This window comes from Schistocerca nitens, chromosome 4 (genome assembly GCF_023898315.1).
Source record: "Schistocerca nitens isolate TAMUIC-IGC-003100 chromosome 4, iqSchNite1.1, whole genome shotgun sequence".
Taxonomy (NCBI): domain Eukaryota; kingdom Metazoa; phylum Arthropoda; class Insecta; order Orthoptera; family Acrididae; genus Schistocerca; species Schistocerca nitens.
Genome location: NC_064617.1, coordinates 652,937,479 through 653,081,657, shown reverse-complemented (window position 1 = coordinate 653,081,657; position 144,179 = coordinate 652,937,479). Strand labels below are relative to the sequence as shown.

The 144,179-nt window shown below is 42.1% G+C and overlaps 1 protein-coding gene across 1 annotated transcript; it reads left to right on the top strand.

The window, feature by feature from the left end:
• The first annotated feature begins 29,903 nt into the window (after nucleotides 1–29,903).
• Nucleotides 29,904–122,658, top strand: LOC126252486 (octopamine receptor-like). The gene is made up of 4 exons (XM_049953381.1): nucleotides 29,904–29,909; nucleotides 41,296–41,440; nucleotides 86,832–87,060; nucleotides 122,349–122,658. Exons 1-4 carry the CDS (start codon nucleotides 29,904–29,906, stop codon nucleotides 122,656–122,658), a joined length of 690 nt encoding a protein of 229 aa, XP_049809338.1.
• The last annotated feature ends 21,521 nt before the right edge of the window (nucleotides 122,659–144,179 follow it).

Here is a 144,179-nt window from a genome sequence, read left to right as displayed (position 1 = left end):
CTTTTCCCAGATACAACATATTATTCTAGAATAAAGACCAACGCAGTGACATCGATTCGGGGTCTGAGTGTACTTTACCTTTTCCGAGAAGGCAGTAAGAATGTACTAGACTTTTGGGCCTTACTACAACAACGTCAGTAACTGATCATGAGAAATGGGAAATATCGAACATATTACGCTAATTTTTTATGGAGTGCCTTGCTTGATCCCCCATTCAGTTGGCATGTACCGGGTAGGAGAATGTAATTATTGCATATAAGTATACAGAACAAGAAAGGAACAGGACAGTGGAGAGGATACACCACCACGTGTGATGACAAACCCGGCTCCAAGGCGAGGGACAACGGGATTAGCGAGGAACGCACCCAAGAAGAGGAATGTGGTCCGTTATCGTTTTGTACTAAAAGAAGCAGTTTATGCCTGTTATTGTTACTCCATTTATGTAAAAATAAGTCCATTTATTAACGTTTTGAAAAAGAATTGTTGTCAGCGCGACAAAAAAAAAAGTGGTCACAGCCTCTGCTTAGTAAGCAGAATACCCCAGTTCGAAACCTTGCCCAGCGCTAGTAGGTGTCTAATTCGTTTTTATCTCCATATTTTAATGAAATAAAATAAAATAGAATTAAAATTAAAAAGCACTGCATTCTCTTGTACATCCGTAAGTTTTTGTCACTACACATGTCTAATTTCGTGATGAATCCGAGTGCACCAATTTATTTACCTCTTCACTGGAATGTATTATTTACTTGTCATCCTTTCATACAGTTGATTTTGTATACTATCTCCCTCATTTATTATTATAGATCTCTTATATTATTTTATTTATGCCAACTAGTTTCGAACTGTGTATTTATATCATTATTGAGCGTTCGCACATTTCTCAATATATATTCCCATTTGAATGTGTGCTCCGTATGACGTCCGAATGTTGTTGGTGGAAGCGATGTTTGATAAGTGAGTAGACATGATGTCTGAGGAGTCAGTTACAGAGTGTGTAGTGAACAAGGGAGCACGCCGTGAGTTAATCGAGTTTCAGCGTGGCATATAGTGATTGTAAGACCCCTAGCTCATAACGAATCGGGTGTTACACACAAATTAAAGTTTCCAAGCCAAATGGATATTCAGTACTGCGGAGACAATCTTTCTGCACACGGAATCGACACACAAGAGAAAGACAAACAAGTGTTTGACGAACGAGTACTACGTCACTTTCCGTATGTCGCGATTTCACTGTGTGCCGTGACTCAGATCGCCCAGTCTGAATTTGGGGCGTCAGGAAGCCGTTTCTACCGCCTCTGTATGGAGAAAAATGCATTGCATTGGCATCAGCAGGCGACAATTGACATCACATCCGGTGCCTTCCAGAAATATTTTACCACTCGGTGTAGTTTTTAAATAAGGGAAATAATGCCTTAAAATTTTTCAACGCCACCCTGAGCCTACGACAGCCAAATGAACTCGACAATACATATTTGTAGTTCGGTTAAAGAGAATACACCCTTGGAAAAGATGCAAGGATCTGGAAGCCCAAAGGTGTAAGCACAGGCAGTCACGAAGAAGACAATATGGGAGAATCTTGTGGTGAGGGTATGTACGCCACAGCAGTTTTTGTTCTTGCAAGATTGCTAACAGTACAAACGCGAAACTGAATCACCGAGTGAAGCGCGCAACACAAGTACCGAGACGTCGGCTACGGAAGTGAACCTCACAAATTCTTACATCACTTTGGTTCCAAAACCTCAGATATAACCAACAACAGCCTGTGAGGCACACTGGAACGTTGAAAAAATTACTTCAAGTTACCCTTAGTAACTAGAGCACCGTAATAATCGGGTTTCACTCATCCGCATAACACATTCACCACAGTTTAAACAGTTTTTCCTCAGCAAAATATGATCCTCTTCGTTTACATGTCGATCATCGACCATTACGACCTTGTACAACATGAATTAATGACGGAATTGGATGAGCCTTGCAGTTTATGTGTTTTGTTCTGATTAAGTCAGACCATAAAACATTAGATGACTGGACTTCATACAATTAGAGCAAACTCCACAAATCTGTGTATATTTCTTTTCGTAGCAACTATATCGGGAAGACTTTCGTTTTGAAATATTTTCTCACTAATTATAGGTTCATCATTCATTGTATAAAACAGGAGAGGATTTCAAGATTACTATTATTGCACAGACTTCAATAAAGTATAAATTATTATATCACAAATGACTGTTATTCAGTGATGAAAAACTAGAGTTACTGTCGATGGAAAATAACAATTGATAATTTTCGCATTTTTCACTTTGACGAGTTTCCAATGACTTTCAAGTTCATATTTGTAAACAAATAATTATTCTTTAAAAAGTCGTTTAATATTTTCGTATTCTTTCTCATAAAACTTCTTGTATGGCACTTATTTGAATATGGGAAGGAGCTGAATATAATCTGTGTGATCACTTCATCCTGTTCTGTGAATACTTCTTGTGTCAGCAGGTGAAAAACAAACTTAACAGGCCGGCCGAAGTGGCCGTGCGGTAAAAGGCGCTGCAGTCTGGAACCGCAAGACCACTACGTTCGCAGGTTCGAATCCTGCCTCGGGCATGGGTGTTTGTGATGTCCTTAGGTTAGTTAGGTTTAAGTAGTTCTAAGTTCTAGGGGACTAATGACCTCAGCAGTTGAGTCCCATTGTGCTCAGAGCCATTTGAACCAAACTTAACATTGTCATTACCTTACTTACGGATTTCGTTTGATTTACTTTATTATTGTGCTGGAGTACAGCGAGGCTCTTGACAATGTGGATACCGTGTTCTCGCAGTCGCTGGCCGTCAGCTAAACATGGCGATGACCGACGTATCATGAGTCTAGGTCAATAGGAAAGTCCGATACTGCGTTGTTACGATCACGTTAACGCAGCATTAACAAAAAAAGTATACAATTGTGTGAATATACTGCAACAAAAGTAATGTAAACACATTGAACACTGCTTTACAAACATTTGCGACAGGTCGTTCAGGCGGGAAAGACATCAGTGTCTTTTTCGATTTTTGTAAACCTGCAATGCAGAAAGCACACAGACTTACGGACCGATGGTAAAACATGTACTGGAGAAAAATCTTTAAAGAAATTATTTGGAGCCACGAAACGTATAGTGAGCACATAGTTATTACAGGGTACGTCAACAGTTATAGCTACTACAATGCAGTGGCGGATACATATGGGTGGCGTACGGGGCGCGACCGCGTCGGGTCGACTTCATGGCTTGGCTCTGTTGAACACTCACCCTGATATTGATTGTCCTATTGACGATGTAATTAACCAATTTTTCAGGAAGAATAGGCGCATATAATTCATCATTGAAGGAAGAGAACCACAACTGTAACATTTTTATACTATAAGATGGCACTGGCTTGTATATGTGTATAATCAGTTTAAATAAAACTTCCTTAAACTTTGTATGTGACTTGATTATTATTTAGTACAGTGAAAGTAAAGGTAGCTCAAGATATCTTTAGCGCCCCCTCGAAAATGGCTCAAATGGCCCTTAGCACTATGGGACTTAACATCTGAGGTCATCTGTTCCCTAGAACTTAGTACTACTTAAACCTAACTAACCTAAGGACATCACACACATCCATGCCCGAGGCAGGATCCGAACCTGCAACCGTAGCGGTCGCGCGGTTCCAGACTGAAGCGCCTAGAACCGCTCGCCCACAGCTGCCGGCAGCGTCCCCTCCTTGAGGTTTTTCTGTATCCGCCACCGCTACAATGTGCTTCGAGCAGAACAGTCAGCGTAGATATTCAGTATGCTTCAAGTCTACGGATATGACTAGCCTAGATTAGATTAGATTAGATTAGATTTGATTAATACTAGTTCCATGGATCATGAATACGATATTTCGTAATGATGTGGAACGAGTCGAATTTTCCAATATATGACATAATTAGGTTAATTTAACAACATACTAAATTTAATATAACAACTTTATTTTATTGTGTTTTTTTTTGTTTTTCTTTATTTTTTATTTTTTTTAATTTTTTAAATATTTTTTTGTTTTTTTTTTCTTAAATTATATCTAAAAATTCCTCTATGGAGTAGAAGGAGTTGTCATTCAGAAATTCTTTTAATTTCTTCTTAAATACTTGTTGGTTATCTGTCAGACTTTTGATACTATTTGGTAAGTGACCAAAGACTTTAGTGCCAGTATAATTCACCCCTTTCTGTGCCAAAGTTAGATTTACTCTTGAATAGTGAAGATCATCCTTTCTCCTAGTATTGTAGTTATGCACACTGCTATTACTTTTGAATTGGGTTTGGTTGTTAATAACAAATTTCATAAGAGAGTATATATACTGAGAAGCTACTGTGAATATCCCTAGATCCTTAAATAAATGTCTGCAGGATGATCTTGGGTGGACTCCAGCTATTATTCTGATTACACGCTTTTGTGCAATAAATACTTTATTCCTCAGTGATGAATTACCCCAAAATATGATGCCATATGAAAGCAATGAGTGAAAATAGGCGTAGTAAGCTAATTTACTAAGATGTTTATCACCAAAATTTGCAATGACCCTTATTGCATAAGTAGCTGAACTCAAACGTTTCAGCAGATCATCAATGTGTTTCTTCCAATTTAATCTCTCATCAATGGACACACCTAAAAATTTGCAATATTCTACCTTAGCTATATGCTTCTGATTAAGGTCTATATTTATTAATGGCGTCATACCATTCACTGTACGGAACTGTATGTACTGTGTCTTATCAAAATTCAGTGAGAGTCCGTTTACAAGGAACCACTTAGTAATTTTCTGAAAGACAGTATTGACAATTTCATCAGTTAATTCTTGTTTGTCAGGTGTGATTACTATACTTGTATCATCAGCAAAGAGAACTAACTTTGCCTCTTCATGAATATAGAGTGGCAAGTCATTAATATATAATAAGAACAACAAAGGACCCAAGACTGACCCTTGTGGAACCCCATTCTTGATAGTTCCCCAGTTTGAGGAATGTGCTGATCTTTGCATGTTACGAGAACTACTTATTTCAACTTTCTGCACTCTTCCAGTTAGGTACGAATTAAACCATTTGTGCACTGTCCCACTCATGCCACAATACTTGAGCTTGTCTAGCAGAATTTCATGATTTACACAATCAAAAGCCTTTGAGAGATCACAAAAAATCCCAATGGGTGGTGTTCGGTTATTCAGATCATTCAAAATTTGACTGGTGAAAGCATATATGGCATTTTCTGTTGAAAAACCTTTCTGGAAACCAAACTGACATTTTGTTAGTACTTCATTTTTACAGATATGTGAAGCTACTCTTGAATACATTACTTTCTCAAAAATTTTGGATAAAGCTGTTAGAACGGAGATTGGACGGTAATTGTTGACATCAGATCTATCCCCCTTTTTATGCAAAGGTATAACAATAGCATATTTCAGTCTATCAGGGAAAATGCCCTGTTCCAGAGAGCTATTACACAGGTGGCTGAGAATCTTACTTATCTGTTGAGAACAAGCTAGATGATAATTGTACTAGTGTACCGGTGCTGTTCACTTCTAGACCTATTACTTGTCGTGCTGTGCCGATTCAATGTGCGGGTCAACATAATGAAGGCAGCTTAACTGGTTGGCGCAATATAAATTTGTACAAGGCTCGATTGACACCGAAGCCGACGGAGCGAACATTCAACCTGAATGAGCTCTCGTACTAAATGTGCCGAAATAATTTACCATGCCGAATCGTGTCCACCACCTGCTTCCAGTCGGTAGAAAACGACTGTATTACGTAGAGTCTGCTAAGGTTTCCTCTTGACACGGAAATCGCCGTCGGCTGGTGAAGTAGAAAACTGGTTTATCGGTGCAGAGAACAATGTCAAACTCCTAAGCTTCTGGGCATCATACTGAACTGTCACTCATGCGAGAGGTCTGACTGGTTCATTTAATCGCTCTAATTTTCCTGATGCCCTGATATCACATACGACTTTATTGGACGTTCCCCCAACAGTTGTGTGCTAATACCTGATTCTACATTATTCTTATGTGCTTGTTATCGCGAAGATGAGGGCTGTGCCTTGAGTATACTACTTCCACTTCTGCTCCAATTAATTTCTCACCTTCAATCATTCTCAAGTTTTCCGCAAATCGTAAATATTTGCAAAACACCTTATCACGCGTTACGTATCAACGACCCTATTACTACGCTCTCCCAAAACCAAAGAGAAAAAGCGCCGTAAAATGTGTGGGGCAGCAAATTGATTATCATATTAACTGTAATCACTAGTCATTGGTCATTGGAGTCATTTGGAATTGTTGTAAATATTGTTCTCCGTCTTTTACGAGAGCCTGGCAACTATTTCTGAGGTCAGCCACGAAGCGATGGGGAACATCCTGACCATAGTTCCCAGTCTGCAAGTCCACATTCTTGCCCAGCCCACTGAAAGAAATGTTATAATCTCTATTTGCTCAGCGGTACCAGGACTATGAAAATAAATGAAGATTTTGGGCTGTAATTGATACATATATTTGGTAAAGTTTCACATGCACAACAATGTAATATTAATTATGTTCGTACTGACAGTAAATCTCTTTATCCTAAACAGCACTATAAGCAGTTCAGAGGCGACCTCTATGGTAAGTTCCTACTAAATTGTCTTTCGCCCTGGCTACTGACAATAAAAATAAATGCTGGCCACAAAAGTGGAAAATAACTGTCACCACTTGCCACGCGGATTTGTTAATCCTACGGGCAGCACACTTACAGTTACTTTTGCGAAATCTAAGCGATCCAGGACGGTGTACAATCCTCGAGAGTTCAATATCTATTATTACTGAAAGTAGACGTTTCGTAACAACCTGTCTCTGAAGTCATTTGCGGCAACCCGCACTCCGGCGTTTGACTAACGCCGACCTTATGGTGGCTGGGTGCGAAGTGAAGCCTAGTCTTGCCTCGCGGGCTGTATTTACATATGTGGCGCAGCGGACGGCCGAGGGAACACCTGCTGTCATCCACCCTTTGCACACGGCAGAGGTCTCTAAACGGCCGTTTTCTCGGACACAATATTTAATAACAATGTTATGAATCAATTAAGAATTTTCATAATTTTTGCATGCGTGTAGTTAAGTTGGTGAAAATTACAGAAAATTTTTTAGCTCGCTTGCAATAAACCTTTGCCTTCTACAATTTTGAGAATGGAATTGACAGTAGTACATGACTTCTGAAGTACAAATTTTAAGAGACCTTATATTGTTTGTTATTAACATCAAGGTCCTAAAACTTCTTATAGCTGTATTATTTAATGGGTTTCATCACGTGCTGTAACCAAAACCTTCTAGTATTAATATAACTGATACTTAATCTACTACAAATAAGGACATTTTTTGTCCAAATTTAGTTTTCATTAAATTACTCGAAAACTATTAGAGGTAGCTTAGTGGGGTCACGTAGTTATTATTTTTATGTTGAACTGAAGCGTCGTACAAATTTTCAAATTTCTAAGTCTAATATTTAACGCCTTCAATTTTTCTTAAGAACGTGGATGGTGACCAAATATTGCTCTAATTATGTTGAGACTTGTACCAGTTAATTTTGACATACATCTGCACATTATGACCGATTTCTGGCTTCCTAGCTTTATTATTTAGTTAAACATTTTTACACTAAAGCATATGTTGACCAAGTCTGAAATAGCAACTTTAACTTTTAATTTCATTCTTAATTATACTCGTGTGCTTTTCACAGACGTTTTAAGGTGACGTAGCTTTCCTAACAGTGAACTAGGGTAAGTCCCGGCACACTCGCTCGCCTCTGTATCTCACAAACGGTACAGAGCTTGATTCGCAACAAGTGTTCCAAAAACTGGCTACCTTTCTCAGGCAAAACGTCTTGCACTTTGCCTGTAGATATAATTATATTTCCTCCTAGGCATGTTCATTCTTTGATATCAACAATTTTTGTACTCTCATAATACATACGGTTTCTAAATGGACTACAATATTGCATTCGTTTACAAAGTAAAAACAACCTATCCGCTTCCCAGAAACTAAAAAAGAGGCTGCAAGATTCAATACGACCAGAGTCTCGCCGTTGAGAAAGTAACAAACTGAAAGATATCCAAGTTTCGAAGCAAAGAGATATGGATTCAGGAAAACCGGTGGAGACCATTCAGACTCGAACGGTCAAAAGGACCTAATAATGGCAGTATTTAATATCGAGACACTGACTGGTAGTTAAACGTTTATGAAAACTTCACCAGGAAGGACACATATTATTGTAATGTCATTATACTTCTGCTCGAGGATGTAATAATACGTAAGTTATTGGGACAGTAGAATTACACATAACCTTTGAGAAACTTCTGTTGTGTGAAGTCGACTTTTGCTGCAACCATTCCCTTTTAACGTTGTGACGTGGAATCAAATAAACATAAGACCACGGGGAGTCTCCCTGTTATTTCTTCGTAAGGAGGACCAAAAAATGTTAACTGAAGAACCAAGGTGAAGCAGTTGCCAATCTACCTCATTCGATAGCCAGAAAACTTACAGTTAAGGAAATAACACCTCACCCAGGTGACTTGACGCTGCAGTAGCCAAACAACTCATGCAAAACTGCCTGAAGAACGGGCGGTATTTCGTGATCCAAATTTAAACCCTCCGGAATGCAGTGGTTTTAGTTCAGCACTGCCATCAATACCACAAGCTGACCTCGCTTGCTATATCTGTTACTTGGCAGTTTATGCCCAAACTGTCACGCAGTCTGTTTTATAATGTAATATACAGAACCAAGTAGCCAGTATAATCATTTCTTTAACTCTGCATGAAAACTACAGACAATGTTCGTTACTGACAATGATTGCACTACTAATTACCCCTTCTTGTTTCCTGTAATTATGCTGAGAGAAACCTGTTACTTTTTGCGGTCTTAGAGGCCTCCATTAGGAGGTTCGTGACAAGGAAGTTAACTTAGAAGGACCTGTTGTAAACGTATTCAGCGCTGAAAGCAGGTATAGAACATGAAAGTCGCAGTTTCCCTAGTCTTCAGAGCAGGTGCGTAGCAGGACGGCCTGCATTTCATAAAAACTGCACTGTGCAAGGTGCTAGAAGGAATCACTTTTGGCAATAAAAGATATGAAAGTCAGGTGAAAGTCTCAGAGCTTGAGATTGTAGGACTGACCGTTGGCCATGGCTGTGCATGAATTTTAGTATAAAGTCAAGTATAAGTGTCTCTGATTGGTTCACAGTAATTATTTCGGTAGAAGGCATGTTTTTCCCATGTGCAAGACACAGCCAGTGTTGAAAATCTGTCACATAGTGCCTTCATTACTATTCCACACCATTATTGATTAACCCTAAGAAAATCAATAAGAGCAGGAAATCGTTGAACTTGTTTATAAAATTATTGCTGGTAGGAACTCGCAAGATCTGCAGCAATTGGCCTTCGAGATCCAGACCAGATAAGTTTCTGGGAGTTAAGTCAGAACACCCTATCGAAAGTGATGTCATGTAGAACAGCAGCTTCAATGGCAACATCAAGAATGCAATGACTTTAGGCAGATGCAGAGAGGGCTTTCCCTGACTTGGAGCAGATTACAGAGGTCGAGCTGTTCTCAGAACCTCCAGCTGTTACTGGAGCCATCTTGCACATTCTCACTGTCTAGGAGTGTCAGGCATGAGCCATCGATGCAATCACCAAGGCTAGAGGGATGCAAAGTTAGTTAATTTCCCTTATGGTTTAACTGTACAATTTTAGCATTCAGAGCTAGTTGCACCCGTTATGTGCTTTAGAGAACTTATAACTTGAAGTAAATGTTAGGTTGTTTTACGAATTTAGAGCTACTGGCCAAGGACACACTGCAGGAGAAACAATGTCCATTGCAACTTTTAGTCGATCTGTGAACGAAAGGGGAGTGTGTTATGCTAAGTTCTTCGGTGATGGAGACTCGAAACATATAACAGTGTAGTAACCGCTCAGCCTTATGGTGAGAAGATTATCACAAAACTGGAAGGTGTTGGTCTTGTCCAGAAGGGGATGGGCACCAAGTTGAGGAAGTTGAAACAAAGTTTGAGACAAAAGAAACTTTATAATACTAAACCATAAGAGGCAGGCTGACAGACAAAAAGACTGATGAACTACAGCAGTATTATGGGATGCCCATTAGAAATAATTTTTGAAAATGAATCAGGCAGTATGGGCTACCTTCTTCCACAGACTGTCAACTGATGGAAAACCAGTAAACCATCTTTGCCCTCCTGGACCTGATTCATGGTGCAGTTACCGCAATGCCCAGTACTCAAACAGTTCATACAGACCTAAGCATTCCATCCCAGCAGCAGTCATGGATATCATAAAATCTATTTACAGAGACCTTGAAAATCCTGAATTACCGAAGAAATGTCTGCATGGTCAGACTCAAAATCCTAATGAATTGTTCAATAATCTTATATGGACGCGCTTACCAAAAAATTTTTTTGTTGGAATGAACACACTAAAGTGGGGATCAGTGATGCCGTTATTGCTTTTCATGATGGCAACAGTGGTAGATTTAAAATGCTACAGCATATGGGAATTAATCCTGGAGCAAACTGCATTAGAGAATTTGAACGGATGGACAAGGTTCGCATTGATAAAGCAGAGTATGTAGCACAATTGGCCACTAAAGAGTCCAGAAAGAAGAAAAAAAGGAGAAAACCTGGAAAACGATCAAGAGGATGGTATACTGTATGGTGCAGGATGCTTCTGAGTCACTAAAAATAAAAAATGAAGCATATATTGAGTTAGTATCTTTTGAAACTTTAGAAGCCGTTCCTGAAAATTTACATTTTCTGTTGCATTTTTCCCTAAATCTCAGAAACCACTTCCAGTACAGTATTAAAATCTTCGGGTAGTACTAACATACATATGCTGAGTTTACTGAACTAAAAGAAGAACATAATGTAACGTATAATTAAAATTATTTAGGATAACGTACAAAAAAGTACACAAAATTTTAACTTTGTAATTAAAAATTGTATTTCCGATATTAGTGACTGAAATGCAATTATTGCAGTTCAATAGATTCAGAACATACAGTTTAATATCCCGTAAAAGTTTCATGTCAATGGTTACGGTAGTTCCTGAAATACATGGAAGCCAATTCACTAAATTTAGCATTGTCTGAATAGGGCGTTCCAACTCCCCTTAAAGAAACCTGCTGCGGCACTGTCCACCCGACTGACATCAGAACTGTGGGATAACCCCACAACAGAACTTGACTAAAAGTTCAACAAATATCATAAAAGACATTAAAATGCATACATCTCCACTGCAACAGTAAGCTCCAGACCTACTCCAAGGCAAGGAATTAGACACTAGTACATTTAATGTTGGTATCCAAAGTCCATTAGACACATAACCACTAGGAGCTCCACAATTACGTTAAATTTTCCTTTCACTAGTAATACTAGGAAGTGTAAGACAAATGACGACACTTTGGTGTCGTAGGACAATGCTATTCTGTTCCCACGTAGACAAGATACGGCAAAGATGACCCAACGCTACCCACGCGTAAAAATCGAAATAAACAGTAATACTTCACTGATTGGCCACAAGGATGTTACACATAAATCAAGCTAAGTACTTAATTTACCGGGCCCCTAAAACACTATTAAACTATAATGGCAGTTGAACGTTTTTTAATGAATCAAGAAACTCAGTGTTCAGTTTGCCCAAAGGCTTTCTTCACACGCCCGCAAGGATCTTACATTAATTGAATGGCTGAGTAAATTACTCCCTCAAAATCTCTAAAGCCAAGTACTAATCCAGCGACACCCCGCCGCGGCACGATACCAAAAGAATGGCAATAAACTACTCAACTTGAGGCTGTGACGGGAGTTACGCAGAAGCGCCAACACTGAGGCCTCGGGCGAAGATAGGAAAGTCGGCGAACCAGAAGGAAAACGCGTCCCTGCCCCGGACCAGCAGAACAGCAACGCCTCAACATCTGCCGATACAAGGCTTTCGAAATATACCAAACAGCAAACAAGTTTGAAAGAAATTAACGCACACAGCAATACTTAAACGGGCAATTAAAGATTATTTTCAAAGATACCAACCATTAAAAGTTCAGCATAGGAGCGGCCCTCTCTCAACATTGCAAGTTAGCCTTTTCAGCAACAACAAGAAAAAATGTACAAAGTCATTTAAAAGGATAATTACATAATAATTCAAACAACATTAAATAAGTCAAGGTATAGCTTTACTGGGGCCTCTTAGTAATTAATACACACTGTAAATTGGAGAAGTACCAAACGCCAGACATTGTATTTAATGCATATTCTGCAAAAATTGCGTCTCTTATTTGTGGAAAAATTTAGACATTTGTCCACATGAATGGTACTGTCCTACGTACCTCAACTTTGTGATACGTTACCAGTTGCTGACCCATTCCACAATAACACCGTGTCTCACCGCTGCGTTGCAGCGTAGTAGAATTTTTTAGACATGTGTAGCTGACTTTTGAAGTCTCTCGTAGTTTACTCTTCACCTCTATACAATGAGATGACAAGTCATATGACAGCGATATATATATATATATATATATATATATATATATATATATATATATATATATATATATACGAGGGGCGTTCAGAAAGTAAGCTCCGATCGGTCGCGAAATGGAAACGACTATGAAAATCCGATAAAGCTTTGCACAGATGTGTTGGGTAGTGTCTCTAGTATAACCCCAGTTAGCATCACGTCGCTCTTCTCATTTCTGAGCTCGCAGTGAGTGCGTAAAGATGTCTAGAAAATAGTGTCTGCCGCCAAGTACGAGGGCCTGGTGAGAAATTTCGCCTGAAGCTATGCAGCTAACATTACATAACTGTCGTGCTGTTTCTTCTTCAAGACAATTCTCAGCCGCATTCTGCAGGGGCAATGAAGATGCTCCTGCATCGTTTTCAAATGGAAATGTGAGATTACCCACAATACAGTCCGCAATTGTCTCCCACTGGGTTTCATCTCTGGTCACATGAACCGCTGTCTTTGAAGACAACATTTTGACACAGACAACGAGGTGTAGGCCAGCGTGGAGAATTGGCGGAAAGCACTGGCGGCTGCCTTCTATGATGAGGCTATTGAAAAGTTGGTACAACGCTATGACAAAAGTCTAAGTCAGAACGGCGACTACGTAGAGAAGTAGCTGAAAGGTGTAGCTAATTGTTACAAGTAAAACATTTCTGATGTTCACTGTGGTTTCAATTTGGCAATCAATCGGAGCTTACTTTCTGAACAGGCCTCGTAGATAGATAGATAGATAGATAGATAGATGACAATAGTATCGTGTACACCAGTTATGGCCGCACGACGGGAATTAAGGCTTCGAATGCGAAATGCTGGTCGGAAATCGTTAGGAAATCCACTACTCTGAGATCCAGAGTGTCAAGAGCATGCCGTGAATATCAATTTTCAGGTATTTCCTTTCACTGTGAACGACGCGGTGGCCTACGGCCTACACTTAACGACTGAGAACGGCGTATGCATATAGATGCAACTGCTAACAGACAAGCAATACTCCGTGAAATAGCAGCAGAGATCAGTGTGGGACTGACGGCGAACATATCCGTTAAGCGGGTGCGGCGAACTTTGAAATTAATGCAGACGACTGGCGCGAGTGCCTTTGCTAGCAGTACGACATCGCTTGAAGCGCCTCTCCTGGTCTCGTGGTCACATCGATTGGGCCCTATACGTCTGGAAAACCGTGGCCTGGTCAGATGAGTCCCTGTTTCAGTTGGTAAGAGCTGATGGTAGGGTTCGAGCAGATCCCACGAAACTGTCTACCCAGTTGTCAATAAGGCACTGTACATGCTGGTAGTGGCTCCATAATGATGTGGGCTGTGTTAACATGGATCACTGATTGGAAATGATTATGTTCGGCTACTTGCATACCATCTGCAGCACTCATGGACTTCATGTTCCCAAACGAGGATTGAATTTTTTGGATGAAAATGCGCCATGTCACCAGGCCAAAATTGTTCATGATTGGTTTGAAGAAAATTCTGGACGATTCGAGCGATTGTTTCGGCAACCCGTTTCGCCCAACATGAATTCCATCCAAAATTATGGGGCATAATCAATAGGTCAGTAAAAGCACTATGGACGGCTAGAGGCATCATGGTTCAAAATTTCTGTAGGGGACCGCCAACGACTTGTGGTATCCATGACATGTCGAGTTGCTGCACGACACCGGGCAAACGAAGGTCAGATACATGTTAGTAGGTATATATGACAGTGCATATAGCTTTTAGACTGCGCGTACGTCACAGAGTGCAGGTCGACAATGCATCCACTCAAACGCCAGTGCGACGCTGGTTGCGCGCGTGTCAGAAGCGGCAGCTACTCAGGTCTGCTAGATACGGTCGAAAGGCCCAGCCGCCAAGAGCGCGCGCATCGGCCATTGTTCAGTGGAACCTCGTGGCAGTAGCGTTTCGCCGTTATTGAGTACAGATATCAGCTAGTGTGGGCACGATCGTGCCTGGCGGCTGCGGTTCTCCGCGCCCATGCTTCACTCTCCCCCTCCCCTATCCCTGTCTCCCCTTCCACTGTACCCTACCTGGTCCACAGGCCACATGCTCCCCGTGTCGTACCGCGACAGGCAATTCTCGGGCGTCACCGAGCCGATACGCCCGCACCGGCAGGCTCACTTCGTATCTTCATGAATATGCAGCGATCCACAACTCAATAAAGGCCACCTGCTCTTGCTGTTAGCTGTTGGACCACTGATTTCTAGTTTCGACGCGTGAGTCCGTCAGATGGAGAGGCATTTATTCAATTTCCGACATCTGAAGCAGTCACAACTCTCGCCCTTGATTGTTTTCTGGAGAAATTGTCAAACTGTTGAAAAAAATTCAAAGAGCTTTGACATTTTCAGTCTGGAACACGTCATCTAGCAATATGTAGAGACACCTGTTTCTGGTGAAATTATTTTCCTGATTTCGTCACTTTTAAAAAACTATTTTGGTAAAATTTCCGCTACTTTTATACCATTTCGTCAATAATTTCGTTAAATTTTATTTCAACTTTTAAGCACTAAAAGCTGCAACAAAAATCATCGATAACATTCATGCAGTGGAAGACCTTTCATTTTTCATGAATTCAAAAAAGCATAAAGATTATGCATCTGTTGAGAACACAATCAGCAAAGCTTGATTATATGGAAAACATTTATCCTGCCACTTAAGTAAGAAGACTTAGCGTGTATACATAATCTACAAATCAACCTGAGGAAGACAAGTATACCAAGACTACCATGTTACAGCGAGTTAGAGCTATTCTCACATCAGAAATTGTATAACATGTTGAAAATGACCTGTCACTATCAACATTAGTGACTGGTATCCACAAAACCTACACTGTAGCTTCCACAAAATGCCCACACTCTGATTTCAGTGACTGAAGAACATTAATCACATCAACATTTTTACCTTCTGTACAAGAACTAGCAAATAAATCGCAAAACATTGTGCATGGTTCCAGATAAATTGTTGTTGATAATTCTTGTAGAATGAGAATTTATTTGATTCACTGAGAGATTTCAAAGCTGTCTAAATCATCTTTCGTTATGTTTCTTGGATCAAAAAAATTGATAATAGAAGAAATGACAATCTTTCCTATTTCAGATTCCATTAAGTGGTACAGTTTTATCATGCTTGCTCTACCTACAGACCGGGACATTGAAGTTAAGTGTACCTGAATTTTCTTCACCAGTTTCTTCCCTGTTTCACAATCCATTAAGTGGTTCAGTTTTATCATGCTTGCTCTACCTATACACTGGGACAGTGATGTTAAGTGTACTTGCATTTTCTTCGGCAGTTCATGAAGTTTTTCCAAGGTTGTCTAAAAAAAATTGCCTCTAATAATATATTGCTCTTCGAAGGGTTACTAGGCTTAGATTGTAGAACGTACATTATTGCTAAATTGGAGCACTCCAATGTAGGCAGTAAATCTATAACACTCTGAATAATGCACAACAAGAATAGCTAGGCACTGATTTTTGGTCAAGGCATTAAAATAGTTCACAACAACACTCTCATCTTCAACAGTTTCCATGAATTCTATTATATCATTGAGATATTGTCCAATGACTGATGCTATTAAACCACGAGTTACACCTGGTGGTGAGAGGAATAAGCTCTAGCTGGTACACCTACGTATTTATGTTGTAAGAATTGAATGTATCCATGCTTCTCTTTCAGGTATTAAGGATGATGTGTTTTGGTGCACAATATACTTGTTCAAACCACCACGTTCCATGGCTTCCACACTGCCTACCAAATTTAATGTATGAATGCGGCACAGCATGCGAGTAATAGGGAAATGATGGCACCATAGCAACCTTGATATCAAATTTATATGCAAATTAATTAAATCGATCATTTTCTACCCTCACCTTCACACTGTGTCAGCCCAAATACCAAGCATTACACATTTTGGTGTGACATATACAAAATTCAGTGAGAGGAGTGATATCCCTCCACCACAAAAAAAAATCCAAATGTAGTGTTCATGTTTGACGATGTCACTGTGGAAAACCAAAATCAAATTCGACAGTATTTCTGTTTTAGTCGCCATATGGCTGTTGTATATTTTAGGTTGCTGGAAACACTCACAGTATGGGTTTCTCATTATTGGTGAAACAAGAAAACTGAATAATGGCAGCTATAGGCAAAACTTCCAGGAGTTCCTATATACACACATTACAAAAATTTTTGCAGCACCTCGGTTCCCTGAACTTCTGAAGACAGACGTTGACTGTGGATGTTGTATCACAGACACAGTCCCTTTGACTCCTTAGAGATATCAATAACTCATCGAAAGAGGTAAACAACCATGCATAAGGAGAACCTATAATACAAAGGTGGTCCGACAGTCGATAAATTCCAGTTACTCCACCAGGAAGGAGGAACACAGCTCGTGTTGTCTGTGGTTCAACCATGCCGAGACGGTCAGTACCGCGGTTTTATCAACAATGGAGGTGTCCAGGCGTCTAGGAGTGAATCCAAGAGATGTTGTTCGGACATGGAGGAGATACACAGAGGAACTGTCGATGACATGCCACGCTCAGGCCGCCCAAGGGCAACTACTGCATTGAATGACCACTACCAACAGATTATGGCTAGGAGGAACCCTGACAGCAACGCCACCATGTTGAATAACGCTTTTCGGCCACCCACAGGTCGTCATGTTACTACTCCAACTGTGTGCAATAGGCTGCATGATGCGCAACTTCACTCCCTACGTCCATGGCGAGGTCCACCTTTGCAAACACGACACCATGCAGCGCGCTACAGATGGGCCCAAAAACATGACGAATGGACCGCTCAGGTTTGGCATCACGTTCTCTTTAGCGAAGAGTGTCGCATATGGCTTCCACCAGACAATCGTCGGAGACGTGTTTGGAGGCAACCCGGACTGAACGCCTTAGACACACTGTCCAGCGAGTGCAGCGAGGTGGAGGATCCCTCCGGTTTGGGCTGGCGCTATGTGGGGCTGACGTATGCTGCTGGTAGTCATGGAAGGCGCCATAACGGCTGTGCTGTGCGTGAATGCCATCCTCCGAGTGATAGTGCAATTATATCGGCAGCATACTGGCGAGGCATAAGTCTTCATGGATGACACTTCGCTCCCCCATCGTGCACAACTTATGAATGACTTCCTTCAGATAACGCCATCGCACGACTAGAGTAGCCAGCTTGTTCTCCAGACATGAACCCTATCGAACATGCCTGGAATATACTGAAAAGGGCTGTTTATGGACGACGCAACCCACCAACCACTCTGGCCGTTGAGGAATGGGACAATCTGGACCTACAGTGCCTTGATGAACTTGTGGATAGTATGCCACAACGAATACAGGCGTGCATCAATGCAAGAAGACGTGCTACTGGGTATTAGAAGTACCGGTGGGTATAGCAATCTGGACCACCACCTCCGAAAGTCTCGCTTTATGGTGGTGCGACAGGCAATGTGTGGTTTTCATGATCAATAAACAGGGCGGAAATGTTGTTTATCTTGATCTCTATTCCAATTTTCTGTACAGATGCCGGAACTCTCGGAACCAAGGTGATGCAAAACTTTTTTTGATGTGTGTATATGGCCGTGGGAAAAGGTGAGTACATCAGTATACACATCACTATGGATAAATTGCATGCATGCCACAGGGTCAGTCTGATAGGAAAAAGAAAGTAAATGACTTAACTGAAGTGGAAATAGCTGCTTTTGAGTATCGGTTTTTGTATGAATGTGTTAATGCAACTGGAAAGAAAGTAGGCGACTTAACTGAAGGGAAAATAGCTATTATCAAGAACAAGGAGCAGCATGAGAAGAAGACGGTTGGATATATATAACCTCACGCTGCACAGAAGTCCGATTGGTATACAAAGAGATATTGACTAAACATAAAGTCATCGATGCATGGAAGTTCATTCAAGAGCAGTTATGGTTGCTGAGGTCAGGGCATTTTAAATGGGAGCAGACACTGCGAAAAACGTTTATACCAGTGACTGAATCTCGAGACGAACACTCAGCGAAATTCCATGACGATGATGACGCTATTGCCTTTTCACTAACCATCACAACGATGCTAGGAGAGACAAAACATTTACTTGTCAGTGGTGAAAATTATAAATGTTAGGCATGCAGGCTATAACTTTAAATGAAAATGCGATGCAGATGGGGATAGGGAATATCAAAGAACACCTGGTCTACTGAGTCTTATTTTCCTAAGACCCACAAAAACTGTAAATTATTCGCCTAAAGATCTGGAAATGTATCATGAAATATTATATTTGACTGGTCTGCACAGTTATTGGTACTGTCTGATTTTTTATTCACAGTTCTTGATTTTATAAATTATAGTATAGGTTGATTTTTTTTCTTTTTTTACTTTACATGGCAGAACTGATTACAGATGTTGCAGAGTTACAGTTCCTCTTACACTAACGCCTTTAGTATTACTTCTGAAATTCCATCCAAACAGAAGACATAATTTATACGTTGAACTGGGTGGCCTTAAACATTTTCCACCTCAAGCAGCTGAAATAATTTCATAATGCAATGAAGTGGTTAGCTCTAATACTTCCATCCCAAACAGCTACACTGAAATGAACCGGGTGGAACTCACATTTAAAACAGGTATGACCATGACTACAAGTGGTACGTTCTATTTACATATGCACTCACACAATCATACACGCACATGAACTGCAAAAGAGAGAAAGTACAGTAAACTATTTTTTTTCATTTCAGATTTTTTTTACCTTTTTTGAAGAATTTTCTCCAATTTTAAACTTATTATTTATGTAAATATATTGCAAATTTTTAATTTGTAAAATAATTTTTAATTTATTTTCAGCACATGATGTGTATATATTCATGCATACATAGCATGTTACTTATTAAGGAAGAAATGTATTTTCACACAGGCATACATATTTACCCATGCATCCACACTCAAACACGCTCGTAAGATACACACAGAGACATAAACTACCACACATGCAAGCACACCATACAAAACTCATGTACAATATTTAAACTGTGATATAAGAGCCACACCATTCCCCACAAGCCCTCACTCAGCCAGGCATTCACTCCTCTCGTTCTCACTGTTGGAGTCCCACACACTCTCTCGTGCTTTAAGTTAATGTTCTTGTGTACAGTAGAGTTTCAGTTCTATCATCATAAGTGGCTCTTTTATCGTCATGAGAGAACATTCCGACTTTTGATTACAGCACTGTGTACACCTCATGGCCTCGCGATAGAATACTAGTTTGCTGTACCATGTGCAGAGGTTGCAGCGGAGCACTGTGAGCACCACTGAACAGGCAGTGCAAGTAGTCTTCGACCTTGAGGTCATGTGATGCACGTTGCACACCCTTAGCCCGTCTCAGGGTGGCTCCATCTATTGTACGGTATGCATACATTTTGGATCTTAGACCCACAAACTCCACAATCGGCAATCCATACGCCTCATCTTTCATTAAGCTGATAACCTTCTTGTTATGACGAATAATACCATAAGGATTGTCGGCTGCACATCACGATGTCCTAAATTCACTACCATGACAGCTAATTACTTCATACAGATTGCAGTTCTTCAGTCAACAGGTGAAGCTATCTGTATCCATACAAAGTGACTTTGGTTCCATGAAAGGAGATTTAGCAAACTCGTAGTGATAGCCGTACATACGTAGTTTGGGGATGTCTGGTATACAAATACGCAAATAGATTGATTTCGTAAACTCTATTGAAACTTTCGACATCCCCATAGTAACAAGGTCCTCCATTCAAATGGTGACATACTTAAAATTTGGTCTGGTGATGCACTTTCTGACACCACAACGCCCATCCAGTTTGGTCCTAAACAAAATATCACATGCATTTCTTACCGAAAATGGTTTTACCGAAAATGGAGTTATTCATTAATTTATACAAATCTTTTTTCGAAATCACTAGTCACGCCGATCCTGTTTTTGTTATGAAATTCAATATACCAGGGGGATTGACTGAAGGAGACAGCCTGGGTGACTCCATCCCTCCACCTCATCCAAAAGGACAAGATGGCACTTCCTTTCAGCAGCCACCATCTCATGTGCCCACTCCTGCATTTCAGCCTCGCTGGAATTGTTGCTGAGGACCCACTGATCCATCTCATGGAAATCTACAACACGATACTGATTATAAGAAACAATAACAACAAAAATCTGTACTGAATTTGCCTACAGCAAGATACTCATTATACGTAAGTACACACATAAAAAAAAGGTTTGCATCGCCTCAGTTCCCAGAGTCCCGGAACCTGTATAGAAAATTGGAATAGAGATCAACATAAACATCATTTCCGCCCTTTTTATTGGTCATGAAAAACACACATTGCATGTCGTACCACCATAGAACGAGAGCTTCAGAGGTGGTGATCCAGACTGCTGTACACACCGGTACCTCTCATTCCCAGTAGCACGTCCTCTTGCACTGATGCATGCTTGTATTCGTCGTGGCATACTATCCACAAGTTCATCGAGGCACTGCAGGTCCAGATTGTCCCACTCATCAATGGTGATTCGCCCTAGATCCCTCAGAGTGGTTGATGGGTCACGTCGTCCATAAACAGCATCCAGCCACTGTGGCCGAGTGGTTCTAGGCGCATCAGTCTGGAACCGCGCTGCTGCTACGGTCGCAAGTTCGAATCATGCCTCGGGAATCGATGTGTGTAATGTCCTTAGGTTACAATTGAAAGAAAACAGCCCTAGGTCACTATTTTTAACGAAGTAACACTGCTAGGAGTGTCTTCCTCAGACTTTAAATCAAAGATGATATATAACATTATTCTTTGATTTAAATTCTGAGGACGACACTCCTAGCAGTGTTGAAATCCGGTTAATTCGTTAAAAATAGTGACCGAGGGCTGTTTTCTTTCAATTGTAACTATTCACAGTCTCTGAACGTACAGCCACGTACAAAATTTTGCCCTTAGCAGATTGACGGGGTGGCTATGGGCAGTCCTCTCAGTCCTGCTGTGGCTAACTTATTTATGGAGACTTTTGAACAACGGGCGTTGCAGACGGCCAGTAAGAGACCAGCCAGATGGTATCGCTATGTCGATGACACGTTCGTAGTATGGACACACGGAGCAGAGGATTTGGATGCCTTCCTGACACATTTAAACAGCATTAATCCAGTTCACTATGGAGACAGAAAGGAATGGGCAATTGAACTTCCTGGATGTGTCTGTGATTAAACGACCGGACGGAACGTTGGGCCATAAGGTGTATAGAAAGCCCACACATACTGATCGTTATCTACACAAAGATTCAAACCACCACCCTAGACAAAAAAGAGGTGTAATGAAAACTTTGGTAGACAGGGCGCACAAACTTTGTGAACCTGTTAATTTAAAAGATGAGATTGAACATCTACGGTCAGCTTTCGTGAAGAATGGCTTTTCTAGCAAGGATATAGATCGAGCACTTCGCTCTAGGCAGAGAATCAGGAGTAACGACGAACAACAGTCGTCCATGGGCAAAGTTTTTCTTCCGTTCATTAGCAAGGTCACAGATCGCATTGGGAAAGTTTTAGGCAAGTATGGGGTGGAAACTATTTTCAGACCTACTAGGAAAATAAAAGAATTCTTAAGGTCGGCAAAAGATGCACGGCACCCTTTGGCTACACCGGGGGTATATAAAATTCCTTGTAGTTGTGGACAGGTTTACATCGGTACCACAAAGAGAAGTGTGAACACCCGTCTTGTCGAACATAAGAGGAATTGCCGCCTAGGTCACACGGATAAATCGGCCGTAGCGGAACATGTTTACCAGGAAGGTGATCATGAAATAAAATTCAGCGAGACGAGCGTCATATCAAAAACCTCGTATTATTATGCACGCTTGTATAGAGAGGCTATCGAGATTGGTAAACATCGTAATAATTTTAACAGGAAAGACGAAGGTGTTAAACTGGATAAAATTTGGATGTCAGCGTTGCACCGCAAGCGTGACGATCGATTACTTTCAATCGAGAATGTTGGCATTACCAGAGACAATCTCATAGCCGACGCCACGTGACCGACAGTGGCGCCCTCTGTACTGCCTATATAATCAGCGCCTCCTCGAGTCCTCTTCGCAGTTCGCCGCTTTACCTCCGATGATGTCTCCCGCAGTCGGAGACGAAACGTCAGGAGTGAGTTTTATACTTCGACCACGGCCTATCAGCCCGGAAGTTTTAAGTGAAGTCAATACCGGCCGTGAAAGTTTACATTGTATGATTTTGCCCTTAGGTTAGTTAGGTTTAAGTAGTTCTACGTCTAGCGGACTGATGACCTCAGATGTTAAGTCCCATAGTGCTTGCAGCCATTTGAACTATTTGAACCATAAACAGCAGTTTTCAATCTATCCCAGGCATGTTCGATAAGGTTCATGTCTGGAGAACTTGCTGGCCAATTTAGTCGAACGATGTCGTTATCCCGAAAGAAGTCATTCACAAGATGTGCAAAGTGGCGGCGTGAATTGTCGTCCACGAATACGAATGCCTCGCCAATATGCTGTAGATATGTTTGCACTATCGGTCGGAGGATGGCATTCACGTATCGTAGAGCCGTTACGGCCTTTCATGACCACCAGCGGCGTATGTCGGTCCCACATAATGCCACTCCATAACAGCATGGAGCCTACACCTTGACAGTGTCGCATATGCTTTCAAGAAGACAATCGTCCAGGAGGCATTGGTTGGACGAAGTGATTAAGGTAATAAAGAGGAAAATCCTGTTTCGAGTCCTAGTCCGTCATAAATTATCATGTCACCAGTAAATTGTGCAGCTAAAGTCTAATCGTATTTGCAATTGCAAATATATTTCCTCTATTTCTTAGAAATTGTCTGCATTAAACATAGCACATCCATCAGTAGTGCGTTCACTTCTTCATTTTTTTATTCAGCATGAGACCTTTTCCGGTCTCGTAAACTGACAAACGGCCTGGAGAGCGGTTTGCTGACCACATAACCCTCCATATCCGCATCCAGTGACGTCTATGGGTTGAGGATGATGAAGAGGCTGGTCGGTACCGTTGGGCCTTCATGGCCTATTCAGACGGAATTTAGGTTTTTTATCACACCTTTTATAGCTTGTTAAGGCTTTCTAGTTCCATTAAGTTTGGGCCGATTGCGTCGATTTTTTGTCAATATATAGGCACAGGCACTTCGCACTCCCAGAATGAATGAGCGACAGATTTGCAGATTTTTTCAGTCTACGCTATAGTGATACAGTTGTGTGTGAGTACACCAGCTTTTAAGCAGGAAGTCGTAGAAAAGCCATGTGTATCTACCATTATTGTTTCTTTGTTTTATCGAAATGTAGGAAGTCAAAACTACAATAGTTTCCAACAATCTCCAGATATGCTAACAAATTCATTGACTGTCATTATGCTTCCTCCATGTGCTTATTAAATATATTTTAAACTTATATTGATGCTTTGAATGTGATAATAAAATTCATATTACTACCTACCAATTGCTTTGGAATCCTGGAATATATCCGGCTGAAATAAAAGACACTGGCTTTTGTGCGATGCCCGAAACAAATACACTTGCTTATCGGATACTGGTTTTCCACTAAGACGTTGTCAGATTTAAATCCACTGTTTGTTTCATTTTCTTAGGTGGTGGAATATTACTGATTTCGCTGAATCTGTCGTATGCCAACCAAAATTTTCTGTGAAAGTTGACATTTCAGATGAAATAGACTTTTTTTTAATATATATGCACATGATCGTAACAAATCCTCTCAGCATGTGTTAACAGAAGCAGAATAGGATTTATCTCACTGCAATCGGATGGTCTAGCAATCAAACCAAATATATTATGAACGAGTAGTGAACCATTGTTTTTTATACTGGTTTTTGGTATCACTGCAGGATCAGTCGCTTACTACTACAACCTCTTGCAGTGAAGTCGTTTCGTCCATTCAGTCATGGTGGCAACTGTTTCTTTAAATTAGGATTCAGGGGATATTCTAGAGAAATAAATAAAACATATATAGCTCTTACACATTTTTAAATTCATAAATACTTACACGTGCTGGATGTACAAGCAAATTTAAACAAGCTTTTAGTTCAGTGGTCACATCTGCCAAAACTTATTCAAAAATTTCAACTTCCAACGTATATCGATTCACAGCCTTAATTGTAGGGTTGATCTATGTTGTCTTCCAATTTGTTGACTCTTTGGTGATCTAGCGCCAGCAGATTATTCCACATTTCTCAGATGACTCTGCGACGGTATCAGATGCGAATTTCTCGACCTCCGCTATCGGGTGCAGAATTGTGGGGTTCCCCTTCATAGGTCAGGCGTGAAATACACGCAGGAAACGGCTATTGTGGTAGCGGAATACGTGTGGTGTACACATGGGGCTCGTTTTGGGTTAGAGGAACCCTGCCTTGGCATCAAAGAGGATTTGCCTCATATATTAACCACAGTGTGCTCAAAGAATGTTCGTCGTTGCAGATCAGAGATAGATGTTAATATGATTTAGTAAACTGCAAAAGCATCCGAGGAAAGAAACTTCCTGGCAAATTAAAGATGTGTGCAAGACCAAGACTCGAATTTGGGACCTTTGCCTATCGCGGGCATGTGCTCTTAACATCTGAGCTAAACAAGCGCGGACCACGACCCGGCCTCACACCTTTTAATTCCGCCAGTACGTCGTCTTCTTCCTTCCAAACTCGCAGAAGCTCTCCTGCATACCCCATCCAAGGACAGATTCCAGAATTAGTATCGCTTACCGAAGGTTATAATGCACAGACAGTATTTGGAACAGAAAATTGGCTGGAACGAGACGTTAATGGCAAAGAAATCGTTAGTTCAGATTGGAATACTTATCGTAAGCATAGGGTAGTCGCCATTGGTGGCGGCATATTTATTGTAGTAAGGAATTCGATAAAATCTAGCCAAGTTATCACTGCTTCCGATTGTGAATTAATCTGTATGAAGTAGAGTTTCAAAGATTGGTCAAAATTGTAATCGCATGCTTCTATAGACCGCCGGAATCCAGAGCTGTAGTGGCATAGCGCTTCAGACAGAAAGATTTTCCTGGTCATCCCGTTGTAATAGGGATTACTTCAACTTGACATTTGTAGATTGAGAGTGTTATGCTGTCAAAACTGGTGCCAGAGACAGGAATTAGAGTGATGTCTGGATATCTTGGGCGTCTTGCCCTAAATACTTTTAGCAGATAGTTTGAGAACCAACTCGTGGGAATGACGTATTTGACCTCCTGGCAAAAACCTACCTGAACTTACCGAATCGGTTAACGTAGATGAAGGTATTTTTTATCATAAGGCTATGGTAGCATCAAGATTGGAAGATTTATTTCCTTAGAAGACACAGATTTCAGAGTATCTGAGCAGTCAGCATATAATATTCGTTGATGAGGACAAAGATGTGGAGAACAAACGGAAAAGAATTCAAAAACTTCGTGCAATACGCTTTAGACAAGTACCTTCTGAGTAAGGTCTTAAAGAATAGGAAAGAGTCACCAGGGTTTAATTGCCGTGTTATAAAACTACTACGTAAACTAAGAGAACTTCATCTCAGATTCAAGAGAAGCAAAAACCTAGCTGACAAACAAAACTTGACGAAGCGAAAACGAGCGCAAGGACAGCAATAAGATAAGCGTTCAATGACTTTGAAAAGTAAATCTTTGTGAACCGACCTGAATAAAAACCCTAAGAGATTTTGGTAGTATTTAATATAAGAAAGTGGATCAAAATCATCTATTTATGCACACAGTGACCTTACTGGCACCGAAACGGAAGATAACTTCTGTCTCCCGAAATCCTTTCACCGCGGAAGGTCGTAACACGTTCCCTCCTTTCAATCGCCTTACGGACGTCAAAATGGCAGATATTTAAGTTTCTGACCGCGGAACAGAAAAACAACAACTATGGCTCAGCAGCGGAAAGGCGTCAGCCTCGGATGAGATACCTATAAGGTTCTACAAAGATTATGCGAAAGAACTTTCTGCGCTTCTAGCAGTAATTTATCGTAGATCGCTTGAACAACGAAGGATACCTGGCGAACATGCTAGCCACTCCAGTCGAGCGATGTAGTTATCCTGAAGGAAGTCATTCACAAGATGTGCACGATTGGGACGCGTATTGGCGCCTATGAAGACGAATGCCTCAGCAATATGCTGCCGATATGGTTGCAGTATCGGTTGGAGGATGGCATTCAGTGTCGTACTGTCATATGGCGCCTTCCATGATCACCAGCGGCGTACGTCTGCCCACATAATGCCAACCCAAAACACTAGACAATCTTCACCTTGTCACACTCGCTGGACAGTGTGTCTAAGGCTTGCCTCCAAACACGTCTCCGACGATTGTCTGGTTGAAGGCATATGCGGCACTCATCGGTGAAGAGAACATGATGCCAATCGTGAGCCGTCCATTCGGCATGTTGTTGGGCCCATCTGTACCGCGCTGAATGCTGTTATGGTTGCAAGGATGGACCACGTCGTGGGCGTCGGGAGTGAAATTGCACATCAAGCAGCCTATTGCGCACTGTTTGAGCCATGACACGACGTCCTGTGTCTGCAGGAAATGCATTTTTCAACATGGTAGCGTTGCTGTCAGGGTTCATCCGAGCCATATTAAAACTGTGCTCTTCCGGGCAAGTGCTCTACCAACTGAGCTACCCAAGCATGACTCACGCCCCGTCCTCACAGCTTTACTTCTACCAGTCCACAGCACACAGCACACAGTTTTAATCTGACAGGAAGTTTCATATCAGCACACACTCCGCTGCAGGATGAAAATCTCATTCTGGGAACAAGCATCCTGTTAAGCCTTGGTAGGTGTAATACATTATAAAAAAAGTCTTTTACTTATTTCATCTTGTTTTTCTTCGACCGTCATGTAGGTACGAAGAGAGGTTTACAATGCTTTTACTACCTAGTTTCAACTACTTATCCAGATCACCTCCCTCCCTCCCAAAAACGACACATGTAAGAGAGATTTTATGATTTTTGGCGGCTTAGCGAATAAAAATATAAGTACCTTCGTTCAAAAAGTTTCTTTTTATTTTTACGTATAGATCCACACACATAAAACAATCCTTTCTTGATTTTTATTTGGTGTCTGATAATGAGATCATACATCTCGACAAATAAAGGTAAATCTGTTCTCAGTATACAGTCTAAGCAGAGACTCTGAGATTCATAAGTCCCCCTACCCTCCAACATCATTCTCCCTAGCGTGGATACCTCACAGACGTGATATCCTCCAGAAGGTTTCCACATTAAAATCTAGGAGGTATCAATGCGAAGCAAAAGCGATCTGTAAACTGAGTCATTTATGTTCCCAATGCTTATTATCGGGTCAAATCTTTTGAGGACGTCTTAGAGATTGGCTGTCCTGGATCAAATCTTTTGACTATAAAACTTGAGATTAGAAATTATCATATTTCATGAACAAGAGAAAGGCGAACGTCAGACAGCTTGCTCCTGTTTGCACGAGTTGGATTTGCCTTCAATTTCCAGACACTCTAAACTGCAGCCACTCTATATTCACTTAGCCAATGACAATGTTCCTGTTCCTATTGTTTTGCAACGAGTACAATGTTTGGAATCGCAATGCGTTTTTATTTTGACAATACGAAAGAAAGTCGAAGGATCTCGGGAGACGTCTACAGTTTCCAGCAAATGCAGCATCCTGAGGGAACACCCTTTGTCAAGGCAGAAACTCATAACTTTATTGCAACGTTTTAATAATATTTTAGCCGCAAGCCACCACTTTTATCTACTCACAGATGGCCGGTTCATATCTGATAATGAACCCTAATATTCTAAATCAGTCGACTGTGAACAGATGAATACGATTTTATCCGACAGTAAAATTGTGAAACGGTATTTAGCGTTGTCACGTTAAAGTACAACTGCTTTCAATTTTGTGAGGGTGGTATCTTTTATATGCTTCCGCATCAAAACTGCATAGAATATTTGTTTCACAGTCCTAGAATTCAGTAAACATTTGCAATATAGCAATTCGTGAATATTTCCTCAATAAGGAGATATAACTGTCTTTCACTACCAGCTGTGTTTATTACTCACAACGCATTACTGGAGTTTTCCCATGCTCCTCTGAATAATGAAGCGGACATTTCCTCATCAAATGCACAACGCCCTCGATCAGCTTATGTGGCATTCAAACAATGGTTCTATAAACATATATGAGTAAGTAAATTGGCTTTCTATGAATGTGGGATCAGTTTCTTAAAGTAATGTGTATATTTCCCAAGTACAGCTTCTCAACAGTAATTCAATTTCGTGCTGCATTGCATCACTTTCACTTATATTTGTTGATAAAGGGAAAAACCATGTTGCGATTACAGCATCTCTTCCAAATTACTATTTCATTTGTTTTCAAAGACCTCCGATTACAGTGATACGTCTAGACTTCATGCAACCTGTCGTCAAAGAGATCAGTCTGAATGAGATGAGAGGGAGAGCTAATTAAACGCTATACTATGAAGACATGAGCAGTGGAACGAAACCAGTAGTGAAGTAACTGCCTTTTAACGAATCGTTCTCCAGTGTACTTCAAACGGAATGGCTGATAGCGTGGTTATTACCGCTCATTTCTGTACCTCTCTCGCAGTCTCATTATGTTCCAATCGTTGGATCATAAACCTCTCCCGTAATGAGAAAACCTTCATCTAGCCCATTGACTGTACTTGCGTAAACTGTGTGAAAATACGTTGTGATTTTATCATCTTACAAGATATTAATTGAAAGCCACGACTTCAATTGGTTCACGTGTTTGGAGAACTTATTGCTTTCCCACACATCTAGTTTCTTCACTTTACAAGTGAATGGATTGTCGATTTTGAGAAAAAGTGAGTGAATCATTTACTTACTTCCTTTAATTTGAACCTAAAGTACTTACAGAAAGAAACGAAACAAAAAAGGAATTTGATATTTAGTGTAGTTCATTAACTTCTCTTGTTCTCCATTTAGCATATGCATTGTGAATATTTTCAGACTCGGATGCCATTTCGACTAGAGAACAATCCAAAAGTATGGTACGGAGGAAGCAACTACTATATGCACAAATAACGTACATTGCCTCTGAATTACACTTGAACAGTTCTTTATTCAGTTAAATTTGACATAAACAGAACCATTTCCACTTTCAAAGAATGTGTTCTGAATTCCCCATCCAAAACTCGTCTTTGGTAATCTGGTATCTCTACTACTAGCTTAATTACTGATCCCATTTTGTGTTGTTTGCACTGATATCATCTAGATCTATTTCCGAGGAGAGTATTGCGCAATGGTTTCAACAACGCCAGGTGACTTCTCTTGATTTTACCGGACATGGACGTAAGGCAGTCATTCTCTTCATGAGGGCTGCCACAGCCGTATATTTGTTGAAAGTCGTTTCGGAGTTTTTCACCTCGACTGTTTCTCACAGGTATTCAGTTCATTACGTGCAATATAATATTTGTGAAAAACATCTGAGGCAGAAAACTTCAAAATGTCGTTTGGTAAGGTCGTTTGCCTTTCATTGGAAACTTTCTTCATTATGAGCTATGTGAAGACTCACGTCAATTCCGAGCCGAGCAGTACAAAATTTTTACGCCATGTCTGCACAACATTTCGTGGTTATGTATTGTCTATTACCTTTAAGCAGCTCTACTATGTGGAATTTGGCTACAATATAGCTACTGATCAAGTGACAAATCAGACGTCATTTCACCACGCACTCTGCAGTCCCGCGAGTCAGCTTGTATTCGGTATTGACGAATAATGGAATGTAGCATAGAGACGTGGGTTATATTACAATTATTACATGTGACAAGTCAATGGAGGTGTCCATTCCCAGCATGGAACGCACACGACAATGCATTCGCGAGCGATAACGTTTAATGAACGAACGTGGATTTATTATTGCAATGTTTACGTTGTGCTGTAATATGATACCTTGCGAGCACTCATCTAGCAATCATTGTGCAATCCAGTCACTCCCGAATGGCCATTCTTGGCTCTTAAATTTCGGTGATCACCCAAACATTGCTCCTGTATGGGGCAAAAACAAAGCTTCCTATGTCGGCGAAGAGATTTGTGGTAATATTAGCCGTAAATCAAATCCTGGTTGAATATAAAGATAAAACTTGCAAGGAAACGTCAGTATCTCACCATGCATCAAAGAAATGTGAATGCTATTACCTTTGGACCTAAAAATGAAACTAGAAACACAATTCGTATTTCCAGTTGTTTACACACACACACAAATTGCATTCATTTATAGATAAAATGGGATTAAAAGATAAGTTTACTATCGTTCATATATTGGTTAACTGTCTTGCAGATGGCCGTCAGATTAAAAGTCTTCTTCGCATCATCTTTTCAGCCTGTGTCAGATATTAATTTCTTATCTGACATTCGTTACGCTGAACTCAGGGTACCTCAGGGATGCAACAATTTGAAAATATTAACAAAGCATAATGCCGCACTGCCCGCTGGGCGCCTAGCCGGCTGGTTACGCAACTTACTGAGAATGTAACTGTAACTGGTGATATTACTTTGTATTACAATTATTAATAAACTGGTATCCTTGACTCCTGTAACCGGGGGCGTCAGCCGAGAACAGCTAGATGTACATCTGGTAATCGGGGGCTCAAGGATGCAACAATTTGAAAAAATTAACAAAGCATAGTGCCGCAGAACAGCACTCGGAACCAGAAAATTCTATTGGTAAATACGAGAGGCTGAGACTGATTTACTGTACATTAGAGATCGCCTACTACCATGCCTTTTTGCCAGTCTTCCGACTAGTTTGAAGCGAACCGTCACGCATTCCTCTGATGCTCCAACCTCTTCATCTCACATCTACATCATACTCCGCAAGCCACCTAATTGTGTATGGCGGAGGGTACATTCCGTACCACTATCTGATCCCTCCAGCCCTGTTTCGCCCGCGAATAGTGCGTGGGAAGAATGATTGTCGGTGAGCCTCTGTATTGGCTCTAATTTCTCGAATATTCTCTTCATGAGCATTACGCGAGATATATGTTGTCCGACTCCTCCTCAAAAGCGCTGTCCCGAAATTTCAATAGTAACTCTCTCTCCGTGACGCGCAACGCCTCCCATGTAACGTCTGCCAATTGAGTTTGTTTAGCATCTCCTTAACGCTCTCTCGCCAGCTAAACGATCCCGTGACGAAACGCGTCTCTCTTCGTTGGATCTTCTCTATCTCCTCTATCAGTCCTACTTGATGGAGATACCACATAGATGAACAACACTCAAGAATCTGGAGAACAAGCGCCTTATAAGCCACTTTCTTTCCTCGATGAGTTACATTTCCTTAAGATTCCTCCGACGAATGTGAGACGTCTGCTTTTCCCACCATCTGTTTTATTTGAACATGCGACTAAGGTCGCTCTGGATAGTTACGCCTAGATATTTTACGGCTGACGCTGTTCCAGATGATTGTTATCAATAGTGTAGCTGTTCATTAGTGGATTTCGTTTCCTCTGTATGCGCAATAGCTACATTTATTTACGTTCAGGGTCAACTGCCAGAGCCTGCACGCCGGCCGAAGTGGCCGTGCGGTTAAAGGCGCTGCAGCCTGAAACCGCGAGACCGCTACGGTCGCAGGTTCGAATCCTGCCTCGGGCATGGATGTTTGTGATGTCATTAGGTTAGTTAGGTTTAACTAGTTCTAAGTTCTAGGGGACTAATGACCTCAGCAGTTGAGTCCCATAGTGCTCAGAACCATTTAGAGCCTGCACCAATCATTAATTCTCTGTAGGTCGTTCTGCAAATTCTTACTGTCTTCTGGCGTTGCTACTTTGGTATAGACAACTGCATCACCTGTGAATAGCCTTAAAGAGGTTTCCAAGCTTTCTATTAGATCATATTGTATATTTTGTAAGCAGCAACGGTCCTATCACACTTCTCTGGGGTATTCAGGATGACACTTTTATCTCTGTCCATTTTATTCCGTTAAGAGGGACGTATTGAGTTCCGTCTGCAAGACAGTCTTGAACCCAATCGCAAGTTTGTTCCGATACTCCGTAAGCTCGTATTTTTTTTTCATTAAACGGCAGTGCTGGACGGTGTCAAACGCCTTACTGAAATCAAGGAACACGGCATCAGCCTGAGCGCCGTTGTCCACTGCGCTGTGCATCTCATGGAGAAACAGAGCGAACTGAGTTTCGCAGGATCTCTGTTTGCGGAATGCCTGTTGATTTTTATAGAGGAGATGACCATTTTCCAAAAAACGTAATAATTCTTGAACATAAAACATGTTCCATAATTCTACAACAGTTTTACGTCAACGATATAGGTCTATAATTGTGTGGATCTGTCTTACGGCCTTTCATAAAAACGGAACTGACCTGCGCTTTTTTCCAATCAAGTGCCTTTGGTTGCTCAAGCGATCTACGATAAATTACTGCCATAAGGGGAGAAAATTCTTTGGCATAATCTTTATAGAATCTTACAGGTATCTCATCTAGTTCTGAATCCTTTCCACTACTAAGCGATTGTAGCTGCTTTTCAATACCGCGATCGGTTACGTCAATATTTGCCATTTCGACGTTCGCACGACGATTTAAGGGAGGGACAGTGTTACGTACTTTCGCGGCGAAACAACTCCGGAAGACCGAATTCAGTATTTAGGCCTTTTCTCTGTTATCTTCAGTTTCGGTGCCGGTTTGGTCGCTGAGAGAATGAATACATGATTTTGACACACTTACTGATTTTACATGCGACCAAAATCTCATACGGTTTTTTCTCAGGTCGGTTGACAACGTCTTACTTTCAAAATCATTGAACGCTTCTCTTACACTCGTTTTTCGCTTCGTTCAGCTTTTATTTGTTAGCTAGGTTTTTACTTCTCTTAAATCTGAGATGAAGTGCTCTTTGTTTACGTAGCGCTTTTCTAACATGGCTATTAAACCATTCTCAGCGGAGAGAAGTCTTCCGAAGTAAGAGGGATTTCAGGTGTGCCGCAGGGGAGGCTCGTAGGACCCTTGCTATTCACAATATATATAAATTCTGTTGTGGATAACATCAGAAGTTCACAGAGACTTTTTGCGGATGATTCTGTGCTATATGGAGAGGTTGTAACAATGGAAAATTGTACTGAAATGCAGGAGGCTCTGCAACGAATTGACGAATGGTACAGGGAATGGCAATTTAATCTGAATGTAGACTAGTGTAATGTGCTGCGAATACACAGAAAGAAAGATCTTTTATCATTTAGTTACAATATAGCAGGTCAGTAACAGGAAGCAGTTAATTCCATAAATTATCTGGGAGTAGGCATTAGGAGTGATGTCAAATGGAATGACCATATAAAATTAAACATCGGTAAAGCAGATGCCAAACTGAGATTCACTGGAAGAATCCTAAGGAGGTGCAGTCCGAAAATAAAGGAAGTAGGTTACAGTACACATGTTCGCCCCCTGCTTGAATACTGCTCACCGCTTTGGTATCCGTACTAGATTGGGTTGATAGAAGAGATAGAGAAGATCCAACGGGGAGCAGCGCGCTTCGTTACAGGATCATTTAGAAAACGCTAAAGCGTTACGGAGATGATAGATAAACTCCAGTGGAAGACTCTGCTAAAGACACGGTCAGTAGCTCGGTACGGGCTTTTGTTGAAGTTTCGAGAACATACCCTCACCGAGGAGTCAAGCAGTATATTGCTCCCTCCTAGGCATATCTCGCGAAGAGATAAAATCATAGAGATTAGAGCCCACACAGAGGCATACCAACAATCTTTCCTTCCACGAACAATACGAGACTAGAATAGAAGGGAGAACAGATAGAGGTACTCAAGGTACCCTCCGCCACACACCGTCAGGTGGTTTGCAGAGTATGGATGTAGATGTAGATGTAGATGTAGATGTGGGTCTTTTCCATCCCTTAAAATCGTACTCGGAACGTACTTATGCAGGGCATATTGAACGATGCCTTTGAATTCTTTTCCATTTGTTTTCCACATGTTCGTCCTCATCACCGAATATTTGATTCAAACTGCTGAGGTATTCAGAAATTTGTATCCTGTCACCCTCGCTGAACAAATATAGCTTCCTACTTTTCTTAACATACCTTTTCGGACCCGTCGACATAGATGCCGTCACAACCTTATGATCATTGATACCTTCCTCTTCCTTAACTGATTCGATAAGTTCAGGTCTGTTTGTTGCCAGGAGGTCTAAGACGCTACCCCTTGAGTTAGTTCTCTATCTGTTTAAGGTAATTTCCGGACAAGACATGCAGAACAATGCCACAATATCACTTGCACTCTACGCCCTCAGTTATTTGCTGGACGTATTCCTAATCCAGTCTCTGTCTTCTCCAACAGTGTTTACTATGTATCATTCCCTCTAGTACCAAGGAAGCTAATCACTGATGTCTTAACACATGTACGTTATTCTTCACAGTGTTTACTATATTTTCCTCTCCTCGGCGATTTTGCAGAGAATCGTCTCATTCCCTAACAGTCTGCCGAGTTTTAAATATCCTTCTATAGCACTAAATCTCAGACGTTTCGATTTTCTTCTTTTCTGATTTTCCCACGTCTACGACTTACTACCGTACCATGTTGTGTTCCAAACATTCATTCTCATAAACTTTATCCTCAAATTACGATGTACCGAGCGAGGTGGCGCAGTGGTAGCACACTGGACTCGCATCCGGGAGGACGACGGTTCAATCCCGTGTCCGGCCATCCTGATTTAGGTTTTCCGTGATTTCCCTAAATCGCTCCAGGCAAACGCTGGGATGGTTCCTTTGAAAGGGCACGGCCCAATGAAACGCAAGCTTTGGCTCCTCTTCCCCACAATATTATCTATGTGGTCTTTCCAAATGAAGTTGTTCGTAATTTTAACACCAAGTACTTAGTTGAATTGACAGCCTTGAGAATTGTACTATTTATCGAGTAATCGAATTCCAACGGATTTCTTTTGGAACTCATGTGGATCACCTCACACTTTTCGTTATTTAGCGTCAACTGCCACCTGCCACACCATACAGCAATCTTTTCTAAATCGCTTTGCAACTGATACTGGTCTCCGGATGACCTTACTAGACGGTAAATTACAGCATCATCTGCGAACAACCTAAGAGAACTGCTCAGATTGTCACCCAGGCCATTTATATAGATCAGCAACAGCAGAGGTCCCAGGACGCTTCCCTGGGGAACACCTGATATCACTTCAGTTTTACTCGATGATTTGCCGTCTATTACTACGAACTGCGACCTTCCTGACAGGAAATCACGAATCCAGTCGCACAACTGAGACGATACCCCACAGGCCCGCAGCTTGATTAGAAGTCGCTTGTGAGGAACGGTGTCAAAAGCTTTCCGGAAATCTAGAAATACGGAATCAACTTGATATCCCCTGTCGATAGCGGCCATTACTTCGTGCGAATAAAGAACTAGCTGCGTTGCACAAGATCGATGTTTTCTGAAACCATGCTGATTACGTATCAATAGAGCGTTCCCTTCGAGGTGATTCATAATGTTTGAATACAGTATATGCTCCAAAACCCTACTGCAAACCGACGTCAATGATATAGGTCTGTAGTTAGATGGATTACTCCTACTACCCTTCTTAAACACTGGTGCGACCTGCGCAATTTTCCAATCTGTAGGTACAGATCTATCGGTGAGCGAGCGGTTGTATATGAGTGCTAAGTAGGGAGCTATTGTATCAGCGTAATCTGAAAGGAACCTAATCGGTATACAATCTGGACCTGAAGACTTGCCCGTATCAAGTGATTTGTGTTGCTTCACAACCCCTAAGATATCTACTTCTAAGAAACTAATGCTAGCAGCTGTTCGTGTTTCAAATTCTGGAATATTCCATTCATCTTCCCTGGTGAAGGAATTTCGGAAAACTGCGTTCAATAACTCCGCTTTAGCGGCACAGTCGTCGGTAACAGTACCAGCGGCACTGCGCAGCGAAGGTATTGACTGCGTCTTGCCGCTTGTGTACTTTACATACGACCAGAATTTCTTCGGATTTTCTACCAAATTTCGAGACAATGTTTCGTTGTGGAACCTATTAAAGGCATCTCGCATTGAAGTCCGTGCCAAATTTCGCGCGTCTGTAAATTTTAGCCAATCTTCGGGATTTCGCGTTCTTCTGAACTTCTCATGGTTTTTCCGTTGCCTCTGCAACAGTTCGGATCTGTTTTGTGTACCACGGGGGATCAGTTCCATCTCTTACCAATTTATGAGGTATGAATCTCTCAATTGCTGTTGCTACTATATTTTTGAATTTGAGCCACATCTCGTCTACATTTGCATAGTCAGTTCGGAAGGAATGGAGATTGTCTCTTAGGAAGGCTTCTAGTGACACTTTATCCGCTTTTTTAAATGAAATTATTTTCCGTTTGTTTCTGGTGGATTTGGAAGAAACGGTATTGAGCCTAGCTACAACGACCTTGTGATCCTAATCCCTGTATCAGTCATGATGCTCTCTATCAGCTCTGGATTGTTTGTGGCTAAGAGGTCAAGTGTGTTTTCGCAACCATTTACAATTCGCGTGGGTTCGTGGGCTAACTGCTCGAAATAATTTTCGGAGAAAGCATTTAGGACAATCTCGGAAGATGTTTTCTGCCTACCACCGGTTTTGAACAAGTATTTTTGCCAACATATCGAGGGAAGGTTGAAGTCCCCATCAACTATAACCGTATGAGTGGTATATTTATTTGTTACGAGACTCAAATTTTCTCTGAACTGTTCCGCAACTATATCATCGGAGTCTGGGGGTCGGTAGAAGGAGCCAATTATTAACTTAGTTCGGCTGTTAAGTATAACCTCCACCCATACCAATTCGCACGGAGTATCTACTTCGACTTCACTACAAGATAAACCACTACTGACAGACACAAACACTCCACCACCAATTCTGCCTACTCTATCTTTCCTGAACACCGTCTGAGACTTCGTAAAAATGTCACTTTCCTGAAAGTCCTATTCAACTTTTCCAGGTTCAGAACCTTACTCACACAGTGCTCTATGGAGCACGTATTCATGATTTCATACGGGATACCCTCCCTACCTGTGCTGCTAGAACATGTGCCTTTACAAGTACGACACAACATGTGGTTCATGCACGATGGAGCTCCTGCACATTTCAGTCGAAGTGTTCGTACGCTTCTCAACAACAGATTCGGTGACCGATGGATTGGTAGAGGCGGACCAATTCCATGGCCTCCACGCTCTCCTGACCTCAACCCTCTTGACTTTCATTTATGGGGCATTTGAAAGCTCTTGTCTACCCAACCCCGGTACCAAATGTAGAGACTCCTCGTGCTCGTATTGTGGAAGGCTGTGATACAATACGCCATTCTCCAGGGCTGCATCAGGGCATCAGGGATTCCATGCGACGGAGGGTGGATGCATGTATACTCGCTAACGGAGGACATTTTGAACATTTCCTGTAACAAAGTGTTTGAAGTCACGCTGGTACGTTCTGTTGCTGTGTGTTTCCATTCCATGATTAATGTGATTTGAAGAGAAGTAATAAAATGAGCTCTAACATGGAAAGTAAGCGTTTCCGGACACATGTCCACATAACATATTTTCTTTCTTTGTGTGTGAAGAATGTTTCCTGAAAGTTTGGCAGTACCTTTTTGTAACACCCTGTATATCTTTTGCTATGCTGTCGTGTCCGCTTCTTAGAATATTTCTGGTAGATTTAAACTGTGTGCCGGACCGTAATTCGGACCAGGATCCTTGCCTTCCGCCGAGCAACACTCCTACTAACTGAGATCTCCAACTACGACGTCTCATACCTTCGAAACATCACTGAAGTTGTCCTGCACATCTTGCGTGACGAGCACTCCTCGAAGACAGAATTTTCTGGTGAAATGGCTTACCTAAAGCCCAAGGAAGACTTTCGAGAGTTAAAATTTCTGTTTTACGTCGGAGCGTATGTTGTTTCGAAACTTTCCGTCTCCAGGCGTTCTCTTCGGTGATTGGTCCAAAGACCTTTTTCATCATTTTCCGTTCAAACACCTGTAGGTTCTCTTCATATTTTTTGTGGTGCTTAAGGTTTTTGTCTCTTATAACAATACCGGTACTATCACTGCATTATAGGCTTTAAGTTAGCTCTTGACTGACTGATTTTTGATGACATTACCTGCTTCAGACTGAAAAAAATGTTCTGGTAGTACTCAAATTTTTTGGTGAATTCCACTTATTACCATAATATAGCCTACATTGAAGTTTTAATGTTAATTAAATTCCTATTCATCCTCATTATCCGAGTTGAAATTTATGCACTCAAACAATAATGTCTTTCCTGTGGCACATCGTAAACCCGCATTTTAGGTCTAAGGCACTAGACCCATTCTTTACTTTTATCGTAGATTATCATAAATAAGCACAGACTACGCTACTTTCCGCAGTAGTCTTGTCCATCTAAGATCCTTCCCGCGTTGCCTGTACATTAGGCGTGTTGTATATTTATAGGGTCTTGCGTAAATTCGATCGCATTATTTACGTATGCGATCAGTGTCTTTAGCCGGTGCCACGCAAGACGTACCGAAGTGCGCGCAGCTGAGGCAGCCACCTCGTAACGTGTGTTACGAAGAGGGGGCGGGGGGTTTACTTTATGCCCACACTAAAAGAAATTAAAAAATTAAATTCTGTAATTGTTGGTGAATTGTGTTAACAATATATTTTTAAGAGGTACCGATTTGTAAGTAGGATCCAGAAACTGAAAATACCTTTGAACACACTCTCCACAACATCAACGCACTTTCAGTAACAACACAACAAAATATTACAATCGCTAATGTCGTTCGCTGTTGTTGACTTTTACTCTCAACATGCTGTTTAAAGAGATACTGTGTGAATAAGGTTCTGAACCAGGAAAAGTTGAATAGGACTTTCAGGAAAGTGACATCTACCACGAGACTTCAATTTTGGTGTAGAGTTTAATTGAAAAATTTAAATCATTTATGGAGCCTGGCAGAAGGGCTAATAATACAGGTATAAATATTGTGTTCACGGTTTTGAAATACAAAGTAACTGACTATACTACATTGTTTTCAAAAGGTTGACATAATGTATCCTCCTCTCCTCCCTCCCCTCCCCGTGATACCGCCAGGGTTAAAACTGAGTGGAGGACCGACCTTATTTACGTTGCCTTTCGTATGCAACGAAATAAGGAAAGTAGTAGATAGGTACTGGAAGAAGTTATGGTGCAAGGTTGCACCGTGAGCCATCCCTAGACAGCTCATTCTGTAAGAGCATTGCAAAACATTATTCTACACTCATGCTCATAAATTAAGAATAATGCTGATACATGGTGAAACATCGCTCTGGTGGGCGGTTTGCGGGTTTAAATCACCTCGGGGTATGACCATGCGGTGCATTTGACCTGCGGTCGTCGCACGGTGGCGATGGCAGCACTCCACATACTCAGAGATGTATTGGTGAATGTCAGAGTACAGTGCAGCGAGTAAGTGTGCAGACGTTTTTAGACGTGCTAATGGTGACTGGGTGTTGAAAATGGCTCAAAGAACGCATATTGATGACGTTATGAGGGTGGAATAATAGGGAAACTGGAGGCTGGTCAAACGCAGCAGGTAGTAGCACGGGCCCTCCGTGTACCACAAAGTTGATCTCAAGATTATGGCAACGATTCCAGCAGACAGGAAACGTGTCCAGACGGTAAAGTACGGGACGTCCACAGTGCACAACACCGCAAGAAGACCGATATCTCGCCATCAGTGCCCGCAGACGGCCACGGAGTACTGCAGGTAACCTTGCCTGGGACCTTACCGCAGCCACTGGAACAGTTGTCTTCAGATACATAGTCTACAGACGACTGAACAGACATGGTTTTATTCACCCGGAGACCTGAAAGGTGCATTCCACTGACCGCTGGTCACAGAAGAGCCAGTAAAGCCTGGTGTCATGAACACAGCACATGGTCATTGGAACAGTGGTCCCAGGTTATGTTCACGGACGAGTCCAGGTATAGTCTGAACAGCGATTCTCGCCGAGGTTTCATCTGGCGTGAACCAGGAACCAGATACCACCCCTTAATGTCCTTGAAAGGGACCTGTATGGAGGTCGTGGTTTGATGGTGTGGGGTGGGGTTATGATTTGTGCACGTACACCCCTGCATGTCTTTGACAGAGGAACTGTAACAGGTAAGGTGTATCGGGACGTCATTTTGCACCAGTATGTCCGCCTTTTCAGCGGTTCAGTGGGTCCCACCTTCCTCCTGATGGATGATAACTCAAGGCCCCACCGGGTTGCCAGCGTGGAGGAGTATCTTGAAACAGAAGATATCAGACGAATGGAGTGGCCTGCCTGTTCTCCAGACCTAAACCCCACCGGATCCAGACTATGCCAACCAGTTGTGCAGCCTCTGTACGTGTTCTCGGTGATCATATCCCATATTGATGTCGGGGTACATGAGCAGGAAACAGTGGCGTTTTGTAGCACATTTGTGTCGGGACGGTTTTCTCAACTTATCACCAATACCGTGGATTTACAGATATGTGTCGTGTGTGTTCCCTATATGCCTATGCTATTAGCGCCAGTTTTGTGTAGTGCCACGTTGTGTGGCACTACATTCTGCAATTATCCTTAATTTTCGAGCAAGAGTGTTTAAACTACTTCAGAGGCAGAGTACTTGGGTTAGGTGGACACGTGAGTCACTGTGAATCACTGCCTGTGATGTGCGCGCATGTAAACGGTGTGCTTTCTGCTTTGCATTCGCAGGCCGGAAACACGCTGATCATCGCGGCCGTGGTGACGACGCGCCGGCTGCGCACCGTCACCAACTGCTTCGTCATGTCGCTGGCCGTCGCTGACTGGCTCGTCGGCCTCTTCGTCATGCCGCTCGCCGTCGCTTACCACGTCATGGGTAAGCGCAGCCTCCAGCGTTCTCAGCGTAGTATTTATTTTTTTGGCGTGTGCAGCTTACTTGTATGAATTTCGTAACTGTGCAAAATAAATGTAACTAAACGACAAAATCTACAAACTATTGCACATATTTTTAATCCATTCAAGGGCTGCCTCTGTCACTTCAAAGAATTAATCTAGATTTCCAAATGAGTGAGAGAGACATTAAACACTACAAAAATGCATCACTTTTTCGAAACCCCGTAATTGTCTCGATTGAGACGTAAGGGTCTGAAATTTGGATAAACACTACCTACCACCTTCCTCTGTAATATCGCAAAAGCATGGCTGCATGCGACGTCACCCTCGAGCGCGAACATGCTTCAGACACCAAGGTGTCGACACAATCGAAAAAATAGGCCACAACTCAGAACCTCATGTGAGGTTTAACGTAGGTTAACGATGTCACATTGACACCAAATTTCACCACAATTCTAACCGACGTCATCGTGAACATTTCGCACAGTGGGACAATGGGAAGATCGTCTCACACCTTTTTACCCATATTTCACCCCTTCTTCTCACGCCTTTGCGATAGACGTCAGAACTGTGACACACAGCGTAGAAATTACGCTGTTATCTTATAGGTGGCCGAGGAAACCACTTCAGACACACCGACGCTCAAAATCGACGCGAAAAGGCTCCAGGAAGTAGCATTAATGGCGGGGCGTCAATGGAACCAGATATTTATGCCCATCCACTTCACGGTCGGAAACGACAGTCCGCAGTGCGATTTGCAGTCTGATATGCAAGGTGGAACCACTACGGACCTTTCAAAACCATTCAATGAAAATTAAAGGTTATCCAAAGCAGCAAAGAGTGTTTATACTTTTCAGCCTTTCTGCTACGCACCCTCCTACGACGTGGCCACGCTGGGATGCAATACTGACATGTGAGTGAGTAAAACAGCAAAGGGTCGCTCTACGACATCCCAGTTTGGCAACACCCTCGGTGCCACCCAAGCACCTTTGATGAAGTCATTAAACATGTGCCTGTCAGAGACTTCGATACCCTTTCAGCTGCGAGGTGTGCCTTGCTGCTGCTCTAGCAACTGAGGGCAGGCAACCTCACCTAAGGAGTGAAGAAGGGCTTGCACTAAAGCGGCTCTGCCGCACGTATTATCTGAATGGGTACCCGAAGGCATTTCTCCCCTTCGTCATCACTACTGAAGTTTTTGATAGGTACATTTTAACGCATTCAAGAAAGATGCTTGGGTAGCACCGATGGTGTTGCCGGACGCCACAGGAGGGCGCGAAACAGGAGTGTTGAAAAAGCACAAACACCGTTTGCTGATTCGGATCACATTCAGATTTCATTGAACTCTTTTCATCGGTCCCCAGTGGTACCACGCTGTGTACCAGAGCAATAATTGAGGTTGTACTACACTCCAAATGGATCTGATCCCGTTCAGTGGGGTTCCAGCCCCACCGTGTTGGAAGAGTAGGGACATATCATCCGTGATCCGTGGCTAGGAGGGGGGGGGGGGGGAGGATGTCAGCATTGTCTAACGTTGTCAAGAACCTCGTCCTGTTGCTCGTCACACAGCGAACTGTCGTTTTCGACAGCAAAATTTGTGGGCGTCAACGCGACGAGGGAATGCCTGGTTTCGTTTACGCCCTTTTTGGCATCTCCTGAGAGCTTTTTGAATTGATTCTGAGCGGTAGTTGTGTTTGAAATGTTTCCTTCGACACCCATAAGGAAACCGTGTGATCTCAAGGCGGGGTGTCGTTGTTCTAACATCCATCGTAGAGCTGTCACATGAAACAAACCTCCCATGTCCACCAAGGCGAGGGACACAAGTGTGGTTAAATTTGGTGCCAACGTGGCATCATTAACCCATCTTACACCACACACGCACTTCTAAGCTCTGACCATTTTTTTGCGTGTGTCGACACCTTCCTGCCTGAAACGTCGCCGAACCTGAGGGCGACATCGTAGGGCGGCGCCTCACACTTTTGCACCATTACGGAGGATGACTGCAGGCACATTTCAGGCTTATGGGTAGAAATGGGACACAATTGCGTGGTTTGGAGGAAGTGATATATATATATATATATATATATATATATATATATATATATATATATATATATATATATATAAGAAGAAGAAGAAAGGGTACACAAATAAAGAGATTAAAAGAAATCAATTCTTTTCAATTGATGCCCAAATTCTAGATTTGTATATTTTGTCTCCTTTGACTCCACTTTAATGTGAACTTACTTCCTTGTAGTAGTCATCCACAAAGTCCATTTAGGTGCTTCTTCTTCCGACACCGCAAAACGTATTCTTCGTGACCGTATCGGTAATGGTAATGTAATTTTCATTTATCGGACTTCTTCACCTTTTTTGCAGGCAGCAGGAGGTGACATGTCCTTTTCGTGGTACGCGGAAGAAAATAAAAAGGGCACGTATTTTTGCACTGAGAAAAATTATTATTCAGATATCGTGAAAGGTACTACACGCACCTCATATCTAAATACCTCTCTTCCCGAGAACTCAAGACATAGGGCGACAAAAAAGTGAATGAGGTCTTTATCATTTGTTCTCTCCTTCCGGCGTAGCAAAATACATCTTTTGCGGGCGCTTACAGCGGTTATCTTTGGCTTTCCCTACGTACCAATACAAGTGTATAAGGGTTTTATTAGGAAATTCTGTATATAAAGGAAGATGAAAATCTAATAGTGATGAGTGATCGGACCTGTATGAGAAGGAACAACAAGCAGAGTAACAAAGGTATATGAACTCGACATTACGAATGAGAGAAAAATAAGATCCTGGAAATTATTAGTGAATATCTTCTAGTAACATCTACATCTACATCTACATCAAAAGACGAGTAAATACAGGAAGAAATAATGATCAGACAAAGATTCCGAAATCAAATAAGACGAAATAGTTGAAGGTGCACCTAGTATATTTAAACACAGACAATGCTTAGAAAATGATGAAATGTTTAAGGAAACGTCACGAAAATCTGCATACATCGAAGTGAGATGAGTATTGGGGAATGAGGTGCTAACTAACGTCTCTAAGGTTCCGAATTTTTCAGTAGTGAATACCGCAATGGGTACACTTCGCTCGGAACTTTAATCGTAGTATATGGACAGTTACATCAACTAAAATGAGAAGATCGTAACAGAATTAGTGCTTAAATTATCGACAAGGAAAGGAAATGGAAAATATGTTCAGGGCTAGAAAGCAATATACGACATTTAGAAACGAAATCAACAAAAAGTGCAGGGGAACTGAGGTCAATTGTCTACATAAAAATGTGAGGAAATCGAAAATGAAATGGACATCGGAAGGACAGATTCAGCGTATTGAACAGTCAAAATGAGTTTAAGTGAAATGGAAACCAAAGGTGTCAACATAAAAAGTCGATGAGGAATTCTATAATTGAAAGAAGAGGAGAAAGCGCATAGGTTGAAGATTCCACTGAGCACTTCTACGAGGAGGGGGAGCTGCTTGGTGCAGTGACAAAAGAAGAAATGGTTGTCGATTCCGAAGATATATTGACTTCACTTTGTAATCACAGTTTGTCAGTTGTGGTAATGTTTTATTTAAATGAGACGGGAAACATAGATAATAAGCGTGTGGAATTTCTAAAAATTGTTGTAATAATTGGCAACCAAACAATTGAAATTAGTTTACAGAATCTATGAGTCCCGACACGTACCATTCGATGTTTGCAAGACTGTCTTCCACACTATCTTAAAGTGGCAAATGTATATAAGGGCCAGAATTATTGCAAACGGACCTTGGTATATCCTACATCTTAGCTGTAGAATAAAGTGTTAAAGAACGGAAGGGTAATTTGAGGATCTGTTAGATTATCAATTAGGTCCTAATGTTACCCTTTATAATGGAAGCGAGACTTTAAAAAACTTGGATTTATTTATCTAAACTTAGTACACAGTACGCACATATATGCCAGAAAAGAGAGATAGGAAAGGGAGAACACCTGCGCGGATTAAAGAGAAAAGGATGGTGGGGGGGAAGCGTTTACGACTGGAAAGCAGTATTTCTCCTTTACTCTGGAATCAGCGTATCTATGGGCCAGTGATGGAAATAAAAGGAAGCTTCAGAAGTGGGATTAAATTTCAGAGTGAATGGATGTCAGTGATAAGATCCGCTGATGACATTGTTATTCTGTGTTGGATTGCTTTTGATGCTACCTACATTCGTCTGAACAATTATCTTATTTCCATTTCAGTTTACTTCCCTCTACTAATTTTAGTTCCAGCCTTTGCCTTTTCCTTCATAGATTTTCCAGTTTATCTATCACACTCTTATTTCTAGTATTCCACGCTCCGTGTCGTACAATGTTTAACTTTAGTTGGTTTTCATTCATTTGATCACCATTCTGTTGGTAGACCATTCTCGGATCTGCGATCGAAGGACTAAAATATATATGTTACTTTAACTAAATGTGAAAATGAGACTAAGTGTCAGAAAAAGCGTACTAAATATATGAACTGGTGGTAGTCTCGTTTCATTGTAGTCTTCCGAAGGAGTGCGCAGTAGATATTATACCAATTTCTGCGGCGGTAATGAAGTTGCTTCCTCTACAAGAGGACAGTGTAGAAATGTATCAGGAGTGTTAGGTGCCAGCGTGGCCCCCTTCCTTAGCTATTTGGCGCTGATGTCCTGCGAAGCTATTGGAACAACGGGGATAGGGCGTCAGCTGCTATTGATCGCAATGGCATCTCACACCTCATAGTGTGGGCAGACACCCCATTACCTGCCGAGATGGGTCCAATACGGAAGGACCTCATTCACAAACAGCAGCTGCGCATCGAAACGAGGTCAGGCGGGTAAAGTTAGGCAACAGCCATAGAGTGTTGTCTCTTAAGCACATTGACTGTACAAAAAGGTGGCCAGCATCTCTGAATAGAAGACGATTATCAAAGGACATTCAGTGAACAAAATGCGAACTCAGCCAGTATCGGTCCCGATTAGCGACTGGAATCAGAACCTCCTTATGGACAGAAATCAAAACGTCCTTCTTAACGCAACAAAATTAGTGGAAGAATGGGGTTACTGGGCCGTTACTATTTACAGTTTATATCGGTGATGTAGTGGATAACGTTGGAAGCTCCACGGCGACATTCGCACACGATGTAGTTGTCTATAGGATGGTTGCAGCGTCAGACATACGTAGAGAAATCAAGAAAGAGCTTTAGAAATTCGACAATTTGTGCAGGGACTACAGTTTTCGCTAGACGTAGATAATGTAATGTATTGGGTATAAACAGACGAAGAGAGCTATTACTGTTCGACTACACTATTGGTGAGAAATTACTTGAAAGAGCGACTCCCATAAAATAACCGGGAGTAAGCGGCTAGACGGATCTAAAGTGGAATCACCGCATAAAATATGCAGGGCAGTTATAATTAAACTTCCGCTATATGAGCCAATGTAAGTAGATGCAAAACAATTTACCGTACGGGTATTCAACTTGATGGGGATGTTGTTCGGACTGTGTGCTGCAAGATTTGAGTTGTTAGTAATGTTAGTGTCATGATTTGCTGTTAGGTGGAGACGTAGGATTCAGACACAAACGTAAGTGTGCATTACAGTTGCACACATTCATCATGGGTCTGGGACAGGAGAGAACAGCTGAACTCGAAAGCTGTTTTATCAAAACAACAGGAAGAGTGATGCTGCTCTTCGCAAGTATCGACGAATTGCAGGATTACGGAGCGGTGCTCTTTCCACAACGGTGTTTAACATGATTCGGTGGCTAAATAGTGTTATACTGCTGAAGGCCAAATAAAATTTAAAAAAAGAAAAAACTGATTCCGAAGTTCGAAGTAAATGGCGATTTTGGGATTACTCCTGAGACAGGCAAAAGTCAATTGCGCCACAAATTGTTGAAGAAGTTACCGCTCCTAGGGCTGAGAAAGGTATGCCTCAATGTGCGGTCTTCAAGCAGTCCACGAAATGCGTCATGAAAGCTGAATATTCCATGGCCCACCGTTGTATTACGCAACAGTACAACAATCTGTAGTGCGGTTTCAGGCCGTCGTGGATGCAGATGTTCGTCACATTGAACAACGCCTGTAACCTGCGTAGGAAACATGGTAAGTGTGGGGTCCTGCCCACTCATTCCTTATAGGGTACCTAAATGATGCTGCTTCGTCGTATAGCTATACAACAATTCAAGCAGATCACATTAATGGTTTTTGTTACCGTAAAGTAGATAGACAGTACTTAACTTTGGTTTACAAGAACGTGTCGCAAGCGATTGGCGACATGCAAACAGTCAGTGTCCTCTATATACAATGTCCATACAAGCAATGTATAAGGTTCACTAATAACAGCTCCACTAGTGTCCGTCTTTTACTGCCCGCACTACTATTGTCCGGCCGAGGCTGGCAGGAGCGATCGATGCCTATATTCTCTTCGGCTAGAGGCCGCTCCTGTCTTGTTGCGGTCCTTATCAGTGGGGTATTGGCTGACGTCTCACAGCCTCCTCTGCTCTTGCGTTGTTCATCTTCATGCCGGAGCTTGTCCTTAGTTTGTTTGGTTTGTGGGGCGCTCAAGTGCGCGGTCATCAGCGGCTTTTCGTTAGTCCGGAGCCGTAAGCAACTAATAATTGTTAACTTCCTATGTGGGCATTAAAATTTGTTTCAATGAATTACTCGTTATTTCTCTTCCTCAAGTCCTTACAAACGTTTCTACAATATTTTATCGTCGTAGCGGGCCCTCTAAAGTTGCGTACGCTTAGAATCATCCTGCATATTAGGAAAATCAGATGCCAGTCTGGGAGTAATTGGCAGAATCTTAAAGAAACGTAACTCATCCACAAGAGAAGCGATTTACAGATCACTGCTTTGACTCAATCGAGAGAATATTTTATCAGCATTGGAAATTTACCAAGTAGATTTCTAGAAAGCATACGAAATTATACTCTGTGCTCTACGGATAGCGTCTTTGGCAACTAATCAAAAAATCGTGTGTCCTATGTTCGATCACACACACCGCTTCAATTCTGATCAAAACCATCGGCCGTGGTGCCAGAAGACTTGCCGTACACGGAGTCACTGTCGTTCTGCAAATGGCCTTTTCAAAGAAGGCGAACGAGAGGAAAGAGCTCGGGGGAACCTTCCTGCCCTTGGGATGGAAACATACTCATGAAAGCCGAAAGAATCAGCAACGATCAACGGCATGAGGTTGCAGCAGGCAATGGAACCCACGGCATTAAGCACACAAAATATGTGTCTTGTAACTGAAAGAATTTCATGACGCTCTCTCTATTGCCTTCTTCCTGATCTTCGAGAGAAGTCTATCATGGGGGAAGTAGCAACAAGACAAAGATTGAATATCCGGGGAAAGGATAATATACTACGAGTAGGAGGTCAGAAATCTGAAAGTGATAGAGAAACTACAACATCTCAAAAAGGGAAATTCAGAGGCTTAACACGGATACTGGAAGTCAGTGATGCCAAATGGAAAGAAGATAAAGATTTCTGGTCAGACTAAAGTAGGACCATTTGAGTACCAGTAGAAAAGGATGTCATGGAAAGGAAAGTCATAGTCACCGTAAACTGTTCAGGATGACGATTTTCATCATCTGAATTTACAGCATACTAATGGCAACAACAATTATTCAGGCACGCATGCCGATGTCACAGTCAGATGAAGACAAAGAGAAAGTATATGAGCACTTTGAATGGGTAATGTAGAATGTAAATGGGCTTGAAAATATTTTGATGATCGCGGACTGTAGTGGGGAAGGGAATACGAGACAGGGTTCCTAGAGACTATGAGCTCTGTCGTTGGAATGAAAGAGAAGAAAGATTAATTGAGATCTGTAATAAATTGTAGCTCCTAATAGCGAATATAACGTTAAACAATCTCGATAGAAATAAGTATACAGCCTAAGGCCACGAGAAGATTCCGAATGGATTACATTGTCGCGATATAGCGGTTCTTGAACTAAACAGTGGATTTTAAAGTCTACTCAATTACTGACACAAATTCAGATCACTTCAGATCACAATTTGTGTGTGTGTGTGTGTGTGTGTGTGTGTGTGTGTGTGTGTGTGTGTGTGTGTGTGTGTGTATGTGTGTGTGTGAATTCCTAAGAGACCAAACTGAAGAGGTCATTGGTCCCTAGACTTACACACTTCTTAAACTAACTTATGCTAAGAACATACACACACACACACACACACGCCCGAGAGAGGACTCGAAACTCCGGCGTTAGAGGCCGCACAGTCAGAAACATGGCGCCTCTATCCGCGCGGCCACTCCGCGCGGCAGATCACAATTTAGTGATGATGAAGAGCAGACTGAAGCTTAAGAAAATCATCTGAAGCATCAGTGTAAAGAAGTGAAACACAGAAGTACTTTACGGCCATAGGTGCTTTAATTAATACAACAGTAGATGGTACAGTTGAAGAAGAATGGACATCTCTCAAAAATGGCTCTGAGCACTATGGGACTTCTGAGGTCATCAGTCCCCTAGGACTTAGAACTACTTAAACCTAACTAACCTAAGGACATCACACACATCCATGCCCGAGGCAGGATTCGAACCTGCGACCGTAGCGGTCGCGCGGTTCCAGACTGTAGCGCCTAGAACCGCTCAGCCATTCCGGCCGGCGGTCATCTCTCTCTAAAGGACAATAATACGAGCGGAACAGACAAACGCAAAGGTAATTGTGAAGAAACCCGGATAACGAAAGAAATACTTCAATCAATGGACGAAAGAAGAAAGCGTGGTTTTCAGCATACGACTGCCACTATTCAAGAACGGTAGATATACGATTCAGCAGTGTAAGGCATTCGGGAATGAAATAAATAGGAAATTGTGGGGGGGGGGGAGGGGGAGATAAAAATGAGTGGTTTTGCCGATAGGAGACATTTATGCATTATTGCCAGGTCTATACCCCTGCCCCATCCCCACAGGCATCCTGTCCACCCCCCGCCCTTGAGGTCAGTTGCTTGTGTTGTGTTATCGGTTGGGGACACAAGGCCAGCCTGCATGGTTGCCACATTCACCTCCCCCACTCCACATACAAATGAAATAACTAAAATGTTTAAGACTTTCAGTACTTTATAGCATTAATCCAGTTTTAGTCACTGCATTTCCACTTTAATGATTTTCCGTTTTATGCCTTTCAAGGTTGTACATATTCATTGGCCCATACTTTTAATATTCTCGAGGAAATCTTTTACGTAATTGATTTTCCGAAATTTTACTGCAAGATTCTCTTTCCCTAATCCCATAAAACCCTTACCAATATCCCTCCTACACACGTCCATGCCTTCTTCCCCCCTCTCAAAATCTGTCATTCCAGATATAATTCTATTACTTTGTGCAGTTTACGGTTTACACACCCATTGTTTTACACTATTAATATTTTAACAAGAAATTTTATTTAATTATCACTTTTATAATTTTAGCGTAACACCCCTCTTGTTAAACTCATGACAGACATACCACTCTCACTCCTTGCTTCCTTTTCCCACCCCCAATAAACGTCGCTCCATTTTGTCCCTTTCCCCACCCCCTTCCCTTTTCCTCCTTCCCTCTTCTCTATCTCCACCAGATACCAATTTGAAACACTAACTACACTTGCGAAACACTTTACTCAGAGTACAGATTCTGACACAGACAAGACCGGTTGCTGACGCAACGACTTACGTAAATTCTACTTTTAAGTACAGTTCTTATCTACGTATTGTAAAATATTAGCTGGTACTCATGTAGTTTACTTTCTTTTAGATACGAAGATGATCGATAGAGATCGAACCCTGCCATGCAATTAAAAGTGTGCAACTGAGCCTGAGGAATAAATAAGAATTATTTTAGAAGTGGGAGATCCCATATTTCTTGCCAGACCTATGACGCCAAAATCTAAAATGATTGCCTTTATGACGTTAGGGTGCACACAAAACACATGAGGGCGCTCCCTCACCATTTGATGGTGATACAAGAGATATTTGTAGGTCCACCCAGCGAAATTAATGGTTGACAATTACGTTTGCACCGTACTGGGGAATTTTTATTACAAACATTGAATGATGCACCGCACCGCTTGGCCTTGCCATATGCGCTATTCAGCTTTCTCACTAAGGGATGTGGATGCGGTCGCGGCAAGCACCGACAGCAAAGCATCGCCGAACACGGTGACAAGTTTGCGTACCTGCAGCTCTGGATCACTCCAACGGAATTCCTGTGGAGACATATGAAGCTGTGAGTGTACACATGCTCACTGTATATTTTTCGAATCATCAAAGTACGAATATAGAAATTTACTTCTCTCAGAGTCAATTCATTATATATACTGTCATCCTGTAACTAACGATTACTAAGGGAGATATTTTCGTACATGCAGAAATAAGTTTAGTTTTGAAATCAGTAAATTTTCTGTGGAAATCATTCAACTTTTATGCCAAAATCACTGATTTTTGTCCTGTTGGACACACGAATGCATTAGTGTCAGTTATATACTTATTAATCACAAGAGCAGAGTTGTTTTACTAGGATGCCGGCAGCCTTAGCGCGCTGGTGGAGCACATGCCAGACCAACGGTAGCTGACGCGTCCTCGCTTTGCAGTCTCGGAGTGGCAACGATGGCTCTCGTAGTAGACTGCTACGTTATCGGACGACGACGACCACGGTAGCGCCAGCAACACAGCCAGCGCACTACGGTTGTTGACAAGTCTGCTAACTGGTCTCCAGAGAGTTCTGATTGGCGTCGAACATTAACGCCCTGGAGAGGCGCCTTCCCGTGTTGCTTGGAGTGCGTGCAGCTATATAGAGGAAGGCCTTGGCCTCCAGTTAGTGGCTGGTAGCCCCGGTGTCTGCTGCAGGAACCAGGGTGAGACGCAACAGTGGCTCATCCTCAAGATGATGGATGATGGTCTCTCACAGACACTCCTGGTTAGGCCATAGTACCCCATCAGTGTTAACTTGATAGCAGTGTTGCAGTTCACAGCAGCTAAGCCTCTCAAACAGGATTTAGTGCTCCAGGGGAGTCTGATGGCGAATAGGCGAGTAAAGGGTCAACTGACATAAGCCTCCCCTCTTGAAATGACGCTTCAGCTGAGCAGAAATCCACCTGGGCACGCACTTTGGTTCTGGTAATATGAGATAGCAATAACACCAAGCATCCTGGTTTTCCCGTTTGTCAGCTATCTTGGTAACCTCAAGGTTTCTCGGTATTGCTTTTCAGACGGTCTTTTCTACTGCGGCGAGAACTGAATATTTACTCCTTACGATAGATCTGGCTTGACACTCTGCTCAATCACCTTTGTAACGTTATTCATATTATATATATATATGGCCGGCCGGGGTGGCCGAGCGGTTCTAGGCGCTACAGTGTGGAACCGCGCGACCGTTACGGTCGCAGGTTCGAATCCTGCCTCGGGCATGGATGTGTGTGATGTCCTTAGGTTACTTAAGTAGTTCTAAGTTCTAGGGGACTGATGACCGCAGAAGTTAAGTCCCATAGTGTTCAGAGCCATTTTTTTTATAATTACATTACAATTTAATCATCCTTCCACAATGACAGAGATGAATCACTTGACTATGGTTAATATTACAACAGCCGGCCGAAGTGGCCGTGCGGTTAAAGGCGCTGCAGTCTGGAACCGCAAGACCGCTACGGTCGCAGGTTCGAATCCTGCCTCGGGCATGGATGTTTGTGATGTCCTTAGGTTAGTTAGGTTTAACTAGTTCTGAGTTCTAGGGGACTAATAACCTCAGCAGTTGAGTCCCATAGTGCTCAGAGCCATTTGAACCATTTTAATATTACAACATTGCAATCTGTATTCATTGCATGAGATTAATCCTCTTGAATTTCACTGAAGTGATTACTTACACGCTATCAGAATCTTACATTTACCAGTTTGATTGTTAGTTGAAGTGAACATCACCTATTACTCATTAGCTCCATTAACAAACCAGTCAACGGGTATTTTAAGGTGACTGTGAGCGGTATACAGATCTTGGTGTAAAGAAAAGCAAGTTACACATATCGCCTTCACAACCTCTAAGGCACTGAAAGATATAACATTTACAGTAGATGAGCTGTGACGTTGTCTATTACGATATACCTGCACGTTCTGGAGCATTTGCCCTGCTGTAATTCATCCTCCTTGTGTCGCTACAAGTTCATCTAGCAAATATAATATCATCGCACTTAAGTTTTTATTCAGGAAGATTAGGTTTTCTGTCGGCAAACTGGGAGAAGAAACGTCATGCTTGCCACGTCACCAGTTATAATATTTATCAATACTCCGCTGCTCTGCAATACCATTCTAATCATACCCTTAGGTTCCCTGTTTATGACAACTATTCCCGGTGAAGAAACGGAAATGAGGATGCGGGGTTAACCCTTCCAAAGACATTGGGCTGCTTCGGATTTTCCCAAAACAATAATTGTATTGCGGATGCCAGCCCGCCAGTTTGAATCATTCTAGTCGGGCATATCGAAATAAATTTCCTCTGACATCCCTATAAGTCTTCCATTGACATCATAATGTATGCATTCTCCAGATCCAAAATAAACAATTATTCCCTGTGTAGTACCCCAATCCATGTCGGTACAGTTTCGTATTTCACAGGGTAGGAGTGTACTGTAAACCACTGATATCGGGGGTTCATGCCCGCTATTGGGCATCGAATTCGCACATCTAACATTGCTCCACCAGTACTCATTCGCGGTTGACACATGGTGGAACAATGAAAAGCTTCTCTCGATAAGTTCAGCTACGTGTGGTAACTGAGTTGAGAATTACTTCCGTGCTCTAAGTAGCCTGGTTAGGAATTGCTGTGGAGGCAAAAAAGTAGAGCTTAATTGCCCGTGGATGGCGTAAGATATTGCTTCCTGTAATGTAGCCAATTCCATTCTTGCCACCTTCAAACTGTCTGTCAATGCTCAGAGTAATCTAGTACAGGAATTCTTCCATTTAGTATAATCAGACGATTTTGTATTACCTCAAAGTCGCTCTTTATAGTTTGCATCATATCTCCCATTCGCAGCGTTAGTACGACGGTTAATTCCTGTACTGCCTTCGTTTATTCAGCACATTTCGATCTAACTTTGTCAACTGAATGGTATGCTATCCGACTGTGGTTCTGGTACTCTCTGCTAGTATTGGGACAACACCATTTCTGGGCCACTCTGCATTTTTGCCAGATGTATCCAAGATGGCGGCGACAACGTCATCCAAGATGGCGTCTTGTAGACTTGACAACAGTGCATGATGACATCCAAGATGGTGGCGATGACGTCATTCAAAATAGAGGATTTTGGTGGGAGGTTTGAATTTTGGCAGGTAATTGCCACTCCCCCAACCCCCAGAAGAAATGGTGGGAAGTTCAATATCTGACAGGATAATGCATCACACCCCAGTTATCTCTACTAAGCAAGAAAATCGTGGGAAGAGAGCTCACTTGGTCTACTCCACTAACCTCAGTCACCCGACCGCCACCTCTTCCTACAAACTAGCGCCAAGTTTGAATTTTGGCAATAAAGAAAGTTAACTTGCCTTTTCACTACCAACCTAAGAGAATTGATGCAAAGAAAACACACTTCGACTAACCTCAGTCAGTTGACCTCCACCTCTTCCTAGGGATTCATGCGAAAAAGAATCAGCGTGCACTGGGCTGCTGGAAAGAGGAAGGAAATATACTTTATTTATTTTCTAACATTGTATTTAGGGATGGAGTATATTTTATCAAATTGATAGAGAACACACACTCTGACATGCCACAAAGGACACAGACCTGCAAACTACTCCAAAATAACCCATGTATAACGATCTACACATGCGCCTGCTAATTGTACACAGTCAAAATAACGCATTGCACAGACCACAGACATGCAAACCACCACTAAATAATGCAGTACATTTACGTCCAGAGAGCCAAACAACTCCAAAATCATCAAAATAATAATCCATCTGAAATACTCTGCAAACATGCTTACTAATCATCAACTGTCGAAATCATGCACCAGTCCTTATTTAAACAGTTAGAGGCAGCAACACCATCTAGTGCATTCACCAGGAAGTCCGCACTCCAACTGACCTAGTACACAGTACAGGCACCAGAGGGCGATGTCGTCTAAGATGTCAGCCATGACACCAGCTGATGATGCAAGTACAGTTATCCAAGATGGCTTCAAACAGTGTGTTCACCACGAGGTCTAGTACTCAGTACCATCAGCAGAGGGCGCTGTCGTCCTTTTTGTGATGCAGTCCATGATGATGGGGGTAAATGGCGGGAAAACGACTCTGCCTGTCCTGGACATGAGTCTTTGCATGCAATGTCTCCACAACTAGATCTAAACTCCAACTGACCTAGTACACATTACTGCGACCAGAGGATGGTTTTCTGTGGTTTAAGCCTATTTATTTTCGGCAGTTACGACGTATTTTAGATTACAAAGGTCGCCAGTGTGGCATTTTTGTATGTATTACGCTTCTGTATATATGTAATTTCACGATGTTGCTCCATAATGTAGTGTTTACATAGTACCACAGATTATAATGTACCTCATATTAAATTGATGCTGTTATTGCCAGCATGTAATGTAATTTGTATCCCTGACATGGTGTTGTCTTTGACTGTTTCCTTAACTGTTTGGTCTAATTACTTCTGTCAGTGTGTTGCTAGCTGTTGGTGTGGACTTGCTTCTTGACGAAAATTATTGTACAGAATTATTATTGAGTAAAAGATTTGCCACACGGGATTAGCCGGGCGGTCGAAGGCGCTGCAGTGATGGACTGTGCAGCTGGTCCAGGCAGAGGTTGGAGTCCTCCCTCGGTCATGGGTGTGTGTGTTTGTCCTTAGGGTAATTTAGGTTAAGTAGTGTGTAAGCTTAGGGACTGATGACCTTAGCAGTTAAGTCCCATAAGATTTCACACACATTTGGACACTTTTCTTTGAAAAAGTTTTACTGACTATAGTGGGCTGAAACGAGCAAATTAATTGTGTTCAAATTGTGCTGTAACTTTCCTGCTGTTTATACCAGTAACTGATATATTATGTAGGCGTATATTTCCCTGTAAACTATAACGTATATTGATTAGATTTATCTGTTTCTGGCTGACCTTGATAATGGTCAGTGACTGAAACTAGTAGCGAATTGTGCAAAATAAAAGACAGCTGAAGGTTTCACCATGAAATTGAACAATTTATTGGTGGCTGAATATCCCCAACTGCAAATATACATAAAAACTCTATGGTCGAGGAGATCTCAAACTTGAACGACATGGTAAGGACAGATACAAGAAGGAGCTGAAGTAATGGGACAACACCGTTTCTGGGCCAGTCTTCATTGTTGCCAAATGCATCCAAGATGGAGGCAAGGATGTCATTCAAGATGGCATCATGTAGACTGGGTAACAGGTCATGACGTCATGTAAGATGGCGGATTTTGGTGGGAGGTTTGAATTTTGGCAGGAAAGTGACACTCCCCCCCGCTCACAGAAAAAAAGGTGGGAAATTCAAATTCCAACAGGATAATGCACCGCACGCCGGTTATCTCTACTAAGCAAAGAAAATCGCGGGAAGGTAGCTCACATGGCCTACCTCCACTAACCTAAGTCACCAGACTGCCACTTCCTCCTATGAACTGGCGCCAAGTTTGAATTCCAACAGGATAATGTATCACACCCCAGTTTACAAAGCAAAGAAAATCGTGGGAAGATAGCTCAGTTTGCCTACCTCCATGAACCTAAGTCGCTTGACCACCACCTCTTTCTATGTACTGGCACCCAGTTTGAGTTTTGGCAATAAAGAAAGTTAACTTGTCTTTTCGTTACCAACCTAAGAAAATTGATGCAAAGAAAACACACTTCGACTAACCTTAGTCACCCGACCGTCACTTCTCCCTAGGAATTCGTGGGAAATGCAATCAGCCTGCACTGTGCTGCTGGAGAGAGGAAGGAAATGTACTTTATTTATTTTCGACCATTATATTCAGGGATGAGGTATATTTTATCACACTGATAGAGACCACACACTCTGACATGCCACATAGTATACAGACCCGCAAGCTACTCCTAAACAGAATGAGATTTTCACTCTGCAGCGGAGTGTGCGCTGATATGAAACTTCCTGGCAGATTAAAACTGTGTGCCCGACCGAGACTCGAACTCGGGACCTTCGCCTTTCGCGGGCAAGTGCTCTACCATCTGAGCTACCGAAGCACGACTCACGCCTGGTACTCACAGCTTTACTTCTGCCAGTACCTCGTCTCCTACCTTCCAAACTTTACAGAAGCTCTCCTGTGAACCGAGTTCGGGTCTCGGTCGGGCACACAGTTTTAATCTGCCAGGAAGTTTTACTCCTAAATAACCCATGTGTAAAGCTCTACACACGCGCCTGCTAATTGTAAACAGTCAAAATAACGCATTGCACAGCCCACAGACACGCAAACCACTCCTAAATGAAGCAATACATTTACATCCAGAGAGCCAAACAACTCCAAAATTGTCAAAATAATAATCAATCTGAAAGACTCTGCAAACATTCTTGCTAATCGTCAACTGTCGAAATCCTGCACCAGTTCTAATTTAAACAACTAGAGACAGCAACACCATCCAGTGTGTTCGCCAGGAGGTCCGCACACCGACTGACCTAGAACACAGTACAGGCACCAGAGGGCAATGTCGTCCAATAAGGCAGCCATGACATCAGCTGATGATGCAAGTACAGTTATTCAAGATGGCTTCAAACAGTGTGTTCACCACGTGGTCTAGTACTCAGTACCACCATCAGAGGGTGCTGTCGTCCTCTTCGTGATATAATCCTGTCCTGGACATGAGTCGTTATTGTGCATGCAATGTCTCCACCATCAGATCTCTACTCCAGCTGACCTGGTACACATTACTGCCCCCAGAGGTTGCAGCCATCCCACCTGTGATGTAATCAAAGATGGTGGGGGGGGGGGGGTAATGGCGGGATAACCATTCTGTACACAAGCCTTTATTTTGCAGATTCACCACATCGATAACTGCGAGGGTATGAGAGACACTATTTACGTGGAAAATTATGTGCGCTATAGATACTGAGTTTCGTTCCAGAAGCACAGTCGTCAAGAGGAGACGTTACCTGTACATCGATCGGTGTCAGACTGTAGCTGCAATCGTAATTGTAGTTACACAGGTAAATATCTTCCTGGCTTCCAATATTCTTGTGAGTCTCGTATGTATATTGCTTTGCTAGCATGTAATGCAATTTTTGTCTCTGACGTTGTATTGTCTTTGACAGTACCCTTGACTGTTTGGCCTAATTACATATGCTAGTGTGTTACAGCTGTAGATGTGGACTTGCTACTTGACGAAAATTATTGTACACAGTCACTAGTGTGAAAAATTTTTACGTGCTATGGTGGGCGTAAGAGAGTAAATTACTTTTGTTCAAATTATAGTACAACTTTCCTGCTGTCTATGCTAGTAAGTGATACACTATTTAGCCTTATATTTCCCTGTAAACTGTGTAATCCCTAGTGTTTTGATATATTCATTTTAGGCTAATCTTGATAATGGTCATTGACTGAAACTAGTAGAGAATTGTGCAAAGTATCTTCAAACTGCTAAATTTCATTTTTTCGGCCTTACTAGCAATCATTAGGCTCGACTGGTGAGCTGATAATACATCCAGATGACAGGCAAACAATATGACACTTGTTAGAGGACGTACCTGGAGTGTTTCTGCCATTCCGCAAGAGCATCTTTTTATGTTCGTTTTAATCGTCTATCTTCTGATTGATTTGATGCGACCCGACACGAAAGTCTCTTCTGCACTTACATGTTCATTTCAGACTAGCACTTGCAACCTACTTCCTCAGTTATTTGCTGCATATATTCAGATTGCTGTCTCCCCCACAGTTTTTACTCTCTACACCTCCCTCCAGTACCCCACATGTTGTTCCCTTATGTTTTACATATGTACCTCTCTTCACCGATTCTGCATAGATCCTCCTCATTCTTTATGTTGTCATTCCACCTAATTTCTCACATCTCAAACGATTCTGTTTTCTTTTGTTCTTGTTTTTCCAGTTCCCCTCATTCACTACCGTACAATTATGTGCTCCTAACGTGCATTTCCAGAAATTTCATCTTCAAATTACAGCCGAAGTTTCATAGCAGTAGACCTTTTTTTTTCCAAGAATGTCATCTTTGTTTGTGCTTCTCTGCTTTTTATGAACTCCTTGCTTCATTCGTCTTGGGTAATTTTGCTTCCATGGCAACACAGTTTCGATGTAGAGTTTCTCGCTAATCTCATTTTACTACTTACAACTCATTACCTTTGTCTTCCTCCGGTTTGCTCTCAGTCCATATTCTGCACTCATTAGAATGTTCATACCATCCAAAAATCTTGTAATTCTTCTTCATATTTACTGACGATAGCAATCTGATCAGCGAACCCGAATTTTAACCCCTCTCTTCTTTCTTTTATTTTCGTCATTGCTTCTTCGATGTACAGACTGAACAGTAGCAGAGAAAGACTTCATCCCACTGTTGCACCCTTTCTAATCTGAGCGCGTCGTTCGTGGTCTTATTCTTTCCTCTTGGTTCCTGTACGCACCGTATATTACCCGTCTTTTCCTGTAGCTTACTCTATTTTTCTCAGAATTACGAACATTTTTCAGGAGAATAGGAAGCTTGTTATATTGAGGCTTCTCCAGGTTCCATCTTGCACTCGACTTCTGGTGCTGGAACCGCTCCCTCCCGCCGAGAGGTGAACACGTACAGTGCCCTAAAAGAAGAGGAAATCCTGTAATTAGTTTAATATTCTTGTTCGTGGCGTAAGTGCACAACGACGTCTCAGAATAACTGTAGGACTGTCCTGTTTTTCTTACTTAATTTCAGCCTTATGAACCTTTTCCCCGTGCACTCCTCTCTTCCATCCCCTTGTGATAATGCTGCCAGAAATGGAGGTAGCTCCTCTGGGATTCCTTTCAAAAAGGATTGGCACGACTTAAACAACCGTGTTGCGAGATGAAAGCTGTAACTTTACGATTACAGGTGAAGTCCTTTCGATCATTTGAAAAGGTGGCCATTGTGTTTTGTCTTTCATTTTGGTACATATGGGTCGCTTAACATAATTCAGTGTCTTGCATGATACTTCGGTAACACCGCGTTCATATTATGTTTTCTTTCTTCCGTTTTAAAGCTTTTGTGCGCATCTTGTTCATCTGGAAAAAGTAATCTGACGATATATGCTCCACTGGTGAGGATGAAAAGCGGAGGGGACAGATTTTCTGATCAAAAACGAAAATAACCCTATGGTCTTATGGACTTCTAAACTGTGTGCTCTGACGGCATATGCAATTGTGGTGTCCCAGTCACTGTTACGAGATTTAAGGTTGTAACTTCACATTTTGCAATAGTTCGGTGGACTCTTTCGTTATATCCATTTTCATTTGGTTGTAGTGCACTGGTCTTAAGTCCACTAATGCACAATAACCGTCTTAACTCCGCTATTAAATCGGACATAAAATTGGTTCCTTTATCTGTTATTATTGTTTCTGGTGTTCCAGACTTAAGTGTCCAATGGTTCACCACTGCATGAGCCACTGTTTCTGCCTTCTGGTTAGGTACGGCTATGATAGAAACGAAACGCAAAAATGATCGATTATTACTATACAAGTCTATTATGGTTTCCTGCTGGTGTTCCAGAAAATGTCTGAGTAAATCCACGCCAGTCATTTGAAATGGTTTATCTGCCTCTGATAACCTGTTCGACGTAATCTTTTCTTGACTGAATATAGCCCTGTGAGTGCATGGGCGACATTTTCCCTCATAGCGATCCACCAGTAACTTTGGCTTTGTGGACACTGTGTCCAGCTTGAAATGAATCGTGGGCTTGGCACACCACCTTGTTTCGTCATTTTGCTGGTGCTACTATATATAACTCATATCTCATCTTTCTGTATAGCATGCTGTCTTCTGCGCTGAATTGTGGTTGCTCAACAAAACGTTGACAATCGTCTCACCTTTCTGTACAGCATTCCGCCTTCTGTGTTCAGTTTTAGTTCCTTAATGAAACGCTGACAATCTAGGTCACTGCCTTGCACCTTTTTCCACTGCTTCATACTCATATCCTCGCGTTCTGTGGTGTCTATTTTGTTACTCAGACTGTGTTTGCATACAATTTGCGTGTATGATGCATTACTTTGTAATCGAACTCATTCAGATATAGATAACGTACTAGATGGATCTTTAAGTCCTAATAACAATTTGAGTAAATACATTACTCCAAAAACTAGCGCTAGCATTCCTTTCTGAGCGGTTGAATAATTTTTTTCTTATTTATTAAGCTGTGTAGATGCTGAAATGTATGGGAGGTTTTTGCCACCTCCTGACTTAAAATGCAACCTAATGCATATTTGCTGGCATCAAATGACAGTATATATTATTTCTCGTAAACTGGAAAAACTAATACTAGATTAGTGATCAATAATTCTTTCTGTTTTTCAAATGCTGTTTCACAGTCTGGAGACGTCTGAAATTTTACTCCTTTTCTCAATAACTGGCTCAGGGGTGTTGCAATATCAGCGCATTTTGGAACAAATTTTACATAAAAATTAGTGAGACCTGAATATAACTGCTATTCGTTTACTGTAGTGGGTGTCAGAAAATTTTTGATGGCATCAGCAAGTCGCAAACTGGTGTGTACACCGTTGTGGTTGAGCTTATGGCTTCCTGAAAACGAAAGATCACTTTTCACAGGCTAAGCGCTAACTGAGCCACACAAGAACTTTGCATAAAAGCACTGAGCCACAATAAAATATCGGAAACTTCGCATAAACGCACTATATGTTCTTAGATATCCTTGGAGGAGAAAATGCACTTATCTAAGTAGACCGTGCATTGCTTCAGTTTCAATCCCCACAATACATCATGTAATAGTAGTTGGAAAGTAGGTGGCTAACTTTTCGGCACAAAAGGCAGGGAACCAAAAGGGGTTGAGAATGCTATTTTCGGATGTTCTTCAGGAGCTAGTTTTGATTGAAGGTGCCCTCTTCGTAGGTCTACAGCTGAAGAATAACAACATTGGCCCAGATTATCAAGGGTTTGTGTGTATTTTGTACAAGGCTAATATCTGAAATAGTCTACTGGTTTAAATAACGGTAGCTGCAAGAGAACATATATGCTTTGGTGCTATCTGGTGATTTCTTTGTTTTGTTTTTGATGATGACACTGGGTGCAGACCAGAGAATATTCCTTGCTTCAGCGACCCAATCTTGAAGTTACTGGTTTATGAATACGTCCGCAACAGGTTGTAAATGATGGACTCTACACAGTTTCTCACAGACAGGAACTTCATTCCCAGTTGGAATACGGTGTCAGCTTAGTGTGTGGCGGGCAATGATTCAGGGGGATCTAATAACCCTATCAACTGTTCAAACGGTCTTTCCTTGTCTCCCTTCCCCTATCCCTCTAGACGTGGTACTTCCTCAGTGCTGTGAATCAGGCAGAGCGTCCTAGTGTTGCTTACTCGTCAAATCATTGTGCTATACGTCCCTATCTAGTACTAGCTATCAGAATACCGCTTCATAGCTGTACTTCTTCAGAGCTCAAGTTATCAATACTGACAGGTATATTGCTGCTTCCATAAATTTTCCATCTGTAGGGTAAACTATTCCATGCAAACCATTGTACTTCATCTAACCCTTCATTTTCAGAGAAAGGCTCAACAACATTTGAGAATTCACCAAACTTCAGCTCCTATATCAATTCAGATTAACTTTCAGGTACCTTCGGTATAGTAATGGGTTAACACTAAGAGGCCTTGTATGCAGTTGCAGTGGCCCGCCCAACGTCTTCGGTGTTAGTTGAAACAGTAACGGTTGGTCACAAAACCAGGATGAAATGGTGTTCCAATCAAGTCAACTTTGGCGTAGTGTGCAGTCAGCCAGTCTAAAGCGAATTTGTAGCCACTGTCAACCGGAAGTTACCCCCCTCTGACTCGGAAACTTATTACGGTTGAACCGAATCAGTCTGCGCCGCTTTATGTCCAGTGTGACAGATTTAATTCTCCTTTAATACGTATACTCTTAATTGTCACTGATAGCTGCACTCCAGTATCTTATAAGAATTTAGACAACTTTCTTTAACAGAACTAGCCAGAAAAAATCTGCTACTGATTTCGCATAGAGGTGACTTGTCCTCTCCCTTATTGGAAGCGTTGTACAGTACACACAGAGGCCCCCACCCCATTTAACGTGAGGCAACAGGTCCAACCTGTGACCATTTTCCATGCCTCGTGAGTTCCGTTAGGGAAGTCCAAAGGCGTACAATCCCAACACTGCTGTTCTTTACAGTTAAGCTTCATATGACATGTGTGACCACATCCTAAACATTTTATATCTGTATTAAATGTTTCCTTCTTTTCCCATGGTTTGTTGACCACACCAATTTCAGTTAATGCTTCCGTGGTTTCTACTTCTTCATTCAGAGCGTTTGGGAATTCCATGTGAGCTCTGCGTGATATTTCTGATTATCAACCCAACAGATAAGCATCCAGTGTTCTCTGAGCCTTATTATCAACTCATATTTATTGATATTAATTTTATGAATACTCCGTGCTGATTCCACGCGTTTCTGGGATATTCTGTTAATCTGTTCACGATAGTATATCACTGTACTCTTCATCCTACACCTATCTGCCAAACTTTCTCCGGACTCGTGCTTCTCTTAAGCGCAATCCTAGTGTCTCCTGCCAGCTTTAGTTTAGCAACACTCAGTAACTGCTCATTATTCAGATATACCAACCTATGGGCTTATCCATATATATATAAAAGAAAACACCACACACACCCACAAAGAAATCTTACCCTGATTTCCCATAAAATAAAATGACCAACGAAGCAGTTTTATTATCAATTATAGGTGCGACAGGAGGTGATTGCTCATCCTTTCCGCGCTCCTCCTTTTCCGCGTTTACTTGCTCTGATTCCGCCTGCTACTGAGCAACGTGATTTACGAATTGTTGAATTCCACCCTGAGTTGAAACTTGCTTCTCCGTATTGTAGGGAAGCAGCCTACTCACGCCATAGTAAATTCACATCAGTCTTTCCATTGTGTGCCAGCCAGTCCGCTGTAACTACCTCTGACGTCATAAAGGTTGCGCAATACTTTAAAAATCAAGTGAATAACCTGAAACATTTCTAGCATGTCAGGAGTAATACTAAAACAACATGTGTTGAATATCAGTTCGAAAACTTCAGCCATTTTCGAAATTTGGACGTTTTTCTGTAAAAATCATTGGCGCAACAGAAAACAGCTAGAGAGTTATAAATTTATATGTAGATTCATTTTTCATAATTATTTAATAAAAACAGTACTTTGGATTTCACAAATTAAAATTTTAGTGGAAATTCATGATTTTCTGGTTTTCGTCTTAAAACTTAAGGAAGCAAGATTAAGTAGGCTAATAAATAAGGCTAGGATGTTTATATTTAAGTAGAATGGAGATCCGCTATCACCATAAGGATGTGAGAAGTTTCATTTGAATACCTATAAAACTATAGCGATAGCGTATCTCCAAAGGCCAGTTCAGGGCTCGTCTACTGCGTGCAGTGTAATTAAATTAATTATCTCGCCCAAAATATTTAACTTAGCCACGTCAAACTTTTATTATCAATACTTACCTGCGTGCTGAATGCACATTTAAATTAAGAGCTTCATCGGCCATCAGCAAGAGCAGCTATGATTTATTAGGTAACTTAAAGTGGTGCATTACTAGCCCAGCGGCTAGTAGGGAGAGCCGATTTGATCAGGCGTTCCCTTAGCCGTCCGCACCGCGGTTTTATACACTCCTGCAAATGGAAAAAAGAACACATTGACACCGGTGTGTCAGACCCACCATACTTGCTCCGGACACTGCGAGAGGGCTGTACAAGCAATGATCACACGCACGGCACAGCGGACACACCAGGAACCGCGGTGTTGGCCGTCGAATGGCGCTAGCTGCGCAGCATTTGTGCACCGCCGCCGTCAGTGTCAGCCAGTTTGCCGTGGCATACGGAGCTCCATCGCAGTCTTTAACACTGGTAGCACGCCGCGACAGCGTGGACGTGAACCGTATGTGCAGTTGACGGACTTTGAGCGAGGGCGTATAGTGGGCATGCGGGAGGCCGGGTGGATGTACCGCCGAATTGCTCAACACGTGGGGCGTGAGGTCTCCACAGTACATCGATGTTGTCGCCAGTGGTCGGCGGAAGGTGCACGTGCCTGTCGACCTGGGACCGGACCACAGCGACGCACGGATGCACGCCAAGACCGTAGGATCCTACGCAGTGCCGTAGGGGACCGCACCGCCACTTCCCCGCAAATTAGGGACACTGTTGCTCCTGGGGTATCGGCGAGGACCATTCGCAACCGTCTCCATGAAGCTGGGCTACAGTCCCGCACACCGTTAGGCCGTCTTCCGCTCACGCCCCAACATCGTGCAGCCCGCCTCCAGTGGTGTCGCGACAGGCGTGAATGGAGGGACGAATGGAGACGTGTCGCCTTCAGCGATGAGAGTCGCTTCTGCCTTGGTGCCAATGATGGTCGTATGCGTGTTTGGCGCCGTGCAGGTGAGCGCCACAATCAGGACTGCATACGACCGAGGCACACAGGGCCAACACCCGGCATCATGGTGTAGGGAGCGATCTCCTACACTGGCCGTACACCACTGGTGATCGTCGAGGGGACACTGAATAGTGCACGGTACATCCAAACCGTCATCGAACCCATCGTTCTACCATTCCTAGACCGGCAAGGGAACGTGCTGTTCCAACAGGACAATGCACGTCCGCATGTCTCCCGTGCCACCCAACGTGCTCTAGAAGGTGTAAGTCAACTACCCTGGCCAGCAGGATCTCCGGATCTGTCCCCCATTGAGCATGTTTGGGACTGGATGAAGCGTCGTCTCACGCGGTCTGCACGTCCAGCACGAACGTTGGTCCAACTGAGGCGCCAGGTGGAAAGGGCATGGCAAGCCGTTCCACAGGACTACATCCAGCATCTCTACGATCGTCTCCATGGGAGAATAGCAGCCTGCATTGCTGCGAAAGGTGGATATACACTGTACTAGTGCCGACATTGTGCATGCTCTGTTGCCTGTGTCTATGTGCCTGTGGTTCTGTCAGTGCGATCATGTGATGTATCTGACCCCAGGAATGTGTCAATAAAGTTTCCCCTTCCTGGGACAATGAATTCACGGTGTTCTTATTTCAATTTCCAGGAGTGTATATAAGAACGCTGCGCGAGGTAGCAAGGCCCCAGTTCTCTCCAGACGCTGAATAACGCGCCATCTGTGTCGGGAGTCGCGTCGCGTCGGTATCATTGCTACAAACAGCCTCGGATGCCGTATTAAGTTACTCGTGATACGTGTAACCATGAAATCATTTTCGAGTGAAGTGTTAATTCTGGGTTGACTTTAATTATCGATCTTCAGTTTGCGTATTGTCGTATTTTCACGTGCCGCCGCGGGACAAACATTCTACCATTATTTAGCGTGGCGTTTGATGAACCTAATCATCAAATTATGGCGAGCATTCATTTAAACATTTAATTTGGACATTTATAGTTGCATCAGCGCATTAGACTCTGAACTGCTCTGTTAGTTAGATTGAGTGGATTCTTCTTCTGTTTTCATCTGTGACTTTCAGAATACAGAACGCTTTTTTTTTCACGACCTTTTTTGATTATAAATCCCGGACAATCTCCTAATTCCTCAGAGCTATAAGCTGCAACTATGTGTTTCTCTGATGAAGTGGGCACTAGGAATTCTAATTGCAGGCTTCACGTTTTGCTAATCACTTTCTGGTCGCCAATATTGTAGTTAGAAGCCAGTGTTGAGAACGGCGAAAGACAGCATAAATGGAAAATGGAAATGAAGTCCCATGCTTCTTTACAGAGCGTAGGGGAACGCTGCAGGAGACCCGCACCGCCGTACTAGGCAAGGTCCTAATGGAGGTGGTTTGCCGTTGCCTTCCTCCACAGCATAAATAACATTCTAAAGAATAGGAACATTTTTAAGAACAATAATTCCACCGGCCGCCGCACGTATGGTGCATCGGTCGGGAAGTGTTTGTACATTCAAACCAAATATATTTATATAACCAACAGTACATTATTCCACCTGCCGCCCCACAGTATGGCGTACATACTGCAGGACAGATATACAGTATACCCAAAACAAAATGAAAAGGTACAAGAAGGAATAGAAAACTATACAGGCCCAAGAAGTCTGTAAAATCGGCTCTTACATATCGCTATGTAGAACGTCTCTGCAGTAGAACAATGGCAAAAGCTCCTGTTTTCTGGTTTTCCATATTCATCTTTATCTTCAGCAGTGGCACCAATTATAAATGACTGGATGTGGGTGTCAGAACTCTGCCGAATATGAATACAGGATGCAATAGAGGGAGGTCTTCGTCAGAATATCCCCCAGTATGACTCAATCTAGCTGCCGGCCTTGTGTGGCACTGCCGCTGCTGCTGCACAGCAAGAAGTTCGTATTCTGTCGTCACAATAAGGGCGTCCTGGTGGCGGTATGTGTGTGTACATCGAAGTCCTCTGTCGACGTTTATGTGTGCAGTTCGTAGTCTCAAGGTCGCGTTCTCGCTTCCCGAGCACGGGGGCCCGGGTACAATTCCCGGCGGGGTCAAGTAATTTCACCTGCCTCGAGATGACTGGGTGCTTGTGTTGTCCTCATAATTTCGTCAGCATTCATGTAAGTGGTGAGAAATTTGTAAGGGCGCTAATAACCAGGCAGTTGAGCGGCCCACAAACCAAACATCATCATCATCATCGACGGGTATAGGTGGGCCCTCTCACCTTACTGGCAAGATGGCAGCAGAGTGCTGACTCGCCAGGCCATTCTAATGCTCAGGCTACAGACAAGGATTCGAGGTCCAACAGCAACAATACGGCTACGTCATCGGCACAGTGCTGTTTGTCACAGACTGGACGTCACGTAAGTGCTTCAGCTGTGCAGTAATGACAAGTTGGTTCAGTCACGTTTAAATGCTCCTGCTCCCTGCTAAATTTTCAGTAGTGGTCGCATATGTTTTTTACCTTAAACGATATGGAACAGACGTGGAGAAAAGATGGCTCACGTTCACGCAGTTCAGTGACCACAACTGGCTGATGGTGGTTGTGCCTAGTTTACTGATCTGGGCTCCAACAAGTTCGGCTTTATCTCTAGTGTCTTATAGTGGTAAGTGCTACTCTGAGATGAACAGATTACACAAAACAGGACGACCAGAAAAGAAAAGAAATAACTTTAAAATTCGGAGAATAATTTCAAATTATATAATCTCTTACAGCAGTAGCCAGCTGTAATTTTGAATTTCAGTGGCAATAATTAAACAGAGAATAAAGTTTCTATTTTACCTAATCAGTCTCATCACTAAACAAAATTACTCCAATGTGTACGAATAGAATTTGTGAACTTTGCTAAGTACTGTGTTGTACGAGGCTGGACTTATTTTTTAAAAGCTATATATTTTCAAATTGTTTACAAAACAATCTTATCGCCTTGGAAATACTCTCCATTGAAACTAATACATTTGTCCCTCCGGTGCTTCCACTATTCGAATCATTTTTTCGTAGACACCTTTAGAAATTGCTGACAGCTACTCCAACTTTTTTTTTTTTTTTTTTTTTGACATCTTCAATGTTGTCAGCTCGGTGTCCATTCATGACCCTTTTCATGTGTGGAAATAAGGAAAAGTCGCAGGGATCCAGGTCAGGCTACTGAGGTGCGTGGAGCAGTAGAACCATGCAATTTTAGCTAAAAACTGTCTAACAGAGATGGCTGTACGTACAGGTGCTTTTTCGTGGTGGAAGAACCAGCCTTCTGTCTGCCACAAATCAAGTCTGAACCAAGCCCCAAGATAACCCACTAATCTCTGACACTCGATCAATTGTCAGTCGACAGTCTGTGAGCACAAGCTTTCGAATTTTTTAAATATTTTCGTCGATTCGGGCTGTTGATGGACGTACAGAACGAGGCTTGTCATCGATCGACATGTCGTCATTTTTAAATCTAGAAAACCCCTCGTACACTTGAGCTATTATTGCGTTATCTTGGTAAGCTGTTTTCATCACTAAAACAGTTTCAGCAACATATTTGCCAAGTAGGAAACAAAATTTTACAGCTGCACGTTGTTCGCTTAAACCTGACATCATAAAAACTAAACAAGAAGAAAACAGCGCTAGCAAAAACAATCACTGCAGATGAACAGAACAAGCCAGGCCGATATCACTGTCGGCACTGAACTGGCAGTCACTCCAGCTATACAGACTTAGCGGCAAAAATACGTACTACAAAAACTCCGCCCACGGCAATGTTATTGTGCAACCTCCCTGTATCTGATGGGTAAAACTTTTATTCGTTGCATTTTAGGCAACACGAAATTTGAGTAAGCGAAGAAATTAAACTAACAATGATACTGAAATCATACTGTCTAAAAAGATAGGTGATAAAAATCAATAAAGAAATGAACGCTTTAGTGATACCATTCTTTCTCCACAATGTCAGCTTCACGGATGTTTTGAGGCACAAGAATTTCTTTCCTTTATATCTTTTCAAAAATGGTTCAAATGGCTCTAATCACTATGGGACTTAACATCTGAGGTTATCAGTCCCCTAGACTTAAAATTACTTAAATCTAACTAACCTAATGACATCACACACATCCATGGCCGAGGCAGGATTCGAACCTGCGACTGCAGCAGCAGCGCGGTTTCGGACTGAAGCACATAGAACCGCTTGGTCACCGCAGCCGGCCGAAACATCTTTTCGTTCAGTTGATTTCTCCATGAAACTCACTCAGTCACTCCCATATTAGGAGAAGGAGGAAAGCTTCTTTTCTTGCTTCACTTAAGTATTTCAGAATATAGTCATTGTCCCATACCATGATAGATCGCGTTCGGTGTGATGTTTTACACTTAATTTCATAATTTCCAAATAAAAATTTAAGCTAAGACAGTGTATATATACCACTACAGAGACGTACTGAATCTCTCAAACGTGTCACTTCCTTAGTATAGTTTTTATTTCACTTGTTCTTACTAGAAACTCAACCCTTGACAGAATATGTGTTACTGAAAAATCAACAAAAGGAGCGCATAACATCACAGTAAAATTTTTGTTTGTAGTAGGTAATATGTTTCCGAGCCATAGTTCTATTTCACCTACTGTTATTATTAAATATAAATTGATTCAATTATTGGTTTAACAGTTTAACCCGATGTCGCGGAAACCGTTTTTATAAAATGTCTAATCATCAGATACTTTACTTTTTCTTCGTCACACCTTCTAATTAATATCTAGTTGGTAATATGTATAAAAATTTGTTGTATACATGTTGTTTTACTTACTAGGGCACTGTACACGGCAACAGACTGCATAAGTACACTGAAGCGCCAAAGAAGCTGGAATAGGCATGCGTATTTAAATACAGAAATATGTAAACAGGCAGAATACGACGCTGCGGTCGGCAACGCCTACATAAGACAACAAGTGTCGCGCGCAGTTATTAGATCCGTTACTGCTGCTGCAATGGCAGGTTATTAAGGTCTAAGTGAGTTTAAAGGTGATGTGACAGCCGGTGCACGAGCGATGAGACATAGCATCTCCGAGGTAGCGATGATGTGGGGATACTCCCGTACGATCATTTCACGAGAATACCGCGAATATCAGGAATCCGGTAAAACATCAAACCTCTGACTTCACTGCAGCTGGAAAAAGATACTGCAAGAATGGGATCAATGATGACTGAAGAGAATGCTTCAACGTGACGGAAGTGCAACACTTCCGCAAATTTCTGCAGATTTCAGTGCTGGGCCATGAACAAGTGTCAGCGTGCGAACCATTCAACGAAGCATCATCGATATGGGCTTTCAGAGCCGAAGGCCCACTCGTGTACCATCGATGACTGCACGAGACGGAGCTTAACGCCTCGCCTGGGCCCGTCAACACCGATACTGGACTGCTGGTGACTGGAAACATGTCACCTGGTCGGACGAGTCTCGTTTCAAATTGTATCGAGCAGATGAACATATACGGATATGGAGACAACCTCATGAATCCATGGGCCCTGCATGTCAGCAGGGGACTGTTCAAGCTGGTGGAGGCTCTGTAATGGTGTGGAGCGTGTGCATTTGGAATTATAAGAGACCCCTGATACGTCTAGATACGACTCTCACAGGTGACGCGTTCGAAAGCATCCTGTCTGATCACCATCAAGCCCATTGTGCATTTCGACGGACTTGGGCAATTCCAGCATTACAATGCGACATCCCACACGTCCAGAATTGCTACAGAGTGGCTCCACGAACACTGTTCTGAGTTTAAACATTTCTGCTGGCCACCAGACTCCCCAAACATGAACGTTATTGAGCATATCTGGGATGCCTTGCAACGTGCTGTTCAGAAGAAATTTCCATCCCCTCGTACTCTTACGAATTTATGGATAGGCCTGCAGGATTTATGGTGTTAGTTCCCTCCAGCAATACTTCAGACGTTAATCGAGTCCATGCCTCGTCATATTGCGGCACTTCTGCGTGCTCGCGGCGGATCTACAAGATATTAGACAGCCGCACCAGTTTCTTTGTCTCTTCAGTGTAGTTTATGCTAAAATGTTTCATGTTTCATACGTTCATTGGCCAGATGTATAATATTCTGAATCATTTGCATCTACAGGCGATTGACTCCTTAGGGAATCGTCCCTGTCTGTGTGGTTTGTTCAAGAAATTAGATAACGGAAGACGCACGTAGTCTGAAAGCTTAAGCAAGCTTTAAGAACTCTAATTACTTACGATCCTTGTTATTCAAACTCGTTTGTGTTTTATCCATCTGCTTGTACCTTTTTTCAATATTCGTTTAAAGAAATATTTTCTACATTGAAACCCTTACAGAAATCAAGCAAGATAACAACCAGAAAGATCATTATCTTTTCATTGTACAGATCTAAGTTAAATTTACCGCTCCACTACACTCAGTAGAAAGAGCCGCGTGTACAATACAAGCAAATATTTAGGAATGCACAGCCTTGTACGTGTATGCTACCGAACTCTTCCAACCCCTGATCAAAGACTGCGCGCAACTTTCTTCTGAGAATTCATTAGACGACCTGTGGGAACACAACACACTCTTGTGTTGTGTTCTAAAATGCAGATATTGACGTTGACTCAAATATGTCGTAGTGCAATAGCAGCGTTAATGTGACAAAATAAATATCTAAAGAGAACTTCTTGGATGCAACCTGTAATTTCGAACGTCACAGTATTTTACTTGAAACTTTTACCACTATTACATTTTATAGAAAATTCTTCACAAAATAGGCACCTTTATTCACGATAGCACAAAATATTTATGACCAGAATATAGTTTTCAGAAAAACGCAACACTCCTTCAAGAACAAAAGTATCAATTCTCCGTCGTTGACGGAACCGCGGAAAGCCAGTTGACTGATAAACTGAAATTAAGAATTAATTTGCCTCTGACTGAAGCATTATTTTCAATGTTAACTTAGTATTTATCAGGCTTCTAGACTCATCGTCAGATATGCAGCAGTTACAGCAGATGCTGGAGTAGTTTAATTCTTAACTGCACGAAGGCATATGATCCCAACATTCAAATAGGAAAAAATGTGTTCCTATTAGATATATCAGTTTGTCGTACATTACAGGAAGTGATAGTTTATGTAAACTGTTTATTTCCGTTATCATTGCATATTAAATTAATAATATGGCTGGTTTCAACCTCACCCTCAGAAAACTACGGCAGCTATGTTTTCGTATAGCTATTTCTTTCCCTTCGTTAATATCTTACGGTATATTAGTCATTTTTCACCGTCATTTACACTATGTGATCAAAAGTATCCTCACACCCACAAAAACAAACGTTTATCGTAATAGGCACATTGTGCTGCGACCTACTGTCAGGTACTCCATATCAGCGACCTCAGTAGTCATTACACATCGTGAAAGAGCAGAAGGGCGCTCTGCGGACCTCACGGGCTTCGAACGTTGTCAGGTGATTGGGTGTCAATTGTGTCATACATCTGTATGCGAGATTTCCCACTCCTAAACTTCCCTAGGTCCACTATTCCCGATGTGATAGTGAACTGGAAACTTGAAGGGACGCATACAGGAAAAAAAGTGTACAGGCCGAACTCGTCTGTTGACTGACCGAGACCGCCGACAGTTGAAGACAGTCGTAATGTCTAATAGGCAGACATCTATCCAGACCATCACACAGGAATTCGAAACTGCATCAATCAGGATCCACTGCAAGAACTATGACAGTTAGGCGAAATGTGAGAAAACTTGGATTTCATGGTCGAGCGGCTGCTTATAAGCACATCACGCCGGTAAATAATAAACGACGCCTTGCTTGGTGTAAGGAGCGTAAACATTGTTCAAACATTGGACTATTGAACAGTGGGAAAACGTTGTGTCAAGTAACGAATCACGGTACACAATGTGGATATCCAATGGCAGGGTGAGGGTATGGCGAATGCCGGTGAATGTCGTGTGCTAATGTGTTTAGTGCCAACATTGAAATTCGGAGGCGGTGATGTTATGTTGTGGTAGTGTTTTTCATAGAGTGGGCTTGCACACCTTGTTGTTTTGCGTGGTATTATCACACCACAGGCCTACATTGATGTTTTAAGCAACTTCTTGCTTCCCACTGTTGAAGAGCAATTCGGGGATAGCGATTGCGTCTTTCAACACAATCGAGCACCTGTTGATAATGCACGGCCTGTGGCGAAGAGGTTACACGACAATAATATCCCTGTAGCGGATTGGCCTGCACAGAGTCCTGACCTTAATCCTACAGAACACCTTTGGGTTCAAATGGTTCAAATGGCTCTGAGCACTATGGGACTTAACATCTTAGGTCACCAGTCCCCTAGAACTTAGAAATACTTAAACCTGACTAACCTAAGGACATCACACACATCCATGCCCGAGGCAGGATTCGAACCTGCGACCGTAGCAGTCCCGCGGTTCCGGACTGCAGCGCCAAGAACCGCACGGCCACCACGGCTGGCGAACACCTTTGGGATGTTTCGGAATTCCGACTTCATGCCAGGCCTCACCAACTGTCATTGATACCTCTCCTCAGTGCAGCACCCCCTGAAAAATGGGCTGCCATTAACCCCAGAAACCTTCCAGCACCTGATTGAACATATGCCTGCGTGAGTGGAAGCTGCTATCAAGCCTAAGAGTGAGCCAACACCATACCAGTATTACCGATGGAGGTCGCCACGAACTTCTAACTCATTTTCAGCCAGGTGTCCGGATACTTTTGATCACAGAGTGTGTCTGTCTTGGCTTTTCTTGATTATCGGGCCCTTCACTGATTTAACGAATCCCGTCACGAGTTCACTTACACTTTCAATTTCAGTATTATTCTGGCCAACACCGGGGTCTGGCGGTAGGTGATGCTTCTATAGATTCCACTGGCTACATTAATTTTTTCGGGCATGGGGAGGCACGTAAAGGTGGCACTTTACTTTCTTGGAGACATCTGACAAACTGCTTGAATGAATAAGGAGTGGCGTTTATAGGCAGACTCGTTGAAGTACGAGTATCTCCAAGACGCAGCGCAGTGGGCGGGCCCACATGCTAACTTGTTTCTACTCGCTGCAGAAGTTTTCGCCTCCTCTACACAGCCCCGATCTTTCCACATGCGATTTCCATATCTTTGAAGTCCTGACAAAGGGCAATCGTGGCCGTCTGTTTGCTTCGAACGAAGAGGTACATGCCTTACAACAATCACGCTTCCGTAGGCTACCACAAACATTTTTCCGTGAAGCCATTGACCATCTCGTCATTCAGTGGGATAACTGTACTAACAGTTATGGAGATTACTTTTAAATAAGAAAGAGTTTATTTACTTTTAAGGGTTCCGCACGTCAATCGGTAAAAACGGAACCCTTACAGAATCAGTTTGCTGTCAGTGAGTCTATCTGACGGTGTGACTATTAAAAACCCACTTTCTCCATAACTGATAGACGTAACAAGTTTAAATATATGTCACATACAATAATATACGGCCCCTTGGCGGCATAAAAAATGAAGCTTCTAAGACAGTGCAATCAAAAGATAAAAGATATGACCATTTATGTCACAAATTTTGCTAATCGCAAACTCATTCATCAAAAACGCATAGCGTAGTTCCCGTTGGCATAGAATCATGAAATTTGACAAGAAGAATGTTTTCACAGTACAACTAAAGGAAAAATTCCAAAACTGTTAATCTGTAATTATATCACACGAAAAAATTTTTCTGTCATTCGTTGTCTGTCTGTCCGTTCGTCTGTTAAGACCTATTTTTCTCAGGAACGATAGACATATCAAGTTAAAATTTATGACGTATGCTAAAGATTGTAGTCCCTTGGAGGTATAGAAAACTGGAGCTTCTAAGTCAATGCAGTCAAAAGATACGGCAATTCATACCATAAATTTTGATACTCGCAAACACAGTCGTCAAAACCTGAAGAGTACTTCTCGTTGACCCCGAATCATGAAATTCGCCCAAAAGCATGATTTCACTGTATAAGCAAAGAAAAAGGTCCGATAATTGTTAATTTCTAATTATATCACACAAAAAATATTTTTTGTCATATTCGTAGTTCTAGGAATTCCCGGCGCGGAATCTTGATAGTATCGTTTTCGATTACAGGCAAAAATCATCGGCTTTGTCGATTTACAGGATGGATTAACTACCTATATACAAAATTAATATTTTTCTTGAAGAATCAAGTCCTCCAAGATCTGTAGTGATTCTTCATCTGATAGGGTTACAAGAACGGACGATCACAGCTCACATCTTCTGAAACCGGTAATAGTAATAAAAATAAATACATATATGGAATGAAAAGAGTCACCAGCTACGGGAGGTAACAGTCAAAAGCTCTTGACCTGGGTTTCAATCTACGTAAATGGGTCTTCTTCGGAAGACTTGTTACGTTTTACGTGCTGAGCCATGGGCTTAGTCATGATTAAAATTGACAACCATGAAAACAGCCGTCTGGTTTCATCAGCATGAAAAACGTAATAACACTTCTGAAGGAGGCCCGTTTATATGGGTTGAAACCTAGGTCAAGAGCTTTTGACTGCTAACTTCCGCAACTAGTGGTTGGTTTTATTCGATATATCAAATCCACATACTTGCTGCTACAGCATGCTAAAGATCGTAATAAAAAGAATTTCTGGTGACCTCGGCAAACTTGATTCTTCAAGGAAAATATAACTTTCAGATCACCCTCAACGACTGACTCCATGTCAAATAGAATACATAATTAACTTGGTTAAGTGTGTATTTCACGTTACCTTAGAGTCAGCAGAAGGGCTGTTGGTTGCTGCTTGACACAACCTGTTCTCGTTAATACTACATTATTCCGAATCTAATTATACGACCTTTCATCCCCTTCGTGATGGGAAAAGTTTCGATTTGCTTTTCGCTTAAGTACTTGCGTGTTGTTCTGATTTTGTACTATCTTAGGATAAACAGTACATAAGCATAATGATTAATATTTTCTCTGTCCTAAGTCTCCCATGATATGTTTTGTGCGTCCGCTCATATACTTAATAATAAAATTTTCCTATGCAGATTTACATCGTCACTTATGTACTCAGGTGTCAGATTGGCGGAATAGCGAGTGTAATTATGATGTAGAGAACAAACAAAGGAAAGTAGTAGTTACAGTTAAACGCTAAATCTTGTGTAATAGAATGATAGTGTCTAGTAAGCAGCTAGAAGTGACTGTTCAAGTCTGTTATGAAAAAGCCGGCCGGTGTGGCCGTGCGGTTCTAAGCGCTTCAGTTTGGAACCGCGTGACCGCTACGGTCGCAGGTTCGAATCCTGCCTCTGGCATGAATGTGTGTGATGTCCTTAGGTTATTTAGGTTTAAGTAGTTCTAAGTTCTAGGGGACTGATGACCTCAGTAGTTAAGTCGCATAGTGCTCAGAGCCATTTTTTTGCTATGAAAAAACTGTTTTACACGGAGCAGAAGAGTGAATAAAAAAGAAGAATATAAAAGACTCTTTGAAAGTGAAAATTATGAAGTGGGGAAGACATCGCAGAACTACAGCAATGGCGAGATTAATGGAAGTTAAATGAAGAGGGTATCTAGCAAACGAGGAAAGAAATACAACATAGTATAGTGAACAGGAAGGAAATAAGTGGAATGTTATGGCTATTTAAAACGTTCGAAGGCAACAGAAAACCTCAGAAAGGTTGGGAGTTGAGAGTTATAGGACAGCTAAAAACAGGTAGTCTTAGGAAGAATTGATATGCTGGAATTACAGGCGCCTTGCATAAAAGACAACGGATGATATCTGTAGAGATAAAGAGTCAAGAAGACTTGGTGGTTGTAGGCGTCCAATAATGATGTAAAACACCACTGCGTATACAGGTGGTCCCAGAAGGAATGTTTGGTATCCATGAATACTACAGGAATGCTCACTCGAAGCAAAAATGTCTAGAAAACATGGGCTCTAAAATGCATACCGCAAGAGCTGCGAGGACTTCTTCATCTTCGATACTGTCGAAACAAATCTCTTCCACTGCAAGCTCTTTGCTTTCCGTATATTGAGAGTTGGTAAGGCCCAAAACAAGAAAAATATTTCGAGTAAACATGGGCTCTATATGCACACTTTAAGGGCTCTGAGCACTTGTCCGTCTTTGCTGCTGCGAAACACATCTCTTCTCCTGTAAAGCAGCTCATAGCTCTTAAGATATGCATTTACAGCCAATGTTTACTAAACTCTTTTCTGTTAGGATGAGCGTTCCTTTCACATTCCTGAATATTGACCATTCCTCCTGGGACACCATTTGTAAATAGTACGATTGTTCACTTTCCATACATGTTTCTGACTTACTTCCTTATATTTTGCACTAAGTAACATGAAAGCTCAAGATGGCGTGAACGTCTACATTTTTATCCGCAGATCGAATTTAGGATAACTTTCAGCTGTCACTATTAAGTATACGGCATGCAGTGCTCACGGAAATTGTTTAATGGCTTTACTTGATACTAGAATTTTCCTATGCAGATGTACGTCCTCACTTATGTACTCAGCTGTCATATTGGAGGAACGGGGAGTGTGGTTAACATGTAGAGAACAAACAAAGGAAAGCAGAAGTTATAAGCCCACAAATGCTTTTTGGCTGAGCAGGGAATGCTAGGAGTAATTGTTTCTATGAAGTTTCTATTAGAGAAAAGACACTTATACTTAATAGTCTGATCATGCAAGAGTGACACATCTCGCGCGGATACACTATTCGAACTTCCGCTCAGTCTTTTGTTTGGGCTTTCCCTCAGTAATTTCGAAATCGTCATGGAGGGGGAACTTTTTTTTAGGGACGACGACTGCGTTATGTGCTTTTAAGCTGAGAAAATAGCAAAGTCTGCACGTTGTTCACGGCAGTCCCAGAATTGGTTACTGAAGAGAGTGGCATTCTCTCATGTGAATTTTCTCCCAGAACTACAGCAGGAACCAGAAGATTGGCGCAGTGACTTATGTGTGGACATAGAAACATACTATAAACTGTTAACTCCTTTAACCCCAGAAAGGGGAAAGAAGATAGTGAAATGAGTGCCGCTATAAGACCCCACGACGGACTCAACGTAACGTTAATATTTAAATTTACAATTATTAATTCGAAACAACGTTTGAGCCACATCATACGCAAAACATGTGAGGCTATATACAACGTTCTGAAAAAGTAATATTTAAAGGAGTGTAAACAGAACCTACAAATGTTTCATGGTTTAAAAGAAAAGGGTATAATTAAAAATCGCGATTAGACAAAAATATTATCATACAACATCTTGCGATTTTAAGTAAAAGTTTTAAGTGAACATTAATTGCTTGAAAAATTAAACCAACTAAAGTAATAAGATATGCAGAAAATATTTTGTAGATAGATTAGTGTCTACATAATTTTAGGTATTATTCCAGAAATTAACAATGCACTTGGAAATTCCTTGTAAGCTCGATGAATTATCTAGATTTATTATATTAGTATTTGAAATAGCAATAGGCTGAACTGAAGGACTGCGTTGTGTATAACCCACTGTGCTGATGGGAAGATTTGCCTGGTTATTACAAGGAACCTCTGTTACATTAAACTGTGTCCTCCAGAAGAAGTAGCTTAGTTAATAACTGCAAAGACTTTTGTTAATGGTTCTAGATGAGCTTCGAAAATTCCTTCATTCATGAGCAAACATATTTATATTCCCTTAAGATCATGTAATTTTGCGAGGTGCCGGTGTGGAGAAGAGTTTGTACCTCTTTAATTCAGACGAATTTTGCATGAGAACGAGACATGCACTCGACCCCCTCCTTATCTACCACCTAATTATTATGCGCTCAACGGTAACGGAAGAAAATGATGGTTGACCCTGCTAGTTGGTAAAATAAGGAGTGTACACTCACAATAATTTAATAAAAATCGTAATCTATTCAGAAAAAAAGAGAACTTTATCACAATAAACAACAGGAAATGGGATTCTGCATATATCTACGAAATGATATGCGGATTAAATATTACAATGAGATTTATTATACAGGGTGATTCAAAAAGAATACCACAAGTTTAAAAATGTGTATTTAATGAAAGAAACATAATATAACCTTCTGTTATACATCATTACAAAGAGTATTTAAAAAGGTTTTTTTTTTTCACTCAAAAACAAGTTCAGAGATGTTCAATATGGCCCCCTCCAGACACACGAGCAATATCAACCCGATACTCCAACTCGTTCCACACTCTCTGTAGCATATCAGGCGTAACAGTTTGGATAGCTGCTGTTATTTCTCGTCTCAAATCATCAATGGTGGCCGGGAGAGGTGGCCGAAACACCATATCCTTAACATACCCCCATAAGAAAAAATCGCAGGGGGGTAAGATCAGGGCTTCTTGGAGGCCAGTGATGAAGTGCTCTGTCACGGGCTGCCTGGCGGCCGATCCATCGCCTCGGGTAGTTGACGTTCAGGTTTCATAACTAACCTTTTTTGTAGGACTCTCCATACAGTTGATTGTGGAATTTGCAGCTCTCTGCTAGCTCTGCGAGTCGATTTTCTTGGGCTGCGAACAAATGCTTGCTGGATGCGTGCTACATTTTCATCACTCGTTCTCGGCCGTCGAGAACTTTTCCCTTTGCACAAACACCCATTCTCTGTAAACTGTTTATACCAACGTTTAATACACCACCTATCAGGAGGTTTAACACCATACTTCGTTCGAAATGCACGCTGAACAACTGTCGTCGATTCACTTCTGCCGTACTCAATAACACAAAAAGCTTTCTGTTGAGCGGTCGCCATCTTAGCATCAACTGACGCTGACGCCTAGTCATCAGGACCTCAAGCGAACAAATGTACAACTAAATGAAACTTTATAGCTCCCTTAATTCGCCGACAGATAGTGCTTAGCTCTGCCTTTTGTCGTTGCAGAGTTTTAAATTCCTAAAGTTGTGGTATTCTTTTTGAATCACCCTGTACATCAGAACATAAATGCACATGATTGACGACACATACAGTGGGTTAAAGGATAGGGTACACTGAACTATTATGAGAACAAGAGATGGCTCGAGAACAAGGGGCTCCTACTCTCTGTGATGCAATAGATTGACGATAGTAACTGGCGGTCCTACTGAATCAAATATTAATCTCCCGACTATATAGCAGTATCGCAATTAGTACTGAGAGCTCAAATGGGAACACATGGAGAAACAAGCAAGGTGGACATGTAGCAAAGCGTGCGGGCGTGCTGCTGAGGGATTCAGTATAAAACTGATAAGGTCCTATAATGCCGGAGCCGCAAAATACTGTACCAGTACTGAAATCTGCAGCACGTCGTCGGTAGGCAACGTCCTGATGATGTAGGGGCCAACTTCTGCTGTGCAGCAACTCTGTGTCAACGCCGGGCCTCGAAGGCTGTCCGAGAATTCTAAGTTCTTCCGAAAAAGAGCGACCAAGTCGCAAGACTGGCCGACACTGACGAAGATTAGATCCCGAATTCCCTGCCCGCGCAACGCAAGAGCGAAGCCACCAGTGCTCTCCTCCCTACTCTCATCGAAAACTGCGAATCAGCATTCAGTTCTAATTCCAAAATTCCCCCACACTGTCTCAGAACATCATTCGCGCCAATAGCAAATGTTTCCTCTAATTTCGAGCAGGGCTGTATGACGTCAACTAGCCTTAGTTTAAGTTGACCAATCATGCCTCTGCTATTCAGCTGAGGGCACTGAAATTGCCATTTAACTGGCTACGAAAACAACCTGCCTAGACCACCGGCCATCCGGCACCAGTCGTACCCAGCAGGGCACAGTCCACAAGTTTTCTCCGAATCAAGAGGACAATGTAGTCAGTCGGTGCCAGGAATCTTCGTTCTGGACGCGCCGGAACGGTAGACACATAAACTGCGGCGACACTCAGACGTCTCGCAGGTCGTTTCGCCCTGCATACAATAGGCGAAACTCGACCGTCATCAGTCGTTCCGCCAGGTGCTTAAGCCCATTTTACGAACCCCTCAGAATTCAGGGAAGTGCAGCCCCTAACTGGAAACACAGTGTGCCGTGTCCTCCAATGCTCTCCTCGTACAGGCCACCCAGGGAAGTAAAACATGTTTAGGAGTCAAGTGAAAATTATTTTTTCAGCTCTCAGTACAAATACTCTCATTACAATAACTTATTCGGTCTGTTACTACCGTGTAATGACAAAGAACATTAATAAAATTGATGAAAATGTGAGGAGGCATGCAAAAGAGGGAATGGAACCTCTCAGTTTATGCGCTTTATATTTTGTGTAGGCATCAGATTCATTTTCAGCTATTGTAAGTACTTCTGCAGCTATATTATTAAACTGTAGCTATATTATTAAACTGGTGTCTCTTCCTTTAGATCAAACACTGGACACTGGACGGTGGTGTGTTACTGCCTGATACTGATGTGCGTCTTCATGCAAAGACTTGACGGCAGTCTTGCACGTACAAACAAAGTTTTAGCCCATCAGTCTTTTGCTGCTTTGTCCAACTTCATTCAAGTCATACAAGACAGTCAGACCTCCGTCCACATTATTTGACAAATATGGCTTGATCGAGCAAGACTGCCGATAAAACGCTGCATGTAGTCCAGGCTTTAGATACTACTTTACTGCAATGTTAATGCGAATTCTGTTTTTAACTTAATTTATTGTCCATGTTTATCATTTTGTTTTATGGTAAGGAAAGTGGTCATTTTTCTGGAATGGTGCATTAGTTTCTCATGTTCCAGTTGTTCTAGATGACACACTTTTCTGGCATTTTTATTTCTTTGTTGCTTCTATGTAGGTGCGTGCATTGACTGTGGCTCCTCGACTTTGTGTACTTTCTCATTTGCACCAGATATTGCCATTTAGTTTATATCGTATGACGAGCACAGTAATACACTGACGGAAAAAGTCGCAACACTAAAAGTAATTAATGTAATGAAATTTCTGGGATACATTTGTTTAGAGAGCATATTTAAGTGATCAATAATCAAGATCACAGGTTAATGTAAGCGCAAGATACATACTAGAAAATGTGAAGTGCTAGTACATTACCAATCATTTTAAGCACTAGAATGTTGAATCAAAGCATGCAAACGTGCATGTATTGTATTTGACAGATCTCGGGTGTCAATTTTCGGGATACAGTTCAATGACTGCTGCACTAGATCGGTCAATACAGGATTCTTAATTCAGGTTGTAGATGGCGCTGGAATTGTCCGATGATGTCCCTTATGTTCTCGATTGGAGACAAGTCTGATTATCGAGCAGGCCAAGGCAACATGTCGACTCTTTGTACAGTGTGCTAGGCTGCAACAGCAGCGGTGTGGCCGAGCTTTATCCTGGTGTTGGGAAACGCTCCCTGGAATGCTGGTCATGAACAGCGGCACAACAGGTCGAACGACCAGATTGACGTGTAGATTGGCAGTCAAGGAGCATGGGACAAATTGCCTTCCGTATCCACCTTCCTTCTCCCACACGGCTCCCATACGACCTCATCCCCTTCCCACACCTGCTCCTTTTCCTCCAACATCTCTGCATCCTTTAGACTGTCTGGAGGCTTGATCCCCCCACACCCTGGTTTCCTCCTTCCTCTATCGCTGTATCCCTCCCTCTCTCCACCTCCACACCCTCCATCTTCTTCATCAGCGCAATTTCCATCACCTCCCCCTCCCTGCCGTTGAACTTCGCCTTCACATCTACCTTTCCTTCCAACTGTAACCTGTCTTCTTCACTCCACTCCCCAGGGCCCCCCTCTTCCTCTCCCCTCCTTCTCCCAGAGCGGATTTTCCTCCTTCCCCTCCCCATCCGAGTCCTTGCACCGCCTCTTCAACTGTGTCCATCCCACGTCCTTCCCTCCCCAGCCCTCTTCGTCGCAATCCTGCCCGTCACCCCCCCTCTACCCCCTATACCCCCCACCCTCCCTTCTTCCCTTCTCCCTCATCTCCATGTCCCTGGCAGACCCTGTGTGTTGCTCATCATCAGCATCATGCTACATCAGTGTTGTGTTTGTTGCTGTTCTCCTGTGTGTCGGGAGCTGTGCTTTTAATTGTGTGTGTCCTACTGTCAGTGATCATTACATGCTACGCCGTCCATTGATACTTTTAGGCTGCAGCCATACTTCGCCTTGTGTTCTTTACTTGTCCCAGTGTGTGTGGTTTTTTGTGCTCAATAATTTTTAAGGTTATTGTCTCCATTTTACAGTCGCCTCCTTTTTGTCTGTTCTCGTCCATTATGTTCCCCTTCTTTTATATTTTTTCCGCCATATTTTCTCCTTTGTAATTTAAATGTCTTCTGTTGTATCATTATTGTCTTTTGGCTGAAGAGCAGCGCATATGCTGTTGCCAGCCCACCCCAGATTGGGAATTGAAATTCAATAAAGAAAAAAAAAGTGTGGGATAACCATGAGAGTACTGCAGCTTTCATAAGAAATCGCATCCCAGACGATAAATCCAGGTGTAGGTTCAGCGTGTCTAACACGCAGACATGTTGGTTGTAGGCCCTCAACTGGCCTCCTTCTTAGCAACACACTGCCAACACTGGCAGTGAGGCAGAACCTGCTTTCATCAGAAAACACAACATACCTCCACATTGCCCTCCACTGAGCTATAGCTTGACAGAATTGAAACCGGAAATGGCGGTGGTTTTTGGTTAGCGGAATGCACGCTACAGGGCGTCTGGCTCGGAGCTGTCCAAGAAGTAAACGAATTTTAACAGTTGGCTGTGTCACTGTGGTGCCAGAGCCATCCGCCAAACACTGTCGTGTTCGCTCTCACTGCTGCAACATGGCCGTCCGGAGCTCGGTCTTCTTGTGACTGTACATTGTCGTGACCATCGCTGCCAACACTCATGTACAGTGGCTGCATACCTACCAAGTCTTTCTGCCGCTTAGTAGAAGGAACATCCAGTTTCTTGTAGCCCTATTACACGACCTCGTTCAAATTCAATGAGGTGTCGATAACGGTGTGTTTGTTGCCTTATAGACATTCTTGACTAATACAAACTCACCACGTCAAAACTCAAAGGCAAGTAACTCTCACGACCGTTGTAGCGTGTATTTAAAGAAACCTTCTAACAATGCCACCACTTGCAAAGTAAGTTAGAAATCAGATTAATAATGTTGATCACGCAGCATATGTTCGCTTTATCGGGCAACAACAAAATTATTGACTGTGGATGGTATCGTCAGAATGGAAATAATGAAGTCACTGTAAAAAAGTCATTAATTTTGGCACTTATCTTCAATGGATTCCCACGTAGATTTCGTCGAAGTTGTTATGGCTCATCTTGTTGATTCTAGGGTGATTCCACTGTGACTGCTAGAAGGTCCAGATCTGTATTTTAGCAATATTTGAAGACCTAACAAATGCGTTTTTCAGGAAATTCTTAATGATCAAACAATCCCAGATCAGAACAATAGTATGGTAAATATAATTTTTGACTTGGTGTTCACGATCCACATTTCTATTAAACTTCTTGTAAATTCATATATACTTCTTCTTAAATGTCACATCATCAAGAAAACAGTTTTGTATCAATCTTCACATATTTAATTTCCACTTTAACCAAACACGAGACTTGACTGTTCTTTTACAAAGCGAAATAACAACTTAACTTCTGCAAAGTGACACAAAGACTGTTCTGTGCGCATTCGCGCCAAAACGTTTAGAAGTAAGTCAAAGATTATGATAGTCTCACAGAAATGAATACACACAAGAACCATATCACTGTAATACATCTACATCTACAAACATAACCCGCAATCCACCATACGGTGCGTGGCATAGGGTACCTCGTACCACAATTAGCATCTTCTCTCCCTGTTCCACTCCCAAACAGAACGAGGGAAAAATGACTGCCTATATGCCTCTGTACGATCCCTAATCTCTGTTATCTTATCTTTGTGGTCTTTCCGTGAAACGTAAGTTGGCAGCAGTAAAATTGTACTGCCGTCAGCCGCCAATGCTGGTTCTCTAAATTTCCTCAGTAGCGATTCACGAAAAGAACGTCTCCTTTCCTCTAGAGACTCCCACCCGAGTTCCTGAAGTATTTCCGTAACACCCGCGTGATGATCAAACCAACCAGTAACAAATCTAGCAGCCCGCCTCTGAATTGCTTCTATGTCCTCCCTCAATCCGAGGTGATAGGGATCCCAAACGCTCGAGCAATAGTCAAGAATAGGTCGCACCAGCGTTCTATAAGCCGTCTCCTTTCCAGATGAACCACATCTTCCCAAAATTCTACCAATGAACCGCCTTCTCCACAACTGCCATTACATGCTTGCCCACTTCATATCGCTTTGCAATGTTACGCCCAAATATTTAATCGACGTGACTGTGTCAAGCGCTACACTACTAATGGAGTATTCAAACATTACAGGATTCCTTTCCCTATTCATCTGCATTAATTTACATTTATCTATATTTAGAGTTAGCTGCCATACATCGATACATCGGAGTACTTATACATTAATAAAACCAAATGTGAAAAGTAGTACGATGTTGCTGGTATCTAGAACTGGGGTTGGAATTCCGTAATGGTCACGGAAATAAGGAACCATTACAACCTGATTAGCATTCTCATAGTGGTGCTGCTAGCGCCATCATGTTACACGACTGACGCGAAATTTAAATAGGGAGCAGATGTAGAAACAAGCCAAACAACTTTCGTTTATGTCGCACAACTCCTTCTTGGTGTTGCAAATTTTTCCCGTTAGTGTAGTATAGTAAAATGTACTAAAGTGTCAAGTGAAAGTGATTTCGCTTCTCTGCGACGTGCGCGATCTGTGTATGACGAGTGCTTACGCGTGTGTGCGCAGGCAAGTGGCACTTCGGCTGGGAGATCTGCCAGGTGTGGATCTCGCTGGACGTGCTGCTCTGCACGGCGTCCATCCTGTCGCTGTGCGCCATCAGCGTGGACCGCTACCTGGCCGTCACGCAGCCGCTCAACTACTCGCGGCGGCGCCGCTCCAAGAAGCTGGCGCTGCTCATGATCCTCGTCGTGTGGGTGCTCGCCGTCGCCATCACGTGCCCGCCCATCCTCGGCTGGTCAGTATCGCAGCCTCCACCCGCTGCCCGCTGCTCACGTCACTACGCCAAGACACCACTCGTACCTGTCAACCAACTATCTATTCGCTATGCCTTCACGCCATCTCATATCGTTAAGCTACATAGCTTGAACAGAGATACGGAGACTCCGCGAGAAACGCATACTTGAACATAAATACAGATGCACACAAGTCTGTAGGTTATGCTGTTGTACAAGGTAGTTATAATTACTGTAACCCTCCGCTGTTTGGGATGTCCACGTTAAAAACGAGTAATCGTATGACAGTGAAACATTGTGGAAACATTTTTAACGACGTGCTGAAGACAACTAGCGAATCGACCAGTGAAAGAAACAAATTTTAATATTAAAAAGGGGGTTGGAACCTGATGATCTTGGTAGTTATGCTGTTTGGAATGGTCGGCCAATGGAGAGACCGACGTCCTATTGCGCCACAAATTGTTGAAGAAGTTTGCGAGGTGCCGGGGTGGAGAAGAGTTTGTACCTCTTTAATTCAGACGAATGTTGCATGAGAAGTGTATATGCACTCGACCCGCTCCTTACATACCACCTAATTGATCATGTGCGCAACGGTAACGAAATAAAATGATTGTGGACCCTTCTAGTTGGTAAACTAAGGAGTGCACATACAATGAAGGCTTTCACGACCGGATGGTACTGTTGTTGATAATTCTTCCAGGTTATATGACCGTGGTCCATGGAATACTACTATTCCTAACGTTTCGTCCAATACTACGTTGGACGTCCTTAGAGGTATGGCTGGTCCTGTTGAGTCCTGCCGACTGACGACTCGGACGTCGGAGAGCGGCCTAAATACTGAGGAAAGTGGGCGTGGTCTAGCTTGCACATAGTAGAAGAGAGAAAACTAGTCAAAGATAAAACGTAACTATCGAAAATAGTCCGTCATAGATAAAAATCACATCGATTCTTGAAATTAAGCGATGTATGGACAGTGGCGTTAGAGAATCGATAAGTGATTTTTACTTATGACGGACTATTATCGATAGTTACAATATATCTTTGACTAGGTTTCTCTCTGCTACTATGTGCAAGCTAGACCACGCCCACTTTCCTCAGTATTTAGGCCGCTCTCCGACGCCCAAGTCGTCACTCGGCAGGACTCAACAGGACCAGCCATACCTCTGAGGATGTCCAACGTAGTATTGGACGAAACGTTAGGAATAGAAGTATTAGATGGAGCACAGACATATAACCCGGAAGAATTAAGGAGTACACACTCACAATAATTTAATAAAAATCGTAATCTACTCAGAAAAAAAGAGAACTTTATCATAATAAACAACAGGAAATGGGATTCTGCATATATCTACGAAATGATATGCGGATTAAATATTACAATGAGATTTATTATACATCAGAACATAAATGTACAAGATTATCGACACAAACAGTGGGTTAAAGGACAGGGTATACTGAAATATTATGAAAGTAAGAGTTGGCTCGAGAACAAGGGGCTCCTACTCTCTGTGATGCAAACGATTGACGATAGTGACTGGAGGTCCTAATGAATCAAATATTAATATTCCGACTATATAGCAGTATCGCAATTAGTACTGAGAGCTCAAATGGGATCACATGGAGAAACAAGCAAGGTGGACTTGTAGCAAAGCGAGCACGTGTGCTCCTGGCGGATTCAGTATAAAATTGATAAGGTCCTACAATGTCGGAGCCGCAAAAAGCTGTACCAGTACTGAAATCTGCAGCACGTCGTCGGCAGGCAGCGTCTTGATGATGTAGGCGCCGACATCTGCCATGCAGCAGCTCTGTGTCAACCCCTGACCTCGAAGACTGTCCGAGGACTCTAAGTTCATCCGAAACAGAGTGAGACCAAGTCGCAAGAACGTCCGACTCCGACGAAAATCAGATCCCGAATCCACCTCTGTGATGCGATGCAAGCAGCAAAGTCAGCATTGCTCAACTCCCTACTCTCCTCGAAAACCGCGAATCAGGATTCAGTCAGTGCTGATTCAAAAATTCCCCCACACTGTCTCGGAACATCATTCGCGCAAATAGCTACCGTTCCCTCCAATTTCGAGCAGGGTTTTATGACGTCAACTAGCCTCCGTTTAAGTTGACCGATCTTGCCTCTGCTATTCAGCTGAGGGCACTGAACTTGCCGTTTGACCGGCTACATAAAGAACCTGCCTAAACCACCAGCCATCTGGCGCCAGACAGTCGCACCCAGCAGGGCCCAGTCCACAAGTATTCTCAGACTCAAGAGAACAATGGAGTCAGTCGCTACCAGGAATCTTCGTTCCAGACGCGCCGGAACGGTAAACACATATACTGCGGAGACACTCAGACGTCTCGGAGGTCCTTTCGCCCTGCATACAATAGGCAAAATTCGACCGACGTCAGTCGTTCCGCCAGGCGCTTAAGCCTATTGTGCGAATCCCTCAGAATTCAGGGTATTGCAGCCCCCAATCAGGAACGCAGTGTGCCGCGTCCTCCGATGATCGCTTCGCACAGACCACACAGGGAAGTAAAACATGTTTAGTAATCAAGTGAAAAGTATTTTTTGAGCTCTCAGTAAAAATACTCTTATTACAATAACCTTATTCGGTCTTTTACTACCGTGCAATGACATAAAACATTAATAAAATTGATGAAAATGAGAGGCTACTTGCAAAAGAGGGCATGGAACCTGTCAAGTAACTGTTGGCCATGGCTGCGAACCCTGGACGCAATGTGAGATCTTGAAGCAGGGCGTGAGCTGTGTCACGACACCTGAACATTGAATGATCCACCATTCGGAAAACGCTGCAAACAATTGTCAAATGGTATCCGTACAAACTTCACATTGCTCAACAGGTTTTACTACGTGCAACAGACATTGGAGTAGAATTTTCTCTTAAGTTTCTTGTGAAACGTCCCCTTTGAAAAATTTATACACGACTGTGCTTAAACTGACACACAATATTTTGTTAGCGCAACGCAATCTGACTTTCAATAATCCCTACAAAAGAATGGGACCTGACTAACATTAAACAATACCTTTCACAAATCACTTACCTCACAAAAATCTTCGCTACTCAAGCTACTGCAATACAGCAAGCGCCACTACTGCCAGCTAAATAAAAGATTCAAACTATGGAAGGCACTAACTACTGATAGGGATAGTTAGCAAATGAAAGATATTAATAGAGAACAAACACAGTATTTACCTTAACAGTCATAATATATATAGCAGTTCATGACAAATTACAAAACTCCGCCATCTCTCTCCCCACATCCACCACTGCTGGCGGCTCACCTCCAACTGCGCAACGCTACGCGCTGTTCACAGCCAGCTGTCTAACACTACAATGGCGAGTATTACAACAATGCAAAGCAGCCACAGACTGCACACAGCACAGCCAGTGATTTTCATACAGAGGTGGCGTTACCAATAAAAAAACCTAAACAGCCTACTTACATAGCCCCCATGCTCCCCACAAAAAATTTTACAAATTTTTTTTGGGCACTAGCCAATACATATTTGTTAAAATTTTTCATAATCGTAATTACAATAACAAAGAAATCAAATGCACACACTTATTGATACAATGTTGGTCAAAAGCTAAAATTTTCTCACAGTCCATAAAGACAGTCCTGATCATTCATCACATTGCAGTGTTTTTCTCAAAGTCTGAGCAGTAAAAGAAAATGCACACGGAAGTAGTGGATTTCCATGCAGTCTTGAAGAAGTAGCGTTGTCCTTCCAATGGGAAGACAGTGCTGACTCTTGACATGCTGACAGGTAATGGGCCACAACAGAGCAAACCCACAGCAGTCAGTCGAAGTTTTCAAGAATATTGGCAGGTAGGTCATCACAGAGCAGACCCACTGTAGTCCTGGTAGAGATTACGGTATTGGTGGGCCACCAGAGGTGCAGACCCACTGCAGTCCTTGTAGAAATAATGGTATTGATGGATCATCAGTAGACCCACTGTAGTCCTTGTAGAGATAATGGTACTGGTGGGTCATCAAAGATGCAGACCCACTGTAGTCCTTGTAGAAATAATGGTACTGGTGGGTCATCAAAGATGCAGACCCACTGTAGTCCTTGTAGAGATGGCCAGCAGCCATCTGTTGCAATTGTGCAGGTGCACAATCACCATCGAAGAGTCTTGCGGACAATATAGCAAGTCCATAAACCACCACTTGTGCACTCACAAAGTTTTTGGAATTGTCCTTAGAACCAGCAATGCTGTTATCTAGTCCCTTGCTGAATTATTAACACATGTGCAAACACTAACAGTCCCTACTTCTCACATATTGTCCATATACTATGACCAACAGGAACGTGTGCAATGAAATGTAACTTACAAGTTACTTAATTTGATGAAATGGTATCAATTACAGTTTTATAGCATAAGAATACAATAACAACGGTACAAAATACATCATTAAAACACAATAATACAGATAACATTTGTAGGAATAGGGGCTTTACAAAAGAATAGAAATAAACATATACATCAGTGTTACAGGAATGATGACATGAGTACATACATAAAAGATCAGAATAACTTTCACAGAACAGAATTAATAATGTCTAAACATCTTTACAAAGTAAATAACATATTATTAATGACAATTATATTTGAGGATAACAGTATTCCTCATCATAGTGAATGTAACTTAGTATTAGAAGAGAAAAAAGTTCTATGAAACAGTACACAGAGACAGGAAGAAAACAAATACACAAGGGTACACAAACACATAGGGGGATAACACAATGGAAAGGACAGGGTTCGTTTTCAGTGTAGCTTTTGGTACTGCAGTATTTTGCGAACAAAACCTTTTTTGTTCTTGGAGATCTCCCTTCGTTCATCATTATTCCCAAAAAGTCCTATCTGTACCTCTCTTCTGTATTCTAACTATATTTTTTTCAAAATAATTACGGATCATTGTACAATACTCATTTTGGCCCAAAACGTTTTTGTATACCTTCAATGCATTTCTTTCCATTCATCACAACTAGTTTCTTATATAGTCTACCCCCTTTTAAGCTAACTTAAATCTACTGAGCTCAGATATTAAACTAAGGGACGAGGCAATGCAGCAGCACATAACATATTAACACAAACAGCAATGACAAAAAAAATGGAAAATTGCAAAGCAAGCTACAGTAAATCTACATTACCAAACAATGCAACGTTACAACTAATATGAGCCAATGTGCAGCAACAAGAAAAATAAATCAGTAGCAAAACTAGCTTAACATAGTAATACAAAGTTAAATTCAGTAGCACTATGCCTGGCACACAGCAGCAGCAAATAAAATTTAAACCTAGACCTCAAGCAGAAAAAAATATTACACTAAAAATGGCCATGTCTAATACCTATGTCACATCTTAACACTAGAGTGATGCATCACGATTTATTCTACAAAAGAAATTACCAAGTACTTGAAAAGAAAACTATGATTGCAGTTCCTGTGAAGGTAAATGTCTTTTTGTGCTCCCTCATTTTTTAGAAAAAAATTATTATTTACTCGATCTGTAGAGAGAAAATATTTATATTAGTACATCTATAAAATTTTATTTTAACCAATGCTGCAGTGCAGCTAGAAACTAGATATTAAACAAAATGAGTAAATATGTACAAAGGAAGGCATGAAACATCATTCATTAGCCATAGGGCATTTCATAAGGTAGTACAGAAAATCTCTCAACTCTCGTAGAAAGACGCTTGTCATAATCAGGTGTGCAGATGTAAAAATATTTCTCGTCATTTCATTAGGCATTTCTGTAAATATCATAAATTAAGAGCTCCACAGTGTCAACATATGTTTTCAAGTTCGACCGTGTCGTTTTTGCGATGCTCTCTACAAAGGAACGTCAATAGCGAGGATAATGGCCTCCCTTTTGTTTTTCTACCTGTGCCGCTGAAAAGTGCTCGCAATAATGGCTTTTTCTCCAGGCGTCTGACACACCTGGCCGCTCACAACGAATTACTTCACGGTCACTTACCTTTCTTAACGAAATATTTACGACACCAGTTTCCGCTACAGTGACAATCTCATATAAAAATATTTCACAGGTCAAGAATTTGGGTTACAAATCTGTAGAAACAAAATCCTATAAATATAACAGCGTCCAAAAAATTTTCGCCAGCATTGTGATACATTCACGCATATACACACATTTCATAACTCTTAAAGTACGATTCTTGGTTTCCAACAACCTTCTTCACAAGCCATAGTCCCTAACTTCTATTCATTACTCATATACATATAAACACGTAATCACATTCCTTATATAGCATCAGCTTATTGATCATAAACATACCTCAACAGCATAATACACATCGTCACCGTAAAAATAACATCATAACACCTCAGTCAAATCCCAAAAACGTCGTAGCTTTCTGCAATAATTTCAAAACCCTAAAACATCTTCTCTGCTCATTTCAATAGTGTCATCTACCTCAAACGTACTTTAAAAATCATAATCTCATACCAAATACATCATTCAAAGCTCTCATAGTATCACAATGGTTCCGAAAAAATATGAACAGTTTACAAAGTACAGACAAAATACAGTTTCATAAGTGTGAAATTATCCAACTGTGTAATTGCGTAAACATCTGTCACTGACGTAGTAAAAAGAATGTTTGTTTCTCTGTCAAATAATTAGATAGCTGTGTAATTCTGTGTTAGAGAAATATGGTACCGATGTGTAAAGTTGTATAAGCAAATACCATATTAGCTAGGGCTCCTTGTGCGTGCCAAACACATGGTACACAAAGTAAGCGTGTACCCCCCTGAGGATTAATGTAATTATACCCTCAGGTGTTACAGATTACAGCAATGGAATGAAATGTATCATGGAAAACTTTCTTTGTAATTCAAAAATCTTGAAAAATAAATGGCATAAGTACAAAATTAATCTCTCAAATGCATGTCCTGTAGCGCTAAATGTGCGTCTTGCTGTAAGATAATTCTGTGGAAGTGTCGTAGTTATCGTCCTCCGAAAGCTAAGTTCTGCAGAAGTCAATGTACTTACCTCATGATAAACAAAAGTGAAATGCTTTGTGTATAGATATCGTAGTTATTACGCTTATTGGCGTGATGAAGAAAGTACTGTACAGTAACGTATTGTTGTGCCACGCAAAAGGCTGTCTCATTGTTGCTATACCACAAAAGTTACTACTAAAACATGTTTTACTTTCCAGAACAATACAGAAAAACTGTGCAGATATAAAACAGAAACACTGCAACAGCAACATTGTAAACTGTCACTCATTAGTAGCGTCGTGATAAAAATCGTGTAGCTGTCACATAAACTAACCACTGTGTCATCTGGTATCTCACAGAAAGTACTTTAAATCCAGAATGTATTTTCAAGTGAACCAAAATGTTGCATTAAATCTCAAGTTAAAAAAGCACATTATCTCTCAATAAACGGTTTTACGTGTGAAATGTGGTGTGAACCTTTACTCTTCCTAGTACGCAGAGTTTCAACTTCAACGCAATTATCATGTGGTATACGTCGGATTCTATAAGGTCCATTGTAAACTAGAAAGAATTTGTGACTCAAGTGTTTCTTCTTATGTGACAATGAATGAGCTTTAATGAGAACTTTCTGACCAATATACAATTTCTTTGCATTTGCTTTACCGTGTAGTTTTCTCCTTTTGTCTGCTGCAGATTTTATATTTTTAAGAGCCAAATCAATTATATGTTTGTGTCGAAGTTTACGTGTATTCGGGAAAGGTACAAGCTCTCTGATTCTGTTCGGTGGTTCTTCATTCTTTAGTACAAGAGTAGGTGGTAAAGCAGTGGAATCATGAGGCATTTCATTCAGCACATTTTGAAATAAGTGTAAATATCTGTCCCAATGCTGATGCTTTCTGTGACAATAAAGTCTGCAAAGCTTATTGATTTCTTTCATAATCCGTTCGGAGGGGTTACAATGTGGTGAGTACAATGAAATAAAAACAGGTTTGATTTTATGGTTGCGAAGCATGCGTGACCAAACAGCAGATCTGAATTGCGGTCCGTTATCTGAAATGACTTTAGCAACGTGGCCAACTTCACGTCAGAAATTTTTAACAAAGGCGTTGGATACAGATCGTCCAGTGGCTTTACGTAACGGAGTGAAAGAAACAAATTTGGAAGTAAGTTCAACAGCAACTAGAACGTACGAAAATCCATTCGATGTTCTGACAAGGGGTCCCAATAGATCAACTGCAGCAAATTCTTTTAATTTAGAAGGAATGATAGGAAACAACGGAGCACGATGTGAGATAGTAGATGGTTTCGCCTTTTGACAAAGTTTACAAATAGACAAGACTCTTCGAATTCTCTTTTCCATATTGTTAAAATAACAAGTCGTTCGAAGAATATGATAACATTTTCGTGGACCAAAATGTGCGTAGCTGAAATGAATGTACCAAATGAGCTTATTAACAAAATCGTCAGGAATGCAAAGTACCCATAGCTTGTCATCAACAGTGCAGCGTTTGAACAGTATGTTGTTTCTAACCAGATAATAATGCCGAATCTGTGTGTGTGTCTTTTCATGCCATTTGCTTTTGATGTCTTTCCAAATGGATCTTTATCTTGTTCATGAGCAATGTCCTTTAAAGATGTGGTGATGAAGTTTTCAAAGGCGACTTTCTGAATGTAAAGAATACTGAAGTTTTTCTCGGGGTTACCTTCTATGTTACTTTTCTCAAGCCCAGCTGGTGCGCGTGACAGTGCGTCCGCAACAATGTTCTCCTTGCCGGGAATGTAGACTATTGTGAAGCGGAATTCTTGCAGAAACAATGCCCAACGTTTTAACCTGTCATGATTTAATTTTGAAGACATAAGAAATTGTAATGCACGATGATCACTGTATACTTTTACGTGCTCACCAGAAAGAAAGAAACGGAATTTGTTAAATGCACAAACGATAGCTAAAGCTTCTAATTCAGTAACGGAATGATTTTTTTCAGATTTTGTTAGCACTCGGCTAGCAAAAGCAATGGATTTCTGAACAGTAGTGTCATTTTCTATGGCTTCTTGAAATAAATGGGCACCAAGTCCGACTTTAGAAGAATCCGTGCTAAGGCAGAAATCTTGTGACAGATCTGGATGAGCTAGTATTGGCGCGTTAAGAAGCGATTCTTTCAAAGAATTGAATTCCAATTGTGCTTGTTCGTCCCAGTTCCAAATAGTGTTTTTTCCAGTGAGAGAACAAAGTTTTGGTGTAACAAGAATTTGCATATTCAGAAAACGCCGGTAAAAATTTACGAGACCCAGAAAACTGCGGACTTGTCTTTTTGTGGATGGAACTGGAATGGCTCTGATTGCTTCTAACTTTTCAGGATCCGGCTGAATGCCTTCAGAAGAAATAATATGTCCCAAAAACCTCACCTTTGACCTACCGAATTCAGACTTTTCCAAGTTAACTGTAATTCCAGATTCTGCAAAAATACGTAACAAACTGTTGAGGATGCGATTATGTTGTTCCCATGAAGCTTCTGCTATTAGAATATCGTCCACATATAAGGTGATGTGACGTTTTAAGAACTCAGGTAATATGGAATTTAGCCCGCGAATGAATGCTGCTGAAGAAATGTTCAAACCAAAGGGAAGTTTCCGAAACTGATAACAAACACCGAAACAAAGGAAAGCTGTGTATTTTCTACATTCTGGATGAAGTTCGATCTGATAAAAGCTGGATCTGAGATCAATGGAAGACAACACTTTTACACCATTAAAATTTTGAAGAAGTTCTTCCAATGTTTGCGGCCTGTCTGTTTCAGGAATAATGATAGTATTGATTTGTCTCGAATCTAAGACAAGCCTGATCGATCCATTTTTCTTCTCAACAACATGTAATGGATTGTTGTATGAGCTTACTGCAGGCTCAATAATGCCCTCGTCAAGCATAGAATGTATTTCTGTTCTAACACGGTCCCTATAATGTGCTGGAATTACATATGGTCTAACACAAAATTTCGTATGCTCACGAACACGAAATTGGTATTGAAATCACTTGATTGTTCCTGTTTTGTGAGTAAAAACTGTGGAATGTGCTAGTAAAATCTCAAAAAGGTCCTGCCTATCAATGTCATTACAGTTCTCAATTGTTTGAATTTTATTTTGAATTAACTCATTAGTATCAAATATGTCGTCGATATCATCCCTGTCAGTACTTGCAGAGTGATTGTTAGTGTCTAGTTCCGTAGAAAACTCCGAACTGTTGTCTAACAGAAGGTAAAGCCGATTAATTTCCTCGTCATGGTTTGAGAGCCAATCTTCAAATTTCAAAGCTATTGACTTACCTTCTTTCTCTAAACTTATTTCAGCATCATGAAAGTTTAAGATTGCTTTGTATTCATTCAAAAAGTCTACTCCCAATATAATTTCCGTCGACAATAATGGAACAATAAGAAAGTTCATAGAAAAGCTGTGGCTTTGGCAAAAGAATTCTAAATTGGTTTGTTGGCGTACATCTACACTTTTTCCAAAGACTGCACCTTGTAATTTAATCTTACGTAACGGAAGTGTGGGGCAATCGGTCGATTTGTTGCATTTGCTAAAAGCTGTTTCACTAATTACTGAGATTGGACTGCCAGAGTCAAGTACTGCCGTAAATTTTACGTCATTTACAGTAATGTGAATCACAGGATATGCAATGTTGTTAAGTTTTACGTCGTGTTCCTGGAGTAAGATGTCCCTAATGTCTTCCATTTTTACGTAATTACTAGCTACGGCAGCTGCGTCATCAGTTTCACAAGTGCGTTTTGTTGCTGCCAGCGGTGTGAGTCATTGCCTATTGTCTCTTTGTTGGCGCGCGTCGTTATTGGGATTTGGAGACCTAACTTCTACAAATTCACCGTGACGAGAGGGCCCTGCCCTGTTTAAATCCCGCCAGTTCTGACGCAATTCAGGTCTGTCGTTACGATCCCATCGTCTGTCGTCATGTCGGTAGTTCCTGTAGTTTCTTTCTTGTCGGTTAAGTGGTGGAGAATTTCTCCCTGAATCGTAACCGCGCGCTGGACCGTTGCGTCTAAAGTTATTCTGTCTCCCTTGATAATAATTATTTTGGTTCCCAAATTGTCTGTTTCTCTGATTGTCTCTGTGATAGTCACTACCACGGAGAGGTGATCTTTCCCTGTAATTATTACTACTCTGCCAACGGTTGTCATACGGGAGGTGTCTGTTTTGGTCACGATATGTGTTGTGAGAATAGCCTTGTCGTGTCCAGTTATTATTTCTTTCATCGCGGAATTGCGACGGATGTGATCTGTAGTTGTTGTGCTCCTGCGTTCCGCGATTGTCAGTGTCAATTTCCAGTTCTTGTAACAGTCCCTGAAAAGCTTCAATGTCGTCTTTGCAACGTCCTGCCAAAATAATATGTCGTAAATGTACAGGTAATTTGATTAAGCAAATGCGGATGAGTTCTGAGGGGCTGTATGGGTTTGAAAGATACTGATTCTTATGCAACATGTCTTCAAAATATTTGACAAGACTGGAAAATTCAGATTGTTCAAAGTGTTTCATCATCATGATGCTATGTTTTACTCGGTCTTGTGTAGCTTGAGACCAATATGCTGAGAGGAAGGCATGGTAAAATTCTCCTTCACTGTGACAATCGTGAATGACCGATCGCATTCTTACAGCTGGTTCATTCTCTAAGTAGCCACACATAAATTCTAATCTATGTTCTAATGACCAGTTGGGAGGAAAACAATGAGAGAATTGATGGAGCCATGCTTGTGGATGAATGTCGTTGCCAGAATTCTTAAATGTTTTGAATTTACGTGTAGTAATGAACAGCTTATAGTCAAAATCATCATGTCGGCGAGTCGCATATCGGTCATTGTTAGGTCGTGTCGGCCGTTCCATCTCAAAATTCGGTGCACATTGCCAATTTCTTTCATAACTTCCGAAATGCCCTGTGTTATTATTTTGCGGCTTTTCCGTATTTCTAAGTCCCTCATCCCGTATTGGGGCGCGAGTGTCCTCTGAAATACGTAATTCTTGTATTACCTGTGTCAGCTGATCTTATACTTCCCGGATTTCTCTTTGGTGTTGATTCAGATTTTGTTTCAGTTTCCTAATTTGTTCGCTCTCTTCTGTGTCATTAAAGACTACCGCTTTTGTGTCATTCAGATTATCATCTACCTTCGTAGATAAATTAGTGAACTGATCCGAAAGTTCGGCTACTTTCTCCGATAGCGTACTTATTTCCTCAGTGTGTTTTTCTGAACCAAGTTTCAGAGTATCTACTGTGTCCTTTAAGTTTTCCTGAGATTTTGCAAGTTGCGTAACCGAATCGGTAGATGCAACTGAGTCAAATTTAGCTTGCAAGGTCTCATGATTTTCATGAACAATAGTTTGCAGTTCTTTTATGGCTGCTTCGTGATTCTGTAATGCATTTTCATGCCGCGAAAAAATAGGTTGAAAATGCTCACAAATTTGTGTTTTTACGTCGTTACAGGCTTTTTGACATTTCGATTCGATTTTATGTAACTCAGTAGTTAAATCTTCACGTGTTTGTTCAAGTGTGGTGTGAAGATTTTGTTCCATTGCGTCTAACTGTTGCTGTGTTTGTCTCTGGTGTTGTTCCATTGTGTCTAACTTTTGAAGATTTTGTTCCACTGTGTCTAACTTTTGTAGCTTTTGCTGTGTTTGTCTCTGATTTTGTTCCATTTGTTTCTGATTTTGTTCAAGCGTTGTGTTTAACTTTTGTAGCCTTTGTCCCATTTGTTGCATTAACTGTAATAACAATGCACTGGTGTCTGAAACACGTTCCTCAGTGCTTTTCGTCAGTGAAGTTGCACCGGCAACATTCACATTTTGACAAGCAGAAAATGTGTCTTGACTTATTTGAGAAAACGGTGAGGATCCAAAACCTGAATCTACAGTATTTGCAAAATTGTGTCCTGTCATTTCGGATTCCTGAGGCGAGCTGTTGCCGACCGATAGATCGATAATGCTTCCCTCTTCACTAATTGTTTCACTGTCCACGCCATTGTTTGCCGCCCGCTCCATTTCCCTATGCACAGTTACCAAATTACTACTTTGAACATCAGTTAATTCATTACTCGGTGGCGCTAACACACTGCTTTAATTTTCACTGTCATTTCTCAGTTTACTTTGGAGCCTAGTATTACGTTTTTCACACGCCATTATTGTCACAGTATTTCACGCGACAACACAGAAAAACACAATTTGAAGATCAAAAAATAAGAGAACACATTAACATAACACTGAAAATAATATCTAGTTAATTGCAGCTGCGAAATACTTGGTGCGAATCTACATGCATGCCACAACTGTTTTACTGTACAACAATGAAAAACTACAACTACAAAGGAAATTCTCTCTATAATTACGCGCTAGCAATAAACAAAAACTACACTAATTACACAAACTACAAGAAAAAAATCAGAAGATTCCAAGTTCGAATCCTGACAGGGTCGCCACATGAAACATCCCCTTTGAAAAATTTATACATGACTGTGCTTAAACTGACACACAATATTTTGTTAGCGCAACGCAATCTGACTTTCAATAATCCCTACAAAAGAATGGGCCCTGACTAACATTAAACTATACCTTTCACAAATCACTTACCTCACAAAAATCTTCGCTACTCAAGCTACTGCAATACAGCAAGCGCCACTACTGCCAGCTAAATAAAAGATTCAAACTATGGAAGGCACTAACTACTGATAGGGATAGTTAGCAAATGAAAGATATTAATAGAGAACAAACACTGTATTTACCTTAATAGTCATAATATATATATAGCAGTTCATGACAAATTACAGATGGCGGAGTGCCATCTCTCTCCCCACATCCACCACTGCTGGCGGCTCACCTCCAACTGCGCAACGCTACGCGCTGTTCACAGCCAGCTGCCTAACACTAAAATGGCGAGTATTACAACAATGCAAAGCAGCCACAGACTGCACACAGCACAGCCAGTGATTTTCATACAGAGGTGGCGTTACCAATAAAAAAACTTAAACAGCCTACTTACACTTGTAAGGTTGAAATAGACGACATGTGGCATTGGATCGTTTTGCGGAGTGTTGAAGCACATTTTACACACACCGGGGCAGTGTCGTCTTTTAGGATATCGTTGCCAACAAACGTTCATGACGTCCCCCCCCCCCCCCAGTCGACGCCTCATTGTGTGCTGTGGTTTCACGGTACAGTTTACGAATGGTCCATTTTTCTTGTATGAACTCGAACCCCAAGGACGAAGTACATGCAGCATGAACGGCACACGTCACTGATCTGCTTCGCCAACATGTGATCCCTGCCCTTCAGGAGAGAGGTGCTTGGGACTCAAATTTTTTGATGCACTATGCAGCTCCGCGTCACATTGCGCATGAGGTCACTTGGTTACTCCGTAACACATTTCGGGAAAAGTGACGACCCTTGTGAGGAAATTAAAATGTTTTTGTTTCGGTGGTTTATTCATTATTTCTCTTCCGGGTATTCTTAAAAATGTATCCGCGATGTTTCGTTGTCCTACGATCACTCGTTTTTGATGGGGACCTCTGTTAAGCAGCGATAGTTTAATTATAACCACTCCGTATTGGAATATCGGCACCTGTGCAATGTTCTCATTACGTTGCAAGTGTCACTCGTGGTCGGAACAGAGTTCTGAGTTGTGAGTGCATTTTGTCGGAGTTAATTAGAACGTGCGTAAATCGTTGGTGCTCGGATGATGGGTGCCTCTGTAACCAAAGGAGCCGAAATGTTTGGTGTTTCAAGAGGCACCATATCGAAGATTTATACTGCGTGCACGGTGAGTGAAAAGACGTCATCCACTAAATCAAAAGGCAGGTGAAAGTGTGTTGAGTGATCGTGGCGGACGGTCACTGAAGACGATTGAAACGAAAAATAAGCGGACATCAGTTTCAAAATTCACTGCAGAACTGGGTGTCACACACGCGAACACTGTCAACAACGAAACATCTTGAAGGGGCTTCCTGGCAGATTAAAACTGTGTGCCCGACCGAGACTCGAACTCGGGACCTTTGCGTTTCGCGGGCACGTGCTCAACCAACTGAGCTACCGAAGCACGACTCACGCCCGGTACTCACAGCTTTACTTCTGCCAGTACCTCGCCTCCTACCTTCCAAACTTTACAGAAGCTCTCCTGCGAACCTTGCAGGCAGAAGTAAAGCTGTGAGTACCGGGTGTGTGTCGTGCTTCGGTAGCTCAGTTGGTTGAGCACTTGCCCGCGAAAGGCAAAGGTCCCGAGTTCGAGTCTCGGTCGGGCACACAGTTTTAATCTGCCAGGAAGTTTCATATCAGCACACACTCCGCTGCAGAGTGAAAATCTCAATCTTGAAGGGAGTTCCAGAACCAGCGAATTGCAGGGCGAGCTGGATTATGAGAACTACAAATAACAGGAAGGCGAGGTGGCGAAAGTATAAAACTTGAACTACGGGCCACTGAAAGAAAGTCGTTTGGTCGGAGGAGCCTTCCTTCACACTATTGTCAAGTTATGGCCGAGTTTGCGTCCCAAGAGTGACACAACGCGGTGTTTCGGTGATGATTTGGGCAGAATTATGGTCGCATTCCATGGATCCCAGGCCACTTTCGCAAGGTCGCATTACTGCCAATGGTTATCTGACCCTTTTTGCTAAACAGTTCGCATAGCCCACGACTGATCTGTGAGCACTTGGCTGATTTGTTGTGTTTCCCAGGGCCACTAGCGCCTCCAGTTCTCATTATTATTGAGTCTTTCTCCACTACTTCAAAGAGAAGGGTGCATGATCGCTTTGCACCTCCAGCATCGTAACGTGCAATTGACACTATTTACCAGGACTAATTGCATAACGGTCCCTTCAAAACTACATAGTGCCTTTATTTTCCATTCCAAGACGACTGGACGCTTTTTCGAATGCTAACGGTTTTCTAAACCATGTCAGGTGTGATAATGTGATGTGGTATTGTCGTTTTCCTATTTTTGTACAGTTCTATATCTTCATTACTATACTAGGTTGCGGTGCCAGAATCTGGGGGCATCTCCTTTGACTGGAAAGCTTTAAACCGAACCGTTGTCAAACTGAAACTAGGGCCAACTTTTAAATTGATTTATCACTATTGTTAAGGCTGAACTCTGTGATAACGCTGTCAGATTCGAAATATTCAGTTACAAGGGGTAAACTTTTGCAAACGCAACTTAACCTTCTTTATTTGTTTCTGAATAAAACATTACCCAGCAAGGATCGTACAAAGTTAATGACCCTTTTAAGTACTGATTTCCATCTCGTAGATGAACACTTGTCTAACGTAAATGTACTTACTATCTGCACAGTATGTACATAAGTATCCAAGATAAAAAAAATTTGAGATCTAATTAATATTGACGAAATTAGGTATAAGACTGATTTGAAGACGTTGCTGCCTCGGCAAGACTTCATTATCCCACAAATTGCATCTCCAATACTTGTTGTTGTATCTCCAGAAATATGTAATTAGATCAAATGCTAAGTACTAGAGGCGAATGGGTAGAACCAAATGGTTTCATGAGTACACAAAGAGAGATTTTAATTCACTCTAAAACACAAACAAGAAAAAATAACAAGTCACCACGAAGGAATTATCAGAATTGCATGGAAATGGGTAGATGTGATGTACATGTACAGACAGATAAATCATTACAATTTCAGAAAAACTGGATAACTGAATCACCAGAAAGCGTTTCACAAATGCATCTAGTTAGTAATACGTTTGTCCACTGTTGGCCCCTACGCAAGCAGTTATTCGGCTTGGCATTGATTTCTAGAGTCGTTGGATGTCATCCTGAAGGACACCGTAGCAAATTATGTCCACCTGGCGCTGTAGGTCGTGAAAATCCCGAAATGATCGGAAGGCCCTGCCCACAATGCTACTAAGGTTCTCATTTGAATAGAAATCCAGCGACTTTGTTGGTCATGTGGTGTCACCGCCAGACACCACACTTGCTAGGTGGTAGCCTTTAAATCGGCCGCGGTCCGTTAGTGTACGTCGGACCCGCGTGTCGCCACTGTCAGTGATTGCAGACCGAGCGCCGCCACACGGCAGGTCTAGAGAGACGTTCTAGCACTCGCCCCAGTTGTACAGCAGACTTTGCCAGAGATGAATCAATGACAAATACGCTCTCATTAGCCGAGACGATAGTTAGCATAGCCTTCAGCTATGTCATTTGCTACGACCTAGCAAGGCGCCATTACCAGTTTATATTGAGATTGTAATTGATGTATCATCAAGAGCGATGTTCTCCAATTATGGATTAAAGTTAAGTATTCCAGCAACTACGTTCTTTTCTTACTAGACTCAACTACTTTACCTGCGTGAGCTTAAACGCGTGCATTGCGGACTCCTCTAGCAACACGGTGTTGGCTTTTCTGCCAACACATCAGGCCAAGGATGGGTTTGGCAATCACGAAGACAAGGCAGTAGAAACTCTCATTGGGCGGGCACTATCTTGCTGAAATGTAAGCTCTATGTGTTTGGCCTTGAAGGTCAACGCAGTGGGGAATAGAATATCTTCGACGTACCGTTGTGCTGGAAGGGTGCCACGGATGACAAAGGAGTCCTGCTATGGAATGAAACGGCACCCCAGACCATCGCCCCTGCTTGTCGGGCTGCTTGGGGTGTGACAATTTGGTATCCTACCTCTGTCCCGGGACGCGTACAGACAAGTATTCGATGGTCATCATCTTCACTGGTCATCGCGGTTCAATTCTAAGCTGGATTCACCAAAGAGGACAAATATACTGCAGTCAGTAAGATTCCAGGCCGAAGACGTGTCTGGAGACCCTACAGACAGCAGTGTGATGTCGAGGTGACTGTCGCCCGGCGCACAGCGCGACAATGGCCCGCCAGTCAGAAGTGATGGTCTGCCATTCCTTCTCACAGCAGGGACCGCTGACTCCTGTGGCTCCCCTGCAACGCAGAGGTAAGTCGACGATATTCTGTGTCCCATTTTGTTGTCCCCCATGGCCAAACATCCTGGATTCACATTTCAACAGGATAATGCCCGCTCACATACAGTGAGAGTTTCTACTGCTTGTCCTCATGCTTGCCAAACCCTACTGGGGCCATCAAGATCGCCGGATTTCTCCCCAACTGAGAACGTTTTGAGCATTATGAATAGGACCTCCCAACCACTTTGGGATTTTCACGATCTAGGACGCCAGTTGGACATAATTTGGCATGATATCCCTCAGAAGGATATCCAACTGTAGCAATCAATTCCAACCCTAAGAACTGCTTTCATAAGTGCCAGAGGTAGACAAATGTTGTTTTGATTTGCTCAATTTGTGTGGCTCTTCTTCTTGAATAAATCATCCAATTTTTTTCTGAAATTGTAATAATTTGTTTTTCTGTATGTGTATTACGTATCTACCGATTTCCGTCCCATTTGAATAATTCCTTCCTGGTGAGGCTTATTTTTGCTCAGAGTGTATGATAAAAAGAGACATGCTGAACCTTTCGGAAAGATTCTTACTTTAACTACAGTATAGGCAGCCCTTTATTGGTGGTTAAGAACCGGCTCAAGAATTGCATTGCCCCCACCAAACCCCTAGTTTTATAACAAGTCAGAAATAGTATAGCCAAAGCAATCTGTTTACTAATACTCGACACAGAGAGAGGGGGTTGGGGGGGGAGGGGGGAGGCCTATTAAGGGCCATGAAGGTTTAAGAATGTGAGGAGCGCAACTGGATATTGCTAGCGTTATTAGTATTTCAATAATCACACAATACGACAGTTTATTCCTCTTGATTAATACGTCCTTCATAAAACGTGAAGTCGCGTGGAAAAAGCGGTTCAAACTAAGAATATGTCTCCCAGATATGTGTAACAACACAATGAAACAGCAGACCAGCTTTCTTACGAGAACAAATATTAACCCATTGTGGTGTCTTGGCCAGATCACGCTTTCCTCTGAATGATATTAGCGACAAAGCCCCTGATTGGAGCCGGCCGCGGTGGCCGAGCGGTTCTAGGAGCTTCAGCCCGGAACCGCTCGACTGCTACGGTCGCAGGTTCGAATCCTGCCTCGGGCATGGATGTGTGTGACGTCCTTAGGTTTAAGTAGTTCTAAATTCTAGGGGACTGATGACCTCAGAAGTTAAGTCCCATTGTGCTCAGAGCCATTTGAACCTCTGACTGGGTCTCACAGGCCACATTCTTTGATGGGACAGTCAGCCAAACTATTGCACTGCGGCAGAAGTAGGAAAACAACAGAATGGCAAGCTGCCTCTGCTCTCCGCATATGATAAAAGTCTGCTGCCTTCTTTACATTTAGATAATAAAACTTTGAGAAGACAGTAGAGCATTCTGGAAAGGCTCAGTACTGACGAGGGTTTAGTGGTGATTCTCAGAATATGTCCGTTGGACATCATGGTACGTTACATGGCAGCGTTGCATTGATTGGGGCATTAACAATACGATTCATTGTGCGAGATTACAAGCGCTCAGATATAAATGACATTTAGTAGCATGGAGGTTGGACGAATGCCTGTGTGATTTTGATCCTAGAAGCAATGCAAGGCGTGGATACAGCATGTTGCCCCACGTTAAGAATAGGCTTATCTGGCGTATAATTGGCCCTACCCAACCTACCCAACCCATGGTATACCTTTTAGCAGGTCATGGTCCGTAAGAGAAACATCCACATCGATTTGGATACAGTAACATAACAGTATGTGAGAATGGAGAGGATTGTTGCCCCTGTTTCCAGGTAGAGAGAGAATGCTACCGGTTGGATTGCGGTATACGCACAATGGTAAATGACTGAAATTTATGGACTACGTTTAGTGTAACTGCACATCGAGTATCTAATAAAGAACTGCTTCACTTTCAGCGGATGCTCTGAATATCGAAGTAGCGTCAACATATCAGAAGAACGAAGTAGAACACCAACAAGAATTGTTACCTCTGTAATAGACAATAATAGGCACGGCTAAAATATAATTAAGAGAAACTATAAAAACCAATAAAAGTACCGTGGCCACCTACAATGGAATGTGTGGACTCGAGTATTTCCAAGGCACTCCAATACACTCCTGGAAATGGAAAAAAGAACACATTGACACCGGTGTGTCAGACCCACCATACTTGCTCCGGACACTGCGAGAGGGCTGTACAAGCAATGATCACACGCACGGCACAGCGGACACACCAGGAACCGCGGTGTTGGCCGTCGAATGGCGCTAGCTGCGCAGCATTTGTGCACCGCCGCCGTCAGTGTCAGCCAGTTTGCCGTGGCATACGGAGCTCCATCGCAGTCTTTAACACTGGTAGCATGCCGCGACAGCGTGGACGTGAACCGTATGTGCAGTTGACGGACTTTGAGCGAGGGCGTATAGTGGGCATGCGGGAGGCCGGGTGGACGTACCACCGAATTGCTCAACACGTGGGGCGTGAGGTCTCCACAGTACATCGATGTTGTCGCCAGTGGTCGGCGGAAGGTGCACGTGCCCGTCGACCTGGGACCGGACCGCAGCGACACACGGATGCACGCCAAGACCGTAGGATCCTACGCAGTGCCGTAGGGGACCGCACCGCCACTTCCCCGCAAATTAGGGTCACTGTTGCTCCTGGGGTATCGGCGAGGACCATTCGCAACCGTCTCCATGAAGCTGGGCTACGGTCCCGCACACCGTTAGGCCGTCTTCCGCTCACGCCCCAACATCGTGCAGCCCGCCTCCAGTGGTGTCGCGACAGGCGTGAATGGAGGGACGAATGGAGACGTGTCGTCCTCATCGATGAGAGTCGCTTCTGCCTTGGTGCCAATGATGGTCGTATGCGTGTTTGGCGCCGTGCAGGTGAGCGCCACAATCAGGACTGCATACGACCGAGGCACATAGGGCCAACACCCGGCATCATGGTGTGGGGAGCGATCTCCTACACTGGCCGTACACCGCTGGTGATCGTCGAGGGGACACTGAATAGTGCACGGTACATCCAAACCGTCATCGAACCCATCGTTCTACCATTCCTAGACCGGCAAGGGAACTTGCTGTTCCAACAGGACAATGCACGTCCGCATGTATCCCGTGCCACCCAACGTGCTCTAGAAGGTGTAAGTCAACTACCCTGGCCAGCAAGATCTCCGGATCTGTCCCCCATTGAGCATGTTTGGGACTGGATGAAGCGTCGTCTCACGCGGTCTGCACGTCCAGCACGAACGCTGGTCCAACTGAGGCGCCAGGTGGAAATGGCATGGCAAGCCGTTCCACAGGACTACATCCAGCATCTCTACAATCGTCTCCATGGGAGAATAGCAGCCTGCATTGCTCGAAAGGTGGATATACACTGTACTAGTGCCGACATTGTGCATGCTCTGTTGCCTGTGTCTATGTGCCTGTGGTTCTGTCAGTGTGATCATGTGATGTATCTGACCCCAGGAATGTGTCAATAAAGTTTCCCCTTCCTGGGACAATGAATTCACGGTGTTCTTATTTCAATTTCCAGGAGTGTATTAGTGGGGGCAATTTAAAACACTATAGCAACAACAGTCCTTGTGTGTGGATGTTGCGAGGGGGGGGGGGGGAGGCGGGGGGGGGCGTACTTCTGGTGCTTCTAACTGATTTCCCCCACCGCCCACACTTTCCCACTGGCGAAAGGCGACTGGGAAAAATTAGAGTCGGTAAGCCTGTGTATTAGCTCTAATTTCTTGAATTTTCTCGTCGAGATCATTATGCGAGATGTATGTGGTAGGGAAGCTCTCTCTCGAAATTTCAGTAGTAAACCTATCCTTGAGGCATAACGCCTCTTTTGCAACGTCGGCCAACAGTATTTGTTTAGCATCTCGGTAACGCTCTCGCTATAACTATACGCACCGCCATTCGTTGGAGCTTCTCTATCTCTTCTATCGGTCCTACTTGCTAAGGATATTATATTCATGAACAATATTCAAGACTCGCTTGAAGAAGCGCCTTGTAAGTCACTTCCCTTGCGGATGAGTTCCATCTCCTTATGATTCTTCCTATGAAACTGTCTGGCATCTGCTTTTTCTAGTATTTGCTTTATGTGGTCAGTCACTTAACGTCGCTCTGGATAGTTACTCATGTGTTTTATGGCAGATAGTTGCACCGCAGTGGATTTCCTTTCTCTGTATGTGCAATATGTTCCATTTATTTAAGTTCAGGGTAAATTCCAGAGACTGCACAATTCATTAATCCTCCATACGTCGTTTTGTCTTCTGTCGTTATTACTTTGTTATAGACAACCGCATTAACTGCGAAAAGTCTTAATGAACATCCGGCGCTGTGTACTACATCTCTTATGTACCTTGTAAACGGTAAAGGTCCTACCATATTTCCTTGGGGTACTCCGCAAATTACTTTTATATGTGACGATTTTTTACCGTTGAGAGCGTCGTTGTTGTCCTCTACTTGCCAGGAAGTCTTGAATCGAGTTGAAAATCTAGTCCGTTACTCTATACGCTGTTTTTTTTTTTTCACTACATGACAGTGCGGAGCGGTGTCAAAAGCCTTCCTGAATTCAAGGAACCCGGCGTTAACCTGGGCACCGTTGTCCACGGAGCTGTGGATCTCACTGAGAAACAGAGCGAGATGAGTTTGCGGGATACACGTTGATTTCTATAGAGAAGATTTTTACTCTCCAAAACTTAGTAATTTTTGAGCATAAAACGTTTTCCATAATTCTAAAACAGTCAACATCGACTTCAACGATGTAGGTCTATAAATGCTTGCGTCTGTCCTGCGGCCCTTCTTGAAAACGGAAATTACCTGCACCTTTTTCTAGTTGCTAGGTACGCTTCGTTGCTCCAGCGATGTACGATAAAGTGCTGCCAGGTAGGGACCACGTTCTTTGGCACAATCTTTGTAGAATATTACAGGTATCTCATCTGATGGTGATCGTTTTCCACAACTATACGATTGTAGTTGCTTTTCTAATCCATTGTCAGTCATCTCAGTATCTGCCATTTCGACGTTCCTGCTATGATTGAAAGGAGGCATTATGTTAACAATCTTCCGTGATGAAACCATTTAGGAAGACCGGATCAATATTTCGGCCTTCTCTCTGTTATCTTCCGATTCGGTGCCATTATAGTCTCGAGTGAATGAATAGATTATTTCGCAATTGTTACTGATTTGACCTAAGACCAAAACAGGCATTTCACTGACAAGGGCTGACTATATTTTGCTTTCAGAGTCATTGAATTCTTCTCTCATTGCTCTCCTTACATTCATTTTCGATTCGTTCAGGTTTTGTTTGTCAGCTAGGTTTTGTCTTCTTTTGTATTTGAGATGAAGCTCTCTTCGTCTACGGAGCAGATCGGTAACACGGCTACTAAACCACGATAGGTCTTTCTCATCACCTAACACCTTGCTCAGAACATAGTTTTGAATGTTGTTTATGAATTTTTCTTGTTTATGTTCCGTATCATCGTCCTCATCACTGTAAATTTGATGCTGACTACTCAGATACTTCAATTTGTATCCTGTCACTCTGGTTGATCAAAAATATCTTGCTACCTTTCTTAACATTCCTTATTAAAACCGTAGTCATAGTTGCTATCACGGGCTTACCAGTGGGACCGAGCACCAAGAGGATCAGTGGACACGCTTGCCGTGTGCGGGCGGCCGTATTGCCATGAAATGTAATTCCACGATGGTTCGCCATTAAGGGAAACGCAACGGGGCGTACAATATCGTTGATGTACCGCTGTGCCGTAATGGTGCCACGGCTGACAAGCGAAGGCATTCTGCTATGAAAAGAAACTGTACCCAAACCAACACTCCTGCCTCTCTGCCCGTATGGCGGGCGATATTAAAGTTGGTACCCCACAACTTTCCGGGGCGTCTCCATACCGTCTTCGACCTGGAGCCTCAATCACTGGAGTAGAATTGTTTTCAGTGATGAGTCCCGCTTCGAACTGACCCCAGATGACCTGCGGAGATGGCCTCAGGGCAACACTGCTGAAAAGCCGCGAGCCGGTATTGCGAGCCGGCCGATGTGGCCGAGCAGTTCTAGGCGCTTCAGTCTGGAACCGCGCGACCACTACGGTCGCAGGTTCGAATCCTGCCTTGGGCATGGATGTGTGTGATGTCCTTAGGTTAGTTAGGTTTAAGTAGTTCTCCGTTCTAAGGGACTGATGACCTCAGTTGTTAGGTCAAATAGTGCTTAGAGCCATTTGAACCTGTATTGCGAGTAGCAGTGGAAATGGAAGGTGTGATTGACTAGTCGCCGTGGAAGCTTTATCCTTCTAGTTTAAAAGACTACTATTCCCCTTCATTCTGATGTAATTAAAATGCACGTAAATGCAAAACGCATGTCATTGACGTGTCAATGACTTGGTTCTTAAATACTAATCAACGTGTTAGTCAAGAGTGTGAGATGGACCTGGGATCGGCCTTTGCAAGAAACCATTTCGGCAATATGATGAACGGAAGGCTTAAAACATGATGACTGCATGGGTTTTCGAACCAACACAAAGCCACATGGTAGTTTGTCAGACGTGTGCGTTGGGAGAGAGCGCTGCAGTTTTAAGGAAGAAATTTCTGAAAATGTTCATCTGGAGAACAGTATTGGGTGGAATTGAATCATGAGTAGTGGGAAAACCGATAAAGGAGAACCTAAACGTTTGAAAAGCGCTGTTGCAGAAGGATTCTGAAAAGTGAGAAGTAATAAGGTAAGAAAGGACAATGTTCGCAGAATCGACGAAGAGAAGAATACATGAAAAACATTGTAGAAGAAACACTACGATAGAACAATAGTTTCAGAGAACTAGAGGGACTTGCACAGGGCAAAAAAATTGTTGAGGAAGTTGAAAACTTTAATACATCCAACCAACAATCGAAGACAAGAAGTGTAAAGGTTCGTCATTGGCGAAAAATACGTAGAGGGCCGCATTAAACCAGTCTGAAGCCTGGTGACCACACTACCTACCAAATGAGGTAACAGTACGCCACTTCATCATTTCATCACCTAGGCCAGTACTCCAGACACTACAAGAGAGAGAGATAGTGAACGTTGGATCAATCTTTCAATATTAGTTAATGAAGTACAGTTCAAACTTTTAATAATAGCTATAGTCCACTCACAATAAAGTGATTACCGCCTATGACCTACGTCAACGTGCTACAACCTTTCAGAACGGCAGATGGCAGCACGATCTATGGAGGGTCAATAAAGCATGTCAGGGGACGCGCAAACAGTGCCGTCGTTGTCGTAATGTGAAAACTGAACCATTTATCTGATGTCCAAAGGGGCATGATCATTGGCTTTAGAGTCAAAGGTGGAAGCATTTTGAAACGGCTACGTCTGTAAACTGTTCGTGTGCCATTGTGGTAGAAGAATACTGTGCATGGCAAAATGGCTCTATCCAACACCAGTTCGAGCCAACTGTGGTGCACGGGTCACTGATGATAGGGGTGAAGAAAGGCTGCGAAAATGAGTACGGGCGCACAGAGGTGGAACTTTTCAGCAACTGACAGGGTCTCCTCAACGACCGACCAGCGAACGTTGCTGCATATGGACTTCCGAAGGAAGCGCTGGTTCATGCAACCATGTTGACTGCTTTTCATCGACGACGAGGGCTGGAATTTGCACGCTAATACCGCAACTAGAGGTCCTTTGAGTGGTGACTTGCGCCCTTTTCAGATGAATCACGTTTTATGCTCCATCAGACAAAGGGCCGTTGGCCTGTACGGCCTGAAACGACAAAAAACGAACACTCTGCAAGAATCGTCAGAAGCGTCCAGGCCAGAGTAGGCAGCTTTATCGTCTGATCAATATTTTCGTGGTTTATCCTGGATGATTTCGACATTCTGGGAGGCACAATAGATCAGCAGAAGTACGTATCTATCCTTGGCGGCCGTATCCATGCCTACATGCAGTTTGTTTCACCTCGGCACTATGACAGCTACCAAACGGACAATTTAACGTGTCAGACAGCTCGCAGTATACGTGCGTTGTTCGAAGACAACTCCTAATAGGTAATCTGTGCGACCACCTTGATCTGTCTGTTCGCGCCATGGATTTTCAACCGAGAAACCTAATAGAGCTGGCCACGGCACTGGAGTGGGTATGGCTCCACGGATCCATATCGGTACCTTCCAGAACCTCACTGATTCTCTTCCTGCACAGCATGCAGTTGTCAGCGCTGCAATAGGCTGTTACTCAGGGTTTGGACAAGAGGTCAAGCTAATGTGACTGGACAATGTATTAACTATTTACATAACGGCATTTTCAAGTAGACCTAAATATTGAGTTTTAGGAAAGGAACGCAAGGTCTACTTGAAAATCGTCTAATACAGAGTCCGGAACCGGTCGTGGAACTGATGAATTTCCTGTTAGCAACTGGAGCGACATTTTACGAACTGAACAAACAGCTAGTGACTAATAATCTTGTAATAATTTACCGTGAACGGAAGTATGGAATATTTAGTTCACTCAGCTTACTGGCGGCGTGTACGCAATAAATCATCTCTGAAGCTTTCGGGAATTAACACGATGCGTGAGACGACCTACGAATATGTCAACTTCTGTACGAGCTATCCATCAATATGCCTCAACACACGACTTCGCAGTCTTCAAACTGGTCTCTTCTAGCGATGAAACTATCCAGACATATGAATGACGACTGTGGTCCTGAAAACTGAAACAAAGTACATGGGGGCAGATCAAATGGTTCAACTGGCTCTGAGTACTACTTAACTTCTGAGGTCATCAGTCCCCTAGAACTTAGAACCACTTAAACCTAACTAACCTAAGGACATCACTCACATCCATGCCCGAGGTAGGATTCGAACCTGCGACCATAGCGGTCACGCGGTTCCAGACTGTAGTGTCTAGAACCACTCGGCCACCCCGGCCGGTGGGGGTCAAATCAAACTTTATCATTTCTCTTCGTACATTTCCATATTCCGGCCACCACAAGACCCGATCCGTCACTGTAATACCGGAAGTGGCATTCATATTTTCATTTTCATACCAGTCGCTCCACTTAACAATCAACGTAAAACTGCGTCACCTAACACGGCCTATTGTTGCTGTATGAATGTCATCACAAAAATTTTGTTGCAAAGAGTTTACTGTTTTTTCAACTGCGAGCTGTTACTACTGACAGAACATCACCCCAAACTGGTAAAATGAAGAGAATATTGATGATAAAATGTTCTTAGTCGTTGGGCCACATCACTTTCTTCATTAAACTCCTTCAAACCTCTGCAATTCGATTCACATGCTGAGACTCTCTGGCTGAACGCTGTTGAAAGACAGTGTCGTGTTCACTAATAAAAGGCTATTTTCTCACTCATTTTCCGGAATGTATGCCTTAAGCGATTTAAGGAAGCCATGCAAAAGGTTAATGTCAGTGGCTGAATTCGAACTAATGTCTAATCCCTTAAACACTTTACCTCAAGTCTTTTTAGTTCTCTGAAGACAGCAACGTGCAACTGCCGTAGTTAACCGAGAAAAAAGAGCAAAGTTTAATGTATGCAGTCTACTTACAACTGAATCAGCTTAACAGATAACTAGTTCACTACCACTAGACAAAAGTCGACCTATGTCAAATTGTCAAACTTCAGTTACACAAATTAACTACCTACTGGAAGACCATACATGCCTAAAAAGAATTTGGAGGTTGTGTTGTAGCACCTCGTTTCCAAAACGGGCGCAGAAGTCTGCAGCTGCCTTCCGCTCTTTAAAAGTCATAAATACACTAATTAATAACTAATTTCCAACTGCCGGAATGATAGCGTGTCGTGTAACAAAGCCGTTCGTGTATAACCAATTACAAATCGCTTATCCTTGGAGTACCAAATTTAAATCACCCACTTAAACGCAGTAATTGTAAACTGCCTTACTAAACTGTTCCCCATTTCTAATTTTGACCCATTTAGTGCGACACCGAGGGCACACATTTTTTATAAATTAACAGTAATGTTGTAGATACGGGAAGGACAGCTTCTCCGAAAATCTTGATGAGACGAAAAGATGGTCGATTGTGTGCATTAGGGATGGGGATACTAGGTTCCCCAAAAGCCCCGCGTCAAGATCACAGCACATAAGGTGCGTCTGCTCCTTTCGGCACTATATGACCACGTCTTGGCAACTGTGGGAGATGCTTGCAGTTGGACTGTATAGAGCAGCAGCCACGGATGGTCCCTCCAGGTCACTCCCCGAACGAGTTGGTATTCTGAGTAAAGTGGTGGAAGAGCCTCTCAGCGGACAAATTTGAACGACCAAGCTATAAAGCCTCCAGCGTCTCGTTAAAAGTTCAGCTACGCAGTCGCTCTCATTCCATCTCGATCGACGCTGCCGCGCCATATGGGAAGAGTTTTTCCAAGAGGTAAGCCCGTCTCATCACTGCTTTACATTCAGCCTACTACATCTTCCAAATTCTGGTTAGTTACTTATCAAATTACACATTTGTGTGACTAGCTGTATATGAGCAGTGGGTTCTTTATTTGTTTTCAATAAAATGTGTGATCGCGTGTGTGCTCCATGGTACTATTCCATTTAAATTCAAGGCACCCTTTGCCCAAAGATAGGTGCTGACTTCAATATAATGAACAACTTGTAGCATGGTCCTAATGTTAACGGCATCACAAATAAGACTATTTCTGTCTCATAGTCTCTTGTAAATGCAAGTTGTTTAGAAGAAAGTGTCATAGTCTTACACGAGATAGAATTCGTCAAAACTAGAAGAAAATTTATACTACTATATAAAGACAAGTGGTAGTTTAACGTTGTTACCAAAAATCTGGAAAATAAGTGAAAGGTTGTTAACAAGTATCACGAAAAGTTCTTCACCAATTACTTCATATTTAACACAATAATGTCATAAATATTCGGACGGACAGAGACTACAATTTTTAATATATGTGGTATATAGTTCTGTACTGCACATGGGGGGGGGGGGGGGAAGCACTGTCACCAAAAATCTCGAAAAGTTCGTGACCGATATATTTCAAATGTTTACACCATACTTCAGGTTCATACAGACAGAGATACATATTTTTATATACAGACTGTGTAAATATGTATGTAACATATAAGGAGAAACGTTGTGGGCGTAAATGTCGAAAAGTTCTCTTCCTATTAACTTCAAATTTTCATACGATACGCTAATAAAAGTAGGACAGCCATAAGACTATATATTTTTAAATATATACAGTATATAAACTTACACAATATACAATAGAAGACATAATTGGCACAGTTCTCAGAAGGTTGTTGGTCGATTTATTTCAAATATTTGCACAATACCCCAATTAACATTCAGCCCGAAAACGCTATATATTTTTGTAAACAACACTCTGCAGTTTTTCTGTTAAAAAAGACTGTGCCAAAAAAAACGCTCTTCTGGGAAAATGTGCAGTTTAGTTTTCTTTCTCCGGATCAGTTTTCAGTACGATACCAGGCCATTTAATCCATTAGACTGTTTTTCCTATATATATATTATTTCTACTTATATAGAATTTTTTTTTAAATCTGCATACACAACAATATGCTGCTCCGTTTTATTCGTCCCAGTCGGGTTTAACAGAAAACATTAAAGTTTTTGGAATCGCCATGGTACCGCATTCCTAGAGAGGTATGCAAACCAAAATAAACAACCTTCAATAGTAATTAACACCTCACCAGGAACCAGCAATGGCTTTGCCTGAGAAGTTGGATTCAAGGAAGGATTGGCCAAGATGGTTTAATTGAACATCATTTACCATGACATTTTATTAAAACAATTCTTCTAAACTGATATAACTAGTACAATTCTTGTTTTAACAACTGCTTGTAAGAGAAAAAGGAAATTAGGCAACAGTTTGAATTAAAACAGTAAATCAATTCCATACTAGGACCAGGAACCAGATAACCGTTTCCTGTTTATCGGAGCCACTTTTACCTTCGGGACAAGACCATAGATCGAAGTGAAAACATAAAATGGGACACCCACCGGACATCAAAACAACAAAACTACAGTAGCTAAAGTAGTAAATACTCAAGCAAAACCTTAAGACTACAGTAAGACAGCAATACAAGTGAATAACATAATTGTGGTGCTTAACTGTGCGTCCACAAACGTTCATTTAACGGACAACCCGCATAGTTGAGGGCCAAACCGTCCGGTGTAACCACCAGACCACACCCACGCAACGGAGGTGGCGGCGTGGGACAAAGGACAGCCCAACTAGGACCCCTAAACAAATGCCAAGGCAGAACAGCCACAAACCAAATTACAGTTGAATTCTATAACGTATACACATCACCAGTTAGTTTCTATACGGCTGATAATAAGGATGATTCACCACCTAGATGAATGCATAACCAAGTGACACACCATAACCTGCATGTGCGTAAGGGGTAGCCTACAAGAATTCACTAGCAATAAAGCAGCCCGCAAATATATACATACGTATATGTATAGATCTCCGCAAATAAGGAGAAAACTGTTCTGAATTTCTTTGCTTGTAAGTAAATAATAAATTGCTGCCACTTATTTTAAAACTACTAGTGAGAATGGCAACAAATACACAGAAGTAACTTTGAGATAGTAGAGACAACTTAAAGCTTCTTGGAACAAATGAGGAAAAGCAGCTGTTATGCTCAATTATTAAAAGAAATTTCTTATCACAAAATGGTTCAAATGGCTCTGAGCACTATGGGTCATAACATCTATGGTCATCAGTCCCCTAGAACTTAGAACTACTTAAACCTAACTAACCTAAGGGCATCACACAACACCCGTCATCACGAGGCAGAGAAAATCCCTGACCCCGCCGGGAATCAAACCCGGGAACCCGGGCGTGGGAAGCGAGAACGCTACCGTACGACCACTAGCTGCGGACTTCCTTATCACAGCTCAACTAAAAATAGACTAGCCTTTAATATAAAATATTCCTCTTGAGTAATACAGATTACAGACCACGGTTTAATAACCGATAACAACTTGGGAACTTGAATTTGTCGAAAGTAACTTAGCATTAAGAACGAGAGGTTCAGCCACTACCGGATCACCAAAGCGGAAAGCCTGACGCAAAACAGACAACTAGCAAGCTTATTTGCTAATTGATTACAAACGGTGAGAACTGCCAAAGACGGCCGCGAGCAACGTTGTAATATCAGCGAACTGTTGTGGCCGGATACGTTTAGTCAGTATCCCCAGTTACAGCTTTACGTCCGCGGCGCCGACCTGTGTGGCCGAGAGGTTCTAGGCGCTTCAGTCTGGAACCTCGCGACCGCTACGGTCGCAGGTTTGAGTCCTGATTTGGGCATGGATGTGTGCCGATAACAGTAGAATACCACTTCGGGTTGAGTTAGCAATCCCGCCGAGTGTAGAACTGCCCGTCTTCCAGCATAAGGTGGTCAACTAACGCCACACATCCGCAACTCAGTCCGGAAGGCCAGCACGCTTCCACGTGCGGTACTCAACGGCCGCCAACTCGATACGATACGCTGTTCACACGCTCGCTGCCACAAACACACAAGTACCATTATAGAATGTGAATCGTCTGATGCTTTGTAATCCTACCCTTTCGTGTGAAATACTGTCGCTGAAACTGCTATCGTCACAGACTCAGCAGCTGGAGAGGTTTCTCTCATACCCCATATACCAATGATACCAACCTTTTTACCCAGTCATTTTGAGCGACTTCATTTTCGAGTCAAGGTTTCCTTTGCAACACCAATAAGCGAGGTTCAAAGCCAGAGAGAGAGATTGGGGGGGGGGGGGGGAGAGGTGGACAGAAATGGGGAGGAAAAGAATTTAAGGGGGGGAAAGAAGGAGACGAATATACAGAGGGGTAGGAGGAAAAAGATGGCGAGAGAGGAGAGAGAGAGAGAGAGAAATAGAGAGAGAGGAGGAGGAGGAGCAGATGAACGAAGAGAGGGGGCAGGAAAAGATGGACAGGGACAGGAGAACACGGAGATTTGGACGAACATCCAATTGCCGTACAAATTTAGCAACTGTGAAGCATTTCAGGGTTCACGACCTTATACGTCTATAAGACAATAATTGCTCGACCAGTATGCCCTCTCGCTCCTGACGCAGAAGTAGACACCATAGGCGGTAGTGTATATGATTCAGTTCAAATTCTGACACATGCATAGGTCGCCTATAAATGTTCCTATTGCCAGATACCCAACGATTTCAGGTCCGGTGAACGGGAATGGAATGCTACCTGGCCTCCGCGACCGATCGTACTCCCATGACACCTTGCGGTGAGGCACAGTCGCACCATTCGTAGAAAATGGGGTTATGTCTCGTTGTGCATAAACCGCTGTAGTTGTTTTCCTGAAACGGTGAAGCACGTATTAATCCACTTGGGGTGTATGGCCCTATGAGTGTGTCACCGACAGATCTTGCCCATACACTGATACTGGAGTGATCCTGAGGCCGCACTCCATGATTGCTCGAAGATTTGCATATCCCCAGACGTGCGGATTGTGGTAAATTACTGTGTCATCTCTTGTGAAACCCGATTCAGCTGCAAATAAAATACACAACGCTCGTCACAGTTAAAAAGACCCACATCTCAACAGACGTGGGTTTCCGGATGTATAACTGCACGAACGTTCCTCTAGCTCTGACCAGTACTAACTACTGTAGCAATATGTGACACAGTTTTGAAACATCCTGTATGACCGCTGAGTAACGGAGGCCGGAAGGAACTATCCTGCAAGTCAAGGCAGGTTACATCTCTATCTACATCACTGCCATGTAATTCACACATAAGTGCCTGACAGTGATTCTTCGAAGAACCTTCAGACAGTTTCCCCACTGTTCCTGTCTCTAACAGCGCGTGGGAAAATAAACACTTACAAATTTCTGTGCAAGCTCTGATTTCTCGTATTTTATTACGATGATAATTTCTTCCTATCCAGTTTGGTGACAATAACGTATTTTCACATACAACGGAGAAAGTTGGTGACTGAAGTTTTATGACTAGATCTCGTCGCAACGGAAAACGCCCGTGTTTTAATAATTACCACACAATCTCGCTTGTCATAATCTTCACACTCTCTCTCCTATTTTGCGGTAATACCAAACGATCTGCCTTCTGTCCTCTGTCAGCCCTTTTTGGTAGGGACCCGTTACCGCGTAGCAATACTCTAGCAATGGACGAAGAAGCCAGGTATATGCAGTCTCTCTAGTAGCGTTTTCGCATCTTCTAAGTGTTCTGTAAACATTATCTATGTGATCACTCCAGTTTAACTTACTCGACGTTTTAGTTTCTATGTATTAAGTTGAAATGGTATCATAAAACTTGTTATTTATCGTGTAACCGTAATTTGACGGATTTCTTTGCCATTCGTGTCAAAGATCTCACATTTTTCCTTTTTGCACCATACAGATACCGTGGCTAAGGTATTTGGCAGTTGGTTTTGATCTTCTGATAACCTTACTAGAAGGTAGATAGCACCATTATCTGCAAAAAGCCTAAAAGTACTGCCCAGATTGTGTCGTAAATCGTTTATACAGATTAAAAACGGGAGAGAGCTTGTAACACCATCTTGGGGAACGCCGAAACACTTCTGTTGATGATTTTCCACCGATTACAACGTACTGTGACTTTCTGAAAGGAAATCATGAAACCAGTCGCACAACTGAAGCGATATTCCACAGGTACGAAACATGAGTAGAAGTCTCTTGTCACGGACGGTGTCAAAATGTTTCTGGAAATCTATAAATATGGACCTAATCATAGTTGTACTTGACAACCACGTTTTTTTCTGAGTCCGTGCTGGTTATTTGTCAATAAATCGTTTTCTATGAGGTAACTCATAGTGTCCCAACACAGTATGTGCTCCAAAATTCTACTGCATATTGACGTCAGGGGTATGGGTGTGTAATTCATCGAATTATTCGAATTTCCTTTCTTGAGTATGCCACTAATCATCAAAATTACAGAATAAAATGGTTCAAATGGCTCTGTGCACTATGGGACTCAACATCTTAGGTCATAAGTCCCCTAGAACTTAGAACTACTTAAACCTAACTAACCTAAGGACATCACACACACCCATGCCCGAGGCAGGATTCGAATCTGCGACCGTAGCAGTCCCGCGGTTCCGGACTGCAGCGCCAGAACCGCACGGCCACCGGGGCCGGCAATTACAGAATACGAAAGCCTTCTGCAGATAGGCAAACAAGTCCGAATTGGTTGTGAAAGAAACAAGTGATATTGATTGTTGTGTGAGGAATAACTTCACAACACATCAACACCGCCCCGGAAACTACTCGTACTCTCAGGTTCCATCCTCTCACCACACCACTGTCTGTGGTGTTGTTATTGAGTGTATTTCTCAATCGTTATGACTTTTTAATAAATGTTGGGCTAAATCGGTTCAGGGGACGTGCCCATCTTCAGCGTCTCACAGTAAATTTTATAACTGGAGTAGTCAATTTTAGATCGGTAAGTACATTTTCTCGCGAGACAACAGTAAATCAAGATACAAACACAACCCTCAACCGAAAGATGTCCAATGGTGATTGCGTCGAACAGGTATTTATTTAAGTAGAACATAATGAATGTGGCTAAAAATGTGTGCCTCACACCTAACCTGTCATGACCACAGACATTTTTTAATTCCTTTTTGTGGGGGAGGGAGGGGGGGGTGGTGGTAGGAGTGATGGTGACCGGTTTGCAGAGGGTCGAATGATTAGAGCGATTAAGTTAGTCAAAGACAGCAGTTTTACTGTAATGAAGTTAGTTAAAATGTGAAGGAATATTGGGAGCCAAAAGTCGTATGTGTGTTACATTTGGTGGAGCGCCGAGTTAAGCAACACAAAGGAGAATATTGTGTTCAAATGGTCAAATGGCTGTGAGCACTATGGGACTTAACATCTGTGGTCATCAGTCCCCTAGAACTTAGAACTACTTAAACCTAACTAACCTGAGGACAGCACACACATCCATGCCCGAGGCAGGATTCGAACCTGCGACCGTAGCGGTCACACGGTTCCAGACTGAAGCGCCTAGAACCGCACGGCCACACCGGCCGGCTAGAATATTGTGTCATCGCCCAGCAGAGCAATTGACAAGAAGCAGCTCGTCGCACGCTGGGGTGTCAACATCAAGGGCGGTAATCGGGTCAGTTATGCCAGTCGAGCAACACCAGAATATTCCACAGACCTACTGGGGAAGAAGAACAGCAGACATCAGCGGCAGAAAGCCGTATTTAAAGACCGTTAACCAGCTCGTCGTCATCGTCTGTCGTGAGGCGTTGGAGTGACGCAGATCGTGTGTCACTTAGCGCAGCCACCATTTCGGAGTCAACACTGGCATCGAAGTCATGTAATAGGCACCGCCGTGATGCCGTACTTAGCGCAGCCACCATTTCGGAGTCGACACTGGCATCGCAGTCATGTAATAGACACCGCCGTGATGCAGGTCGACGTCTGAGGGGCGACAGTGTGACGCCGATGCTGTCTACAGGCAGACACCTGTCATGGGAATCATCACTTGGGGTGCGTTATGGTAACACACTGTTGCCACCATTCTGGGATGCTGCCGCCGCAAAGTCCGTGACCGGGCCAGGAGTCGGAGACTCTGGTCCACCGATGCTGGTCAGCTACCGCTTGGGATGGTCACTGAGACGGGACACTAACCTGTTCCACTGCCGCCACGCCCACTAATATGAACTAGCTGGCGATTGTTGTCCTTTTATAAACAGTACATCACGTCAATGAGAAACTACCTTAAATATTCTGTTACATGGATGCTTAAAGCAAGTTACCGCAGTCGATGTAATGTGCTTCGCGCAAGGATAAAAGCGAATCGCATTCTGGTAGAAAGAAGCTAAGTAACATTCGCTGTGAGAGGGCGGCGTACTTCCTGGCCAGTAGCATCACTGCAAACAGCAGCCGCAGTTTTCATTCACACTGCGCACTAAGCCCGCTTAATGCCGTTTGCTGCCGTGGCAGCTGCCTGTGCGGATCCATCTTCATCAGCATAGCGCGAACGCAGCCACGCCCAGAGGCTCGCCGTGGGCGTACGCGCTGAGGCGCGGCGAGGCGGGAGGGGGCAGACCGGTAAACATCCGATGGCGGCCTCCTCACAACTCCAGCAAACAGCCCGCTCACCGCTGAGTGTCTGCAGCCGTTACCGTCGCTCCAACGGGACCCTGAGGCTCGTTTAACGCGCTTGTCCTGTAACCTCTGCTAACTCTGCACGTTCACTTAAGAATTTCTCGAGTGTTCCATCAGGAATAAATATTCAGCGATCAACCGAAAAACATATTCTAAACGAAGTCATTTGTAGCTCCTGAGGAGACTGTTTACCCTTGAATCGGATTAGATTACACACGGTGGAGTCAGATTAACATGACCACCACCTGTGTTCGATGTCAACGTGCAGCAACCACTCACAGACGACGGGTAGCAGCACTAGTAGGGCAGAACATACACTGAATTTAAAAGAACGCAAAATCTTTATGTAAGATCAAGGTTTATAAGGATTAGGTATCTGAATGCAGAAACAAAGTTGGAAACCACGAAGAAATGTCTCATAAGGAGGATACAGCTACGAGTTGCATCTTCATCTGGTAAACAGCAATAGAAAACTCGAACAGACTACTTTAAATTCTGATTCTTCATCAGACGAATGAGTTATTCCTTAGTTATCATTTATTTTGTACTAACGTGTAATACATCTGCCATGCTGCTTGATTTCATTTGTCCAACCGTGTACTGAAACAAACCGAAAGTAAAATGGACAATATCACATCACAACGCCTGTGCTGTGGCGCATTTGCCGTATAGTCACACTTCTGCGCCGCACTGCGCGTCAGGGGGCTCCAGCCAACAGCCAGTGTTTATACCGGAATGGACCCCGCCACATCCCCTGGACGACGTCCTTCATTTAACGACCGGGAGTGGCGTTTCCGTAGAGTTGTCAGTGCTAACAGACAACCAACGCTGCGTGAAATAACCGCAGAAATCAACGTGGGACTACGTTGAACGTTCCGTTAGGACAGTGCGGCGAAACTCGGCGTTAATGTACTATGACAGCAGAAGACCGAAGCTAGTGCGTTTGCTAAGAGAACGACGTTACCTGCCCTAGACTACTGAAAAACCGTTGCCCATCTGGCCAGATGAGTCCAGACTTCAGCTGGTAAGGGCTGGTGGTAGGATTCGAATGTGGCACAGACCCCATGATGCTATGGACTCAAGTTGCCAACAAGGCACTGTAAGCTGATGGTGGCTCCATAATGGTGTGGGCTGTGTTTACGTGGAATCAACTAGACCCCCTGGCCCAATAGAACCGATAACTGACCGGAAATGGTTATGTTCGGTAACATGAAGACCATTTGCAGCCATTCATGGACTTCAAGTTTCCAAAGAATGATGGAATTCTATTGGATGACAAGAATTCTAATGGTAGACAATGAGTCATGACGCCTTGCCACAGTTGTTCGCGATTCGTTGGAAGAACATTCTGGAGAATTAGAGCTACAGATTTAGCCACCCAGATCGCCCAACATGAATTCCATCGTACATTTATCGGACATAAACGAGAGGTCAGTTCGTGAACAAGATCCTGCACCTGGTGCATTTTCGCTATTAGAGATGGCAGCAGGGATCAATATTTCTGCAGGGGGACTTACAATTACTTTCTGAGTCGCTGCCACGTCGAGTTGCTGCACTAGAACCGCAAAAGGAGGTCCGACACGATATTAGGAGTGAACCGCATGACTTTTGTCACCTCAGTATATAAAACATGTCCGGAAGATGCGGAAAACAGTGCAGTCGTTGCTGTAATGCCAAAAGGGCATGATCATTGGCTTTCGGGCCAAGAGAGGAACGATCTCTGAAACGGGTCTGTAAACTGTTCGTGTGCCGCTGTGGTTAAAGGGTACCGAGAATGGCAAAATGACTCTATCCAAAACCGCCGCTGAGGCAACAGTGGTGCACCAAGGATCATATATAACAGGGGTTAACAACGCCTGCTTAGATTTGTACAGCCGAGTAAACGTGGATCCCGCCAAGGTGAACCAAAGAACTACGAACAGCGTTTCCTCAACGACAGTTCCGCGAATGTTGCTGCGTATGGGTCTCCACAGCTGGTGATTGCTGCATGCACCTACGCTGGCGACGAAGGCTGGAATTTGCACTCCAGTACACAACTTGGGCTTCCACTGAATAGCGACAGGTGGCCTGTTCAGACGAATCTCGTTTTCTGGTCCATCAGCATGAAACGTCTGACAGAAAAAGACCCTGGAACAACCGATGGATGGGTCAAGGATGAAGGAGAGCGCGTTATGATGTGGAAATTGTTTTCGTGGCATTCCCTGGGTGATTCTTCAAAGCACAATGGATCACCTCAACAATACTTCTATCAAGGTGCACCAGATCGACCCCTACATTCAGTACGTTTTTCCTCGGCACCATGTCAGCTTCCAGCAGGATAATGCAAACTGACATACAGCTCGCAATATACATTCGTGGTCCCAAGAGCACCAGGATGAGTGATGAGTGTACCTCACTCCACTGGACACCAAGCTCCCCGGATTTACGCACAATCGAGAATCTGTGAAACCACCTCGATCGAGCTGTTCGCGACATGCATCCTCAACCAAGAAACACAGCACGCTGGCCATGGCACCGCGCTCGTCATGGCTCCGAAACATTGACTCTCTTCCTGTACATCGCGGAGCGGTTTACGCTGCAAAGACGGTTATTCAGGCATTTGACAGGTCGTCCATTAATGTGACAGGATAGTGTAAAAGTCAATACCTTGGTCACATAATATTTGACTAAAACTGTTCATCACAGCATGTTGAAACTATCATGCCTACTGTTTTGAACCGTACAGTAAGACGAGAGCTTAATTGTCAATTTTGAAGTTAAACGCCTCAGCCATAGCAACTACCCTTAAATATCAAAGAGTCACACTGGATAGTACGCTCTATTAGAAGTTGTACGTGACAAATACTGCTCCTAAAATGAGGACAAGCGCTAACATCAACTATAAACTGTACGGCACCTCCTACGTGCCCAGCGTACGTTTCGTAAATCAGTAGTTGGGCTCGTCCATTCAGGGCGGAAAACTGCGCCCCTGTACGGATTAAACAGCTTGCACATGAACTACACTGATATGGTACTGAATGACACTATGCCCGCTACCAACGGCACGATAAAAGCCATCCCTATTGCACTGCTTCTCTCCTTGAACCATATACCAGCATTGGAGATAAGGCGTAAAAGTTCCATTTTTAGAGAGTATCATTAGATTAACAGTAATTCTGAATTATCCACATGTAATGTCTTAGCTGCCATTCTAAGACTAACATCAAGAAAAGCAGCACTAGTCGCTACCAAAGATTTGATAAACTTTGACGTTCACAATACCTGGAATTTTCCACCACAACGTTAAAGTTTCACTGTCACACAGGAACCGAATACGCAATGGCCATGGCAGGAAGGCCGACGCCCTCCATAAAAGGGAGTAGGTACCATTTCAAAAATGTGACTTCGGAACCGTGTAGTAGACAAACTGACACGTAGTGGAAGAATGTCCAAATCGAGCCTAGAGGGATCCTTCAGCAATTTCCTTTCAGCAACAGAATAGGTGGTTGAATATACCTATTGCTTGGATTTTAGTTTGTAACGAAGTTTGGCACGTATTAACTACATTAACCTAATTGTTGTGTGAATACTTCTCCATCGCGGTGGCGCCGTATGATATGGAAATAATGAAACTGTTTCGGCTTTGAAGCCATTATACGAACAAAAATTGAGAAAATACGAAGAAAATCCTATCCATGGTGTTATCAGACAAAAAATAGGCATTACACCTACTAATAAAGTGAAAAACTTACCCAGCTCATCGTAATTGCCTTCACGTTTATTACGAAGACTGTGCTTCGAAACCAATAGCAACGTCGCGGTTCGTAAATGGACTGCCTACGACGCTGCCTCGGCTACTGTCGCGTACAGACTACCTGGGCTAGTCCGACTCCTAACGTCACTCATATAGAGTTGTATTTCTGTTATATATTTATACCACTACATTTTCTTAAAATTTATATTTAAATCACATTACCTTCATGTCTCATGCTTTTAAGGTTTTTTACACCGTTTTTATCGTCATTACAACGTCCTAACACTATATGGTATCATGTACAAAGTTGTGGCAGCTGTGTTACGATGTACCTCTTTCCATACAAAGCCCTTCTGATCCAGCTATAAAGATATATCCTTATTGGCAGTTTAAACTGTTTTTATGGTTTTAGGGTTTACACTACGTATTGTATTAAGTTCTTTTATCAACTGTGAAGGGAGCTCTTCTATAGATTTTACGTAAATTAAACATAGTATCCGTTTTTAATTACATAGTTTACACCATGTGTTAGAAATATACATCTTCTACTACACATAATATTTTTATATACATATGGTTTCATTTGTTTGTAACTAGCATTCTACCAGCACCACTAGCGCCTAACATCGTAAACTTTATGCACATCCTGCTCTTGTTCTTTTATGTTCTGACTATACGACTTCGTGTTACTGCTGAATGTAAAGGCAAACTTACCTTCAGCTTGTAGTAGTAGCCACTAAAGCTGTTTTATCTGTATTCTGTTAAACCTAAAACCGATCTGTCACCATTACTCGCTATTGTTTTGCACTGTTATTCATTCTATGCGCGAGGGGGTGGGGAGGCGAGGAGTTTCTTTGTGTTATGACCGATATTTAATTAACTTTTCTTCCGTACGGTTCCTCCCATCTGAGAACATTTACCTTCTTTCTTATAATTTTTAACTGTTCGATTATTCTTTCCTTACCCTTATTGTTGGACATTAGAGGTTGGAGCTTTCTCAATAGTGAAAACTACTCCTGTGAATTCAAACAAGGATTGAACACTTTTAATGATGAAACAAATTTTTATTATATTCACTAAAATAGTTTAGGCTCAGTTTTTACACAAAGAGGCAACACAAAACATCTTGTTATCTACCAGTACTGACTTTAATTGGCATTCTAAACTAAATTTACTTGTGACACACTGTTCGGATGCGGTAGAAAGGAATGGCAGCAAAATAACAAAAACTCTGTCATTCGTCACGTATTATCATCCAGAGCACGCTGTTCATTACTTCTATACTTCAAACGTTTCTTAGTGAGAGGCCAAACAAATGAGACTACCATTTACTTGCACTGTAGCGTCTTATAGTATAGAGATTTACACTTTCTTTCATAAGATGGTCGAAGTTAGTTTATGTTAATTATTTAAATGCTATACTGAAACCTACCTGATATGGCTTAATATCCTTAGTAATACCACACAACCTATCATTTTTTGTAACTCATAGCTGAACTCCAATTTTAAACCAAAAATAATCAGATATACTCAGCATTTGTATTTCTTTCCAACGCTCGCTAAGATAGCGATGAAGCAAGCTACCATAGATTTGGAATAATCTACATCTATATGGCTATAACCGCAACCCCTAAACCAAACCATAATTTGTGGAGAAAAATCGGAAATGCACTAAAATTTATCGTTTTGCAACAAATATCATTCCTGTTCCCACTTATTCTGGCAAGATCACTAAGTTAGTCAGAACACACATGGCCAATCACGTGGTATAAAAACCTATCACAAAGAAAACCTATCTAGAAACACATAAAATGTTCAAAACCACTTCCATTACGCATCAAATTCCTGTTACACATGACACAGTAGGTAACAAGCATTTTAATGAGCACGAACTACAGTGAACCGTGTCTACCGCAGTTGGTGCGAGATGTACAAATCCTCGCTCCACAAAGACATCTACCTCTAAATCCAAATAAAAGTCTTCAAAATTATGCCACATGACTCTGATCTCACGAAAACACATAATATGGCGTTTAATTCAACTTCATCTGAAATAATACCGGCGTTCAATGCTGCCGTAAGTTGAACAACACCTCAGCACAAAGAAACATGCAAAAATATAAAATTTTACCCTGAATCGCTACTTTGACATAGTTTCCTCACGCTTAATACACATTTGTTAAGCCAGCAACTACACTGGTATCCAAAATTAAAGCAACAAACTACTGTTTCCCCGTCCTGTGCCTACTTCACGATATAACCATACAAACTATCGACAGATTTCCGTACGATCGCGTGCTGCGCGGAAGATGGCATTCTGGTCAATCGACAACCACGCCAACGATAACGTCAGGCTACTTAGCAAACGGAATAGCGTTTGCCTGGTTGTCCCCTATCCTCAATTGCTATGTACATAGTGACAGACGGCACTGTATGGCACAGAGAAGATCCCTGCCAGGATTTCTGCGTTGGAGGGCCATGGGAAGAATGGAAGCTGGACAGTCCCAAACTGATGTGGCCCGATGGCTTAATGTTGATAGTTCTGCTGTTTATCGGATGTGACGACAGTTTATAGACATCGAAACTATATCCCGAAGACCAGGCCGATGCACACCACGTGTAACATCAGGAAGAGAGAACATTTATTTGGCTGTAAGGGCACGAGGTACCGCCTTAGTACTGCACGATAACTGGCATCTGACCTCGCAGCATCCTCTGGAAATGTTGTATCGAGACAAATGGCGTACAGAAGGCTTCGACAGAGTGGCCTTTACTGTCGGGGACCTGCTGTATGTGTACCTCTGACGCATCTTCACAGAAAGGGTCTAGAGTGGGGCCGTCAACATGTCACCTCTGGACGGTCGAACAGTGGGCCAATGTTCTTTCCACAGATGAGTCCCGATTTAGTCTGGACAGTAATTATTCGGATTCGCATCTGGAGGCAACGTGGAACTGACTACGGGACCCAACCATTGTCTTTCAGTAACTGAAATATTTTCCCAGATACAGCACTCAATTCTGCACCGGTGTCAATCAACACGTTTAGTTGTAGGCCGTGCATATTAACAGATATTACTATCTGTCTACACTTATCGTCGACAGTTTCTTTATTTTCCCAAAATAAATCCTCATCTATATCCAGGTCATTCTAGAAAAAAACATCCGGCTTTGATCCTAAATCCGGCTTATCTGGCGGCTTTTTCAGCCTCTGTTCACATACAGTTTTAATTTCAACCCGTTTGTCCTGAGGCTTAGTCGGTAGCTTCGCCTCCAATACCGAAAACTTTTCCTGTAACATGTCAACTAGTGAGTGTTGTTTTGCTATCAATTCACTATTTGTCACCTTCGTTGATTCCTCTTTGGTCAGATTAATCTCATCTGCTAATCTACCTGGAGGAATGTGCCCAGTAGTCTCTGCAATTACTTCCTCTGGATTTGTGCAATCCACACTGCTATCGTCCGACCGTATAACGTCACCTCTAACCTCATACACGCTATAATCTACGTGCTTTTCTACCAATCGTGTCCGGCTATCACTAAAATTTTCGTAATCTTTCTCCTTAATACTCTCGAAATGTTTAAACTGGAGTTTTGCGTCGGATGAGTCGGCTACTTCTACCACTATAACTTTCGGTAAGGTCTGCCGATTAGGGCCAGAATTTTCTATCACTTCACAAACACTATCTTCATGCGAGACGCGGCAAATCCTGCCCGCCGTTCCCATAAACAGTTTTCCCGTACAGGCACCTATAATCTCGTAGTTCGTCGTATAAGCGACCGAACTGTCTTAACCTGACCTCATCCCTCTCTGCATCCCCTCGCTCGATGACGGACGTGTTATCCGACATCTGATCTTCTCTCAACAATTGCGAATTATTCTTAAACTCAATCTCCAGTTCCGCTGTGGGTGTTACAGCTGCCACTTTATAATCGATTTCCGGAACACTACTTAAATTGTTCTCACTGACAGTGAATGTATTTTCTACTGCCGTGTCTACAGCTGATCTACTACTTGTGGGCGCACTCCTTTCTCTTAACACTGGCACACTCTCCCGCAGTTCTTTATTCCATACGGAACTTTCATAACGACGACACCTGGGTTTTCTCCAGATATTGGGCCGCCAAAATTTCCCCACACCCGGTCGGCCTCTCACCGGTGCGGCTAATAGTTTCCCTGTCTCGTCCCAGCAGATCACTCCCCGGATGCTGCTGAGGCGGCTTATCATACCCTCTGGCGTTATTACTATTCTGTGAAGCCCGTATCACGTTATCATGATACTGGTTTCCGTCATTCCTGTTATTATTTGCATTGTACCGATTGTCATTACGGTCCGAACCATTATTGTTATTGCTGCCATGGTTGCGGTATGCTTTATTTCCATGATTATCGTTGTTGTGGTTGCTGTGGTACCCGTTGTTGTTACCACGGTCTCTACCACTGTCGCGATTATTGCGCCAGTTGTCCTCGTCCTCAACTCTTTCCAGGAAATCATTGATTGTCTTGTAATTGCTTCCTACGTAGCGTTTTGTATCATCTGGAAGCTTCTTGTAGAGTTTCCAGACTATTACGGATTCCGTGCGGCGATCACGCAAATATTCCAACTTGCGGATCCAGCCCTCGCAAAACTCCTTCATCGAGCCACGTGAATTCGCATCGAAAGGCCTCGATACGACAAATTCGCGCCAGACACTTTGTTGCTTTTGCTCTGACCAGTATTCAGCCAGAAACAAATTTTTAAACTCGTCGAAAGTCAGGTTCGTGATGCTGAGCTTTAAGCCCCAACGCTTGGCATCACCAGCCAACACGTCAATAACCGCATTAATTTTTCTCTCATAAGTCCATGATCTAGGTAAAACTCTTTCACAATTTTTAATGAAATCCGTCGCTAGTATACCGCCTTTTTCCAAGGGGTGGAACCGCTCCTCTTTCGTCAACAATTCCGAATTATATGCACAGATTGGCACATAGCTCTGTTTTTCGTCAAGTTTCTTTTCTAATTCCGAAACTCTCGTAATTACTTGGTAAGTGGTTGTCGCAAGCGTTTCCACTTCCCTCTTTTTCTCTTCGCAGGTATTAGCCTGCTTCCTCACTTTAGTATCTGCTTCGGATACTAAAGCCTTTAAAGTTTCCACCTTCTGTTGATCCTCTTTTTTCACTAATTTGTTCCGTCACCGTATTCTCGATGATCGGAGCAACTGCTTCTCCTACACTTTTCTCGATTCTGCTAATTTCGGAATCAAAACGAGTATTTATGCTCGCAATTTCCGCCTGAACGCCTTTCAGTTCCTGTTTAAGATTACCGATTTCGGTATTAATCACAACAATATCTTCTTTGATTTTATCAACTTTTGTGTTAACAACTCCAACATTGTTGTTAACAACATTAATAGCTTTGTTCTGATTGTCTAGCTTCCTGTCAATTTGCTTGGCAGACTGAGCTTTAATTTCTGCCGATTGAGTTTCTATCTTACTAGACTGAGCCTTGATTTCGTTAATCAAAACATTCAATAAGTCAGTTAAATTCCCGGAAACGAGTGGTTTTACTTCCGTAGCGGGTGCCTCTTTAATTGTCCCCTCCCCCCCCCCCTCGTATTCCGAAACATTTTCTAAAGTTTGGAATTTCATTTCTGCCCTTTGTTGCGTTTCGGCGGTCGCATCGTTCATGCTAGCCGCCTGCCCCTGAACAATGGGTTCTGCGGTGCCCGTTTCGCGCTGTTCGACCGATTGTTCCGTACCCAAGTCTACCAAATTTTGGTAATTGTTGCCTTCACTCATTTTACTAATTTTCAATATAAATGCCAAATCTCACATATAATTAGGATTACTCCCACTACTTATTCTCGCTGACGTAAGGACGTGTTCGTAACCAGTACTTTTTTACGACATTTGCACAATACAAACTTCATGTCCAGAACAACCTTAAATCCGAAGATTGTCCGGTCACCAGGTCGCCACGTGTAACCTCCTCCTCACTTATCGACCTTAATGACAGTGAAAAATTAAACCGCGTGCACCTAATGGAAATTTGGGAAAAGCAATCGTCCCCTAAGTTAATTTTTCGGTAAAGAGGGAGGAAAAGGTTACATCTAAATGAAAGGAAAAATGCAAATGAAATTTGTGGAAATTAATTTTGAGAAAAAGGTAAAATTAATAAAGAAAGTAAATGTGCGGTCGTTACGTTAACGATTAATTGGCGTTAATTAGATCTTTGAGATTTGGGGAAAATTACGGTCGCCAGTCCTATGGACAACTGCTATAATAACTGAAAATGAAAGATTAATGCACTTATAATTAGCACTAAAAGTGCGGCAACTGAAGGTTGACACGTGCTGTGTGAAAACTGAATGTTTGTCAGAAGCAATAAATTTCGCTACACTCTGACTTAATTCAGCAAAAGAATTAATAAAACCGGAAAATTGAAAGTTAATTTAGTGACTGAAATTAATAGTGAACTTCGTTTCTGAATCACTACGAAATTCAATAAAATAAGGTTAGTCTTGGGCTACCTCAACAATCATTTCAAAAGCTACTTGAATCTTAGCAATTTAGAAATAAGAGATTTAACTTTGAACTTGAATTAATTGATTCTGAACAATTAACAATAGTAAAATTTAGTACGTACCAAGCTGAGCTGCAGTCACAGGTAAGCTAAAATATGGTACCAAAACTCGCACTCTTAATTTCTGCTTGTGTAATCTAAATATTGCAGCCAGCTATGAATACTTTAACTGAACTTTGAAATTAAAGCAGTGAAATGGAATGATAGTACTTTAATGCTGGAGTTTGAATTTCAATGACACTAGGGTTCATTCTGGAAAAGGAAGGGACCCTGCTTGGTAATGCAATTGGCACAATGAGCAACAAAGGTTCATGCTAAGTTGCTGTAATTTTGTGAGGCAAACGCAACAATTTTAAAAGCTGAGGTCTGCCGTACAGTTCTAAAACTTTACGTGCTTCCAGTTTTCCTTGTTGGTTGATTGAAGGTTTGAAATCGTCGATCAGGGAGGTGGCGACAGTCACTCATTGTCGGCCATCGCTGTTGCAGAAGCTGGATGTTGGCGCACCTTCTTCTCGACACGGTCACCAGGCGAAATGGGTCTTGATGTGCGCCAGCTAATGCTTCCCGTCCGCAACACCATGTCAGAAACTATCACAGCAAGTCGAGCGCAATTACATGCTGCCAAATCCCGACAGCGCGGCAACTTGAGGGAGCGTCACACAACACACCTGCTCCACCGCCCTGCTCCAACCAGACTCCCTCTGCCCGCGCTCCATGCGACAGAGTTAACACTGCCAAAGATCTTAAACACTTTGGTTCTCCACACGACCTATCGATGTAGTCGTTCGATAGCATAGTTTTCCCTAGGCCAGACCCAGCATAAAAATACAAATAATATTTATAAAACAAACCCATTATACATCGACATAAATGCATTAATAAAAAACATACAAATAGTAAACCAATTACAATATATAAAGATACAGAAATGTCATATCTTCAGGTAACAAAATAAGGAAAAAAAAATTATAGTACAATACATGGAAATAGGAGGATATGCATTTCCGGCGTTACATGACGACTTTATTAGTCGATAAACGACAGCGTAATCTGCAAACAACCGAAGATGGCTGCTCAGATTGTCTTCCAACTCGTTTATATAGGTAAGGAACAGCAAAGAGACTATAACACTACCTTGAGGAACGCCTGAAATTACTTCTGTTTTACTCGATGACTTTCCATCAATTACTACGAACTGTGACCTCTCTGACAGGAAATCGCAAATCCAGTCTCATAACTGAGACGATATTACATAAGCACGCAATTTCACTACGAGCCACTTATGTGGTACAGTCTCAAAAGCTTCTGGAATTCCATGAATACGGAATCGATCTGCAATCCCTTGTCAATAGCACTCAGCATTTCATGTGAATAAAGAGGTAGTTGTGTTTCACAGAAACGATGTTTTCTAATCCAACGTTGACTGTCAGTCAATGGACAGTTTTCTGCGAGGTAATTCATAATGTTTGAACACAATATATGTTCTAAAAACCTCCTGCATATCGACGTTAACGATATGGGATTGTAATTTAGTGGAATTACTCCTACTACCTTTGTCGAATATTGGTGTGACCAGTGCAACTTTCCAGTCTTTGGGTACGGATCTTTCGTCGAGCGAACGGTTTTATATGATTTTTAAGTATGGAGCATGGTCCGAAAGGAACCTAATTTGTATACAGTCTGGACCAGAAGACTTGCTTATATTAAGTGATTTGAGTTGCTTCACTACTCCGAGGATATTTACTTCTGCGTTACACATGTTGGCCGCTGTTCTCGATTTGAATTCTGGAATATTTACTTCGTTTTCTTTTGTGAAGGCATTTCGGAAGGCTGTGTTTAGTAAATCTGCTTTGGCAGCACTGTCTTTCGATAGTATCTCCATTGTTATTGCGCAGAGAAGGCATTCATTGTTTTTTGCCGCTAACACACTTCACATACGACCAGAATCTCTTTGGATTTTCTGCCAGCTTTCGAAACAATGTTTCGTTGTGGATACTGTTATAGGCGTCTCGCATTGAACTCCCCGCTAAATTTCGAGCTTCTGTAAAGGATCACCAATCTTGGGGATTTTGCGTCTGTTTAAATTTGGCATGTTTGATTCGTTGTCTCTGCAACAGTGTTCTAACCCGTTTTGTGTACCAAGGACGATCAGCTCCGTTGTTTGTTAATTTATTTGGAATAAACCTCTCAATTTCACCCGATACTATTTCTTTGAATTTGAGCCACATCTGGTCTACACTTATATTATTAATTGGGAGCCGGCCGGGGTGGCAGTGCAGTTCTAGGCGCTACAGTGTGGAACCGCGCGACCGCTACGGTCACAGGTTCGAATCCTGTCTCGGGCATGGTTGTGTGTGATGTCCTTAGGTTAGTTAGGTTTAAGTAGTTCTACGTTCTAGGAGACTGATGACCTTAGAAGTTAAGTCCCATAGTGCTCAGAGCCATTTGAAGCATTTATTTGGAATGAGTGGAGATTGTCTCTCAGGAAGGCGTCAAGTGAATTTTTATCTGCTTTTTTGAATAGGTATATTTTTCGCTTATTTTTCGAGGATTTGGGAATTACAATATTCAATCTAGCTACGACAACCCTGTGTTCACTAATCCCTATATCGGTTTTGATGCTAGTTATTAACTCAGGATTATTTGTTGCTAAGAAGTCAAGTGTGTTTTCACAACCGTTTACTATTCGCGTGGGCTCATGAACTAATTGCTCGAAATAATTTTCAGAGAATGCGTTTAGCACAATTTCGGGTGATATTTTATGCGTACCTCCGGATTTAAACATGTATTTTCGCCAACATATCGAGCGTAAATTAAAGTCACCACCAACTATTATCGTATGAGTCGGGTACGTGTTTAAAATCAAACTGAAGTTTTCTTTGAACCTTTCAGCAACTGTATCATCAGAACTGGAAGGTCGGTAAAAGGATCCAATTATTATTTTATTCCGATTGCCAACAATGACCTCTGTCCGTACTAACTTACAGGAAGTATCTACTTCAATTTCGCGACAAGTTAAACTACTTCTGACAGCAACAAACACGCCACCGCCAACCGTGTTTAGCCTATCCTTTCGGAACACCGTTAGGTTCTTCGCAGAAATTTCGGCTGAGCTTATCTCCGGCTTTAGCCAGCTTCCAGTGCCTATAACGATTTGAACATCAGTGCTTTCTATTAGCGCTTGGAGTTCTGGTACTTTCCCAATACAGCTACGGCAATTTACAACTGTTATACCAATGGTTCCTGTATTTATGTTCTTCCTGTGTTCAGCCTGCACCCTTTGTGACTGAAGCCCTTCTTGTGTTTTCCCGTGACCCTCTAACCTAAAAAACCGCCCAGTCCACGCGACACAGCCCCTGCTACTCGTATAGCCGCCTCCTGCGTGTAGTGGACACCTGACCTATGCGGCGGAACCCGAAACCCAACCACCCTTTGGCGCAAGTCGAGGAATCTGCAGCCCACACGGTCGCAGAACGTCTGAGCCTCTGATTCAGACCCTCCATTCGGCTCTGTACCAGAAGTACGCAATTGGTCCTGTCGACTATGCAAATGCTCAGCTCTGCTTTCATCTTGCAAGCAACACTGGCAGCCTTTACCACTTCTGTTAGTCGCATGGAAACCAGAGAGAATATCTTCTGTTCCAAATCGACACTCATCATTGGTACAGACGTGAGCATTCCAAATCTGGAATGACTCCACCCGGTATCGGTATGCACACGGAGTGCACATTGGTTTTCTTATCCTCCTTGTCAGCCAAGTCCCTAAGGGACCCCATAACGCCCCTAACGTTGGAGCTCCCAGCTACCAATAATCCCACCCCACATCATTTTGCTATAGTATTGTCTTATCAAAACGACAACCTGTGTGGAGACGACTGGACACACTAGCTACCGGCGACAGAGTGACGAACAGGCCCACCTGAACGCCAACGTATTCCTTGTTCAAAAACCGAGGGCGGAAGATAGCCCTCACTGGCTGATTGACCTAACTCCTTGTAGGCTATCGATACAGCCCGAAGCCTCTGGTAGCCTCTTTGCTCAACATTCCCTTCTAGCCTATAGTCGTAAATCACCACCTTCTACGTGTCTTTGGTTAGTCGCCTGCCAGTTTGCATAAATGCTTTCATTCATTCATACACCTGCCAGGAAGGAGAGGACTGAACGAAGAAGCTACAATGAAAGAAATAAAATAAAACGCTGTTCCCAGACATTTTCTCTTTCTGTTGTCCACCGTGTAATGAAGTATGCTTTGCAGCTTGCCATTATGCTATCAAATTTTTTATCATTCAAAACTGCTTGAAAATATTTCAATGGAGCGTACTTTCAGCATCGCTTCCACTGATTCATTTAATCTCTACATTTTAAGATCACGTTTTTGTTTTGTTAACCGATTAATATGTTTTCGTTTATAGTTCCTCTTTTTTAGATGTCATGATGGCTGTGAAGCCGAAATAGGTAATGAAGTTTTATAACTACGATAATAAATTTTTATATGGCCAAGACACTGACTTTTATAATCTAAGCCAAACATTGTCAATGGCAGTATGTCTAAAGTAAGTCTAGGCAACAACACTATGATTACAACATACGATTTTTCATTTTTGTTTTTGTTGGATAATTAACGGTTGCAAAAAACTGACACGAATTATTTACAGAAGAGTGGAAAAACTGGTAGAAGCTGACTTTGTATAAGATCACTTTGGAATCCAGAAAATTATAGGAGAACGCAAGGAAAAACTGTCCCTACAACTTACCTTAGAAGACAGTTTAAAGAAAGACATCCTTATGTTTACAGTATTTGTAGCGTTAGAGAAAGCTTTTAAAAATGTCGACTGGACTACCGTCATTGAAATTTTTAATGTAGCAGGTAGTGATATGTTACTGACAACTTGTGCAGAAACTAGATTGCAGTTATAAGAATAATGCAATCTAACGTTGTGCAACATGTAAGGCAAACGAAAGAGAAATCTGGAGTGGGAATTACAGTTCAGGAAAGAGAAAAATGAATGATGTTTGCGGATGACACTGCATTTCCGTCAGAGACAGCAAGGCTTGGAAGATCATGCGAATGAAATGGATAATATCTCGAAAAGAGATTACAAGTTAAACATCAACAAAATAAAAACAAAGTTAGTGAAACATGGTCTGATTAAATCAGGTGGTGTAACTAATAGAGCAGTAAACTGATCACTAAAAGTAATAATGAGATTTGCCATTTGTTCAGAAAAATAACATGAAAGCTGAAGTAGAGAGGATGTAAAATACAGACTGGAAAATAGCAAGAAAAGTGTTTCTGGGAAAGCTAAATTCTTAACAGCGGATATAAATTTAAATGTTAGGTAGGTTTTGGTGAAGGAATTTGTATCGCGTGTAGCCTTGTACAGAAGTGCAATGTAGGCGACTAACTGTGGAGACAAGGAGAGGATAGAAGCGTATTAAAAGTGGTGTAATGAAAGAATGCTGAAAATTGAATGTGTAGATAGAATAACTAATGAGTAGGTACTGAATCGATCTAAGGTAAAGTTAATTTGACTAAGAGATCGGTTGATGGGCATCAAGGAGTAGTAATTTTGGTATGGAAGTTTAGGGGATGGGTAAAAATTGCAGAAGTTTGTCGATATTCGAGTACGGTAAGATGATTCAAATAGGTATGGGTGCAAGGAACTATGCATAGATGAAGACGCTAGCACAGAACAGACTCACGTGGACAGTTGCATCAAACCAGTCCTCAAACTGCAGATAAAATCATCATTTCACGTCATCAGCCGTTTGACTACTGTGAAGTCATCCACCACAGTTTCCTCTCTTCTGCCAATATATTTGTCTCGGGGTAGTAGTTGCACCTGAAGTTCGTACTTATTCATTGCATGTATGAAGCGTTCTATGATCTCCGAATCCTTTCCCAGGTCTGGGCAGGCAGAAACATGCGGCTTGGCTTTAAATATGTGGTCACTCTTTGCTTATGCGTGCACAGGTGGCAACACTGCACGCGGACAGAGGGACTGCAGCGAGAATGAGGAGTGACTTTGTTACTAGAAATGGTGGCGTTTCCAATACTAGGAGAGAGTATAACCGTTCGCTTTATTCATTTCCATAATGTGAAACCCTTTGAAATACATCGCCATTGAAGTCAGACGGATGATGATGTCATGAACATGAACGTGCGCTGGTGGCGCGACAGCTCAAATAAGGTCGAAGCTCAGTTGTGACAACGGCTCGACACAATCTCGACCTCACTCCAGCCCGTGTGACGACTCAAAACAATCTCACTCTCACCCCAGTGGAGACCGTTTTCGAGATAAACGATTGAGGGTGGATATTCGCAAGGCGGCGTTGACAGATGATGACAGCATGAGTGTGACATTGTTATCAACTATTGTAACAGTGGATATACTGTGGGTGACGGTTTGAAACCCGAAACAAAACGCCATTCAGCTCAGTGGAAGCAAACAGTCTTGCCACAACCAAAAAGTTTCAGTTATGGTGGTCATGTTTTGGGACAGCGATAGCGTAACAGTGCTGAAAACAGATTACTGAAGAACCGTTCGCCGCTGTCGTGGAATAATGGCGTCTGCATTGAGAAAAGTGTACAACTTCAGTGAGATTACATTGAGAGCTGACATACATTAGCAATTCCTTGCGTGAATGTTCTGCTAAAATGAATATCACAGCTGTTAGAATTTGAACATTCCTCGTTTTGAAATCTCTCTCTTCTCTTACAACGTCTCTCCTCTATCGGTCCTTACTGTATTATGGAAATCGTTGGTCCTTATTTTAACACTTGTCTATAATCTTTACTCTTCTTCTAGTTGCTCATTCACACATTCCTTTCCGTTCTTACCGATCCTACGAAGACACTACTTTTTCTTAACCGTCTTCTCAAAGGTCTGGATCCTTCCAGTCGGCTTGTTCCTAAGTTTGTGATTTACTTCCATACAATGTCCGATCCATACACTTTATTAAGCTCTAATCAGTTAATGTCCTCAGGTAATAACAACGGCAACAAACGCCGCTTGTGCGAACTACACGCTTTTGACCGCGCTAAGAAAGAGAGATTTTTTAAAAAAATACAGAGGACCTCCATGTTCCATGTCGACTTGCGACAGTATGAAAAGAGGAACACATGTGAACCCACACACGCCTCAATTAATTCTTTCTACGAAACTGTGAACTGGGTCTAGGCTTTTGTCATGTAACTGTGTTTTCTGTTTATCATGTATAAAATTAAAATATTAACCATTATAATTTTTAACCAGTATTTCGACTAATATCTACGTGGTCTACTTCCAGTGATTAATTATTAGCACAGGAACGTAGCCTTTCAAGGACTGCATTTCAATATTCAAAGAAGAAATTAATCTAAAAACTGACCTGTGATTAAAAACACGGAAACAGACAATGGCTTTCACATGCATAGTTTGTAGTGACATTTTCTGTTGTTTTCTCAAGTGAGATTATAACAAATATGAGGTTTCGTATAGCATAGACACGCTACGAGAATTAGCCACCGCCATTACTGCACAAAGCAACCTCATATAGTGGAAATGTTAAAATGTAATATTCATTTATGAATAATGTAACCTCCCCACAAAAATATTCGAATGACAATACTTATTAGAAATGGAGCCACAGCTAAGTGTGACCTTCCCACAGAAATTTTAAAAACAATATTTATTAGAAATGGTGCCACAGCTAAGTGTGAACTCCCCACAGAAATTTTAAAAAGACTATATTTATTAGTAATGGAGCCACAGCTAAGTATAAACTCCCACAAGAATATTAATGGCAAAGACAATTAAATGAAAGCTCGCTATCTGACTCAAGTACAAGTTCCCATTAAATAATGAACGCTAATCCCATGATAATGAAACTGTAATGATAACCTAAACTCAATTCAACCGAAAAGTCGGTGTTTGCCCTGTGCGAAACGAGAATAAATTTCTTACCTTAGTGAAACTGCATGTCAAAATTCTGCTCTTATTGTTCTCTGTTGCTTGCATGAAAAGCATTGGAAGTACCTTTTAAAAATCTTTGTTAAAAGGAAATGGAAGGAAATTTGAATGATTGTCTCTAAAATTGCTTTTAAATCAAAATTATTATTGGGGGCGATTTTTGAAAGTTAAATTACAATGAGTGTTCGTTACATTATCTGATGAGCGCAAAGCTGCATGATTATTTATTTAAATAAATTATACCTCGTCCTGAATCTCGACCATTGCGATGCCGGCGCCCGCCGACCGCTCTCCGCTACTGCTAGCAACCGACTCCAAGCACTACTGAGCACTGACTACTGCAGACTGACTGACTGCTCGCTACTGCGAGTCGAGCGCAACTGCTCTGGTCAGAGATTCTACAATGTCTCAGCATCGCTGCCGCACAACATACGTGTTTCATAACCCTCCACTGGGGGGGCAAAAATTTGGCAGCGATGGTGAGTCATTTGGACTTGCCATCGTAACAAATTTTTCTTTTAATTAATTAACATTTACAAAATATTTAGATGTATCACATGAATTAAATGTTGTGCGCATGCACCGATTACAAAACATTACAGACAAGACAAAATATAAGTACAAAACAAATCAGGAAAAATGTATATACAAATTATTTGACAGATAACAAAGTGTACACACACTGAAAAATTCTTTAGCAGTTTCATAACAGGCAAAAAAAATCATGTTGACAAGTGTCATGAGTGCACATGCACTGCAGTGGAGAACATATCAGTAAAAGACGAAATGTATATACAAGAGTAACAAATGACATAAATCATAAAAGGTATACAGAATGAACACAAATCATATCGAAAATTGAGAAGAGTGCACAGGCACTGTAGTTCAGTTGAAAACATATTCACATAAGTGCACATGCACTGAAAAGCTTTTGAACATTTTCATAACAAATAAACGCAAGAGTAGAAAAAATCATCAAATCACAAAAAGTATATACAATATAGATGACAAGAGTGCACACATACTGCACTTCAAAACAAATCGAAAATGTCTTTAGTATTTTGACAACAAATGGCAAAAATCATGTCGACAAGTGACACAAGTGTACTCGCACTAGAGTTCAACAAATCGAGAAAAAAATGTATAGGCCATGAACATAAATGGTGTTAGTAAAAATGATTTTCACTATTAGGATAGGAAAGGAAGGATTGCATCATGGTTGTAGCACTTTAGTTTGCACATAGCTGCACTGAAAGTCCATTTCTTTCCACAGAATCACAATACTAAGTGATACAATCTGCAGTTCCGTTCTCAGAAGTATTTATCAGCGTATCAAGACAGTGAAACGTCGTAGTAGTATTCCATACTATCATTTGGCAGTATACCAGGTACACCAAACAGTGGGACCAGAATAACGTCTTCATCGCTTACGGTGGTGGACAGCATGACGTGTCAACACCACGCTCTCTTGATTAGTGATTACATAAGTAGTTTCTTCGCCTACAGTGGTGGACAGCATGTCGTGTCAACACCACGCTTTTAAGAGGCGGCACACCAACGTAGAATTAGTGCAAAAACCAAATATAGTGCTCCATGATAATGAGGATGGACAAGACAAATGGATGTTACAATAATTTCAGGTAGTTAGGTCAGAAGGTGAAGGACATTAACTAACACACAAGTCTTGATTAGTGATTACATAAGTAGTTTGCGGTATCCATACTCTAGTCATTGAACATTTCTGTACCATGAATGTAGTATTACAGAAAAATGTTCATTAATTAATTTAAAGACAAGAGTGGTAATCAATCGTCATCAAGTATTGAGTATTACAAAACATTTTTCCTCATTCAAATGACATATTTACAAGTAACTATTAACACTCAGTGGCCTAGCAACTTTCGATTAGTACAAAATATTTATCATCATTCAGTATTAATATGGGAAGTCATCATTGAAAACACTAACAAAACGTTAAGTTACATTAATTATTGGCACTCAGTGGCCAGCAAGTATTGAATAGTATAAAACATTATTCATCATTCAGTATTCGTCATATCATTAAGAAATCATTATTAGAAAAATCAGTTAATTACAGTCATAGCATTAATAAGCATGGGCATTATAAGTTACATTAATTATGGGCACTCAGTGGCCAGCAAGTATTGAATAGTATAAAACATTATTCATCATTCAGTATTCTTCATATCATTAAGAAATCATTATTAGAAAAATCAGTTAATTACAGTCATAGCATTAATAAGCATGGGCATTATAAGTTACATTAATTATGGGCACTCAGTGGCCAGCAAGTATTGAATAGTATAAAACATTATTCATCATTCAGTATTCTTCATATCATTAAGAAATCATTATTAGCAAAATCAGTTAATTACAGTCATAGCATTAATAAGCATGGGCATTATAAGTTACATTAATTATGGGCACTCAGTGGCCAGCAAGTATTGAATAGTATAAAACCTTATTCATCATTCAGTATTCTTCATATCATTAAGAAATCATTATTAGCAAAATCAGTTAATTACAGTCATAGCATTAATAAGCATGGGCATTATAAGTTACATTAATTATGGGCACTCAGTGGCCAGCAAGTATTGAATAGTATAAAACATTAGTAGCATTAATAAGCATGGGCATAATAAGTACTCTCATTACAATAGATAGTGGCAATTATGTTTAGGTATCATTAAGAAGTCATTATTCAAGTGACATACTATTCAGAGCTGATCAGTGTTATTCAGAATTATCATAAACTAGTGACATTATCTGGGACTGTTAATACATTTTGTTTTTTCTGCTAGCA

What these genes read in the sequence shown, in the direction of transcription:
- LOC126252486 (XM_049953381.1), top strand. An exon ending in CGTCGCTTACCACGTCATGG is followed by an intron (nt 41,441 to 86,831) that starts GTAAGCGCAGCC and finishes GTGTGTGCGCAG; the next exon opens with GCAAGTGGCACTTCGGCTGG. An exon ending in TGCCCGCCCATCCTCGGCTG is followed by an intron (nt 87,061 to 122,348) that starts GTCAGTATCGCA and finishes TGCCGTACTTAG; the next exon opens with CGCAGCCACCATTTCGGAGT.